The 144,179-nt window shown below is 41.9% G+C and overlaps 1 pseudogene; it reads left to right on the top strand.

Moving 5' to 3' along the window:
- The first annotated feature begins 57,823 nt into the window (after positions 1-57,823).
- On the top strand, positions 57,824-57,942 carry LOC134971423 (5S ribosomal RNA; annotated as a pseudogene).
- The last annotated feature ends 86,237 nt before the right edge of the window (positions 57,943-144,179 follow it).

Raw genomic sequence — 144,179 nt, 5'->3', positions numbered from 1 at the left:
AGATAACCCAGGATTGTGCCAGCTGGTGTTCCTGGAAAAGCTGGGTTGCTGAAGATAAAACAGCTGCTGTGGATACTGGCTGGAACCAGACTGTTGTTAGCACGGAGTGGATACTGGCTGGAACCAGTTAAATAATAAATGAACTTGGGAGCGATGAAATATGAACTGAAATGTAGAACTTGAGAGCGGAGAAATAATAATACCGGTGGAGAGTGGTAAAGTGTAGAAAGGACACCGGCCCTTTAAGGGAAGCTGTACTCTGCTGGAAGCTGAGCTGGAAGCAGGTAATGTTGTAGCTGGAAACAGATGAATCCACAATGGATTGGAGAGTCAGGCTACACCGCAGGTGGAATGCTGGTGCGGGTCTCTATGGTAGAAGTCTTGAGACAGGAGCTGGAACCTGGAAGACAATCACAGGAGAGAGACAAACAGGAACTAGGTTTGACAACCAAAGCACTGACGCCTTCCTTGCTCAGGCACAGTGTATTTATACCTGCAGCAAGGAAGGGATTGGCTAGGCAATTATGCAGATTATCAATACTGAGAACAGATTGGTGGAAATGATCAGCTGACAGAATCCAAGATGGCTGCGCCCATGCAGACACTTGGAGGGAAGTTTGGTTTGTAATCCATGTGGTAATGAAAACAGTAATGGCGGCGCCGGCCACCGGAGACAGGAGGCGCCAGGCTGACAGATGCACATCCAACCACGCGGACACAGCGGAGGCCGCGGCTGACGTAATCGCCACTCAGACACTCTGCATGCAGAAGTTCAGGGACGGCGGTGGAGGCCGCGGGAGACGCCATGCCAGGTGTAATATGGCGTTTACTGTGACAGCGTCCCAGAGTGACAGGAGAGGATACAGGAATGTACACATCAGGATAACAGATGGGATCCGGTCCTGGAGCGCTGAGCCAGCCTTAGGAGGCATCTGATGGGTAAGAAATGGCGTCCAGATACCCGGATCGTGACACTAATTCATTTATCACCAGTTATTTGTATAATGTGTACATATTCTGCAGTGCTTTACAGAGAATATCTGACCATTCATACTAGTTCTTTCCCCAGTGGAGCTTACATTCAATGTTCCCTACCACATGTACACACAAAAATAACAAATACACTTTACCAGTATATTTTTGGAGTGTTGGGGGAAACCCATGCAAGCACAGGGAGAATACGCAAACTCCACACAGGTAGGGCTGTGGTAGACATTGTAACCAATGTTAACCATTACACCACCTATGCTGCCCTTATATAAGAACTGTCTGTATCATGACATTGTGGCTACCAGACTATGCAATATATTATCCTTAGAGACTGCACTATTATCAGTGTTATAATGTTAAACAATAATTAGTCATTATAGCATGGATCCCACAGGGGTCCTCTCAGGTGCTAAGAATGTTCCCTTGTAAAGGTCATCCTGGCACTGCAAACATCTAGGATGGCACCACTGGCTTCTATCATGTACAATAGTAGAACCTATGATTTAACTATCAGAAGACTTTAGAGGTGAACGTTTATTCTTTCATGGCCCAGTGCTGGTTGGTATCTCAGATGTGTCATCAGACTTATAGTACTGGTCTCTTGCAGTTGGGTATGATATTCAGAATGATAAAGTGTGAAGCTCTATCCTGAAAAACATTACTGCTAGTAAGAAAACATTCCTTAATTAATTCTGCAAGCTTTCAACAGAGTGTTTGATGATCCTTATCCAGCAGCATCTGCTGAATCTCTTTTATCCAATTAAAGTCAAGGCCAACATTGGGAGACCATAATCTTAGAGCTGGTCAATCTATTTTCTTGGGAATTACAGTACCTGGCTCTTTGTACATAACCCTAATAAACTTTACACAATCAAGTGCTCTAAAAATAAAGAATTGCTTCAATGAAATTTTGTAAATTATGACCAAACTGGTTTAAATGTACCAATTGCAGCAGCCAATGCATATTTTATTTGGAAGACTAAGGAATTATCATTGTTGTTGAGATTCCATAGTCATCATTGGCTAATAATCTTAGAAAATAATAAAATAACTGTACAAATGACTTGGTACTTCCTCTCTAGTACCAGAATTTTGCAGACATTTTCAATAAGAAACAAGTCATTGTAACACCCTTATGACTGCCCAAGTGATTTTGATCATTTGTAATCCTTACCTACAGTATGCATGAATTGGGAATCCTAAAGGAATACATTGATGTTTTCTTTAAGATGAGCTTCATCTGTTCTTCCACATCACCAACTAGGGCCCTTATTTTCAAGGATGACAAAAAGAGATAGTAATTTTAGTCTAGTATACTCTATCGTCCTTTGAATAGGGTCACCATTTGCAAAAATTATCCATTTCCCCCTAATCTTGAATTATATGAGAAATAACTGTCTAATAAGATTTATACCAAGAATTATTTCAAAAGAACTTTCAATGTGGTCTTGCTATGGCCCAGTGATGATTGGAAAACATCTTTTCATAAATAATATAAGCACTTTAAGTATAATTTGCCATTTGGCATCAACAGCACAACATGTGATCTCCAGCATTTGGTGAATGAGGTCTTCTGAGGTATCTTAGATCTGTTAACATTGGTCAGTCTTAATGATATTCTGATCTATGAAACACTATAATCAACGTTTATGTAGAAGTAATATTATGATGTCTAAGGACACATTACTTTTCCCTAACGTCGAAAAAGTTAATCTTTGAATGCAAGACCGTGGCATTCCTGGGACACTTTACTTCTAAGGAAGTAATTAAAATGAATCTTACCAAGATAAAGAATATTAAGGTATAACCAATGCCCAAAGATGTCAGGGCAGTACATTTCTGTGGCTTTTCAAGCCATAAGAGAAAAATTTTAAGGCACTTTAAACTATCACAACCAGTGGCGGAACAAGCAAGCGGTGGGCCCAGGTGCGACAAAATGCTTTGGGCCCCCCCCCATCCAAGTCCACCCCAGGGGCAGTGCGCGCCGTAGGCGCGCGCAAAAATACATAGTGGCGTGGCTTCGTGGGGAAGGGGTGTGGCCACAAAATAATACCAACACAGTAGTCTCCATTATTCAAATTACGCCGCACAGTAGCACCACTACACCAGGTAGAGACCCTTTTACACCTTACAGCGAACAGATTCCTCTTTTTACACATTACAGCAGACAGCGTGCCCTTTTTACACATAATGGCAGACCGCGTGCCCTTGTTACACATTACGGCAGACAGCGTGCCCTTTTTACACATTACAGCAGACAGCGTGCCCTTGTTACACATAGCGGCAGACAGCGTGCCCTTTTTACACATTACGGCAGACAGCGTGCCCTTGTTACACATTACGGCAGACCGCGTGCCCTTGTTACACATTACGGCAGACAGCGTGCCCTTGTTACACATTACGGCAGACAGCGTGCCCTTGTTACACATTACGGCAGACAGCGTCCCCATTTTTACACATTACGGCAGACAGCGTGTCCTTGTTACACATTACGGCAGACAGCGTCCCCATTTTTACACATTACGGCAGGCAGATTCCCCATTTTTACACATAGCAGCAGGCAGATTCCCCATTTTTACACATAGCGTCAGGGAGTCCCCCTGTTTTACACATAGCGTCAGGCAGTCCCCCTTTTTTACACATTACGGCAGGCAGATTCCCCTTTTTACACATTGCGTCGGGCAGATTACCCCTTTTTACACATAGCGGCAGGCAGTCCCCCATTTTTACACATTGCGGCAGGCTGATTCCCCCTTTTTACACATTGCGGCAGGCAGTCCCCCCTTTTTACACATTGCGGCAGGCAGTCCCCCCTTTTTACACATTGCGGCAGGCAGTCCCCCCTTTTTACACATTGCTGCAGGCAGTCCCCCCTTTTTACACATTGCTGCAGGCAGTCCCCCCTTTTTACACATTGCGGCAGGTATGCCCCCCTTTTTACACATTGCGGCAGGTAGTCCCCCATTTTTACACAGTGCGGCAGGTAGTCCCCCATTTTTACACATTGCGGCAGGCAGGCACAAGAAAGAAGGAAAGAAGGAAAGAAAGAAAGAAAGAAAGAAAGAAAGAAAGAAAGAAAGAAAGAAAGAAAGAAAGAAAGAAAGAAAGAAAGAAAGAAAGAAAGAAAGAAAGAAAGAATTATACTTACCCTCTCCGCTGGCTCAGGCTCCTCGGTGCAGCGTCAGAGACGATTCCCGGGCTGGAGAGAAGGAGGAGGAGGGAGGCTGAGAAGGGAGCCGCAGCAGCGCTGTGTTACTGGTGGAGGCGCTGCTGCTGCTGCCCCTCTGCTTCCCTATAGGCTGTTCTCGGAAGACAGCCTATAGGGAAGCAGAGGGGCAGCAGCAGCAGCGCCTCCACCAGTAACAAAGCGCTGCTGCGGCTCCCTTCTCAGCCTCCCTCCTCCTCCTTCCCCCGTCTGTAGTACCGCTGCTCCTCTCCTCTCCTCTCTTCGCCGGGCGGCTGTGCGCTGCGGGCAGCGGTTGCCCGCAGCGCACAGCGGCATGTAATGAGTCAGTTTGACTCATTACATGCTTGGGCCCCTGGACAGAGGCGGGCCCCAGTGCAGTGCACTGCCGGTAGTTCCGCCTCTGATCACAACTCTTTAACATAAAGGTAAAGAGCAAAACCCGACTAAATGAATAGGCGAGACGTGAAAAGTCCCATTTTGGCGCCCCAATAAGTCAATTTTTGCGCATTTCTGATCACCACCCCTGGGGTATCGAGGTGAAATTACGTTCTCGCGCCCATTGGCAGCAATATTTGAATAGCTGCCGTCGGACGGGTGTGTGGAACTGCAATAACACTTGAATCTCACCCTTAATCTGTGAAGTGCTCCAGTGAATCCTGACCTTGTGCTTGTTACTGCTGTAATCCTTCCTTTACTGTGGCCAGAAATACCTGACTACCCTGTAATGAATTGTGCTGCTGACCAAGTTATCACGGATAAGTCTTGCCTATACTTTGCCTGAAAATAATTGACTGCCTCTATATCAGACCATGATAACAACTATATTGCCATATATATTAACCCTTATCTGTACATTTCTAAGATATATCGGACTATCTGCTTTCCTGTTCTAAGTCCTGTTGCTGAACATGTCTGTGACAGAATTATTCCTGTCAGCTTTCTGCTCAGACTATCTGCCACAGGGAACCTTATTCCTGATTTCGAGTATGGACTTTTTTACTTCCTGTGACTTAGAGAGTTTATTTTCAATATTCCATCTCTGCACAAGAAGTCAGACAATTACCTTTTTGCTTTGATTTTCACACATACAGTAGCTTCATTTGCTTTATATGCCTATAGTAAATAACATCTACATTTTGGCCCTCATTCCGCTTTGATTGCTCGCTAGCTGCTTTTAGCAGCAGTGCAAACGCTAGGCCGCCGCCCTCTGGGAGTGTATCTTAGCTTAGCAGAAGTGCGAACGAAAGGATCGCAGCATTGCTACAGAAAAAGATTGTGCAGTTTCAGAGTAGCTCGAGACTTACTCCTAGCTAGCGATCACTTCAGTCTGTTTAGTTCCTGTTTTGACGTCACAAACACGCCTTGCGTTCGGCCAGCCACTCCCCTGTTTCCCCAGGCACGCCTACATTTGTATCTGACACGCCTGCGTTTTTCAGCACACTCCCGGAAAACGGTCAGTTACCTCCCAGAAACGCCCCATTCCTGTCAATCACTCACCGATCAGCAGTGCGACTGAAAAGCGTTGCTAGACCTTGTGTGAAACTGCTTCGGCTTTTGTGAAAGTACGTCGCGCGTGCGCACTGCGCGCCATACGCGTCCGCAAAAGTGCTGATTTTTTGCCTGATCGCTGCACTGCGAACAATGGCAGCTAGCGATCAACTCGGAATGACCCCCTTTATCTTTTAATCATTTTGTTTGCTGCTCCCTCATGGAGTCTAGACAATAAAAAAATAAAAAAAATAAGTGTGCTGTGTTTTTTAACTGGGATCCCATGATACAGAGCAGATTCAAGTGAATTTTGATTTACAGAATTTACTATTAAACATTTTACAGAAATTTGCAAACTTAAGCCAAATTATAAATATTTATTTTTCATAATCAATGTTTATTTGCAGTCACAATTATATGGTACACAGACATGAAAGGCGTTCTCCAATACAATCTCGGTGTGAGTGAAATTTTAACATGTTCATTAATAAAAACATACTAACAGAACCAATGTGGAGGGGATGAAGAGGACAAGGAATGAACGCTGTTGTCAAAATCAAAGAAAGTAAAGATGGAGGGGGGGAGCCTTGGAGAGAGATAAAGTGGACGGAGATAAAGCTTCAAACAATCAGCTCCTAACTGTCATTTTTCAAACACAGCCTGCAACATGGCAGCTAGGAGCTGATTGGCTGGCACTTTATCTCCCTCCCCTTTATCTCTCTCCTAGGCTTAGTAAATATACCCCTATATTAGCCAATACAGTAGCTCTGGGGCAGCCATGAGGTCCAAAAAGGATGTAATATGTCCACCCTGGGCCAATCAACCTCAATAGCCAGGTCCAGTACTCAGTGGAATCCTTATATTCCAACCAAGCAAGCCATGTGGAAATAAATTCCTGATAGCTGTCCTTGCTAGAAAGTGATATATCCTCCATATGCATATACTTATCAAAGGCCAAGTGTAATAGGGTACAAGTAAATTTGCAAGATCAAACTTGTACCTATTCACAGAAAGTTTAGGTGCGAGATTGTCTCACAACTTGCAAATAAACAGTAATAGGCTGCAAATTGGAGAGTTTGAGGCTATTATAAATGGGAGTCCATGCTAGTTTCATTACAAGGTTTGAGTTTGTCAGAAGCATGCGCAGATCAGCGAGATATACACATTCTTCAGTGGGTAAAACTTAAAGAATAATGAAAACACTGTACAAAAAATCACACACACGCCCCCTCCTCCTCCTAAAAGCATAACCAGCCTTGGGCTTTTTGAGCCGGTCCTGGTTCAAAAAATGTAGGGAGAAAATTGTGATGGTTTCCCCTGTATTTAAAAGACCAGCATCGGACTCCTGAATCCAGCCCAGGTCTAAGAATATGGAGAACAGAGGAGGCTCCAGAGGTGGGGCAGCAACACAGTCCAACATTCAAATAGGAGAGCTACACCAACTGCTACTCAAAAACGCTGCCACACATCACCAGCTGTGACTCACTGGCAGTTGGTCTGGCAATTCCTGGAGCTGCCAAAGATGGTGAACTAAATGAGTATGAGTCCCTAGCAGGGAGGTAATGCCACAGCCAGGGGACACACTTGACAGGGTTCTGTGGCTGAAGCATTCTCTCCCATAACTAGTCAGTCAAGCTCGGGGATTCTTGGGGAAGTTGGGACCCCCAATAAAGTGATACCCCCTAGAGGGCACCAAAGGCCAGTGCTGAAGCCAAGGGATATCCCAGATACCCCTGGGTGGTGGATGCTGAGTATATAGCAATCAAGTGTAAAAGGTAGAAGTAATATTGTCTTTACAGGAGGACTACAGGTCCCAGAAGCACCCCCCACATGCTGACAGTTGGAGAACCATAAGTGTAAGTATGTACAGCATTAAAGGGCCCACTGGCACCTGTAGTCCTTCTGTAAGAGAAATATTTAAAAAAGTAAGACACACACCATAAATAGTACAAGTTTAATGCATACCAACTCGCACCCTATTACATTTAGCCCCTGAAAGCAAACAGATATCTGAGGGGGTGAGGGGTCTTACAATCAACCAGGACAATCTAAGCTGCATTGACAAAGTGATTAAGTAGTGAATTCTTATTCCTAGAGATGGGGAGGTCTACCAGATTAAGTAGCTAAGAAATAGGGTCCGACGGTATCCCCTCCACAATCACAGCCCTGGTGAGGGGCCGAAGTGCCCAGTGTGTTCTATGAAAGACAATTTGTGCATCCATGTCATTCTCCGGGATCTCATTAAAAATGTAAGTGAGGGCATTCACAAAACTGGGGTATCTTCAGGGAATCCGCAGATCTTCAATGGCCCTGTTATCCAAATCATCCAGATGGAGATGCATAGACAGGAAATCAGTGACCTAGTGCGCAGTGAGACAAGCAGCTATATGGGCCTAATTCAGACCTGATCGCTGATGTATGAATTTTGCAACGTGGCCGATTATCGATCAACTGCGCATGCGTAAAGATCATAATGCGCACGCACAAGGCCAATCAGCATCTTTTTTGATTGATTGACGAACGCAAGGTGATTGACAGGAAGCGGACGTTTTGGGGTGATAACTGGATATTTTCTGGGAGTGTCAGGAAAAACACAGGCGTTCCCAAGTACTTTCAGGGAGGGGGTGTGATGTCAGCTCTGGCCCGATCAGCCTGTTTGTATCGCACTGTAGGAGTGAGTCCTAGGCTACGCACAGACTGGAAAAATCATTCCATGGTGAGTGAGTTGCGAATGGATATGCAGCTGGCCGGCGTTTGCAAAGCTTTTCGCATGGTGTATGCAGACTGGCACGGGGCAGTTTTTCACTCTGACTGGGCGGCGACTCTCTGATCGCAAATCTCTGCAAATGTTTGCTTTGGTTGGAGAAAACCCTCTTTCATAGGTTATGATTTAAGATATTGTAGTATTTCTCCATACTTGCTTTGAGATCCTAAGGAATGTCCAGGGCTTTATTCCGTAGCTGGCATGCAGGTTACCAGTGCCATAACTAGGCATTTTAGCGCTGTGTGCATGAAATGGCTTTTGCGCACCCCCATGCAAGATAGGGGCAGTGCGCTCCTAATGCGCACAGAAAACATATAGGGGCGTGGCTTCATGGGAAAGGGGCGTGGTCACAAAATAATACCAATTCATACTATGGTGCACAGTAGTCTCCATTATTCAAATTACGCTGCACAGTAGTGCCACTACACCACGTAGAGCCCCTTTTACACATTACGGCAGACAGGGTCCCCCTTTTTACACATTACAGCACACAGCGTCCCCTTATTACACATTACCAGGGACGTGCAGTCAGGGGAGGCAGGGGAGGCAGTGCCTCCCCTGTCATTAATGATTAAGTTAATACAAAGAAGATGCATATGACACATATTCTGTGTCATATGTATCTTCTTAATATTATTCTTTACATTGCTCCCCTCTGTATGTGTTTGGGATGCACCGATCGTGGTGCCTCCCGTTGTCACTGGGGACAGTATGGGGAGCGGGGGGCGGGCACGGGCGGGGACTAACCATGGGCTGTAAAAGCCCATTGAAAATATATGGGAAAGCGGCACCATTAGAGGTGCCGCTTTCCTACAGGGACGTGCTTTCAACCTATGAAAGCATGTCCCTGTCAGTGAGGCCACAGTGATTGGCCAGCGGATCCGTCACTGGATCCGCTGTCAATCACTGTGTCGGCGACGCTGGCGGAGGAGGTGCGGGCGGCTGGATGCGGCGATGGTGCGGGCGGCGGGATGCGGCGGTGGTGCGGGTGGCTGCGGTGCGGGTGGCGGGTTGCGGCAGCGGCGGAAATGTACCTTTATCTGCAGAGTTTGGCAGCGGAGCGGTTCCAGTTTCAAAAATGGCGCCTCAGCGTCATTTTTGAAATTCAAGATGGCCGCCGCGAGCCAATCACGGCTCGCCGCGTCATCGCCCCGCCCCCTCCGGCTGACTTATATAAGTCAGCGCGAGGCGGAGGAGAGTCAGTCCGACGGCGGAGGAGGAGCAGTGAAGAGCTCCTGAAGAAAGAAGACGCCGGAAGTCCTGGCTGGGCGGCGGCTATGCAAAAGAGCTTAAAGGCCGCCGCCCCCAGGTGAAGACCCAGTTTAATAAAGCTTATTTTTGTGTGGTGTTTTATTTTAATATTTTCTTTACAGGTGGACTACAGGTGCCAGCGGGCCCTTTATGTCCGGGCATGCTGGCACTTGTGGTTCTCCAAGTGCCAGCATGCTGGGGCAGGCTTGCTGGGACCTGTAGGCTACCTGTAAAGAACAATATTACTATTCTTTGCAGGTGGACTACAGGTGCCAGCAGGCCCTTTATGTCCGGGCATGCTGGCACTTGTGGTTCTCCAAGTGCCAGCATGCTGGGGCGGGCTTGCTGGGACCTGTAGGCCACCTGTAAAGAACAATATTAACACACAATGAACCCCGCACCCACCGCCACCAGGGGTGCGGGGCATAGCACTGGGCTATCAGCCCAGTGCTGGTTATTGCTCGGGAGGGGGGGACCCCATTTTTATTTTTTGGGGTTCCCACTTTCCGAGGAATTCCAACCCTGGGCTGACTGGCTGGGGGGGCAGATTAATGTTATGGCAGGGGGACACCACACTGAGTGTCTCCCCTGCTATGGCATTACTCCCCCTGGCTGGTTCTGCCTAGTGCTGGTTTTACTGATGTGTTGGGGGACCGCACTTTTTTTTTTTTTTTTCGGGAGGGGGGGGGGGGGGGGGAGGGCTTGTTAGCTGCCAGTGCCTCCCCAACCAGTGACCTCTCCGCACGTCACTGCACATTACGGCAGACAGCGTCCCCCTTTTTACACATTACGACAGCCAGTCCACCTTTTTACACATTACGGCAGCCAGTCCCCCTTTTTACACATTGCGGCAGACAGAATAGATAGAGAGAGAGAGAGAGAGAGAGAGAGAGACAGACAGACAGACAGGCAGATAGATACTTACCATCTCTCCCCGCTGGCAGTCAGGCTCCTCAGTGCTGGCAGATCCCGGGCAGGGGAGGAAAGGGGGGGGACTGGAGTCGCAGCAGCGCTATGTAATTGGTGGAGGCGCCACTGCAGCAGTCCCCTCTCCTTCCGCACTGGCTGCCCGCCGCCGCTGTGAATGCTGGGATGAGGGAAGCCACGTTTTCCTAGTGCAAAAATCCTCAATTTTACCACCAGCAGAACAGGGTCAATGGGTCCTGGGAAACACAGGGCTGGAGGCAACCAGCAGGCATTGGGGATTGTAGAAATGGTTCCTTCTGGCTTCACAAGGTAGCTCCTGCCAAAGAGTCCAATTACCAGAGCTCCTCTCCCAGAATAGGGGTGGCCCTGAGCAGGGCAGGATTAATCATTAAGCAAAATAACCACTTAAGGCATCAAGGGAAGGGGGGCACCACAGAAATGTTCCATGGCCAGATTTACCATGGACCATATGATGCAATCAATTTCCACAAAATGGGGCTTCCGGTAATAATAGAGGTTAAGGAAACAGTATGCATTATTCTTGGGAATACAACAAAATTAGAATACTAATTACTAAGTACACGAGCAGACATGTTACTTAAGATTAGTTTTGAGGATCTGATCAAAGACTTTACAATTAGAAAAAGTAGGAAAAAGCTTTTCAAATATAAATACAGTGGAAATATACAAATATAAACATAATTTTCCATCTTACTGTAGGCTTTGTTTCATTCTGAAATATCCAATTTTATTTTACATTTTATTATTTATATTTTGAATTAGATATAAATGGGGGCACCAAAATCTTTTAAGTGCTTAGGTTCTCTAAAGGTCTTAATCCAGCTCTGGCCCTGAGACAGCTGGAATGACTCAAGGGGTAAAGTGACTTGGATGCTGCTGTAAAGCCTCCACATTATGGGAACCAGAGTGGGGTCCTCACAGCGAGTAATAAACTTTGGTGAAATATGTTTAAAAACACAAAATAACATATAAAAAAATACCTTTTTCATGTCAACCCTGTCGACCAAATGCTGTCGACCTAATAAATGTCGACCATTATGATGTATCACACACCCCAATGCACTCTGAGCTCTACTCCCAACAGACCTCCAATAACATCTACATTTCACAGGAAGTGGATTTGGAGTCCCTCTGCTGCTTCTTCTTCTTATTATTATTATTATTATTATTAATATGGCCCCATAAGGGCCTAACAAAGTACCTAAACAGAAACAGTATGAACGAAAGAAGAAAAAAGTGACTTACAGTACAGAACTTTCCAAGACATGGTTTATAAATATTTCTGCGTCAGCAGTTATAACATTCAAATAAGCAGTAGAGTGACAGAACCCAAGTATTTGGCGCAATTGAAGGCAGTGTGGTGACGATGATGGTAAAAGTGAGGGAAGGAAAAGCACAAGAGGGAAGAGGGCCCAGCTCATGAAACTTTACAGTCTAAAGGGGAGGGCCAAACAGAGATACCTGCTGTAGCCTCTGATTTTGCATAACAGGAAAATTTTAGTTACTGTAAGTACAATTTGGTCCATTTTATCAGAAGGCCATAGAGCAGTCTTATGGGCTGCAAGCCCAATAAATATATTATTGGTGCAACCATATTCTTGCTTTCTTGCTGAAGCAACTCTGCATACTGTAAATGCCATAGTTATTGAGGCTCAATAAATCTGAGGGCCTAATTCAGATCTGATAGCAGCAGCAAAATGTTCTCTAATGGGCAAAACCATGTGCACTGCAGGGGGGGGGGGGGGGGGGCAGATATAATATGTGCAGAGAGAGTTAGATTTGGGTGGGTTATATTGTTTCTGTGCAGGGTAAATACTGGCTGCTTTATTTTTACACTGCAATTTAGATTTCAGTTTGAACACACCCCACCCATATCTAACTCTCTCTGCACACGTTATATATGCCCCACCTGCAGTGCAACATGGTTTTGCCCATTAGAGAAAAATTTTGCTGCTACGATCAGGTCTGAATAAGGCCCTAATTTTAGACTTTTACTGAATCTCAAATCTTCTAGGGGGATCAGCATGAAATACCTACAATCAAAATCCTGACGATCAAAATCCCGAGAACAATTGACCGACGGTCAAAATCTTGACAAAGTCAAAATTCCAGCAAGGTCAAAATACTGACATTTAAAATATCGACAAGGTCAAAATACCAACATTTAAAATGCTGACAGGAGTTTTCTGTTGTTTTTTGGTGTGTATGTTGACATAGGTCGACATGGACACCGAATAAGTGTACCACGTCCCCTCGCATGGCTTGCTGCGCTCGCCATGCTTCGGGCATGGTGCATCGCTGCGCTCAGCACACTATTATATAATACCCTTCCAGGTCCACTAGGATGGTAAAGTATGAACAAGTAGGTTTCAATGAAAAAATCATGAAAAACTCATGTTGACTTTTTAACCTTTCAACATTTTAAATGTTGGTATTATGACCTTGTCTGTATTGTAAATGTCGCTATTTTGACTATGTCAGGATTTTGACCTTGTTGGGAATTTGACTGTCGGTCAATGGGTGTCGGTATTTTGACCATCGGGATTTTGATTGTAAGTAAATTGACCGCAATCCCCTTCTAGCAGTCTTTCCATTGGAGTCTTTGAAATGTTTCTTCTAATGGTGTTTACATCATTCATGTTTTGCACATTCTCCTCAGTGCTTTGGAATGGAATTTACTGAAGGGGCAATTGAAGTTATTTCTTGTTGAAAAAAATGAAAAAGAAAACAAATCTTCTATTTGATGATTATTGCCCTGTTTAGCATTCACAAAAGTGACCAAGCTCTTTACGTGCTGAATAGTATAAATTCTTAGGTATATGCTATTTTTAGTTTTCTACTACATCATTATAGGAAATCTTGTTTAATGTTTTTATTCCATGCCTCTAAATATCCTTACTCTACATTCTATATTTAATTTAGATTTACATCATTGAGACGTCTGCTCTTTATGCAGTTCCCAAATGTCTTTATTACTATCCATTAGCCATCAAACAAAAAAACCTTTCTGAAGACTCTTTATACACCCATATTTTCACAATTGATCCAGAGCAGCAGGAAACCTATGGATCTCATCTCATATTTATGAGGGCACACTGTTACCATTTTCAATCACTTGCTTTTCTTCTGCCAATGTAATTTATAGCAGGTTAAGCTTAGACCAAAGTACCCTTAGCAGAAAGAAAGAAAATCAATTGCTTGCAAATTCCGTAAAACCCTCCATGCCTTGTCAAAATTGTGAAAAGTTTTCATAAACCACTAGAACGTAACAGAAGCTATATCCTCTTTTGTGATTAATATTTTACGTTATGCACATCAATGTTTTTTTTTGTTTTTTTTTAACTTTGCTATAAAATTAAAGATTAAAATAAGCCTGACAAGTGCTGAACATGGAATCTTTCCAGTAATAGCAATGAGCACATTGGTTTATGCAGAGACAGATTAACATTTTAAGGAATGATAATGCAACATGTAGTATCAGACGCAACTAAAGCAAAAATCAGACACAAAAATGTTTTTAATATGCTTTGGACTATCAAATAGTAAAAAGGGATGTTAGTCTACAATGTACTAAGATTGATTAAAAAAAAAAAAACATTTTATCAGTGCTATCTTTTATTTTATACAACATTTATTAATAGTTAAAGAAAATAACATTTAAAATACAAATCACAATGTGACACAAACGTACCAGATTATAAAATATATACACTGTAAAAAGAACAGTCAGAAAATATTTTTCACACATTCATTGTACAGGTTGAGTATCCCATATCCAAATATTCCGAAATACGGAATATTCCGAAATACGGACTTTTTTGAGTGAGAGTGAAATAGTGAAACCTTTGTTTTTTGATGGCTCAATGTACTCAAACTTTGTTTAATACACAAAGTTATTAAAAATATTGTATTAAATAACCTTCAGGCTGTGTGTATAAGGTGTATATGAAACATAAATGAATTGTGTGAATGTAGACACACTTTGTTTAATGCACAAAGTTATAAAAAATATTGGCTAAAATAACCTTCAGGCTGTGTGTATAAGGTGTATATGTAACATAAATGCATTCTGTGCTTAGATTTAGGTCCCATCACCATGATATCTCATTATGGTATGCAATTATTCCAAAATACGGAAAAATCCCATATCCAAAATCCCTCTGGTCCCAAGCATTTTGGATAAGGGAGACTCAACCTGTACTAGTTAAATACACTTTTAATGTAAAAGCTTTACTTATTGTGTTACTTATAATACAGTACTTCTCTCATGGCTGGTGCAAGGTTTATCTGTGCCCTAGGGAAAGCTTAAGTCTGCCAGCCCCCCACACCCACACATATGCACACACTTCTCAGCCAGTTACGCACTTGACTGCTGTAAAATAAAAATACTGTAACAGTTATTACCTAATCCTAGTTGACTGGCTGGTGAAGCACGTTCAGGTATATGTATATCTGATGCAGAACACTGTCAAGATTCCTCTGCTGATCATGGCCAAATGCAGGATTTCTTTCTAGATAATATACACGACCATAGATTATATCCCTCCACTGTGTTAATTTATGATATCCCTAATCATCACACTTTATAAATTCCCCAATGATGCCACTTTTGTAATTTCCCCCTCTTGTCACTTTGTAATAACCCGCACCATGGCCCATACTGTATGTAAAAACGTGTGAGTTGCAGGAACTGGACAATTCCAACCATTGTTCTTATAGATATTTAGGAGCAATAATTGAAATGGCAAAATCAACCTGGTTTTGCCTCTTAAATTATTGCTGCTTTAAATTTACAAGCATAATTTGCTGGAATCATACCGGTTCTTACAAAATATAGGCTATTACATACAATTATGTATTCATAGGTCTTTATTAATATTATTCCACCACATTGTAACTTTACACTTTAACTCCCCCCATGACACTTTATAACTTACTCTACCATGTCACTTTATAGCTCCCCCCACCATGTAACTTTATAGCTCCCCCCACCATGTAACTTTATAACTTCCCCCACCATGTCACTGTATAAGTTCCCCCACCATGTAACTTTATAACTTCCCCCATCATGCCACTTTATACCTTCCCCCACCATATCACTTTATACCTTCCCCTACCATATCACTTTATACCTTCCGCCACCATGTCACTTTTTAACTTCCCCCACCATGTTACTTTATTACTTACCCCATCATGTCACTTTCTAACTATCTCCACCATGTCACTTTATAACTACCCCTCACCATGTCACTTTATAACTTCCCCCATCATGCCACTTTATACCTTCCCCTCACCATGTCACGTTATTACTTACCCCATCATATCACTTTATAACTTTCCCCACCATGTCACTTTATAACTTCCCCCACCATGTCACTTTATAACTTCCCCACCATGTCACTTTATACCTTCCCCCACCATGTCACTTTATAACTTCCCCCACCATGTCACTTTATAACTATCCCCACCATGTCACTTTATAACTTCCCCCACCATGTTACTTTATAACTATCCCCACCATGTCACTTTATAACTTCCCCCACCATGTCACTTTATAACTTCCCCCACCATATTACTTTATAACTATCCCCACCATGTCACTATATAACTTCCCCCACCATGTCACTTTATATCTTCCCCCACCATGTCACTTTATAACTTCCCCCACCATGTCACTTTATTACTTTCCCCACCATGTCACTTTATAACTTCCCCCACCATGTTACTTTATAACTATCCCCACCATGTCACTTTATAACTTGCCCCACCATGTCACTTTATAACTTCCCCCATCATGTTACTTTATAACTTCCCCCTCCATGTCACTTTATAACTTCCCCCCCAACTTACTTTATAACTTACCCCACCATGTCACTTTATAACTTCCCCCACCATGTCACTTTATAACTTCCCCACCATGTCACTTTATACCTTCCCCCACCATGTCACTTTATAACTTCCCCCACCATGTCACTTTATAACTATCCCCACCATGTCACTTTATAACTTCCCCCACCATGTTACTTTATAACTATCCCCACCATGTCACTTTATAACTTCCCCCACCATGTTACTTTATAACTATCCCCACCATGTCACTTTATAATTTCCCCCACCATGTCACTTTATATCTTCCCCCACCATGTCACTTTATAACTTCCCCCACCATGTCACTTTATAACTTCCCGCACCATGTCACTTTATAACTTCCCGCACCATGGGGGTAATTCCAAGTTGATCGCAGCAGGAAATTTTTTAGCAGTTGGGCAAAACCATGTGCACTGCAGGGGGGGCAGATATAACATTTGCATAGAGAGTAAGATTTGGGTGGGTTATTTTGTTTCTGTGCAGGGTATATACTGGCTGCTTTACTTTTACACTGCAATTTAGTTTGCAGATTTAACTCACCACACCCAAATCTATCTCTCTCTGCACATGTTATATCTGCCTCCCCTGCAGTACACATGGTTTTGCCCAACTGCTAAAAAAATTCCTGCTGCGATCTACTTGGAATTACCCCCCATGTCACTTCATAACTTCTCCCATCATGTAACTTTATAACTTCCCCTTTCCATGTCACGTTGTTACTTACCCTATCATGTCACTTTTTAACTTCCCCCACCATGTCACTTTATAACTTCCCCACCATGTCACTTTATAACTACCCCCACCATGTCACTTCATAACTTCCCCATCATGTAACTTTATAACTTTCCCCACCATGTCACTTTAGAACTTTCCCCACCATGTCACTTTATATCTTCCCCCACCATGTTACTTTATAACTTCCCCCACCATGTCACTTTATAACTTCCCCCACCATGTCACTTTATAACTTCCCCCACCATGTTACTTTATAACTATCCCCACCACGTCACTTTATAACTTTTCCCACCATGTCACTTTATAACTTCCCCCACCATGCTACTTTATAACTTCCCCCACCATGTCACTTTATAACTTCCCCCACCATGTCAGTTTATAACTTCCCCCACCATGTTACTTTAGAACTATCCCCACCATGTCACTTTATAACTTCCCCCACCATGTCACTTTATAACTTCCCCATCATGTAACTTTATAACTTCCCCCACCACGTCACTTTATAACTTCCCCCACCATGTCTCTAACATTCCCCACCATGTCACTTTTATATCTTCCCCCACCATGTCACTTTATAACTTTTCCCACCATGTCACTTTATAACTTCCCCCACCTTGTCACTTTATAACTTCCCACACCATGTCACTTTATAACTTCCCCCTCCATGTCACTTTATAACTTCCCCCATCATGTCACTTTATAACTTCCCCCTCCATGTCACTTTATAACTTCCCCCACCATGTCACTTTATAACTTCCCCCTCCATGTCACTTTATAACTTCCCCCTCCATGTCACTTTATAACTTCCCCCACCATGTAATTTTATAACTATCCCCACTATGTCACTTTATAATTTTCCCCATCTGGTCACATAAGAATTTTCTCCAGTCTTACTCATAGATTTCTCATAAACATTGACTAATAGTCCCTCTCTCCCACACTCTTCCTCTTACTCTCTCATGCACAGACTCACACTATAATGCACACTAACTCAGCACATAGTGCACACACTCTCTCTTTCATACACTCTGACACACTGTCTTTCTCTCACTCTCTCATGCATACACATAGACACTTACAGTACATCATCCTTCTAAGAAGCTTCTTCCATGGCTCAGGCAGAGTGTGTAGGGTGTGATGTCAGTTAGTCAACTGGTGCACATCAGGGGCTGATGAGGATTTCCTATCTAATCAGTGAACTCCCCAGTATTACCAGCTGCTCATTCACTTGCTAGTAGTACAGTAAGGAGTCTATTTACTAAGCCTTGGATGGAGATAAAGTCGACGGATATAAAGTACCAGCCAATCGGCTCCTACCTGCCATGCCACAGGCTGTGTTTGACAAATGACAGTTATGAGCTGATTGGCTGGTACTTTATCTCCGTTGACTTTATCTCCATCCAAGGATTAGTAAATAGATCCCTTTTTCAGGAGTGCTTGATACCACACAGTGAGAGGGGCATGATGGGAAGCTTCTATGAAACTTCTCCCTGTCAAATCCCAAAGATCTAAACAGATGCCTATTGTTAGTTCCAGGGCTGACCTCACTATATAACATTAAAATATGCACTCTACTCTGATACTCTTCATGTCCCATACAGCCGATATCATTGATACATATACAGCACTAAAGAGATCTAACAAGGCTGAAATACAGTAGGCTGCCTGTAGGCTGGGTTTAGCTTATACATCTCTGATTATAGCTGTGCTACTAAGGAGTTGGGGTGCATGTTTGGTCATCAAGGGAAGGTGAGCAGTGTTGATGCAATCAGGCAATTCTGATTGTTCTAAACTTATAGTCATCATGTTAACAGCTTTTGTAATTAGGAAGTTTTACAGCACCAAGAATAACTCTAATGTGGGTAATGCTCAGAATAGAAGTGTAATTGTTCTTTGCCGTTAGTGCCCAAAGATGTTTTGCACAGGGGCATTTTAACAGAGGAGGGGGCCCAGTGTGCAGAATCCAGGTGGGCCCCCTACTCTCCACAGCGCAGTAGGCTTCAGCATTGTGCCATAGTCTATTGCGCATTAACAGGTCTCCGGAAACAGGGTGCCTGCCAAGTTCTGGAGACTTATTTCACTACTGTGCATGCACAGTGGCCATTTTGGATGTGACTATTGCTGCGGTTGCAGAGCCCAATGTGGAAGTCCGGAACGGTAAGTATTAAAACATAGGTGCAGTGTGTGCGGTGTATGCCCCCCTGGGCCCATGTGCACCGCACACACTGCACCCATCCTCAAAATGCCAATGGTTATGCACCTTCAATACTTATGTTATTGACTTCAGTATTTCGAATACTTGTGAATCTGACATAATAAATACAATAAACAAATATATATAATGAATTATATAATATGGATATTGATAGAAGAAAGCTTTAATGTTTGTTTCCTCTTCACCCGTTGTAACATCTGCAAACTTTTCACGTGTACCTCGTTATGTCTGAAAATGAGCTAGCACTGGAGGAACATTGAAAGAAGCTGCTCCACAAGCAAAAAGGACAATGATGTTGCCATTTCTCCATCATTTTTCTAGCACAGGCCTGGCCAATCTATTGCTCTCCAGCTGTTGTGAAACTGTAAGTACCAGCACACTTTGCCAGCTGGTTGGTGGGAGGGTATGCTGGGACCTGTAGTTTTTTTCCCTCTAAAGCTACAAGTTGGCCAGGACTGCGGCAGTATAAGTTACATAATTCAATAAAATGTCTACTTGGTTTTGAAGGTTTTCTCTACAGGTACCTGTGGAAAAGTTTTCGGCCATTTGCCAAGTTTTTGACATTTTTACAAAAACTCAGCATGCAGTAACTTCTATAGCTCACCCAAACTAAAACTGTGATATTCTATTTAGATTCAAAGCAAAACTGGACAGCAATGTAAAGAACTGTAACTATACTTTAACTATATTTGCAGAAAAACACATTATTGTAAGATACTATATTTACAAATTGTTTTCTGGAACACAACTACTATATAGTGCTCATTAGTAAGCACAATTCAATAAACAAATATGATTCCGTTAAAGTGATCATGTGAAACCTCTTTCATCAAATGTTATCTTTGATTCTCTAAGCCTTTTTTTCTGTAAAAAAAAAAAAATCCCTTATCTAGGTCAATTGATTATTGACTCTGAATATCCTTGTTTCTCAAATTCTGAGAAGAGAAATGTACTGCCTAGTGAGAAGAAAGGTTGCTACATTATATTAGATTATTACACTTTTAAACCTAATTAACCCCACAGGGACTCATTGGTAGCTTAATGCAGCTCAGTATGGCAGACCAGATCTCTCTTTCAACTTCTTACAACCATCAGTTACAGACAAGTCTAGTGTCTTGTGGATGATTAGGTCTTTAAAAAACCATGAGATTTTTTTCAAGATAATTTTTAGTTGAGATAAAGTAGCTTCTATACCTCAATATATTTTTACATTGAATATTTCAACAAATCTAATGGATCTATTTTAGGTGAAAACACTTACCTTTTACTACCCAAAGTCACATTAACTGACTAAAGGGGCTCATAGATAAATTGCTTGATTCCAACAGGTTTGAAATCCTCAACTGGGGCAATATTTACTAATATTCATGTTTGAGTCGGTTTGTGTAGTGTTTAAACTCGTTTTGTATCGGGTGCATTTTCATGCAACTTTTTGAATCCATATACGCAAAGTTACGAAGCAGTCGACTTTATGGTTGTCGTGTTGTCCAATGTCGATGCCAGTCGTTTTTTTTTTGGCACATTTACAGCCGTCATTGTCGTTTGCGTACGTGTTTTTGTTGTATTTGCTGTTTTTTTTCCTAAGTAAAACGCGGCAGGGTTTTTTTTTTCCCGCGGCCGCATTTTCACTTTCAGTTTCGATTTTCATCCCCGTTCGTGATTGGTTGTGTTTCAGATGGTAGGAGTGTCTGTGCGCAACCATATAAATAAATACGCCCCAAACCGTCCGCACCTCGTGGGTTTAGTTAGTGGTGAGGAGGAGGGAGGTTGTGCTGTGGAGGTAGGTGAATTTGTGGTTTGGTGAGGAGTGTTGGTAGCGATTTCTGAGTGTAGTATTGTGTTTGAAAGTCGTCTTGTCATTCTTGTTGTCTTGTATTTTGTGGTTTTGTCTCATTTTTAGTCCAAGTTATTTTTCTTTATAGTCCCTTGTCAGTGTTGTGTGTGTGTGTGTGTGTGTGTGTGTGTGTGTGTGTGTGTGTGTGTGTGTGTGTGAGTTGTGTAGTGGTAGTGGAGGAGTGTGTTGTTTGTCTTTTTTTTCTGTGTTAACTGTTTAGACACACAATTATGTGTGACTCAGAGGTGGGTGAGGTGGAGGGTGTGAGTGAGGGGGAGGAGGTCGGTCAGGTGGAGGAGGTGAGTGTTAGTGAGGTTAGTGAGGTGGAGGAGGTGGGTGAGGTTGCTGCAGCAGCCTCAAGTGACAGTGACAGTTAGAGTGCTCCGTAGCCACGCACTACTACTAAGACTGGGCGGAATGTTAAGTTTAGTTTTGCTGAAAATGTGGCATTGGTGCGTGAGCTGATGAAGTATCAGAGGCAGCTATTTGGCCCTGAGTCCGCCAAGGTGCCAACACGGAGGAAGACGGTGTTGTGGGCAAAAGTTGTTGCTGCTGTCAATAGTGAGGGGGTGGTCAAGCGGACGGAGTACATGTGCCGCAAACGGTACTATGACATAAAGCGACGTGTCAAGTCCAAAATGGCCAAGTAGGCCAAGTCGGCTCGGAAAACCGGTGGTGGGCAGCCCTATAATGCAAGATATCTGGAGTATGAGGAGCGCATGTGGAGTGTAATCCCTCCAGAAGTTGTCTCTGCAACCCATGTCCGGGATTCAGATAGGCCCAGGAAGAATGGTGAGCATGTGTATTTGCATTTACATTCTATGTTTTGTTTTTTGTTTTTAATGTGTCATGTGACGTTGCATATTACTCCCATCTTCAAGTGTGTGTCAGCAAATACATTGTTTTGGTTAATGTTTTATACAATAGCCAATGTAACATCTTACTTTATTGTATGTCATGTGTTTTTCTGACAGATATTTTGCATGTGTAGTTTGGACTTGGTGTGTCTCTGAATTGTCCTGCAATAATGTTTTCCTTTTGGCCGATTTTTCAATTAAATTTGTGACTATGTTTTATATTTAAGTGATCCATGTGCAATGTTTTAAAAACAGTGGTTGTCATGTTAGAGGCTGGAGTACTGGAAAGTGGTTTGGAATCCACTTACATGTGTAGTGTCATTATTAGATAATGTTAATTATTTAATTAAATTAACAATATTTTTTTTTTTTGCTTGTATTTGTACCGTGACACCACACTGCAGTGTAATTTTTGTGAAAAATTGCTACATTTTGTTTTGGCTCATATAGTGGTAATGTGTCTTTGGAGTGCCACATCACAGAGCAATTTATATATTGCATCTGTAATATTTTTCCTTTCAATACAAAATGAAGATGTGTGTGTTTATTTTTGTGTTTTTTTTTCTTTAACTTGTGGCCTATGTCAGTGTCCTGTACATGTTTTCCTGTGTTGATGTTGCCATAGTGCATATGTGTTTTGGTCAATGTTTTTTTTTTGTTTTGTTTTTTTGTATTTCCGGTCCTTATGTTTTTGATAAATAAAAACCAAGCATTTCTTCAAGAATAAATGTTTATAAGCATAATGGGTGGATGTATACACAATAGCATGATTAAATTATTTTTTATTTTTATTTTATACAGTGTTATAAAAAAGCAGTAATACTCGTGGGCCAGTAACTCCTATCACATCTGATGATGATGATGCTGCGGAAGCAGGTAAAGTGTCCATTGTAGTATAGGGTATGCTTGTAAAGGAATGGCCAGAACAAAATTGCACTTTCATTAAAAGGTCCATCAAAAGAAGTATGGAGCAGCAGAAGTGGCACTTCTGAAAGACATCACCACAAAAAACCTGTGGCCGAAAAGAAAGCAAGGTCGTATGTCCCGGCCCAAACACAGCAGGCTACCCCACCACGAAGATTATCATCCGTATGTTCTGTCCCCCCACTCCAAATTTTGGACACACCTCCAAGACGTCATCCACACTCCCCTCATCTTGATTGTGAGTATCAAACAGAAAAAAATGTGTAAAATTTCAGCACGTAATCAAAATATTTCATAACCGCATTAAGTCAAAACACATCAAAAACGTAAATACTTACCGCAGTAAGTAAAAGCTGAAATGTAATCCAAGCTAAATGTCCTTATCCACATCCAGTAAAGATATGTATGTCCACTTGAGCCATACAGTATGACATTGTGAGTAAGATGCTGCAACAAAAAAGCATATTGGTTTTATTGCAAAAAGTAAGGTTGTTTTTCCACATTTCACATGTGTGTTTGAGGTAACATTGCAAAATACATATAAAAACATTACTATGTTTGTTTGAACAAAGCTATAAGGTTACACATTATGTATTCCAATGTGTTTTTATGGTGGAGTATGTGTGAGCTACAATAAAACTGAAGTGTTTGCTTTCACAATTAAGTTACCAGACACATTTGCCACAAACAGGCATATGTATGTATTTAAGCTATGAGTGATAATGTTTCTAGGCAGAATAGTTGTAAGCAACAGTGAATCACATGTGTTCCATGTGTAGTGATTTGTTTACATTTCTCAAACATATGGATAGCTAACGGAGATTTGTTTAACATTTCAGCTTCTAGTCCTGGGAACAGCATCCCTCCGCAACAACAGCAACACAGTGACATGGAGGAGACAAACATCTTAGAAATGCAGCCATTAATGCAAGGAATGAGCCCCCAGCACCTGTGAGTACACCACCACAGCAAAGCACACCACCACCACAACACAGCCCAACAACACCAGGAACACAAGGCCCTGATCAGGTGTTTTGGACCATTTGGGCTAGACAGCAGGCCACTAATGAAGATTGCCTGCGAAAGCAGACACAAATGTTTGCAAGCCTACAATCTCACCTCAGAAGAATATCAAGAAATCTGAGTAGACAAAATGAACAAACAACCAGAATAGGCAATACCATGGAACTCATGCGTACAGACATTACACAGGTCATGGGCAACTTACAGCGCATAATGGAAGAACAGCACAGACCACAGCAAAGTTATATGAGCATTTTTCAAAACAATCAAAAGATTAATTAGTTTATTCCGAATAGTAGACAATCAAAATGCTGCTACACGTGAACTCAATGCCAACCTCACTAACCTGAATGAAACACTCAGATGCATGCACCAACAGCAAACAAGCAGCAGTTCTGGTACGACTATTCCAAATATCACGCCAGTCTCATCACCACCAAGACGCTCCACCAGAGCACGACAACATGACAGTGCTAAAGGCAAAGGGCAGGACAAGCAGCCACCAAAAAAAAACGTGAAAAAAATACAAGTTAGACATTTGGGTTTAGTAACTCAAAATAGTTATTAAGTGTATTTTTGGCTAAAAATATATAACACTTAGCTCCTTGACACTTTTTTCAACATCATTAATTATAAGTGCTACAAACAAAAACAAAAAATTTGTACGCACATTTATTCTTTACCATTTTTTTTTGGTATTGGAGGAGGGAAATGTTGATGGAGCCACACATACATGTTAGCAGGAAGTAAACTGACCACTTGATTTTTTTCTAATCATGACTCTTTCTAGATTCCAATCATTCTCTTTTCCTGCAGACACAATAATTGGCAGCCAGGCAGAATGTCTTTAGCAGGAAGTAAACTGACCACTTGATTTTTTTTCTAATCATTACTCTTTCTAGATTCCAATCATTCTCTTTTCCTGCAGACAATCCAAATTACAATGTTATTGATACATATTTTAGCTTTCTTCTCTATACAACATTACAAGAAGAACACAATTGAGTTGCGTAAAAAACTTGTAATATGTTGCCTTTGTTTTAAAAACATAGTCAAAATGAATGTCAGTATTGTTGGGACATGTTTGTGTGTGTTAAAAATTAGTAAGAATGTTTTTACACATGATGCTGAAACAAACAAATATGTACTTTTACATCAAAAATCAAAGAATGTGTATAATAATGTATATGTGTGGCAAACTGTGTATTTACTTACACATCATCAAGTTTACAGCATCAAACATTAGGAAATAAATTATTCCTGATTACAGTAAGTTTGTGTGTCTTAAATATGATGGTGCATCACACATAGGGACACATGTATTCCTCAAGGCTAAGATATTATATGTTGAGGAGTGTTTTTTGGGAACACAGGTTCTCAAACTCGGCCCTCAGGAACCCACACAATGCATGTTTTGCAGATCTCCACACAGAATCACAAGTGACATAATTAGCTCCACCTGTGAATCTTTTAACATATGTCTGTGAGTAATTCATACACCTGTGCTTCTACTGGGTTATGTGAAAAACATGCACTGTGTGTGGTCCTGAGGGCCAAGTTTGGGAACCTGTGCATTAGGACGTTACACACAATGATAAAGTGAAATACTAAATGGATTATGTGGGCTTGTAAGAAATTAGCACTGCAAGTTTACGATCACTTATCCAGACTTAATGCATGCCACTCATAATCTGTTGTTTTGAGAATAAAAATACACACAATACACATGCGACATTTGTTTTTCATAAAGCGAGGGTATGTTTGTATGTGTCAAGGAGACAGACACATTCTAAGTAATGTTTTTTTGAAAAAAAAAGGAAAAACATCTATTTATGATTACACAACAAATGAAATAAGCAAACCAAGCTTACCTTAGAAATAGCGATTGATGATCTCTTGCCTAACCTGCCTCCCTACATCTGTACTCCAAGTATCACCAGATGTCTCTAATTCCTCTGCTTACTGGCTGCTTTCTTCCTCCTCCTCCTCCTCCTCAACATGTGGCAGATGTTGTTGCAAAAACATGTTATGAAGAAAGCAGCAGCAGAACACAATTTGAGTCACCTTGGAGGGACTATACAACAAAAGGCCACCAGATTTATCCAGACACCGAAACCTAGATTTCAGCACACCAAAACATCTTTCTATCACATTCCGCGTGGACTTATGTGCATGATTGTAATTGTGTTCAGAAGGGGTATCAGGTCGGGACAATGGAGTTAGAAGCCAAGAGAAACAGCCATATCCTCCATCACCTAAAAGACAGATATAGTAACGTGATTCATGTTAAACATACAGCAACACATAAGTAACACACTGTGGGGCAGATGTATTAACCTGTAGAAGGCATAAGGAAGTGAAAAACCAGTGATATGTGCAAGGTAATAAAGGCAGCAGACAATCTGTTCCTAAATGTTCATTTACATAATGGAGCTGATTGGCTGGTGCCTTTCTCACCTTGCACAGATCACTGGTTTCTCACTTCCTTATGCCTTCTACAGGTTAATACATCTGCACTTGTATTTGGACAAAGTATACGCAGGCCTACACATATCAAATTACATACCCAGCAGCCATCCATCTGGCATTGTCCGTCCTCAAACTTATCAAAAAGGGATGACTGACTGAGGATGAAGGAGTCATGGTAGCCCCCAGGGCAACCAGCAACAACACTCATTAATTTGAGATTTGCATCACAAACCACCTGCACATTTGTGGAGTGTACGAAATGGCGGTTTGTATATATGTGCTGCCTACCCCTAGGTGGTCTCAGCTGAATGTGTGTGCAATCTATGGCTCCAAGCACATTGGGCATGCCAGCCAGCTCATAGAAATCTACCCTGATGTCATGCCACTGAGACTCCTGGGTAGGGAAGCAGATTGAGGCCTCGATGTGGGGCTGCAAAACAGCCAACACCTGTGTGTATATTTAAAAGAACAATAAACATGAGATTTTAGGACAGAACTGGCCACCGAGAAATTAAAACAAACATAAAAAAGTAGAGGTAGTTAGGTATACATCACCTTTGTTAAGATTCTGGAAAATGAGGGCTGTGAGATTCCTATAACATCCCCAGACACAGCCAGAAAACTGCCAGTAGCCATAAAGTGCAACACAGCCATGAGTTTGTGCAGGCCTGAGACAGAGCGAGAGCGTGCTGTCTCAGGATCTAGGCCCAGTTTGACAAGGTCATACAGACGGAAAATGTTGTTACGATTTAGACGGAACATCTGTATGACCTTATCATCGGACAATGCGTTCAAGTTTAAACGCCCCCTAAAAAATGAGGCCTGCGCAGCCTCCGCGGAACCTGTACAACCTGCTGACCATGTTCAGTTTCTTGGCCCTGGTTACTTACAGGCTGATGTCTGAGTCTGAGGAATCCCACAGCACACAAAAGATCACTGGCCCACAGTCCTGCTGCCATTTCTGAGTGTAGGTGTATTGAAATGGGCCTAACATCCTTTTAAAGGCATCCTAATTCAGGTGTGAGTGATTTTTTATTTGCAACACATGTAAACACGACTGAAAAAAAGCAGGTCTATTTTTTGCCGCTTTATTTAACGAATCGCAAAAAAATACGACCGCATTTGAGCACTCAGAGACTAACACCCAAATACGAATGAATAGTGAATTCCTGTATTCTATGTAATAACAGCCGCGTTTGACCGATGGTCTATTCATTTGTATTTGTGAACGTTGACATTCAAACCATTACGAATAGTCCAAACACTGCCGAGATTGGTGCTTAGTGAATTCCCGGATTGGGACTTAGAAAAAAAAAAACACAAATCGGACAAACTCGATTTTTTTAGTAAATATTGGCCCTGGTCTGAACTGGCAAATCTGGGAAATCCAAAATGTTGGATTTTGCTGATTTTTTGACACAACCATTGGCAAAATGCAGAATTATGCCGATTAATTTTTGATGTGTGGGCCATTTATTAATGAACGTATAACTCTTAATTTAGCTACACTTCAGCTAATAGACAAATTACAGTATGTTCATAGCAGATATGTTTAAACTCACAGAAATTCTATAAGCGAACCCAATCTGTGAAATGCGTCAAATATCACGGATTGTCATTTCTCCCACAGAATCAGTTATTTACACCAGTTCATTGGTATGAAATGATGACTATTGATTTGCTTAATACACTTGTTAAAATTCAAGGGTCTCATGAGTTTGCAATATCTGATAACAAAAAAGATATTTTCCACAAATATGCTATTTGGTTTCAGGGTTTCACATAGGCCTAGGGTTTAATGGGAAGTCATCTTTCCTTATATGGCACTACAAGATGTCTTCATCACAGTGCAGGGATTAGCAATCAAATTTTACAACAACACATATGATAACATACTGTAGATAGATATTGAAAAAACAATACAACTAAAAGCACAGTGGAGGGTATAAGAGAAGTGAAGAGTATGGAAGAGAACAAGTACTGTAAAGTTCTATTGCACAAAGACTTTTTGTGTATCGAATATAGGCCCTCATTCCGAGTTGTTCGCTCGCTAGCTGCTTTTAGCAGCATTGCACATGCTAAGCCGCAGCCCTCTGGGAGTGTATCTTAGCTTAGCAGAATTGCGAACGAAAGATTAGCAGAATTGCGAATAGAAATTTCTTAGCAGTTTTTGAGTAGCTCCAGACTTACTCAGCCATTGCGATCAGTTCAGTCAGTTCCGTTCCTGGTTTGACGTCACACACACGCCCAGCGTTCGCCCAGACACTCCCCCGTTTCTTCAGACACTCCCGCGTTTTTCCCAGAAACGCCAGCATTTTTTCGCACACGCCCAGAAAACGGCCAGTTTCCGCCCAGAAACACCCACTTCCTGTCAATCACAGTACGATCACCAGAACGATGAGAAATGCTCGTTATGCCGTGAGTAAAATACCTAACTTTTGTGTAAAATAACTAAGCGCATGCGCTCTGCGAACCTTGCACATGCGCAGTAAGCGACTAATCGCAATATAGCGAAAATCGGCAACGAGCAAACAACTCGGAATGACCCCCATAGTGTTCAACCCCTATTTTTTAAGGGTATCTTTTAGAGATGAGCGGGTTCGGTTCACCGAGAACTGAACTCCCCTGAACATCCTGTTCTGAGCATGGATCTGAGTCCAGCTCGGGACTTCCCACCAGACTCGGAAACCAGAACGAGGCAAAACGTCATCATCCCACTGTCAGATTCTCGCAGGTTTTGGATTCCATATAAACAGCCGTGTGTCACCGCCATTTTCACTCCAGACTTGGAGAGTGAGGGAGAAAGACCTCTGTCTCTCTGTGGGTGGTGGCGTTGGGTGGTGTCAGTGTGTGCTCTGTAGGGGTGCTGTCCTGGCTGTCACTGGTGTTTCATATGCTGTGAGGTGTGCTGCAGCCTCTTGTATGCTGTGAAAATACAAGGGTGCTGGCACTGGCCCTGTATGCTGTAAAAATTCAGGAGTGCTGTAGTAAATATAATATTACACTGGCCCTGTATGCTGTAAAAATACAGGGGTGCTGTTGTTAAAATAAAAGTACACTGGTCCTGTATGCTGTAAAAATACAGGGGTTCTGCTGTTAAAATAAAAGTAGAAAAAAACTGTGTAAAATCAGGAACCACTTCCAGTTCCTAGTAGTAGTGCTGAAGCTGCTGCCACAAGTCATGACATTGATGATGCAATTCCCTCAACATTGTCTGCTAAGGCCGATGGCTCATAGAGGGCATGTAAAATCCAATAATCAAAAATTAATAATCAGAAGAAAAAAAAAGAAATTACCTGATGAGAAATGTAAAATGAGCAATATGCCATTCAAGACACAAAGTGGCAAGGAAAGGCTAAGGCCTTGGCCTATGTTCATGACTGGTGGCTCAGCTTCTCTTGAGGAAGGAAGCCCTCCTCCCTCTCAAAACATTAACGTAAAATTAAGCTTGTTTAAGCACAGTAAAAAATAACTGTGCATTCAGAGATATCACAAATCCCCAAGGAGAGTCCAAGTGTGTCAGCGGTTACGATGTCTAGGCCTGACCATCCCAAGACTGTATGGAAAGAGGAGGCTCCTACCACCATTTGCACACCCCCTGAAAGATCTGGAAAGAGCTCTGCCAGTCCAGTTGTTGATATTGAGATTGAGGATGTCACTGTAGACGTTCACCAGGATGAGGAGGATATAGCTGTAGCTGGTGCTGAGGAGGAAGTTTGACGATGAGAATTCTGATGGTGATGTGGTTTGTTTGAATAAGGAACCAGTGGTGACAGCTGTTGTCCATGGGATGAGAAATCCCATTGTCATGCCTGGGCAAAAGAGCAAAAAAGCCACCTCTTCAGTGTGGAATTATTTCTCCACAAATCCGGACAACAGGTGTCAAGCCGTGTGTTGCCTTTGTCAATCCATAATAAGTGGAGGTAAGGACATTAACCACCTAGGAACATCTTCCCTTATACGGCACCTGCAGCACATTCATCAGAAGTCATTGTCAAATTCAGAAACTTTGGGTAAGACCATAAGCAGTCCACTGACACCTACATACATTCTTCCTCTTGTATCCAAGCTCCTGCAAGCCACATCACCAACTCCTTCAACGTCAATTTTTTCCTCAGTCAGGAAGTTAAGAAGTCCTGCAGGCCATGTCACTTGCATGACTGACGAGTCCTCTCCTAACTGGGATTCCTCGGGAAGATCCTTGAGTGGTACACCTACTGCTGCTGCTGTTGTTGCTGCTGGGAGTTGATCGTCATCCCACAGAGGAAGTTGGAAGACCACTTGCACTACTTAAACTAAGCAATTGACTGTCCAACAGTCCTTTGCGAGGAAGATGAAATATGACAGCAGTCACTCTGTTGCAAAGCGGATTTCTGAGGCCATAACAACTATGCTGGTGTTAGACGTGCATCCGGTATCCGCCACTAGTGCAGTGTGATTTAGACAGTTGATGGATGTACTGTGTCCCCGGTACCAGATCCCATCTAGATTCCATTTCACTAAGCAAGCGATCCTCAGTGTCCTGAAAAATGTGGTTGTTCCCAGTATGCACTTAACCATAGACATGTCGACAAGTGGAGCAGGGCAAACTAAGGACTACATGACTTTGACAGCCCACTGGGTAGATGTATTGCCTTCCACAGCAACAACAGCAGTGGCACCAGTAACAGCATCTCATAAACGCCAACTTGTTCCTAGGCAGGCTATGCTGTGTATCACTATTTTTCACAAGAGGCACACCGCTGACAATCTCTTATGGAAACTGAGGGACATCATTGCACAATGGCTTACCCCACTTAGACTCTCCTGGGGATTTGTGATATTTGACAATGGCACCAATATTGTGCATGCATTACTTCTGGGCAAATTCCAGCATGTCCCATGTTTTGCACATACTATTAATTTGGGGGGTGCAGAATTTTTTTAAAAAATGACAGGGGCATGTAGGAGATGCTTTTGGTGGCCAAAAAAGATGTGGGCCACTTTCGACATTCAGAGGTTGTGTACCAAAGACTGGAGAGCCAGCAATCACTCCTGAACCTGCCCTGCCATCACCTGAAGCAAGAAGTGGTAAGGAGGTGGAATTCAACACTCTATATGCTTCAGAGGATGGAGGAGCAGCAAAAGGCCATTCAAGCCTATACATCCATCTATGATATAGGTAAAGGAGGGGGAATGCACCTGACTCAAGTGCAGTGGAGAATGATATCCGTGTTGTGCAATGTTCTCCAACCCTTCAAACTTGCCACACGTGAAGTTAGTTAAGACACTGCCAGCTTGAGTCAGGTCATTCCCCTCATCAGGCTTTTGCAGAAGCAGCTGGAGAAATTGAAGGAGGAGTTAAGACACTAAGTATGTGGGACTTGTGGATGGAGGCCTTCATTCACCTTGCCAGGATTCAAAGGTGGTCAATCTGTTGAAATCAGAGCACTACATTTTGGCCACGATGCTCGATTCTAGGTTTAAAGCCTATGTTGTATCTCTCTTTCTGGAAGACACAAGTCTGCAGAGGTTCAAAGACCTGCTGGTCAAGTGGAACGTGACCATTAACAGCTCCGCCTTCATTTTCTCCTGCAACTGGGGCTGCAAATAAAAGGATAACATTTCCTATCCCGCCCGCAGGCGGTGATGCTGGGCAGTCAGGAGCAAGTGTTGACATCTGGTCCAGATGGAAGGAGCTGGCAACAATTACTGACATAATAAACAAACAAAGACTGGCAGTGGCCGGAGAAAGACAGGTATTGCCTTTTTTGGAGCACTCTTTTAAATAATTTATGTTCAAATTGATATGATTAGTATTTTAAAACGTTACTTTTAATATTATTCTTTAAGATAAATGGGGTAGAAATTAATTCATAACCATCATAAATATTGTCAATAATCCACCTAAATTTTTTTTTTAATAAATCCATATGTGGCTGTCTTAACAATTCATATCTATATGTGACTGTCTTAACAATTCATATGGTTAATGTTATGGTGAAAAAAAGATGTTTTATTAAAGTGTGAAAAGAAATATTAATTCTACAATTTAATAAAGTACATATATTGAATAATTTCCCTTATCTTAATTGTCTCAGTCAACAGCCTATCATGACATAATCTAATTGTGCAAAGTTCATTAATACCACTATTATTTTGTATAAATCACACTGCTTCCTTCCATAGGACTCAATGTATACAATTCTTTACTGAGTCCAACACTTCATATACTAGTGCTGCATAAAGTGCTGATCCATTAAACTTGTCTGTATAGAAGACCACGATATCATTAGCCACAATTCATTACACAAACATATCAGTTGATACCACACAATAAAACAGTAAATGTATTAGACTTTACCAGGCGTTCAGATGGTCAATATAATACCAGACATTTTAACTTGAGTCTCTGAATTCATATCAGTGAACAGCAAGGTTGTTACTAGTTAATTGATACTCTATTTATAGTTACAAATAAAGCAACTGTTATCACTCCTCACTGTCTGTGAGTGTAACAACTTTTACATCTGATACAAAAGTTGCCATTCATATAGCGTTTATGGTAGATAACATAAATGTCGTCAGTTCTTGCTGATTATAAACCCGACACTGTGTACAGTTGTCAATCCTCGTCGTGTTAAGCCAATGGGTGCACTAGAGTTTCACATACACCCAAATGACCAGCACTGAATGTTACCAATCTTATAGCACAGAAAGCAGTCCATTTATACTTATTATAAACGCGGCACTGTGCATAATTGTCAATCCTTATCGTGCTGAGCTTGGAAGTATATTATAGTTTCACAAATACCCTAATGATCAGCACGGCGCCGGACAAGTCAGTAAAAAAAGTATATTAAAGTATCACAGGCTCGTAGATAATCAGCACAGCGCCATATAATTAAGACCTTCGTTTTCTAAATTTAAATCAGCAGGAAAAGAGGAGGTGTATTATCTATTAACTGCTACTATTAGCTTCATCCAAATTTAATTCCGTAAGTAGCAAGATATATTAGAGTGTCACTGGCGCTTAGATAATTGATGCAGCGCCGTATAATCTAAACCTTCATTTCTGAGTTCAAGTAAGCAGAAAAGGGTGTGTTATTCATTATCCGCTATAATTAGCATAATCTAAGTATAATTCCCCACTTTTACCTGTTACTACAACTTGACCAAAAATCCTCAGAAAGTAAATACCGTAGCCAGTAACAAACATTTAACCATTCCTGCTGATTGTAAATATAATACCAAAATGTATTGAGTTATAATAAGTTTAAACAATTTAGACTAATAGCAGAACACTAACACATTATTTACCTTCTTTGATAACAGGCATGTTAATTAATTTCTGATTCTAAGATAGAAAGAAAACAAGCATTTGTCCGCTGCTTTATAATATTAAATCCACGGCTAATTGTACCGTGCATATATTGGCAGCAGTATTTTTATGAACTTTTGAATCCAAAAAACTTGGATCTTTACACAGAGAATAATACCCTGGCAACCAAATTATATCGCAAAGATACAGCAACTAATAGTATCTTGCATAACTCTAGCTTCCATTTTCCACCCACGATATCCAATATACCGAAGGGTGAGTTCCTCAGACACAAGAGAAATTGCTCAGATTCTAAAATCTTTTGGCAAAAGAGTGAGGAATTAACAATACGCTTACGGGAGCGTGGGTATAGTCAAAGATGTATTAAAAAAGCCAGGTCATCCCTTGAACATATAGACAGAAACACTCTAGTCTTTAAAGAAAAAGTGGCACAGACCAATTTGGAAGACACCAGGTTTGTTGGTGATTTCTGTAAAGAATGGAAATTACTACAAAATGGCAATCAAAAACATTGGCATATTCTCCTATCTGACCCTGACTTGGCCTCTAGTCTGGGTAATAAAGTTTCAATGAGTTGGAGGAGGTCTCCCAACCTCAAAGATCAATTGGTGAGAAGCCATTATGATCAGAATCCACCTAAATTTCCAACAGTAAAAGGCACGTTCCCTTGTGGAACATGTAAGGTTTGTGGATATATGAAACCGGTACAAGAGATCCCTGACAAATATGGCAAATCTTGTAAAATTCTGGATTTCTTCAACTGCAGAACCACAAATGTGGTTTATTGCATTCTGTGTACTTGTGGTATGAAGTATGTAGGAATCACCACGAGAATGTTGAAAACAAGAATTTTGGAACATTTGGGAACGATTAGAAATGCAGCAAAAGATATTAACAACTTTAAGCAGATAACAACAGTAGCAAGACATTTTCATCAACATAAAAGCAACAGTCTTCATAAACTGCAAGTATGTGGTATGCAGAGAATTAAATTAGGCATTAGAGGAGGCAATGCAATACAGGAGTTACTAAAAAAGGAAAGTGAGTGGACATTTAAATTGGGATGCTTAGCACCCAATGGTCTAAATGAGCATATTAATTATTCTATCTTCCTTTAAGTAACTCTATATGATATATGATCTAGGACCTGAACCCCATATGTCCTAAGAGAGCATATTAATCACTTTATTTTCCTTAAAGCAACCTTATATGGTTTAGGACTTGAATTTGATATTTTAATATCAATATTAAATTTTAGAAATAATGTATTTAATGAATTTAATCGTATGGTAACTCAGATAACTAGCACAGTTCACAGTTTATTATATACATCTGGGAAAGGGACTCCCTCCTTCCCTCTTTTTTTTTTTTAGAAATGTGAGTTCATATTTTCACTTTTTCATATCTATATATTTTTTCTTTTCTTTCTTTTCTTCCACGGCTATATATGTAGATCACTATTTATTCAACTGTTGGTTGTATGGCAGTGGTGTTTGGCACATCAAAAAGATCACACTTATACCGCCTGGATGGGCCGTATAAAAATATTGATTTTTAGTTTCACATATGTTAAAAATTAGGATTTTACACAAGACAAACAGCACGTAATATCATATGGCACATTATGTCACATTATTATAGTCACTGAATAGGATGGGAGTTACATATATGATTTAATATTCATACTCTCTGAGGTATATTATTAATAAGAGCTGATGGAATAGGGTCATAAGTCCTAATAAAAGATGATAGATATCTAGTGCCACTTTAAACAAAATGTTTATTTATTTTCACTATTATTTTTGTTTTATTTAGTTTTGTCTGAGTATTGGGATATCCAAGAATGAGTATTGTGCCGCTGTACAAATACAGAGTGCTAAGATGGAGGAGATGGAAAGGGTTCTTTAGTTGATATAATCATATAAACTATCAGAATGTCTTGTGCCTTACTGCGTTGACATACTATGAATGAAATTGAGGCACGGGAACAGGAATGGGTGATCATTTTAACCCAATTATAATGATCCTGTGAAGACGATAACAATGTGTGGTAATGATTGAAGTGACGTCAACCTAAGTGGATTGGGGGAGTGATGTTTAAAAGAGTGGACTTCCAGGAATCACGTTAGGCTGTACTGGTGAGCAAGCCTGAGTGTGGTGAAACGTACGTCCAGTCAGTGAGAATACAGCAAGATCGATCTTTATAACTACAGGTAACGGCTCCTCACTGCAGGAGGTTAAACGGTAGTCAACAGCCGTATAACAGCATTAAGCACTGTGATCCAACAGTTTTGTCTCTCATCTTTTTCTCAGGTGTTCACACCTCCCTGCAGGCGCATTTAACCCCTGCAATGCATAAGGAATCAGGGTTTACCTAACACCTGACACAGGGGCATGGAGTGACACTGGTGCTTTTTTTCACACGGCTTGGTACTTGTCCCTACTCTCACCCTCCATCCGCTCTCTGAAGATGTTGGGAAGCAGATGGGGACATGTGCGTAACAGGCTAGCTTTCTATCCTCTATACAGATTATGTTCATCTTTAATTAAAATGTCTATTGTTTATCAATTATCTGTTACCATTTATGATATGGGGCATGCCTGTAAACACATTTTGAAAGATTGCTCTGTGCTTTAATATCGATACTGTTCAGCGGGTAGGAATATCAAATATGATCCTGTGAAGATTGCAGATACTGCAGATACACGGGGTATACAGGACACTGTTAATTAGGAAAGAGATATTGCTGAATTATATTTTCACAGGCATCTGTACATATATGTGGGAATATTATCCTTAAGGTATTTATTTGCCCTGAGTAACTTCGATGCACAGAGACAACGTCGACGATATATGCTGTGTGATAAGTATACACCACAGGTCTGATACAGTTACAGAGTAACTGAATATTGATGTTGTTATTAGCCTGATATATGGTTTGAATTTTGAATGATATAATACTGTTTGTATACATTACAGTCCATTGAAGCAATGTTGTCTATACATACATGATATAATCAAATTTTGGAATTTAAAATAAATATATATATGCCCTTTTTTTCTGTGTAAAGATCCAAGTTTTTTGGATTCAAAAGTTCATAAAAATACTGCTGCCAATATATGCACGGTACAATTAGCCGTGGATTTAATATTATAAAGCAGCGGACAAATGCTTATTTTCTTTCTATCTTAGAATCAGAAGAAAATAAGGTAAATAATGTGTTAGTGTTCTGCTATTAGTTTAAATTGTTTAAACTTATTATAACTCAATACATTTTGGTATTATATTTACAATCAGCAGGAATGGTTAAATGTTTGTTACTGGCTACGGTATTTACTTTCTGAGGATTTTTGGTCAAGTTGTAGTAGCAGGTAAAAGTGGGGAATTATACTTAGATTATGCTAATTATAGCGGATAATGAATAACACACCATTTTCTGCTTACTTGAACTCAGAAATGAAGGTTTAGATTATACGGCGCTGCGTCAATTATCTAAGCGCCAGTGACACTCTAATATATCTTGCTACTTACGGAATGAAATTTGGATGAAGCTAATAGTAGCGGTTAATAGATAATACACCTCCTCTTTTCCTGCTGATTAGAATTTAGATAAAAAATGTGTATTTAAAAGTAGCGCTCTCCAACCACCATATTTAGACCTTCACCACCATAGTGAAACAAAAGAATTGCAAATGATTCACCATGAGGATATGAGAGTAATCTGTCCTCCCTTTGCATAAATCAGGACAGGCTGTTCCACCTGCTCCTCTCTTTGGATCACAAAACAAATAGAGAATACTCCAGAGGCCCAGAGGAAATCCACCTGGGGATGAGATGTTTTTACTTCTCACTGGACACCCTAGACAATGCTTTAAAAAGAGAGGCACATAGTGTAGCAATCCTTAAAAATTGACACAATTTTTTTTCCACAGATCGCACTTACAAGACAGAAAGTTAAAATAGGCATATAAAAACAACTCCACTGGACATATCACCAAGATGGCATCTCTCCTCCTAGGGAATTCCTGTGACACCAGATAGACACGGTGAGTGGGGGTGCCGGGATCCGGATCCACAGCTCCACAAGAACCAGAAAAAAACCCTCAGAGCGGATGGAGAAAGTCCGGGAGAACACAGTGACAAGCAGCGCTCAACACGTATCGGACGTTCAGTCCTTCATCAGGAGCATACCTCTGCTTGTTAAACCTAACATACTTATACCCTATACACAGCTGGACTCAATTACCGCTAACCGGCAATCTCCAGTAACTCCAGTTCCGCTTTGGTCACCTGACCGGAAGCGGAAATTACGTCTGCGGGTCATATGCGTTCCATACGGCAAACCCCATCACAGCTGTGTTCCAAATCCCGTCCTTTGCGTTCCACAGGCATCCAGGCTCGTAATATCCCGATGGCGCAGTTCCATTATAATCCATCCCACAAGTCCAAGAGTCCCACAGAACCCAAATAATGCAGGGACCATCATAAAAGAGAAAAAATTGTAAAAAAAACAGTATGCAAGATAAGAAGAGGAGAAATCAGAAACTAGAAAGAGGAGAATTATTCTAGAAAACATTTCAACTCGAATTCACAGTTAAGTCCTCTGGGCACCAAAGTACCCAAACGGAGAATCCATTGCATTTCTGCCCTCGCTAGTCTCCTCTCTAAATCTCTTGTTCTCCATTTTGGTAGAACCGTTTTAATTCCACAGAATGACTTTAGAAAACATTCCTTCGACTCATGAACCTTTTTCAAATGTGATGAAACGGTGTGGGTCTCTAGGCCCTTTCTTATGTTGTAGATGTGTTCGGCCCACCTTACCTTAACACACCTCCCTGTCCTTCCAACATAAAACAAACCACATGTACACTCCAGAATGTAAACCACATTCTTGGTGTGACATGTGATAAATTCCCTGATAGGAAAGGACTTCCCATTAACCACAAATTCAGTAAACTTTCGTATTGGTGATTTGACCGTCTTACACATTAGGCAATCACCTCAACGGTGAAAGCCCTTGGTTCTTATACTCTGTCTAAGATCGGTTTCTACACTACTCCTCACTAACTGATTCTTTAAGGACGGTGCTCTTCTATATACAAAGACAGGACCCTCAGGTAGTAAGGAACCTAAAACAGAATCCTGTTTGAGAATGTTCCAGTTGTCCCGAAAAACCCGTTCTATACCTCTGAAGGATTGGTTATATTGGCTAATAAAAGCCCACTTGTACTTCTCATCTGGTGGACCTTGGTTGACTTTGGTCTTTAACAAGGTGTCTCTTTCTACATTGGATATTTTATTTCTTGCCTTAGCCAATAGATTAGGGGAATAACCCTTTTTCAGAAATCTGTCTGCTACTTCATCCAGCTGTTGGTCACAAACATGTACATCAGTACAATTCCTTTTTATCCTTGCAAACTGGCTGAACGGAATCCCATCCAGCCAGTTTGCATGGTGCTGGCTTGGCCTATCTATGAAACTATTAGAGTCAGTGAGTTTCCTATAGGTCCTAGTATTTACTTTCCCATTTGAAACATACAGACCTAAATCCAAAAATGATATCTCCAACTTACTTCTCGTAAAGACCAATTGAATGGACATGTCATTCAAGTTTAGATCATCACAAAAAGCATTCAAGGAGTCATCATCACCTCTCCAGACGAACAACACATCGTCTATATAGCGCTGCCAGAACACTAGGCCCGCCACCAGACCATCGCCACGCCAGATCCGATGGTCTTCAAAGTACGCCATAAACAGATTGACGTAACTGGGGGCGAACCTAGTGCCCATGGCAGTGCCCACCTTTTGTAGATAGAAGGTCCCGTCAAAGTAAAAGTAGCTATTAAGTAAAATAAACTTAATGCTATCCAAAATAAAAATTTTAATAGTTACACTGAGAGGACTCATCTCTAGAAAGTAGGAAACAGCAGCCAGCCCTTTCTCAAGGTCTATAATTGTGTACAAAGTGCACACATCGGCTGTACATAACGTGTCTCCCTCTTCCCAACTGTACATACTGATCTTCCTTAATGTATCACCTGTATCTTTCAGATATGCTTTCGTTTTCTGCACCAGGGGTTGTAGATGATGGTCAACCATGGCTGACAGATTACTAGTCAGACTATTGCACCCAGAAACTAGAGGCCTTCCTGGAGGATGGAGGGGGTCCTTGTGTATCTTAGGGAGGACATACAATGTAGGGATGGATGGTGTAGATATATTTAGAAACTCAAATTTCTTTTTAGTAATTGCCTTTGCTTCCAGTGCTTTAGTACTTAATTCCAACAAGGCCTTGGATATTTTGCCAGTTGGATCGGATTTGAGTTTAGAATATGTTTTCCTGTCATTTAATTGTCTGTAAATCTCCTGCATGTATGCCTCCCTTTTCATCAGGACCAAACCTCCACCCTTATCTGCCGGTTTAATGATTATGTCTTTATCACTTTTAGGGTTTTGAATTGCTTCAAATTCCTTTTTTGTTAGATTCGGTCTCATGCTCTTATTTTTAACACTTTTCTCCACTACCTTTTCTATTTCATCACAGACCACTTTATTGAAAACATTGATACAATTTCCTCTAGCCTGGGTGGGATAAAAGGTGGAGGGGGGTCTAAAAGTTGAAACCTCCACAGCAACCTCCTCCTGTATAGGTTCCTTATTCTTATCCTCTTTTATTTAAAAAAAAACGTTTAATGGTTAATTTGCGCACAAACTTTTGTACATCGAGAAAGATATCAAAGGAGTTGGGTTTATTTGAGGGCGCAAATTTCAATCCCTTCTGTAGCACCCTTAACTCATGTACATCGAGTGCTCTATCAGAGAGATTGAAAATCTTGCCTTCTGATGGATCCTCTATTAGAGAGTTTCCTTCAATCGCATTTTGTCCATTGCACTTGCTAACTTTCTTAAACTTGCGACTTTTGCCGGCTCTTTTACCCCTCTTAGTGGGTTTTTTAGTCTTTTTAAATCCCCTACCATCGATTCCTTGGGGTTCTTGTGCCCCACTCTAAAAAGGAAGGAGAGGAGGTATCCTGTTCAACATCTCGAATGGTCTGAAATCTATTAAAGGTGTTTAATCCTGGTGACATATTTTCAAACCTCATAGATCTATTGAAACTCCTTGTCTTGGCCCATCTATTTGAATTACCTAGGTCAAAAGCTTGACCAAAATTCCCCCCAGAATTCCCAAAATCCCTATTTCTATAGTACCGATTCTCAAATCCTCTGTTCTTATGTCCCACAGCTCTTTCCCTCCTCCTCCATGGGACAAAATTCTTATTAGGGGGGGTTCTTGATGAGGACTCTCCATACCAGTCGTTGGGACCTGTTGAGGGAACCTCACTTTTCTTCTTTTAGGGGTGGCTATAGATACCTCCTCCATTTCCTCTTGTTCTCCCGATGGTTCTACTCCCCCTACCTCTTTTATCGCGACAACATTTAGATCTCTTTTAAGTTTTTTCAACTTTCTCTCTCTTAATTCCTTAGTACTCTTGTTCATTTTTTGTAAAAGCACTTTTTCCCGAGTTTGAAACTCCTCTAATTCCTTATAAGGATGAACCAAAGTTTGCATGGTGTTAATTTTATCATTTACTTTACTCATATTCCTTTTCCTTTCCCTGATGATTAAATCCATCAGTGCCACAGAACAGGAATTGAGAGTAGCATCCCATTCATTTATAAATTCTGACTCAGATGTACCAAAAGAGGGGGGTTTTACAATTTTCAAACCTTTTGGTATAAGATGAGCGGACTGATAATATTCTAAGGTTATCACCTCCCACCACATCCTATTTTCTTTAAGCATCAATATTTCCAATTTTTTAAAAAGTGAGGATAAATCCTCATCACAAATCTCGACCCCTTTATTAACCTCCTTAAATGTAGTTTGAATTAATTCATTTCTATTTTCTCTATAGCTAAACATGGTTGCAACACAGTTCTAAAGAAATGGATAGAGAATGAACCAAAGACAGAAAAACTTCAGATAATGTGCGCACTAAATTGAAATGCAGCTACACAATACACAGGTGTGTGTATCCACCAAACACACAGAGAACAGACAATAGATAAAAAATGTGATTAGAATTTAGAAAACGAAGGTCTTAATTATACTGCGCTGTGCTGATTATCTACGCGCCTGTGATACTTTAATATACTTTTTTTACTGATTTGTCCAGCGCCGTGCTGATCATTAGGGTATTTGTGAAACAATAATATACTCACAAGCTCAGCACGATAAGGATTGACAATTATGCACTGTGCCGCGTTTATAATCAGTATAAATGGACTGCTTTCCGTGCTATAAGATTGGTAACATTCAGTGCTGGTCATTTGGGTGTATGTGAAACTCTACTGCACCCATTGGCTTAACACGACGAGGATTGACAACTGTACACAGTGTCGTGTTTATAATCAGCAAGAACTGACGACATTTATGTTATCTACCATAAACGCTATATGAATGGCAACTTTTGTATCAGATGTAAAAGTTGTTACACTCACAGACAGTGAGGAGTGATAACAGTTGCTTTATTTGTAACTATAAATAGAGTATCAATTAACTAGTAACAACCTTGCTGTTCACTGATATGAATTCAGAAACTCAAGTTAAAATGTTTGGTATTATATTGACCATCTGAACGCCTGGTAAAGTCTAATACATTTACTGTTTTATTGTGTGGTATCAACTGATATGTTTGTGTAATGAATTGTGGCTAATGATATCGTGGTCTTCTATACAGACAAGTTTAATGGATCAGTACTTATGCAGCACTAGTATATGAAGTGTTGGACTCAGTAAAGAATTGTATACATTGAGTCCTATGGAAGGTAGCAGTGTGATTTATACAAAATAATAGTGGTATTAATGAACTTTGCACAATTTGATTATGTCATGATAGGCTGTTGACTGAAACAATTAAGATAAGGGAATATATGTAGTTTATTAAATTGTAGAATTAATATTTCTTGTCACACTTTAATAAAACAACTTTTTTCACCATAACATTAACCATATGAATTGTTAAGACAGTCACATATGGATTTATTAAAAAAAAAATTTAGGTGGATTATTGACAATATTTATGATGGTTATGAATTAATTTCTACCCCATTTATCTTAAAGAATAATATTAAAAGTTACGTTTTAAAATACTAATCATATCAATTTGAACATAAATTATTTAAAAGAGTGCTCCAAAAAGGCAATCCCTATCTTTCTCCGGCCACTGCCGGTCTTTGTTTGTTTATTAGGTTTAAACATGATTGTTGGAGCACCTCCATCTGAATAATCCCAAATTACCAAAGGGAAAATTATTGGATAGCTGGTTTCATAATACTTAAATAAATTGTTTGGTTTCAGTGCAGGGTACATCACATTACTACAAAGTAACAATTACTGACATGTCTACTGTCACTGCATATGATGCTGTCACTGTTGAAATAATGGTGGAGGATTATATGGGTGACAGCATCCAAGTAGACAGTCCGTATGTATACTGGCAGTAAAAAAGAGGCAATTTGAAGGCCCTTGCACAAACTGGCTTTATTTTACCTAAGTTGCCCCACTTCCAGTGTGTACTCTGAAAGAGTGTTTAGTGCAGCCGGTAACCTTGACAGTGATTGGCATAGGAGGTTTCTTCCACAAAATGTGTAGAAGATGATGTTCGTCAAAATGAATAATAAATTCCTCCAGGAAGACCTTTACCAGGATTTGCCTCCATAAATTACACAGGGACCTGTGATGGTGGATTCCAGGGGGGACAAATTTATACTCTGTGAGAATGAGGATATACACACTGAAAGGGGTGAAGAATTGGAGGATGAGGTTGACATCTTGCCTCTGTAGAGCCAGTTTGTGCAAGGAGAGATTAATTGCTTCTTTTTTGGTGGGGGGATTCATTCTTCTTTGTTGTGGGGGCCCAAACAAACCAATAATTTCAGCCACAGTCATGTGGCAGACCCTGTCACTGAAATGATTGGTTTGTTAAAATGTACATGTCCTATTTATACAACATAAGGGTGGGTGGGAAGGCCCAAGGCCAATTCCATCCTGCACCTCTTTTCTTCTTTGCATTATTTGCTGTTTGGGGCCTAGTTTTTATAACAGCCATCCTGTCTGCCACTGCAGTGCCACTCCTAGATGGGCCAGGTGTTTGTGCCACCCACTTGTGTCGCTTAGCTTAATCATCCAGCAACCTTGGTACAACCTTTTGGACGAAAAACAACATTGTGAGGTGTGAGTTATTCAGAATAGACAGGAAATGACTGGAAATGAATGTTATTTAGGTTTACAATACCGTAGGATCAATAATACCCACAAATTCTGTGATTTTAGCTGTTTTAATGTAACCTCCATCCACATAATGGGAGTTACAGGAAAGAGGCAGAGTACATATACAGTATGTACTGTATAATATAAAGTACTGTTTATTATTAAAAGATGTATATTAAATGTCTTATTGTTCAAATATACATAAGGAATGTACACGAGCAGAGAAGGTGCCAGAGACTTTTCTAGAAACTCCCTGTGTAGTTAGAAATAACTGCCATGAGGCCTGAGCAGGGGGGAGGAGCCTGCAACAGGCAGCAGTTGAGGAGATTGTATAGGTACCTGAGGAGAGTGGTACCTCAGGAGCTGAGGAAAGGATTTTACTTCATGTGAGAGATGGAGTTCGTGCTCTCAGGAGAGGAGACAGGTCCTGTATGTAAAGAGAAAGGACCCTTGCAGCTTGAGGCAGCAGGAGAAGGAGTAGCAGTATAGGCAGCAGCACTGACAAGTATCAGTGACAGCCATAACAGTGCTCAGAGGACAAGGGTGTGGAGAGGCATCAGCATTCACATGCCTGCATTTCCCTTCTAGAGGAGGCTGTACAGTAAGTTGTGGGAGCTACACAGCTAATTAATGGAGATGACCAGTGCTGCATAAAGGACAAGTCTGTATGAACTCACTGCACATCTCACATATCAGGGGCCAGATAGTAACATGGTGGCCAGCGGTTACCTGTCTTTACCAGCAGAATTCAGTAGGCTTATAACTTGTGACTGATCCAGCACATTGTGACAGGTTTATACACTACTCTGCTGCAAAACCTGCATGTAATATAGCCCTCCACTGACTGAGTAAAAAGGCTTTTAGCCACCTGTAACACAGGACAGAGGGCTCTGCAAACTTAGGCATAGACAGAGCTGTACCTTACAGTAATATGAAAACAAGGGAAAACAGCTGATCTAGTTATCACCTGAACTCCTGAAGTAAAGCAAAGAACTTACAGTATACTAGGTAATCCACTGCAACTTTATTAGATACATCTTATTTCCAAAGACAAATCCTTTGGACTACATTAAACTACATCAGGAGCCATACGACGACAGTCCATCTAATGAGGAACCTATTTCAGTCAGGAAAGGGAGTGGGGAGCTCATTAAATATAAAAAATAATATATATGCATATATATGATCTACTAACTTCATGTCTGAGTACCAAATACATTCTGCATGATAATTACCAGTCCAAACATAAGTAACTGACCAAGCAAAAATGAGCTTGACATGTGGTAAGGAATGTAACCACTCACAGTATGTCTCCAGGACTGAAAGAAATTTAGGATGCTTTCTCCTACAAGGGACGTGATATATATTACTGAAGATGTGTCGTGTTAATGTTGTAACGTGTAAGGGAAAAACAGTACCTGTTGTAAACTAGACATAGCAGTAAATTCATGCAATAGTTGTAAGTAGATATATACTTTAAACTGGTTTAACCACATTGGATAGCACTGAGTTACTGAGGTGACCCCTGGATATATAAATGTAGGTCGCTGTTGTGTAATATAATTCTATTGCCTTATTTCCTCAGTGCTACCCAAATTTAGAGGATTGTACCCACCCATATTGTGTTGAAAGCTTTCATATATGTATACAGCTGTATCTATCTTTCGCTTACTAAGGGGTTTCATGTGGGTACGGTGAAACAGGGGAGTCTTAACCAAAAGACATTAATAAATCTATTCATGAAAATACAAGAGAGATTGCAAGTGGTTATATATGTAACAATATATATTACATGTAATATACATAGTATCTTGGCATTAAGATAAACAATATTCATTGGTGGGTTTTCCTAAGTAGGCCCCATGATATATAAATACTTGGGTGGAGGCACTTCATTTTAAAGGTAGCTCATTTGTTACATTTGTAACTCATTAGCCTGGTTATTTGAAGAGTGGGTTACATTTATGTTTTTTCGTTTTTTTTTAAACATACAGATTCAAAACCAGAACCCGAAAGGGTGGTTTTGGCAAAACCAATCCAGAACCAAAACATGAGTGGAGATCCAAAACCAAAACCAAAACACAAAACCTGAAAAGTGTCCGCCGCACATCTCTAGTATCGGTATGGGATCCCGATAGGGCAGGACCTCGGCGGTCAGCAGACTGATGCCGGGATCCCGACAGACGGAATCCCAACAGCAGGAATCCCAGCAGCAAGGACAGTGTGTCCCCTTGTGTACTCGCTGCACTTGCCTTACGAGACCGCCACACTATTATATTCCCCCTCAGGTGGTGGCATGGACCACCACCGAAGGGTGAATACTGAGCTCGTGTTGGGATCCGACAGCTGGAATGTTATTTGCATCCCTGTTTAAGTAACTCTACATATAGAAATTAGAGATGTGCACTTGAAATTTTTCGGGTTTTGTGTTTTGGTTTTGGGTTCGGTTCCGCGGCCGTGTTTTGGGTTCGACCGCGTTTTGGCAAAACCTCACCGAATTTTTTTTTGTCGGATTCGGGTGTGTTTTGGATTCGGGTGTTTTTTTTTAAAAAACACTAAAAAACAGCTTAAATCATAGAATTTGGGGGTCATTTTGATCCCAAAGTATTATTAACCTCAAAAACCATAATTTCCACTCATTTTCAGTCTATTCTGAATACCTCACACCTCACAATATTATTTTTAGTCCTAAAATTTGCACCTAGGTCTCTGGATGACTAAGCTAAGCGACCCTAGTGGCCGACACAAACACCGTGCCCATCTAGGAGTGGCACTGCAGTGTCACGCAGGATGGCCCTTCCAAAAAACACTCCCCAAACAGCACATGACGCAAAGAAAAAAAGAGGCGCAATGAGGTAGCTGTGTGAGTAAGATAAGCGACCCTAGTGGCCGACACAAACACCGTGCCCATCTAGGAGTGGCACTGCAGTGTCACGCAGGATGGCCCTTCCAAAAAACCCTCCCCAAACAGCACATGACGCAAAGAAAAAAAGAGGCGCAATGAGGTAGCTGTGTGAGTAAGATAAGCGACCCTAGTGGCCGACACAAACACCGGGCCCATCTAGGAGTGGCACTGCAGTGTCACGCAGGATGGCCCTTCCAAAAAACCCTCCCCAAACAGCACATGACTCAAAGAAAAAAAGAGGCGCAATGAGGTAGCTGTGTGAGTAAGATAAGCGACCCTAGTGGCCGACACAAACACCGTGCCCATCTAGGAGTGGCACTGCAGTGTCACGCAGGATGGCCCTTCCAAAAAACCCTCCCCAAACAGCACATGACTCAAAGAAAAAAAGAGGCGCAATGAGGTAGCTGTGTGAGTAAGATAAGCGACCCTAGTGGCCGACACAAACACCGTGCCCATCTAGGAGTGGCACTGCAGTGTCACGCAGGATGGCCCTTCCAAAAAACCCTCCCCAAACAGCACATGACGCAAAGAAAAAAAGAGGCGCAATGAGGTAGCTGTGTGAGTAAGATAAGCGACCCTAGTGGCCGACACAAACACCGTGCCCATCTAGGAGTGGCACTGCAGTGTCACGCAGGATGGCCCTTACAAAAAACCCTCCCCAAACAGCACATGACGCAAAGAAAAAAAGAGGCGCAATGAGGTAGCTGTGTGAGTAAGATAAGCGACCCTAGTGGCCGACACAAACACCGTGCCCATCTAGGAGTGGCACTGCAGTGTCACGCAGGATGGCCCTTCCAAAAAACCCTCCCCAAACAGCACATGACGCAAAGAAAAAAAGAGGCGCAATGAGGTAGCTGTGTGAGTAAGATAAGCGACCCTATTGGCCGACACAAACACCGGGCCCATCTAGGAGTGGCACTGCAGTGTCACGCAGGATGGCCCTTCCAAAAAACCCTCCCAAACAGCACATGACGCAAAGAAAAAAAGAGGCGCAATGAGGTAGCTGTGTGAGTAAGATAAGCGACCCTAGTGGCCGACACAAACACCGTGCCCATCTAAGAGTGGCACTGCAGTGTCACGCAGGATGGCCCTTCCAAAAAACCCTCCCCAAACAGCACATGACGCAAAGAAAAAAAGAGGCGCAATGAGGTAGCTGTGTGAGTAAGATAAGCGACCCTAGTGGCCGACACAAACACCGTGCCCATCTAGGAGTGGCACTGCAGTGTCACGCAGGATGGCCCTTCCAAAAAACCCTCCCCAAACAGCACATGACGCAAAGAAAAAAAGAGGCGCAATGAGGTAGCTGTGTGAGTAAGATAAGCGACCCTAGTGGCCGACACAAACACCTGGCCCATCTAGGAGTGGCACTGCAGTGTCACGCAGGATGGCCCTTCCAAAAAACCCTCCCCAGACAGCACATGACGCAAAGAAAAAAAGAGGCGCAATGAGGTAGCTGTGTGAGTAAGATAAGCGACCCTAGTGGCCGACACAAACACCGGGCCCATCTAGGAGTGGCACTGCAGACAATTTTGTCACCAGCAGGTCTTTCAACCCCAGCAGAGAGATCCAAGGCAGGCTTTAAATCTAGGATCGAGCACGGTGGCCAAAATGTAGTGCTCTGATTTCAACAGATTGACCACCCATGAATCCTTGTTAAGCGAATTAAGGGCTCCATCCACAAGTCCCACATGCCTAGCGGAATCGCTCCGTGTTAGCTCCTCCTTCAATGTCTCCAGCTTCTTCTGCAAAAGCCTGATGAGGGGAATGACCTGACTCAGGCTGGCAGTGTCTGAACTGACTTCACGTGTGGCAAGTTCAAAGGGCATCAGAACCTTGCACAACGTTAAAATCATTCTCCACTGCGCTTGAGACAGGTGCATTCCACCTCCTATATCGTGCTCAATTGTATAGGCTTGAATGGCCTTTTGCTGCTCCTCCAACCTCTGAAGCATATAGAGGGTTGAATTCCACCTCGTTACCACTTCTTGCTTCAGATGATGGCAGGGCAGGTTCAGTAGTTTTTGGTGGTGCTCCAGTCTTCTGTACGTGGTGCCTGTACGCCGAAAGTGTCCCGCAATTCTTCTGGCCACCGACAGCATCTCTTGCACGCCACTGTCGTTTTTTAAAAAATTCTGCACCACCAAATTCAAGGTATGTGCAAAACATGGGACGTGCTGGAATTTGCCCATATTTAATGCACACACAATATTGCTGGCGTTGTCCGATGCCACAAATCCACAGGAGAGTCCAATTGGGGTAAGCCATTCCGCGATGATCTTCCTCAGTTGCCGTAAGAGGTTTTCAGCTGTGTGCGTATTCTGGAAAGCGGTGATACAAAGCGTAGCCTGCCTAGGAAAGAGTTGGCGTTTGCGAGATGCTGCTACTGGTGCCGCCGCTGCTGTTCTTGCGGCGGGAGTCCATACATCTACCCAGTGGGCTGTCACAGTCATATAGTCCTGACCCTGCCCTGCTCCACTTGTCCACATGTCCGTGGTTAAGTGGACATTGGGTACAACTGCATTTTTTAGGACACTGGCGAGTCTTTTTCTGACGTCAGTGTACATTCTCGGTATCGCCTGCCTAGAGAAGTGGAACCTAGATGGTATTTGGTAACGGGGGCACACTGCCTCAATAAATTGTCTAGTTCCCTGTGAACTAGCGGCGGATACCGGACGCACGTCTAACACCAACATAGTTGTCAAGGCCTCAGTTATCCGATTTGCAGCAGGATGACTGCTGTGATATTTCATCTTCCTCGCAAAGGACTGTTGGACAGTCAATTGCTTACTGGAAGTAGTACAAGTGGGCTTACGACTTCCCCTCTGGGATGACCATCGACTCCCAGCAGCAACAACAGCAGCGCCAGCAGCAGTAGGCGTTACACGCAAGGATGCATCGGAGGAATCCCAGGCAGGAGAGGACTCGTCAGAATTGCCAGTGACATGGCCTGCAGGACTATTGGCATTCCTGGGGAAGGAGGAAATTGACACTGAGGGAGTTGGTGGGGTGGTTTGCGTGAGCTTGGTTACAAGAGGAAGGGATTTACTGGTCAGTGGACTGCTTCCGCTGTCGCCCAAAGTTTTTGAACTTGTCACTGACTTATTATGAATGCGCTGCAGGTGACGTATAAGGGAGGATGTTCCGAGGTGGTTAACGTCCTTACCCCTACTTATTACAGCTTGACAAAGGCAACACACGGCTTGACACCTGTTGTCCGCTTTTCTGTTGAAATACCTCCACACTGAAGAGCTGATTTTTTTGGTATTTTCACCAGGCATGTCAACGGCCATATTTCTCCCACGGACAACAGGTGTCTCCCCGGGTGCCTGACTTAAACAAACCACCTTACCATCAGAATTCTCCTGGTCAATTTCCTCCCCAGCGCCAGCAACACCCATATCCTCCTCATCCTGGTGTACTTCAACACTGACATCTTCAATCTGACTATCAGGAACTGGACTGCGGGTGCTCCTTCCAGCACTTGCAGGGGGGCGTGCAAATGGTGGAAGGCGCATGCTCTTCACGTCCAGTGTTGGGAAGGTCAGGCATCGCAACCGACACAATTGGACTCTCCTTGTGGATTTGGGATTTCGAAGAACGCACAGTTCTTTGCGGTGCTTTTGCCAGCTTGAGTCTTTTCAGTTTTCTAGCGAGAGGCTGAGTGCTTCCATCCTCATGTGAAGCTGAACCACTAGCCATGAACATAGGCCAGGGCCTCAGCCGTTCCTTGCCACTCCGTGTGGTAAATGGCATATTGGCAAGTTTACGCTTCTCCTCCGACAATTTTATTTTAGGTATTGGAGTCCATTTTTTAATGATATTTGGTGTTTTGGATTTGACATGCTCTGTACTATGACATTGGGCATCGGCCTTGGCAGACGACGTTGCTGGCATTTCATCGTCTCGGCCATGACTAGTGGCAGCAGCTTCAGCACGAGGTGGAAGTGGATCTTGATCTTTCCCTAATTTTGGAACCTCAACATTTTTGTTCTCCATATTTTAATAGGCACAACTAAAAGGCACCTCAGGTAAACAATGGAGATGGATGGATACTAGTATACTTATGGATGGACTGCCGAGTGCCGACACAGAGGTAGCTACAGCCGTGGACTACCATACTGTGTCTGCTGCTAATATAGACTGGATGATAATGAGATGAAATCAATATATATATATGTATGTATATATAATATCACTAGTACATCAGCCGGACAGGTAGATAATATATTTATTAGGTAATGATGACTGATGACGGACCTGCTGGACACTGTCAGCTCAGCAGCACCGCAGACTGCGACAGTAAGCTACTATACTATAGTAGTATGTACAAAGAAGAAAGAAAAAAAAAAACCACGGGTAGGTGGTATACAATTATGGATGGACTGCCGAGTGCCGACACAGAGGTAGCTACAGCCGTGGACTAACGTACTGTGTCTGCTGCTAATATAGACTGGATGATTGATAATGAGATGAAATCAATATATATATATGTATGTATATATAATATCACTAGTACTGCAGCCGGACAGGTAGATAATATATTTATTAGGTAATGATGACTGATGACGGACCTGCTGGACACTGTCAGCTCAGCAGCACCGCAGACTGCTACAGTAAGCTACTATACTATACTAGTAGTATGTACAAAGAAGAAAGAAAAAGAAAAAACCACGGGTAGGTGGTATACAATTATGGATGGACTGCTGAGTGCCGACACAGAGGTAGCTACAGCCGTGGACTACCGTACTGTGTCTGCTGCTAATATAGACTGGATGATTGATAATGAGATGAAATCAATATATATATATATGTATGTATATATAATATCACTAGTACTGCAGCCGGACAGGTAGATAATATATTTATTAGGTAATGATGACTGATGACGGACCTGCTGGACACTGTCAGCTCAGCAGCACCGCAGACTGCTACAGTAAGCTACTATACTATAGTAGTATAAACAAAGAAGAAAGAAAAAAAAAACACCACGGGTAGGTGGTATACAATTATGGATGGACTGCCGAGTGACGACACAGAGGTAGCTACAGCCGTGGACTAACGTACTGTGTCTGCTGCTAATATAGACTGGATGATTGATAATGAGATGAAATCAATATATATATATGTATGTATATATAATATCACTAGTACTGCAGCCGGACAGGTAGATAATATATTTATTAGGTAATGATGACTGATGACGGACCTGCTGGACACTGTCAGATCAGCAGCACCGCAGACTGCTACAGTAAGCTACTATACTATACTAGTAGTATGTACAAAGAAGAAAGAAAAGAAAAAACCACGGGTAGGTGGTATACAATTATGGATGGACTGCCGATTGCCGACACAGAGGTAGCTACAGCCGTGGACTAACGTACTGTGTCTGCTGCTAATATAGACTGGATGATTGATAATGAGATGAAATCAATATATATATATGTATGTATATATAATATCACTAGTACTGCAGCCGGACAGGTAGATAATATATTTATTAGGTAATGATGACTGATGACGGACCTGCTGGACACTGTCAGCTCAGCAGCACCGCAGACTGCTACAGTAAGCTACTATACTATAGTAGTATGTACAAAGAAGAAAGAAAAAAAAAACACCACGGGTAGGTGGTATACAATTATGGATGGACTGCCGAGTGCCGACACAGAGGTAGCTACAGCCGTGGACTAACGTACTGTGTCTGCTGCTAATATAAACTGGATGATTGATAATGAGATGAAATCAATATATATATATGTATGTATATATAATATCACTAGTACTGCAGCCGGACAGGTAGATAATATATTTATTAGGTAATGATGACTGATGACGGACCTGCTGGACACTGTCAGCTCAGCAGCACCGCAGACTGCTACAGTAAGCTACTATACTCTATAGTAGTATGTACAAAGAAGAAAGAAAAAAAAAAAACAGGGGTTGGTGGTATACAATTATGGATGGACTGCCGAGTGCCGACACAGAGGTAGCTTCAGCCGTGGACTAACGTACTGTGTCTGCTGCTAATATAGAGTCTAGACTGGATGATAAATTATTGATAATGAGATGAAATCAATATAATATCACTAGTACTGCAGCCGGACAGGTACTATATATATTTATTATGTAATGACTGATGACGGACCTGCTGGACACTGTCAGGTCAGCACAGCACCGCAGACTGCTACAGTAAGCTACTATAGTAGTATGTATAAAGAAGAATGAAAAAAAAAAAACACGGGTAGGTGGTATACAATATTATATATATATATATATATATTATATACAATTATATATATATATATATATATATATATTAAACTGGTGGTGATTGATTATTAAACTGGTGGTCACTTCAGGTCACGTTGCAACTTGCAACTAGTACTCCGAGGCCTAAGTAGACAATCACAAAATATATTATTATACTGGTGGTCAGTGAGGTCACAACAATGGCAGTGTGGCACTGACTCTGGCAGCAAAAGTGTGCACTGTACGTTATATGTACTCCTGAGTCCTGCTCTCAGACTCTAACTGCTCCCCACTGTCAGTGTCTCCCCCACAAGTCAGATAATACACTTACAGTCACACTATCTATTATCTAATCTAGTATAAAATATCACTTCAGCAGCAAGTAGTATAGTAGTATACAGTATAGTAGTACTCCTCCTAATAATGCTCCCCAAAATACTGTGTCTCTCTCTTCTCTAAACGGAGAGGACGCCAGCCACGTCCTCTCCCTATGACTCTCAATGCACGTGTGAAAATGGCGGCGACGCGCGGCTCCTTATATAGAATCCGAGTCTCGCGATAGAATCCGAGCCTCGCGAGAATCCGACAGCGTGATGATGACGTTCGGGCGCGCTCGGGTTAGCCGAGCAAGGCGGGAAGATCCGAGCCTGCTCGGACCCGTGTAAAAAACCTGAAGTTCGGGCGGGTTCGGATTCAGAGGAACCGAACCCGCTCATCTCTAATAGAAATGTATATTGGCCCTCATTCCGAGTTGATCGGTCGCAAGGCGAATTTAGCAGAGTTACACACGCTAAGCCGCCGCCTACTGGGAGTGAATCTTAGCTTCTTAAAATTGCGACCGATGTATTCGCAATAATGCGATTACTAACTACTTAGCAGTTTCAGAGTAGCTCCAGACTTACTCTGCCTGTGCGATCAGTTCAGTGCTTGTCGTTCCTGGTTGACGTCACAAACACACCCAGCGTTCGCCCAGGCACTCCCACCGTTTCTCCGGCCACTCCTGCGTTTTTTCCGGAAACGGTAGCGTTTTCAGCCACACGCCCCTGAAACGCCGTGTTTCCGCCCAGTAACACCCATTTCCTGTCAATCACATTACGATCGCCGGAGCGAAGAAAAAGCCGTGAGTAAAAATACTTTCTTCATAGTAAAGTTACTTGGCGCAGTCGCAGTGCGAACATTGCGCATGCGTACTAAGCGGATTTTCACTGCGATGCGATGAAAAATACCGAGCGAACAACTCGGAATGAGGGCCATTATTTGGGTGCTCCAACAGGCTGATAGTCATAAAATGGCACAGAAAAAAGAGAAGTCTGTAAGTGGAGCACTAAAGAAAGGTACAGGTTGAGTATCCCTTATCCAAAATGCTTGGGACCAGAGGTATTTTGGATATCGGATTTTTCCGTATTTTGGAATAATTGCATACCATAATGAGATATCATGGCGATGGGACCTAAGTCTAAGCACAGAATGCATTTATGTTACATATACACCTTATACACACAGCCTGAAGGTCATTTTAGCCAATATTTTTTATAACTTTGTGCATTAAACAAAGTGTGTCTACATTCACAAAATTAATTTATGTTTCATATACACCTTATACACACAGCCTGAAGGTCATTTAATACAATATTTTTAATAACTTTGTGTATTAAACAAAGTTTGTGTACATTGAGCCATCAAAAAACAAATGTTTCACTATCTCACTCTCACTCAAAAAAGTCCGTATTTCGGAATATTCCGTATTTCGGAATATTTGGATATGGGATACTCAACCTGTATTATTAAAATAAAACATTTTTATGCCATTATTAAAATTACTGTTATATTCTGTGAACTGTACAAGGAAAGCGAAATATAAGTTAAAATATTAACGAGTAGGAAAAAATAAAAAATAAAGTGATATTAAAATATCAGCTGTGTGTCCATTTATTGTGTCCACTTAATTATTTGCAATACGATTGTCACAATGTTAAATATGTATTAGTGTGCACGGTTGTAATCCAACATTCTATGATTCAACAAATCTTGTGGCTGTGGAAAGCATTGTTACAGTGTATCATTTGCTGGTACGTATGATAGAATATAATAGTAATTTTAATAATTATATAATAAGAGTATGGTAAAAAGACTCCTTGTGGCTAAAAGAGCAAATAATGATAATTTGTATGGGAGGAGAAGGGTTTTATAGGAAAGAAATCAGCATCCAGAATGAAGAATGGCTACCCATAAGAGCTTACAATCAAAAAGGTAGGGATGTAGCCAGGGAAAGAGAGTAGATGAGAGGTCAGAGTGATAAAGAATGAATTGTGAAGAGGGTTTATAGCGGGCATGTCCAAACTGCGGCGCTCCAGCTGATGAAAAACTACACATCCCAGCATGCCCTGACACAGCTTTAGCATTCTCTGACAACAAAACTGTGTCAGGGCATGCTGGGATATGTAGTTTCACAACAGCTGGAGGGTCGTAGTTTGGACATGCCTGGTTTATAGGCTTTTATGAAGAGTTGAATCTATGGACTCATTTGTATACGTGGATACTGGATGAGAGTCTGATAGGACATGGTAGTGAGTTTCAGGGCATTGGAGCAGCGTGTGAGAAATGTTGGATGTGCAAATAAGAGAAGGTGGCCAGAGTAAAGTTCAGGTGGTGATCAGCAGAGAGAGTGGAGAGAGTGGTAACAGAAATGAGGTTGGAAAAGAAGGCAGGAGAGGAGTGTTTGAGAGCTTTAAATGTGAGGGTGAGGGTTTACAACTTTAGAGGAACAAGAATAAAAGGGAAAAGAAGACTCTCTTTTGGGTGCACCCTTATACAAATAAAGTGTTGTTTAAAATTTCAACTTTTATTTCATATTGCATATAGTTGTATCCTGAAATAAACAAAGTCAAAATTCAGGTGTGTCTACACATGACACCTGAAAGAAGAGAGATTGTGATTATTTCATAATATCATGAAATAATTATTAAAATTCTGCTTATCCAGCAAATATGGTGCACATGATTTTCACTGATATAATGGATATATCACAAGGTTCCGGAAGTGATCAAGGCCGGGAGAGGGGGCGAAACATGACTTCCTGATCCGCAATAGTGTCGTGGCCTGTCTCCACACAAGGATCCCCATTTACCTCACTTGTTTATCAGCGGTCCCACTGCCTGTACCGTATTTCTTCTTGACCGCGGTAATATAGCAACCTTATTTTTAGAATGTGGTCCAGTGGTATTTCCCAGCAGCAATTTACAGCTCACACGTTCTGACAGGTAGCTCCTATTTTGGCCAGTTCAGGCATTTATTTAGCTATTCTGAACAAGTAACAAAAGTACTGTTAATATATTGGAGTATTTATCTCTCCTTTTTTTTTCTAAGATGCATGTGACTGTGGGCAAAACTATTTTATACCCATAATATATTGGTGGTCATTCCGAGTTGTTCGCTCGCTAGCTGCTTTTAGCAGCATTGCAAACGCTAGGCCGCCACCCTCTGGGAGAGTATCTTAGTTTAGCAGAATAGCGAACGAAAGGTTAGCATAACTGCTACTAAATAATTCCTTGCAGTTTCTGAGTAGCTCCAGACCTACTCCTAGATTGCGATCACCTCAGTCCGTTTAGTTCCTGGTTTGACGTCACAAACACGCCCTGCATTCGGCCAGCCACTCCCCCATTTCTCCAGCCACTCCTGCGTTTTTACCTGGCATGCCTGCGTTTTTTTAGCACACTCCCTGAAAACGTCCAGTTACCTCCCAGAAACACCCACTTCCTGTCAATCACACTACGATCACTCGAGCGATGAAAAAACGTTGCTCGAGCTTGTGCAAATCTCCAAAGTTTTGTGTTAAATTACCGAACGCATGCGTGCTGCGTACCATGTGCATGAGCATTTTCCACCTAATCGCTCTGTTGCGAAAAACGTCAACGAGTGAACAACTCTGAGTGACCACCATTGTCTCTCTATAATTCTATGAGAGTTAAATTATTTAATGGTGTATGAATATATGGTGCATATGTCTGTTGGCAAAAACCTTTTGATACCTACAAAATTAATGCTATTGTATGAGACATTATAGGACATGTTATAAACTGTTCTGAAGTGAAAATTTGGGCATTCTAGAAACAAGGAAATAATTTGATACCATTCAGAAAGAAATTAAGAAAGAATCTTACTCTTTGTTCTGGCTATGTAACTACTAATAAACATTTAATACTATAGATGTTCAATTACTGCCAGTACTATAGATTCCGCGTGCACTACTGTGATAAAAAAAAGTTTAATATTTTTTTCTTCCGGTTTAGCTAGTCATATCTGTCTCTATCATCAGTGGACTCTCATCTCTGATTCAGGGCTCAAGTTGTCATTTGAACCCAGTCTAACAGTGACAGCAGATCCATCTCTAAACTTCCTTCTTACTTTACATTGTTTATCTTCTAAAGCATAATTCTATCATATTTATCAATTTCTGGCACCATTTCAGGAACTAGGTGGACTCTCATTAGTGATCCCTCAGTCATTACCCTTATGATTACTACTATCATACCACTCTGTCAACGCCCAATTCTATCTGATCTTAGAAGCTAAGCAGTGTTAGGCTTGGTTAGTACCTGGATGGGAGACCTCTTGGGAATACCCAGTTTTGTGTAAATCAGGGTAATATTTGACTTTGTGCCTAATGCTAACAGCAGATCCACCATCTGAGACTTCCTTCTTTCTCACACTTCCATATTTATCTATGTAAACCAGGGAGGTCCAGCAGGAGACAGACCCAGTTTGGAGACCTTGTGATATAGCTATCATAATGGTGGAACCTTGTGATATATCCATTATATTAGTGAAAATCATGTGCACCATATTTGCTGAATATGCAGAATTTAAATAATTCTTTCATATATTATAAAATAATCACAACCTCTCCTCTTTCAGGTGTCACATGTAGACACACCTGAATTTTTACTTTGTTTGTTTTAGGATACAACTACAGTATATACAATATGAAATTAAAGTTTACATTTTAAACAATACTTTATTTGTATAAGGGTGCACCAAAAGAGTCTTCTTTTCCCTTTTTTCTTGTTCAACTATGTACACTGACTCTGGGTGCACCACCTAAAATAATAATCAATGTATTGATACCTAGGGAACAATTATTTAGGTTTATCTATCACAATAGACTGGTGCTGTATCTCAAGTTTCCACAACTTTAGAAGAACTTAAACTTTAAAGATGTTAAACCACTGAAGCAGTTGGCAGAGGGATGAGGCTGACACAAAGCAGTGAGAGAGGTAAATGTTACCAGCAGTAGCATTAAGAATAAACAAAGTGGGAAAAGGGTGGCTAGAAAGGAGTAGAATACAGTTGAGAAGGCAAAAGTAACAAGTGCATGAAACCAAAATTTTAATTATAATTAAACTCCATTGGTGGTGGATGATTTTAATTCTTTACAATAGTTTTTCGTAACAATATAAAAGTTTAATGGTTTACATGCCAGCATAGACAAGAATAAATCAGAAAGACATATCTTGCTTGTATACTTCTTATCATTTGATAGATTTCACTGCATAAGAACTTAAACAAGTTGATAAACTTGGAAATGTAATACATACCTCATAGCCTGAAGGTAATATTTTACAACATTTTTCATAATTTTGTGCATGAAACAAAGTTTATGTACATACACAATATTAATTTGTTTCCTTTACACCTTATACTCAAATCCTGAAGATAATTTTATACAATATTTTTAATAATTTTGGACATTAAACAAAGTTTGTGTGCACTTAACCATTAGAAAGTCAAGGTGTCACTATTACAGTTGTGCTAAAAATAATTTGTATTTCGGAATTTTAGATATGGGATACTCAACCTGTAATAACTATCTGTTATCAATGTAATATTTATATTGATTATTTGAGTATGTGTACTGTAGTTTAAGAACAATTAAAACAAAAGACAAAGTACACCTGATGAAGCTAACTTGAAAATATAATTAAAAAAGGTAAAGAATCATATTCTACAGACATATAATATTGTTTTAGTCTTGTTTTGTTTTAAAATAAATCTGCACTAATTTTTTATTATTTTATCAAATACATTTCAATTTATCTCTCAGTGGTAGCTCCCCCATAAAATATAATATTTTACACAATAATGCATAACTGAATTCTACTTTGATATGTGGATCATATAGTTGATAATTAGTAGCATATGAGCTAAAATTGAGTAGAATAATGAATTTCATTTCAAGTCTTTTTCTTGAAAACGATCACATTTCATGATAAAAAAATATATACTTTAATAATTGTACAGTATTCTGGCTGAAGCCCTACCAGTTGCACATTATAGATCCCTGTTTTTATGAATATAACTTTTGGAGGTCTTGACTGGGTTTGGGATAGCCCAATTTGCTAGCATGGATTAAACTGTTATATTCCTGTCCAGCAGCTTGAATTACTTTTAATGGTTTCACCATTGACTGCTTTCTACTGGAGAGAGGTACTAGACAGGGGTGCCCGCTGTCCCCTTTACTTTTTGCACTTGCCTTAAATCCCGTAGCATGCACCATTAAAGCCACTCCTGATATTAAGGGGTTTCAGGTTGTTGGGCATGAAGAAAAAAATTGGCCTATATGCTGATGACATAATTTTATACTTATCAGATATGTAGTGCTCCCTACCTGCCCTCCTTGCCCTAGTACAAAAATTTGTTTTTTTATTCTGGTGTCCATATTAACTGGGACAAATCGGTAGTGTTCCCATTACTTTCTTCTACTATACAACCCCCTGACTATAATGTACCCTTATGGTGGTGCACACAGTTTAAATGTTTTGGTATTCGAGTTTTTCATTCTCCTGCTGATTTTATTGCTTTAAATTTAACCCCTCAGCTTGATAACTTACGAGTTAAGACTCGAATATGGCAGAAGCTTCCCTTGTCGGTCATGGGCCATGTAAATCTAATCAAAATGTTTATCCAGAAAAGAATTCTTATATATATACTTAAAAATACCCCAGTTTATTTTCCACTCTCACAATTTTGAGTAATCTCCCATTGCATTGCTATATTTGTCTAGCGGGCACATATTGCTGTTAAAATATTGTATAGATTTCTGAGTAACGAAGATCTGGCACTGCCGATGTACTATATTACTTAGCCATGCAATTAGCTCAATTAGGTGAATGGATCACACCTGGAAATGATGGTTGTCTCCCTGTGAATCTCTTGGAAAAAGCAGGTCTTCAATTTTCCCCACTGCAATTTCTCTTAGCACATATTCCAAATGTTTGTCTTCCCCCTTTGTTACAACAGGCTATGAAAGTGTGGAAAGCAGTTGAACAGTTGTTAAATTATCCCACTATTGATCAATGTTCCACCATATGGCATAATATGAATTTTCCTGAAATTTGTAGGTTGGAGGGTTGTGCGGGCTGGATTTCTTTTGGGGTTTCTACAATAGGCCAATTCTATCAGGATGCAGTTCTCCATCCCTTTGATTATTTAGCCTCCATATATGCTATTCCCAAACAGTATTTTTTTGTTACCTACAACTTCATCATGCCCTTATGGCACAGTGGTGGTGGGGGCTCTGCTACGCAGCTCTCAGAAGCTCCGGTCCATGACGTGGTTCGGAACATGCCATGTCGTAAGACGGTCTCGTTTCTTTACCACTCCCTTCTCTCTCTCTCTGGAACAGATGGTCTAGAGGCACTCCGCGTAAAGTGGGTGGTTGATTTAGGAATGTTGGAGGATGAGGATTGGGATCATATTCTCAACTCTCCGAGGGCTGCTATGGCTTATGCCAGGTTCCAGCTGATTCAGCTGTATTTTTTGCATAGGGACTATTGGACTCCAAGCAGACTGTTTCACATTGCAGGATCGGCGTCAGATGCTTGCCCTAAATGCTCTGCTTCAGCTGCTGGCTTTTGGCAGCTGCTGTGTCTCTGCCCTCGTGGTACCTCATTTTGGGAGGGGGTAGTGAACAGTATTTGCAATACAGGTGTGTATTAATGTTATAGAGTGAGAGTTTCAGAAAGTGAGAGATTTGCTAAGGTTTTTCATTTTTTTTTAAGTGGCAATCATTTACACTGCAAAACCAGGCTGATCTTGCTGTGTAAATGATTGCCACTTTAAAAACACCTGCAAAACTTTACCAAATCTCTCACTTTTTGAAACTCTCAATCTATTACATTTGGCCCTACATGTTGTTGATATTATTAGTTTGTTCATATGGAAAACAATAAAATATACTTGATTTAAAAAATAAATAAATATATATATATATATATATATATATATAATCGGTTAATAGGTAATCTGAAGATAAAAAGTAATGTTAGAAAGTATAAATATACTTGAATTCAATATATGCTGCAACAGATAAAAAAAAACCCTAGCTGTTGTTGCTAATTTGAGCTGGTTAATTTATCAAGTTACTACTCATTATAATAAGTAATAACAGGCCAGAATATAAAAGCCTTTTTTGCTCTTCAATCACGTATAAAATCAAGCCCCGAGCAGTTTCGTTCTAGAATACAGATTTTGAAAATGTCAAGCCAGTAGGAACTTTTTATACACAATGACTTAAAAACACTAAGTGATAAATTGAGATAACAAACACAGGTATGCTGTCACATGCCCATTAATCTAAATCTTGATGGATTCTTGCAAAACGTACAGTTTTATTTCTTCATGAAATGTATTTTAGTAAAATGAGTGGGTACCAATAATATATATTTTTCACTTTTGTGTTTAAATGTACATGCTGTTAAAATGGAACAGAAATTAACATTGACTTATTTCTGATATGCAGTTTTTTTCCCACTGTTTTTGGAGGTCAAAATTATGTTCTAGACCAGTGGTTCTCAAACTCGGTCCTCAGGACCCCACACAGTGCATGTTTTGCAGGTAACCCAGCAAGTGCACAGGTGTATTAATTACTTACTAACACATTTTAAAAGGTCCACAGGTGGAGCTAATTATTTAAATTGTGATTCTGTGAGGAGACCTGCAAAACATGCACTGTGTGGGGTCCTGAGGACCGAGTTTGAGAACCACTGTTCTAGACCACTGTTCAGTAACAGATGAAGGAATCTAAAATGATAAAAATAATTTCAACATATTGGAATGTAAACTCTGAACCCTCCCACCAGTGGCTGTGATGACCAGGATAGCATGAGGGGTGAAAATAAAGAGACAGACAATGGGGGCAGGGAGAAGAGATGTAGAGAGAAAGTGTTAGAGTGGGGAAGAGAGAAAAGGGGGGAAGACAGGAGAGAGGTTGGGAAAAATGTTTGAAGTGAGATAAGGAAAGAGATGGGGAGGAACAGTGGAGACCAAAAAAAAAAAAAAAAAGCAAAAACAAATGGCAAGTGCTGCTGAGCATTTCACCTAATTTGTAATACATTTTGTGAGGATATTCTTGGTTGAAGAAGGATCAACAGTACATATAAGGTGGAAAAGGTCACACCTTTGTCTAGTTTATTATTTGATATTGATAGAGAACAATGCAATGTCACTGATCTTGACTCTAGTTGTAGGGTTCAAATATATTGCATGAGCACTATTGATGTGCACCGGACATTTTTTGGGTTTTGTGTTTTGGTTTTGGATTCGGTTCGGCGGCCGTGTTTTGGATTCGGACGCGTTTTGGCAAAACCTCCCTGAAAATTTTTTGTCGGATTCGGGTGTGTTTTGGATTCGGGTGTTTTTTTTCAAAAAACCCTCAAAAACAGCTTAAATCATAGAATTTGTGGGTCATTTTGATCCCATAGTATTATTAACCTCAATAACCATAATTTCCACTCATTTCTAGTATATTCTGAACACCTCACACCTCACAATATTATTTTTAGTCCTAAAATTTGCACCAAGGTCGCTGGATGGCTAAGCTAAGCGACCCAAGTGGCTGACACAAACACCTGGCCCATCTAGGAGTGGCACTGCAGTGTCAGACAGGATGGCACTTAAAAAAATAGTCCCCAAACAGCACATGATGCAAAGAAAAAAAGAGGTGCACCAAGGTCGCTGGATGGCTAAGCTAAGCGACCAAAGAGGCCGACACAAACACCTGGCCCATCTTGGAGTGGCACTGCAGTGTCAGACAGGATGGCACTTAAAAAAATAGTCCCCAAACAGCACATGATGCAAAGAAAAAAAGAGGTGCACCAAGGTCGCTGGATGGCTAAGCTAAGCAACCCAAGTGGCCCACACAAACACCTGGCCCATATAGGATTGGCACTGCAGTGTCAGACAGGATGGCACTTAAAAATATAGTCCCCAAACAGCACATGATGCATAGATAAATATATATATATATATATATATATATATAGTGGAATAAACGAGGCGGCACTCAGAGACTTTCAATTCAAACGTGCAAACAATGCAAAACGTGCAAAAAAGGTCACATCCACTGCATACCACCGGTCCCCGGTTGGGGAGGGCACCAGAGCAGGTCGAGTCCAGCTTTGGACTCTGTGGAGTGCCGGAGCAGCCACACTTTTTATATATATATATATATATATATATATATATATATATTTATACTGGTGGTCAGCAAAATTCTGCACTGTCCTCCTACTATATACTGTGCACAACTACAATGCAGCACAGATATGGATGGATAGTATACTTGACGACACAGAGGTAGAGCAATGGACTACTGTACCGTATTGCTATATATATATATATATATATATATATATACTGGTGGTCAGCAAAATTCTGCACTGTCCTCCTACTATATACTGCGCACAACTACAATGCAGCACAGATATGGATGGATAGTATACTTGACGACACAGAGGTAGAGCAATGGACTACTATACCATACTGCTACATATATATATATATATACTGGTGGTCAGCAAAATTCTGCACTGTCCTCCTACTTTATACTACGCACAACTACAATGCAGCACAGATATGGATGGATAGTATACTTGACGTAACAGAGGTAGAGCAATGGACTACTGTACCGTACTGCTATATATATATATATATATATATACTGGTGGTCAGCAAAATTCTGCACTGTCCTCCTACTATATACTGTGCACAACTACAATGCAGCACAGATATGGATGGATAGTATACTTGACGGCACAGAGGTAGAGCAATGGACTACTGTACCGTACTGCTATATATATATACTGGTGGTCAGCAAAATTCTGAATTGTCCTCCTACTATATACTGTGCACAACTACAATGCAGCACATATATGGATGGATAGTATACTTGACGACAAAGAGGTAGAGCAAATGGACTACTGTACCGTACTGCTACATATATATACTGGTGGTCAGCAAAATTCTGCACTGTCCTCCTACTATATACTGCGCACAACTACAATGCAGCACAGATATGGATGGATAGTATACTTGACGACACAGAGGTAGAGCAATGGACTACTGTGCCATACTGCTATATATATATATATATATATATATACTGGTGGTCAGCAAAATTCTGCACTGTCCTCCTACTATATACTGCGCACAACTGCAATGCAGCACAGATATGGATGGATAGTATACTTGACGACACAGAGGTAGAGCAATGGACTACTGTACCGTACTGCTATATATATATATATATATATATATATATACTGGTGGTCAGCAAAAATCTGCATTGTCCTCCTTCTATATACTACAATGCAGCACAGATATGGAGCGTTTTCAAGCGGAGAACGTAGATATTTGCAGCACACTAAGCACAGATATTTGCAGCACACTGAGCACAGATATTTGCAGCACACTGAACACAGAAACTGAGAGAACGCAGCCACGTCCTCTCACTATCATCTCCAATGCACGAGTGAAAATGGCGGCGACGCGCGGCTCTTTATATGCAATATGAATCTCGCGAGAATACGACAGCGGGATGATGACATTCGGGCGCACACGGGTTAACCGAGCAAGGCGGGAAGATCCGAGGCTGCCTCGGAACCGTGTAAAATAGGTGAAGTTCGGGGTGGTTCGGATCTCAACTAACCGAACCCGCTCATCTCTAATGAGCACCTGTATTAAATTTCCATTCATACTTCCAAATGAGTTTGAAAGGAAAATTGGCAAGAGATCCCATCTAAAGCTTTTCCATCATGTAAGGATATTACTAGAACTGGGTATTATAATGATGTCTTCTGCAGCCACCCTAGTGATGGAGATACCATGTAGGCATTAAACAGTAACTGAAGGTAAGGAACTAGGATATTGTAAAATCTTTTGTTATAGGTATCAGAATAGACTTTTAGCATTCTATTTTTTTTGGGGGGTGGGAGCTTTAGAAACCAAAATATTTAGTAATAAGTGAATTCACTGTTAAGTTTATTAGCCATTTAGTGAGATAATTTGTGTAAATTTACTTGTACAAACACTGTCAATTAACTGCTATTGTTGCTGTTTAACTCTTTGAGTTGTTAAATCTATAAGTTGTCACAATTTGTGTATGAGTAGGTAGAAAGTGTGGAAATCAGTACATAATAATCAGTGATAAAAACATTGAGAGCTCTAAGATTTTTTTTTATTGCCAATAGATCAGTATCTGAGACTTTAGTTTGAAGTTTTGAAACAAGAATTGAGATTTATCACCCTTTTCAGACTAGTGTTGTTCCAGCCACTTAACTTTGTTTTCATTAATTTATTTAGTATTGATTTAGCCTCTTTACTGTATTATTATATTTTAGTAACATTTGTGCCACTAGTATTCCATAGCATACATATAATATAGAACAGACATGAAAATTAGAAGTGATGTATGACGCAGTGAAAAGGTTGGAGAGAAAGACCAGATGAGTAGTTGCCCATGGCAACCTATCAGCATTTCCCTTACATTTTATAGAATGTAGTTGATAAAGGTTTCTGTCAAAGCTGACTGGTTGCTATAGGCAACTTCTCCACTGTAACTTTTCTCCACTCTTTCACTCCTTTTCTTTTGGATCTGGATTCCAGGAAGAGCAAATATTTGCATTCAGAAGCCTTAAGTACCATCCAAATGCCATAGCATAGCTATAGAGTTTAGTATTATTTATAAAAAAATAATTGATGGATGGAATGCAGCAGAAACTCGGTAATTCTCTATCTTGGAAACTTTTGTATTGCAGATTGGGTTGTCAGAATGAACTATTACCATTAAGATATCTGTTTTCTGTGCAAAATCCTAAGAATGTCCTATGCAAATGGTGTGCATTATATCTATAAACATGTTTATTATGAAAAAGTTGTGACTTGTGCTTAACATTAGGATAAGAAATGGTTCTAAAGGACTTCTAGTTTAAGGGTCTGGAGGAACATAAATATGAATAGTTGTAGGATCATAAAAGGAATAGTCTGAAGCTATAAAATACACTATGGGGGTAATTCAGAGTTGATCGTAGCAGCAAATTTGTTAGCAGATAGGCAAAACCATGTACACTGCAGGGGGGGGGGCAGATATAACATGTGCAAAGAGAGTTAGATTTGGGAGGGTTATATTGTTTCTGTGCAGGGTAAATACTGGCTGCTTTATTTTTATACTGCAACTTAGATTTCAGTTTGAACACACCCCACCCAAATCTAACTCTCTCTGCACATGTTATATCTGCGCCACCTGCAGTGCACATGGTTTTTCCCATCTGCTCACACATTTGCTGCTACGATCAGGTCTGAATTAGGCCCTATAGCAATTGCGTATTAATTTTGGCCCTTATTTAGAATTTGGAGCAAATCAAGCTTAAAGATAAATCATATGGCAATGCGAGGGATACTAATGCAATTTTCAGTTTGTCTATATAGGGTAAACACTGCCCTGTTTTGCATGTAGCACACAAATGCTGAAATTACACTGCAATTTAGAGTTGAGCTACAATGTACCACCCCTCACATTTCTAGATTTCTCAACACTATTTAAATTTGACTTTTCTCCAAAGTTTTGCCAATTTGCAAAATTGCCTTTCTAGTTGTATCTACTCTTAAATCTAAATTAGTATAAAGTTAACGATTTATGCTATCAAAATATTAAATGTGTAAAATGCATTCAATTAAATATATATTAAGAATTAGATTTGGATTAAAGTGTATTAAAACTGATTGTGTTTTTTTTCAACAAATGGGATATGGAAAAATAACTAGTAATTAAAAATGAATAATAACATCAGAATCCCCTACCCAATATAGGTTTTGCAGTAAGTGTCTTGTAAAAGAAATCTTAGCTGGATTCAAAATGGCTGTTCAAAGCAACTGCTGCCAGCTTCCTGCTTGATAATATCACTGGCCTTACGGCTATAGGACAGTAAGCATGGAAATGGCAGTGTCTTCTCTCCCAGTCCGCTTTGCTGTAATAAGGCAAACTGTTAATTTATGCTGCCTTACTCATCCAGATCAATCTGATATCCTGATGTAACTATTTGCAGTAAATGCTTAGAGACTGGACTTAGGGCCTAATTTAGGGTTGTATGCAAACTGAGTTGTTTGCGTGCATCTACAGTGGTGGGCAAATGCACAGGACACATTCTGCGCATGTATAGAATGGGCCCTGCATCATCACATACAGTGCTCTATGAGCTGCAGCCTGATTGACAGGTTGTGGTCATTTGGGAGCAGAGTTGGGCGGCTCCAGCCTCTGTTCCAGGAGTGCCAAGGCTAGACTTCCTAATGATTTTTTTTAACAAAGCAGACATGTTGGCGTAACCATTTATAAAATGTGTATTGCCAGTACTCATTTGGTACACATATTTAATCAATGTTTTAAATCATACACCTCTTCCTGAATTTATAAGTATTATAAATATATACAGTATGTACTTTATGTTCAAAAAGTAAGTACCCCATGCATTTCAAAGCACATTTGTTATCACTTTGATTTGTCCCCAAAACTGTTTGTCACATGTTAATTTCCATTGTAATACTTTGACAACAAAATGGTCAAGTGGACAAAGAATGTTTATTTTGTTCTAAATGGCATGACCTATTTCTGGCATGCAGGCTCATTAAAATAAAATATGTATCTTGTGTTTCTGCTCAAGGATGAACCATCTAATCCAATTAATGCTAAAAAGATAAACAATTACTTTACATCTGACATTGTAGCAAACATCTTAGTTGACATAGGACAACATTTGTAAAAAGATCAAACACTTAATGTCAATACAAGCTAATGTCAGACAAACAAGTCTAATTGTTTTAAAAGTACAGTAAGAGGAATAAATTGGTTTTAAAAAACATTTTTTTGTAGGGATACACACAAAATAAAAATATACAGAAAGAAAATTGATCATAATTTTTGGGTGGGGATTATGCAATATTCCAATATTTTGCTATGATTTTGCTTTTATATTTTACATTCAGAAGTCACAACTACAATAATTGTGAGAGAAGCAGCAGCTTTGACGGAAAGGTTACACATTCGTGTATTGTGGTGGCAATGCCATCAAGGTAGTTATTATCCTTGCAGAGCTGAAACTAGGTTCTATTCTGACACAGGCTGCCATCTGTGTTGAGCCTTTGGACCTCATTTAGAGTTGGACGCAAATATAAGAGAACAGAAAATTAGCATTTTGCTTCTTTCAGCATGGAAGTAGCAGGAGCAGATACAGTAGAAATATGAGAAGAGTAGTGGTTTGACTGATTACAAAATATGCTAAACACAATTAACACTTCACAGTGAATGGACGGATAGTTAAAACTTACTTTGCCTTTGCAAAATATACCAGCCACATATTTGAAATTATACTTATAGGGACTCTAGATCCAGCACTCTAACCCAGTGAGGACTGGCAGCTGGGGTGCCCAATCAAGAACTAACCCATGCCCTGGGAAGATCCATAATAAGTGTATATACTCCCCCAAAGGAGAATGATAGCACTCACCAGACTAAATGTATTGCTCCTGGTTCCTTGTACTACTTATACTGTACCATGGTGACCCATAACATTGTTGCAGAGCTGATGATACCTTGATAAAGGTCCTAGACTTGGACCGAATCGTTGGTACTTTTTGGACATAGTATGTTCTATTTCTTACATCTAATTTTTTCTCAATAAATTAGCATTTTTCTTGTAAGAAATTTAGTCTGGTGAGTGTTAGCATTCTCCTTTGGGGGAATATGTACACACACATGTGCACACACACACACACACACACACACACACACACACATACATATATATTCTTTTTTTAAGTCCACAGTAAAAAAACTTAGCCTTCAACTTCACAAACCATACTTTATTAAAAAATTATAAAAATGAGTGTTCAGTGTATTCTTGCTTTTAAATCACAGCAGCAGCAGTTTTACTTCATTTGTTGTATTGGGAATGTATTAAATGTATTTGGCCAATCATGTGGCATGCAGCTGTCATCATCATTATTAATATGGTTTGAGTAACTGTAAGCTATGTGCCTTCAAACTAAAGATGTGCACCAATCCTCGGGTTTCATATTTTGATTCTGTTTTGGAACTGCATTACGTAACTTCATAGTCTTGCCAAAACCGCCCTCATGTGTTTTGGTTTTGAATCTGTATTTTTCTCAAAAATGTCTAAAAACTGATAAACTCACATAATTTGGGCATTTTTTGTTCCTATAGTATTAATAACCTCAAAACCATTACTTTCCAGTAATTTCCAGTCAATTTCGACCACCTCACAGCTCACAGTATTGTTTTTATCTGCTTTAGACCAAATGCTGCTGCAAGCTGGCTGGTTATTATTCATCAGAGCACCAGCACAAACTCACAGCAGTTTATAGCACATCTATGAAGCATTGCCAAATACCATTGGCAGAAAAGAAAAGTGGTGCAAGATGGAATTGTCCTTGGGATCTCACACCCACCCTTAAGTTGTATTTTAAAAAGAAGATGCACAGTTTTACAAACCAAGCATTTCAGCAACTGAGTAACAGGAAATTGAGTCACTTCCTGTCTCTGGGTTCCAGTGATCATGTGATTATAATTGAAATAAAATATAAAGTTTAATAAGTTTCTAAATCTTGTTTTTGTTAAAATCTATTAGGACTGTCTTTCTGGCTGTTTTCACTATAATATAGCTGGGTAAGATACCAAATTTAAAGTTTATTAAACTAATTATTATGTACACACCTGTGGGGCTTTTATGATCAGCACTGCTATATAAGGGCTTATTGCACACTGCACACACACCTTCACAAAGCTGCTGAAGCAGTGAAACGCGTTGGTAACAAGTCTGGGACAACTAAACAACAGAGGTCTGCCTGGAAGTCCGGTTATTGGGAGTTGGTACTACTATTTTAGGATACATCCTGGAGTTTTTTTGCCAAAGGACCTTGCTACGGTCCAGTCACAACAGGACAGCACAAACATCAGCAGAATCCAGCAGTAAGAGGACCTCCATTGTCCTTTACAAGGAACTGGTAATACGTGCAATTAATTATCTCCCTAGGACTGAGGCTCCTTCTATGAATTATTTCCCAGCATGATTTAATACTACTTCTAGCAGTGCTGCTTCTGCCCTATTTTTATTCTCTGTTGCAACAGAATATATTTTTATTATTAATCTATTTACTACCTAATGTTTCTATATATTATCTAATAAACACTGTGAATTATTATCTTACCCAGCTTATAGCGCTGATTTTTTGTAACCTATTTATTTGTTTATTAGGGTCTAACTAGCCCTATTTATTCAGCAGCTGGTAGTTCAACAGCACACGTCAGTGCCAATCCCTACCTTGGTAGTACTTTTTGCATTTCAGCTACAGTGACTGCCACTTTTGTGTTTCAAGTGCTTGCTTGGTTTGGGTCCCCACAAACCAATTTTTTTGGAAATCACCAATGAGGAGGTTGATGATGAGGGTGTTAATTACATTATCATTTTTGTAAAATAAATTTCATGAACTTGTTGCAAATTACATAAAAAGAAGGAGGTGACTAGATGGTTAATGTCCCTTCCTCTACTAACTTTGGCCTCAGGAATGGAGCAAATACATTTACAGACATTGTCAGGATTTGGGTAAAATAACCCTACACCCAAGAGGTGGCTGTTTTGGTCTTATGTCCAATTATCACAATGGCATTCTTTTTATCATGCGCAAGAACTGCTGCACTGGTGGCTGAAGTACACAAACAACATCATCATCATCATCATCCTCGCCATCCTTACTAGTATCAGATAGTACACAAATATCCCCCTCATCCTGTCCCACTTCCACACTAGCATCATTTTCTAGTATATCATCATCACCACCTTTACTTGCACTGCTCATCCCCACATGTGCTGCTGGTGCAGAAATGGTGGAAGGAGGCAGAAGAGGCTTCTCTATGAGGACAGTGGGAGAAATGTCAGACTCACACATAGCTAACTTGGACACCCCTAGAGTCTCCTCAGGGATTTGTGAACACAGTTTGTCCTTCAGCCTAAATGTTCTTTTTATTTTGGGCACTGACTTGTTGCTTTTTAAGGTAACACCTCTGCCTCTTTTTCAGCAATGTGAAAGATTTTTATTTCAGATACCTATCCTATTCTTTTTCCCCCTGGACCACCTGTCACTAAATGTTGTAGCAGTATCATGACTGGCAGCAGCACTAGTACTTGGTTGCTGCTCCTACTTTTCCATTGACTGTGGTCCATGTAGATAAACACAAGTTGTACCAAAAACTTTTTTTAAAAACTTTTTTCACAAATGACAACACATACTGCAGAGTCGCAGTACTTATATTTATGTGAACACAGTGGTGAATGGCACCTACAGAACCAGTTGAACAAAAAACAGCAATTTTTGTGACTTTTTCTAAATTTTTTACCTTTAAAAAATGTTTCACCAAAAACTTTTGTGGGCACCAGCATGCACAGTGCACCATAAAAGAGTTAATACTGCTTCCCTCTAATAGGATCTCTATTCTGCAATGTTTACTAGGCAGTGACAGAAATTACCAGTGTGCACCAAGGGTTAATGCTGTCCTTTATGGAGCTCTGGGCTGCAATGTAGGCCTGGCGGTGACAAAAAAACACCAGTGTGCACTGTACACTAAGGGTTGATACTGCCCCTGCATCAAGATGGAGGATTTGGCAGTGACAAAAAACACTATCAATGTGCAGTGAAGCAAAATGCTGCAGTTAAGTTACAGCACCATTGTGACACAAAGGAAAGTATTATAGATGTTCGTAACCTGCACTATTAAAAAGTAAAAATATAATGTTTTGCTAACTTCCTACATCCATCTACTGTAGCTCAGCCAGTAGTTATCTAGGGCCATGTTAAACAGTGACTCCTCACTTTAAAGCTTTCTCTGCATCAGTGGGCAGTGCACAAGAGTGACTCTGCATGTGCATCAATAATGATGCTTAACAACAGCTCCCTTAGGAGCTCTAGCCTGTGTACGAGTAGAGGACTGCTAGATAAAATAAATAATATATCTATTAATAATAATATATTAATTTCTGCCCTGGCAATCTAGTGGTTGTGCTCTCACTCTGCTTTGAAATGGCACCTGAACCCAAACTGAAGGGACTTATTTTTAATCCAAAATCAGCAAGATCCGTGATGATTTGTTGTCTTGATTTGCAACCTGAGCCTGGCAGGAAAACCCGAACCATGGCTCAGATTACCTTGGAACCCTGAGGTTCAGGCAGCATGGTTTTCTGAAAACTGAGCCCGCACATCTGTACTTCAAACTGGCACATTTGATCTTTTTGTAGTGCCATTTTCCCTACAGCCCTCATCTCAGCCCCCCTGGTGCACATTGCTATACAAAGAAAAAAAAAGAATATAGATATGAAAAGACACAAATGTGCACTAAAGAAAAGAGAAAGCTGCAGTCAATGTAAGCCACAACTTGCATTTATGTCCAATTCTGATTGAGGGCACTTACAGTCTCACTGGGTTTGTTTAAGTTTTATCCAAAAATATCAGCTTCCACCTATGGCTGAAAGTTGTAATTGCAGGTTGCCTTCTAACTACAGATATGTCCTCACACAACTATAATTTTTCCACCATACAGCATGGGAAATGAGGTGTGTTTTATACACCTTTGCACTATTTGTTGCAGGACAAAAGGCATGGAGCAATTTTATCTTGGCCAACTCCGTCTCTCCTCACTGATGATGGGAGGAGGTGTGGCCGTGCTGAGCCTGCTGATGCATCCCTGGACCAGGCCTACATTATCTCCTAGTATTAGTCACGGAGGAGAGATGGGGCTGACCAGGATAGCAGATACCTGCAGAAGCAGACTGCTAATTAAGAAGCCAGCAGCTGCCCACTGGGATCAGGAAGTGAGCAAAGGTGGGTCTGTGGAACTTTTACTATGGGGCCATCCTAGATCTATTGTCTAGTGATGAGACAGCATCTATCAATTTCAACCAAAGATCATTAAGGAAGGATATTACAATGTTACAAAATGTTATACTATTTGTATATGATATAGTTTTCCTGGTATTATTCTCAGCTCCACATAACACTGTTATTTTTAAAATTGATCTGATCTCTATGATGGAACTCTATGTTATAGCCGGCTATGATTTTGAAAGGAAAAGCGTTCAGGAGCCCATACATCAGGCAGGCATTGGAGCAACTCCCCTTTCTGCCAATACTTTTGAAATCCAATTATTTGCCAATTTTTACCAAAAAATTATTGGAACTGGTGAGTTGGGGACTTATAACATGCATTTGTTTGCTTATTACCAGTTTTTGATCACTAATCAGCATCTTTAGAATGGGGAATCAGTCTGTAAATGTATGAACCCCATAAGATTATCTCTTTGTAAAGTACTGCAGATTATGTAGGCAATATGAAAATAGAATGATCACAATAACAATATGTAAAAGAAAAATTTCATATAACTTTTGTGATACACAAGTAGAGTACTGCAAGATCTCAATATCGCTGAAGATCTTATAACGCCAAGAAAATGTATAATAATCCTACAAAATAGAACAGTTTTCACGTGGTTATACAGTCTGGGCTCAAACAATCTTACAAAAAAACTTACTTTTTTATTGTTAAAAAAGAGATGTGATCTAAAGAATTCAACATTAAATTCGGGATTCTTTAGACTTTGGCTGCTTCGATTGTTGGGCATGAATTACTGTATGAACTGAATTGCAGGAGGTTTGCTCACAGGGGAATTTAATGATCAAAGAAGAATTTCTCAAAATAGTGGTTTACATAGTGGTTTCAAATATTTTTGACAAGTATAATTGTACATTAAATACAATTTTAAATACAATTCTATTTGCTACCAAGTATTTTAAATTACTTTAACAACTTGAACCAGATATAATTATAATTAAAAATAAGTTTCCAATAGTCTGAAGACTACTTTCAAATATTAATCACAGATATGCTTATCATTAGTAATACAGCAACACTGCATTCACCTATTACCTTGACTTATGCTATGCCATGCAGTCTGTTACAAGAAAGGTCAGTGCATGGAGAATATTGCAGAATTTAATATATTCCATGGAAGTAACTTGTAATAATGTAAAACTGACAAAGGGTGTATCATTGTATAATGCAGGTCTGACAATTACATTATTACTGTACAATGTAGAACAGACAATAAGAGCACCACTCTGTAATGTACAGATAACAATTGGTATATCATAGTGTAATATAGAATAGAGAATGGCAGGTTATCTCTGTGTAGTGGAAAAAAAGGGGGGATAGGGGTATCAGCGACTTGCAGTGTCTAATATATTGATATAAATATGAAGAATATAGCGGGATACGGTTTAGAAAAAAAGGTAACAATATATGTATCTATACAATTTGAAACATAACGATGGGATAAAAATATAAGATAAAAGCTTGATAATACAAAAAAATAAAAAATATAATAGATAAAAAATGTATAATTTAGCTAGAACCCAGAATCACATAAAATCAGTAAAAACAATTTTGTACTGATAAAAAGTATTTTAGGATAAGAGAATAATGCTTATCTTTAAAAATGGAGAGTCAGTAGAGGTACACCCAATGCGTTTCGTCCATCAGACTTCATCAAGGGGACCCCTTGGGTGTACCTCTACTGACTCTCCATTTTTAAATATAAGCATTATTCTCTTATCCTAAAATACTTTTTATCAGTACAAAATTGTTTTTACTGATTTTATGTGATTCTGGGTTCTAGCTAGATTATACATTTTTTATCTATTATATTTTTTATTTTTTGGTATTATCAAGCTTTTATCTTATATTTTTATCCCATCATTATGTTTCAAATTGTATAAATAAATATATTGTTACCTTTTTTTCTAAACCGTATCCCGCTATATTCTTCATATTTATATCAATATATTAGACACTGCAAGTCGCTGATACCCCTATCCCCCCTTTTTTTCCACATTTTAACTCTAAAGGCAGCTTATCACTGCTGAGTACTTAGGGATTAGCTGACACCTTATATTCTTAAAAGGAGTGTCTTTAACTAAAATATTATATTGTAAAAAGTACCTGCTCACACATACCTGTGGCGCCATACCCCCACTACCCTATCTCTGTGTAGTGTATAACAAATAATGGGATTTCATTGTACAATATAGAACTGACAATGGGAGTATCACTGTGCAATGTAGGATAGAGAATAGGAATATCACTATGCAGTAGCTGACTGACAAAGGCAGAGGTGGTTCCAGAAGTGGGGCTGAAGCACAGTCCAAAATTCAAATAGGGGAGCCACACCAACTGCCAGTGAGTCCCGGCTGGGCATGTTTGGCAGTGTTTGAGGGGACAGTTGGTGTGGCTCCCCTATTTGAATTTTGAACTGGGCTACAGCCCCATCTCTGGAGCCACCACTGTAAAAAGGGACTATCACTGTAAAATGTAAGACTGACAAAGGGACTATCATTGTACACTAAAGAACTGACAAAGGCAGTATTTCTGTACGGTGTATGACTAACAATAGGAGTATCACTGTACAATGTCAGTGTATTATTGTACAATGTAAGATTGACAATTTAAGTATCACAGTGCAATGCAAGCTGACAATGGGTGTATTACTGTACAATGTAGGACTGACAAAAAAAAGTATCACTGTGTGACAAAGGGAGTATCACTGTCTAACGCAGGACTGACAATGGAACTAATGACTGTACAATGTACAGTGAGACTGACAGGGTGTGTATCACTGTACAATGTAGGAATGACATTGAGAAAAACAATTGACATAGGTACGACTAGCAAATTCATAAGTAAAGAGCAGCCTGCAGAATGCCCACTGCGCACATTTGGGATGACCCCTCCTATTCCTAGAATAGAGCTACTGTGTATTCCAATTTAAGGTAAAGAATGCCACAACTAGATTTTCTATACTGAGAATAAATTCCTCCATGTATTTGCTGCAGAAAGCAATATTGCTGCTATGGTAATTGTGTTGGAGAATGCAACATTTACAATATTTTTGGATTTGGGAGCTCTCTATAGTAACGGTCATTAGATTGTGGTATACCAATGTTATAAGCTACTGTGTGCTTTTAGAACTATAATGAATAAGGGTCATATAGGTAAGTATAAGGCTCACAGTACCCCCACCACTAACATACAGTCACCATTATCACAGTGTTGGACAAATGTCCGTGATTGACATCATGCAAATGGTGAAAATACAGATGTGATTTTATTAATGGCTGTGAGTTTGTTGATTAAATACTCCATTAGGTGCAACTAAGTGAATGTCAAGGCACATGGGATTCATGTGAGTTGTTCCACTTGAAGCGCCATATGTGAAAGAGGTGCATGGGATCAAGGATATCAATGTGATGTGGGGATAGGACAAGTTGGGGTCTGTTTGGCAAAGTCTGATGCTGGTTCGAGTCTAAGAGGCCAATTAAATTTGCATAGATGTCGAGTCATCAAACATCCTGAAATGTTCTTCTGTGTACACATCCACCAATTCCAGTAAGCTAACAGGGTGCATAGAAAATTAGGGTAAGCTCGCAGGGTGTGAGGAAAGTAGCAGGGTAACTGGGCCTGATGTGCTATACCGGAAATGTTAATTGTAGCTGAGCCGCTAATTGAATTGCTCTTTAAAATTGATATCCTTCAGCTATTTCTCATTTTGGACAATGTCAAGTGAAGCCAACTTTCATATAGAGATATGCGCGGACGCATGTGTTTTGGTTTTATATGATAATCATGTTTTGGATTTGGCAAAAACCACGCTCAAGGATTTTGGTTTGAATTTGGATTTTGGTTTGGTTTAAAATCAGTTAAAAATGTGATAATCATTGATAAAAAGATACGAGATGTACAATGGTGAAGTACATAAAAAAGTCAAATATTTACTAAAAAACTCATTGCATGAGTTTGTGACATCATATGTATGTGCACTTATTGGATGACTCGCACTTCATGTGACTCGCACTGATTGGATGCCTAGTGATGCCTGTTGATGGGCTGTAAAAGTTTTGGTTGTGCTGGTATAACGCACCCACTGAGGAAGTCTTTAGGGATGAAATGCATCTGGCACGGCTTATGACGGAGATGTGGTGATGTATTCGATCTAGGAAGAGTTGGTGGATTGCAGAGGATGCCAGGGGTGCTGGCTTCTGTGGGATTAAAGAGATCTTATCCAATCATGCGCAGTTTGTGATATTCTTAAATATCGCTACAATATATGTGATTCTTATCCTTTTTTGGTAAAGGTTTACCTTTTTATTCATACTTCACCATTGTGCAAGTCCTATCTCTTTTTATTCATAAATAGAAATACTTACCTTTGGAGAGAGGTCTTCTAGGAGAGCTGCACCACACAAAAAACAGATATTACCTGAACTTGTATTTTTTATACAGTACATATTATTGCACAATATGAAAAATGTATTTGTAATAATTAGTAAAAATCATGTAATTATTTAATCTAAAACCCGAAAGTCGGATTTAAAATCTGAATTCTGGACCATAGGAAGATCTTAACCATGACTCCATTCAGATCATATTTCCTTGGGCGATCTGTACCGGGTTTTGGTTCAGGTTGGATCCACAAATTTCAGGTGGATTTAGGTTTCTGGAGAACCGAACAGCACATTTCTACTTTCATATGAGTACAACTCCAGTTTAATGAGATAAGTGGTTGAGTCTATACTGCTGATAACCAAGTGCACCTGAATTCTGAGAGAGGCCATGAAAGGTAGAGTGAGGCTTGTGTTAAGAATAAGTGTACAGTCAGGGCAGGATGTTGCTGACCTATCCAGGTAGCGTTGTGTGTTGAAAGCAAGTGTGCTTATTCTGAGGGGCACCTCGGATGACTGAAACTGTGTTTGATAGGGTGAAAATAGTAGCCCCAGGCAGTGGTGTATTAACAGAGGAAGAGGTCCATGTGCAGCCTCCTCCATCTGACCTGAGATCACAAATACAGAGTAACACTGATAGGACAAAAACTGACAGTTTTACCTTTTTACTCATCTTTGAGCATTGAAAGTGTTAATGTCAGTGATTGTGGGATAGCTGAATTTTTGAGCGGCTAAGAACTGTAGCAATAATACATTAGTTTGGTAGATTTGGAACGTGCAGTGAATCATATTCTTAACTTGCTCAGCACCTATGAATAAACTGACCCCGAAATTGCTCTACCAGGATAGTTATGCAGAATATTCTGTTTGAATGTTGCCTGGCAAGCCGTTGCCACCTACAGAACACCAGCTTAGTTACATTTACATTACAGTTGTGGAAAGTTTGGCTGCATAACTATGAGTAGCTGATAGACTGGTGCAGGGGCATTTTAACAGAGGAGGGGGCGCATATGCAACTCCAGGTGGACCCCCTCCTCTGCACAGCACAGTAGTCTCTGGCATTGTGCCGGAGTCTACTGCGCATGCGCAGTTCTCCAGAAACATGGTGCCCGCCATGTCCCAGAGACCAATTTGACTCCTGCGCATATGCAGTGGCCGTTTTGTCTGCGATTGTTTCCGCAACTGCAGTGCCTGATGATTGATTCCAGAAAGGTAAGTATTAAAGAATGGGTGCAGTGTGTGTGGTGTGGGCCCACCCTGGACTCAGTGGCCCGTGTGCACTGCACACATTGCACCTATTATAGAAACACCAGTGGATTTGTGATTTAGCATAGCAACTGGGCTCAGTGGGGGCGTTTCAGACGTGGTTGGAATGATTACACTGCTGCTTACATGGAAGCAGCTGCAAATATTACATATGCTAATGAAACAGGAGGCACCTGGTAAAAATAGATGCCTCTTGCATGCATGTGTGATCCTCTTCTCGATCCAGGAATGCAGAATCAGATCACCTGCAACACCATCGGCTGGCTGAGTAACCCAGAAGGTTGCACAGATCAGCCACTGCGGCTCCATTGCTGAGACCAGCTAATCTTTGTCAGAAGATGGAGTCACTGGCCTCGGCACTCCCAGAAAATAGACGTGACATGGCTTCGTTTTGTAACATGGAGCACCTTGCTGCCAGATCCCCACCCTCAATTACAGTAGCTGCAGTATGTCAATCAAATGATGTCTGCAGCTGTTCTACTTCCAAAGACGCAGGACTCAAAATGCACATGTGCAGTATGGGTCTGGCGCATGCGCAATGTCCCTCCATCGGCACATTGCATACTTTATTCATTTGCACCAGGACCTGAATCAGGCCCAGAGAGTGGTATTAGGCCATTGGCCTAATGGTTTTACCAAGCATAATATTTACCATAGTTTTCATGTCATTGTATTTAAAATGTACTGTAAGCTCTTTTATTCTTAACTTGCATTATACTTACCACCAATGCTACATACTTGTTTTTAGTGTCAGAGGGGGTCATTCCGAGTTGATCGCTCACTAGCAGTTTTTAGCAGCCATGCAAATGCTATGCCGCCTCCCACTGGGAGTGTATTTTAGCTTAGCAGAAGTGTGAACGAAAGGATCGCAGAGCGACTACGTAAAAAAAGTGTGCAGATTCAGAGTAGCGCCAGACCTACTCAGCGCTTGCGATCACTTCAGACTGTTCAGTTCCAGATTTGACATCAAAAACACGCCCTGCGTTCACCCAGCTACGCCTGCATTTTTCCTGGCACACCTGCTTTTTTTCAAACAGTCCCTGAAAATGGTCAGTTGACACTCAGAAACGCCCACTACATTGGCCATTGCGAAAGTACGTCGCGCGTGCGCATTGCGTCGTATACGCATGCGCATAAGTGACATTTTTTGCATCATCGCTGCGATCAACTCGGAATGACCCCCAGAGTCTCTTGACTCTTCACACTATATGCTCACCTAGTTGATGGGTAAAGGATCATTGAGTGCAGTTGTGTCCTCTACTATGCCTCGCCATTGCTTGCTGACTCTAGATACAATGAAATGTAAAAACACCATCTCTTGTATATAATCTAAATGAGATGAACCAGTGCCCATTCATCTCCTCTCTGGTTATTATACATCACCTCACCTGCTGCATCTACTTTACTTTTGCTAAACCTGCATTGTTGACTGTATATTAATGTTTCATTTACAGGAGAGTCACCTAACGAGAGCGTCACTTGGCTACATGTGGATGGTTGACGCAAGAGTGCTGCAAGGTACAGAAGGTATTAAGGATAAAAACACTACCCCTTCCCCCAGGAAAATAGGGGTTACATTGGCAATATACTGAAGCTTTTATTATAATAATTTATTAATTGCTGCGGGCAGACCAAATAGTGTTGATATCAATCTCAAATATGTTGACAATGCTGATGAGACTTTTATACAATTAAAGGCTGATTAATCATGGAATGGCTTTCAGGCATTGTCAGTTTGTGATAATAAAAAAAGAAGGGGGAGAACAATTCCATCCTGGGCAACAGAAAGTCTAGGATCACACTTGCGTCCATGTTTATTATATGTATGATGTGCAGATCTGCAAATGTGATATGGGAATAAGGATAGCAGCCATTGTTTAGCATGTAATTGTGAGCATTCTGCTATATCTTTATTCTTAACTTGCATTATACTTACCACCAATGCTACATACTTGTTTTTAGTGTCAGAGGGGGTCATTCCGGATGGTGTAATGGTTAGCATTACTGCCTCACAGCACTGAGGTCATGGGTTCGATTCCCACCATGTCCCTAACTGTGCGGAGTTTGTATATTCTCCCTGTACTTGCATGGGTTTCCTCCGGGTAGTCCGGTTTCCTCCTACAATCCAAAAATATACTGGTAGGTTAATTGGATCCCAACAAAAATATAAATAAAAAAACCTAGTGTTAATGTGTCTGTGTATACATGTGATAGGGAATATAGATTGTAAGCTCCACTGGGGCAGGGACTGATGTGAATGGGCAAATATTCTCTGTAAACCGCTGCGGAATATGTGTGCGCTATATAAATAACTGGTAATAAATAAATAATAAATATCTTTATATCAAAAAACCCTTTTTCCAAAATCCTCTGCTTGCCTCTAATATACGGTAAGATCTAACTTCATAATGTTTTACTTTGTATTACTTAGTGATATTCAAAAAAATAACCCTGTGCCATTAATTATTGAGCAGTATGATAAATGAAAACTGAAGTCTAATTATATAGGTTGTTTAGATCATGCTAATTTCAATTATTTGTGAAAATGAAATGAATAACAATTTTTTTTTACATAAATTGTACATTCAACTTTGTGGATTTTTTGTAATGAGTATATACAAAATGTGCAACTTCATTTTGACGGTGAGTTGCTACTCTGTAGCGTGTTGGTCGGCCCTCATAAACCTTTGTAGCTGACGTTCACTTCTCACATCAATGGCACATGGTGCTACGCAGTTTCCACTTCAGTTATTCACAATGGTGTCATTTGTCCAGTCATAATACACCTTCACCACACCAGCACGCGCACAGTTCACAAACTGCGCTATCTCAGAAATACTGCCATCCTTGGCCCGAAAGCCAATAATCATCCCTTTTTGCAACTCAGATAAATTGCCCCTTTCCCACATGACAGCAACTAGTGATATGTGTGCAGACGGCCTATCGCACACCTTATATACCTACCAAGGCAGTGCACAACACGTGAAAAACTTTATGGGCTATGTGCTGCTGACGTCAATTGTAGGAGGTATTCATAACAATGTGACTCGATCGTGCAAACTCTAAGAATACATGTAGTTGTTTGCTAAATACACTCATGAGGTAGGTCATTTTAGCCAAGCCAATCAGAATTTACTTTTCAAAGTGCACCAGACTAAAGAAACCTAATATTTGATTGACTGCCATGTGGTAGGGACCACTTATACTGTTTCTCCGTAACTGATTAACTCTTAGGATAAATTAAACAGTAGAGTATGCTATGTAGCACTTTATGTAAATGGGCAAAATAGATTTACTATCAAAATGAAAGAATTAGTAATGTCACTATGCAAAATATTTCTTGAAGTCATGACATAATATCTTTATGGATTTAAAATTTATTGAACATTTCCATACCATCCCCAATTAGGTTAGTAATTATGTGGAAACATAATGGATTCATGTAGTATTAATGCACTAATGGAAATGCCATATTTTTAATGTCATTTAGGAAGAGTAATGGCATATTATTATTTCACGGCCGTGCTGGAAATAGATTTCACAATTACCACCAACGATGCACAGTGGTAAGACATTTAATATCTGCTTTCATTTTTCCCCCTCAAATGCATTTCTATAGAATATCAACATAATGAATCCAAAAAGAAATGCTCATAGTACAAATATTACAGGGACATTTCTCCCACACCAGTTCTGGAACTTTCATTCCGTTTTAATTATAGACCCACTTACTGTTTGTGTTAGAGCATGAGATGCAAAACAGTTTAGATTTTATTTAATAAGTGTTTTTTACACACATATTATGTACAATAACACAGAAACCAATCAGCAGTTTGTTTTCATTTTACAAAAATACGGTATGCAAGAAAAATTACTGATTGAATTGGTGGGTTACAGCATAATTTGCATATGGCACCATATTATAAATAGGACATTTAGGACAGAATGTAATAAGTTGTATATTTGCAAATCATAGCAATGTTCCAGTAATTTTGGCCTCCTAATCACCCAATTTAAAACCAACCGAGGTAGAAGGTATGAAATCAGGCTGCAGTCAATGTGCGGGGCCTTCCTTCAACTCTCTACTGATACCTCTTTTCACACCATAGTCTTGAATCTGACCCAGGATTTGGAACATGGTTCTAATATGGGTCAGACCCGGTATTGACCCCATTCATGCCATGGCTCCGACCTGGGTTAGTCCTGGGTTGGCGCTGTTTACACTGTACATGGGGTGGTTACACTGCACAGTGCCGGCGCTTGGAGTTTACATCATCTCCAAGCACCAGGAATGTGGCCCTCCCTATGCTGTCAACTGCATCAGGGTAAGATGAAATGGATCACCACTTCCCAGTTGACCCAGGTCACCCATTCACAATGCCCCATAACTCGGGTAAACCCTACAATCTACCTGGGCTGTATTCCCGGAAATTAGACCAAGGTTATTTTTTTGGGTCCTTCCATAATGAGCTGGGACCTTGGTTAACCTGGCAACAACCCGGTTTAAAATCTCAGTGTGAAAGGAGTAAGAGTTTGTGCTAGACGTATGCCCTACAGCAGTGTTTCCCAAACTCAGTCCTCACGAGCCGCAGTAGTCCAGGTTTTAAGTATATCCATGTTTGACCGCAGGTCAAAATTCACTTGTGCCTCAGTTGATATGATTTAACCATCTGTGCTAAGCCATGAATATACAGTACGTAAAACCTGGATAGTTAGTACTCGTTGAGGAATGAGTTTAGGATCTTCTGCATTAAGGCATTATTATTATTATTATTATTATTATTATTAAACTGCTTTATTTTTTACATTAAGTATTACCATCTTACCAAAATCTCTGCATACCAACTTTAAAACAGGAGTTACAATATGTTGCAAAGTTTCACTTCCATCAATATTAGGCGATTACCCTGCTTCTAGCAACCTTCTAAACCTGTATAATGCCATAAGATAATTAGCAAACATTAATTATATTAAAATCTGCTTCTTTCAAATTCATATTTTATACCAGAAATCTAACAGCTCTTTTATAAAGTGGGACCAATAAAAGTTCCAGTATGTTAAATAGTAATTTGCCACTCCACTCAATACGGGGAAATAAAGAGTATGTCAGTTTGATTTTTTATATAATTTCTCAAAATAAATGTAGGCACTTTCTGTTAGGTTTCAAATCCTTAAAGTAATTTAACTTTGAGCTGGCAAAATGTAATTAATAAAAAAGAAATAACCAAAAGTGGATTTGATATATGAAACGTTTCCACCAGTGAAGGCAGCAATGCACTTAATATCTTCAGGCAATAAAACCTACATTTAAGTAAGATACATGTTCTCCTACATCTGCGAAGTTTGATGTTTCCAATCTGTTTCAACTCTAATCCTTAAATGTGATTATTCTAAACGAGTGAAAAATGTCCAAACTTTCTGTGGTGTGAAATTTGGCAATTTAAGGTGCATCTGAAACACATGCTAAGGGTTTCTTTTGAAGCGTGTCACAATCTGTGACAATATGTCCTTCAGGGTCTGACTAGCAGATATATTGTTTTTATGGGAAACTAGTAGGTAGATTTACTAAAACTTCTAAAAATTAAAAGTGTGGGGTTGCCCACAGCAACCAATCAGATTCTACCTATTATTGTTCTATTGCTTCCCAGAAAATGATAGAATCTGATTGGTTGCTGATTTATTTTATATTTAGAAGCTTTAGTAAATCTACCAATCAGTCTCTGTCATAGGAACAGAACCTACAAATCTGCAAGCTCTCCTGTGTTGGTGCCCTGATGTCCTTCCCAAGCATGCTGGAAGTAGCTATCTTTTAGGGTGTCAAAAAGTTAAATGAGGAGTTTGATTGTGTGTGCAAAAATTGACAAATAAATTGATAATTACAAACAGTTATGCAATATTGGGGTTTGCAACTTCCCCATGTAAGATTCTAGACAGGGGTTTTAACTACAGCACTTGACATAAATCAAAAGAAGATACAGAAATTAAATAATTATAAAACAAAGTCAACCATTATGTGTATTTAAGGTAAAGAACTGCGTAGACCCCTGTGTTTTGGTTCTAAATCATCATTGTGTTTTTTTGTTTTGCAAAAACACCCTCAAGTGTTTTAGGTACGGTTTTGGGTTTGGTTTTGCATTTATTTAAAAATTGATCAAAAAAATCTATAAAAACATACACATATACAAAATATAGTATTATTAATACCAATAACATTATTGTTTACTAATCTCTAGGAGAGTTGAGTAGCTTGGATTACCTGGATTCCAGATCGATGCAAATCATCATATTACTGTCATCAGATTCTTGGAGGTTTTAGATTATATTTAAGGAACCTGCGGAAGTAACTGCACCATTTCACTCTGTCTCTGCATGCTGTTGTATGATCCACTGTGTTCTACTAATTCAAGTGGCTGTATCCAGACTAATATGAGCAGGGCAGTCGAGAGCCTGGCTGGGCCCAGGTACTTTCCAGCGTGTGCTGGGCTGAGGAGAAAAGTTGCAGCTGCTGCTGCCAGTTAAGGGGGAGGAAGCCCGGGGCCCCCCACTGGGCCCTCACTGGGCCCCTCCATCAGACATGGGCCTGGGTAATTTGTACCCTCCCCCTTCCTCTCTCAGCGCCACTGAATATAAGTAGCTGCTCTGTGTACAAGGCATGCTTGCATGCATGCATGCTTTACATGCATTACATGCATGCTTGCGTGTACTCTGCTGGTTCCAGTGGCTGCGCTTTGTCCAGACTCAATAAGTGGCTGCTGTGTCCAGACTCAATACTAGTGGCTGTGCTGTGTTCATACAAGTGGCTGTGCTGTGTCCAAACAAGTGGCTCTGCTGTGTCCAGATTCCATATAAGTGGCTGTGCTGTGTCCATCAAGATGTGGATGTCCAGTGTCCATCCACTCCAGTGCTGCTAATGCACCCGTCCAGTGTCCATCTGCTCCAGTGCTCATGATGCATCTGTCCAGTGCCCATCCGCTCCAGTGTAAAATAAAAAGTTAAAAGAAGTTTAAAAAAAGTTTTAAAAAGTTTTAAAAAGTAATAAAAAGTATAAAAAAATAAAAAGTAAAACAAAAATCAAGAAAATAAAAAAGCTAATAAAGTTAAAAAATGTTTTTGTGCTGTACCCCACTGTATATACACATAACATACAAGTATTGTGACTGCAGGAAGCAACCTACTGTGTATCCATAACGTACAAGAATGGTGACTCTGCAAGCCATACCCCATTGTATTCACAGAAGCGGTGTGATTCCGCAGTGTCATTTGTGAACAAAGTTTAAAAAGTAAAGAAAAAGTGAGAACATTTTTTTTTTAGTGCTGTACCCCACTGTGTATTCATAACAGACAAGTACTGTGACAATGGAGGCAGTCAGGGGCGGTTTTACCATTAGGTAGCTTTAGGCAGCTGCCTACGGCGTCTGGATCTTGGTGGCACCACTAAGTCTGCCTATTACAAAATTATGGCTGTCTCTGGAAGAAACATCCTTGTTGTACTTTAGTGGTGGCTGTGGAACTTACAACTTGCACTTTCATCTGAAGGGCTGGGAAGTGGGTATTGCTGGTAGTTGGGGCAGTAGGCTGAAGTCCTGCCTAGGGTGCATAGAAACCTTTCACTGGCCCTGCAGGCAGTACTTCACTGTGTATCCCTAACATACAAGTGCAGTGACTCTGCAAGCCATACCCCATGGCATTCAGATAATAGTTGTGACTCTGCAGTGTCATTTGTGTACAAAACTCAAAAAAGGTGAAAATAGTGTTTTTTTTTGTGCAGTACCCCACTGTTTATGCATAACATACAAGTACTGTGACAATGAAGACCATACCCAACTGTGAATCCATAAAATATAAATACTGTGACTGCACTGAGTGGTGATTTTTTTAAAAAGTTCAAGTAAATAAATAAGAATATCAAACCGTAGTTGGTTTTGTACAACTTGAGTGTGTTAATCACAACAGTCAGTCAAGAGAAGAGCAAGAGCAGCAATCAAATACTAGCTCTCCAGCTTCTGCAACCAGTCATGATGACAATACTAGTCCTTCAATGTCATCTAAAGCTGATGCTCAAGGGTATAGAGGATTTAAGTAAGAGTATTTAAAATAAATTAAAAAAACAATATAAAGTAGTAAAGAAAAAAATCAACTGTAATAAAGTGAACTTTTGGTGTAGAAAAAACATAACATTGACAAAATGCCATTCGCCACACGCAGTGGGATGTAAAGACTCAGTCTTTGCCTTTTATTTATGAGTGATGGTTCTAAAACTGTCAGTGAGGCATCTTTATATGTCTCTCATGACGATTCAAACCTTTTCACTCAGAGACTAGAAGAGGTGTTAAAGGGAAGTGGTAAAGATCTCAACACACGGGATCCCGGCGATCACAAAGCCAACGCTGGGATCCCACACAGTGCTACAAAGCCAGCACTGAAATACTAGTGGCACAGGGTTTTCTCCCTCCATGGGTGTCTACAACACCCATAGAGGGAGAATATAACCTGTGGCAAGTGCAGCGACCCACCGTGCCCGCAGTGTGGCAAGCGCAATGAACCCGCAAGGGGCTTACTAGCGCTCGCCCCACTGCTGGCATCCTGGTGGCTGGGATAATGCTATCGGTAATCTGTGTAAAATATGAAAACCACTAAGGCAGTAGAACAAACTGGGTTCCGAAACAGAAATGTCACAAATCCCTGAGGAGAGTCTAAGTGTGTCCTTGAGTGCTATGTGTGAGTCTGACCTTTTTGATACTGTAGTTGCAGAGAAGCCACCTTCCACCATATCTGCAGCCTCTGCAAATGTGGGGATGAGCAGCAGAAGTATAGCTGATGACACAGAATTGGAGGATACCACCATGGAACTGCAAGAGGTTGAGGGGGATATGTGTCTAGCTGACTTTGTTGCTAATGAGGATGTCAAGGCTGAAGATGTTGTTTGTGTAAGTCAGGCACCAGTGGAAGCAGCTATTGGCCATGATTAGAAGAAGGCCATTGTCATGCCTGGGCACAGGACCAACAAATCCACCTCTTTTGTAAGGAATTATTTTTATCCAAATCCAAGCCATCTGTAGCATCTGCAAAACCACAGTAAGTAGAAGTAGGGCTATTCACCATCTAGGGACCTCCTCCTTTTTATGCAATTTACAGCAAGCTCATGGAAAGATTTTGGGAAAAATCAGAAACTTGTGCTAAGAAAAATAAAAAAACAAGCAGTCAAGCATTAGCTAGGTCCCTTCTCTCAATTATATCCCAGCACCTGCAATCTTCACCACCATCACCTTCATACTCAATATCCTCAGTAATAATCAGAGGTAGTCCTGCATACAATTTGTTAAGGCTAGGCGACTCCTCACCGGTACAGGATTCCTCAGAAGAATCCTTAAGCCTGCTGCTCTTGGGAATGGATTTTCATCCCAGAAGGGGACCAATAAAACTACTATTTAAAAAAAAACACAGTTGTCTGTAATACAATCCTTTGCAAGGGGAAGAAAGTATGACAGCTCTCACCAAGTCACAAAGCCGATCACTGACACCATCATGGCTATGCTAGTATTAGATCTGCATCCAACATCCGCCATTAATGAAGTATGTTTTGCACAGATAATAGAGGTCCTTTTTCTCCTCTACCAAATTCCTTCTTAATTCTATTTTACCCGAATAGCCATTCCTCTGCTTTGCCATGATGTTAAAAATAAAGAATTATTGGCCTGCAAAATGCCATTGCACCCACTGTCCACTTAACCACAGACATGTGGACAAGTGGTAGTGGGCAAGCTAAAGATTACACTACTATGACAGCTCACTGGGTGGGCGAATCACCTTTAGCATCAGCAGTAGCTAACAAACTATGCCAGCTTATTCAGTGCCAGGCTACTTTGTTTATCACCGGCTTCACTAAGAGGCATCTCACTGACTACTTCTTAGAAATACTAAGGGATATCATAGCAAAATGACTTACCCCACTTGGACTCTCCTCAGGACTTTTAATTTCTAATAACGCCACAAATTTTGTGAAGGCATTACAGCTGGGTGAATTCCAACTCTTCCCATACTTTGCTCATGCAACGTGGTGGTCCTGTGTTTTTGTTTTTTTAATTGATAGGGCATGCAGGACATGCTGTCTGTGGCCTAAACAATTATGGAACATTTTCAGCATTCAGCCACATCATGCAGGAGATTGCAGTACCTGCAATCTCCTTACATTTGCCCTGTGAGCAACTAAAGCAAGAGGTGGTAACCAGTTAGAATTCCACCCTTTATATTCTTCAGCATATGGAGGAAGAGAAAAAAGCCATCCACAGCTATACAACATGCCATGACATCGGGAGAGGAGGGGGAGTGTACCTTATCCCATCACAGTGGAGAATACTTTGAAGGGTTTTAGAACCTTGCACAAGACAAAGTAGCCACCTGTGAAATTAGTTCAGACACTGCTAGCTTAAGTCAGGTGATTCCTCTTATTAAGCCTTTGGAAAATCAGCTTGGGAAATTAAAGGAGGAGATGAAACTAAGGGATTCTGCAAAGTATGTCAGATTTGTAGATCAAATCCTTTATTCGCTTCAACAGGATCCAAGGGTTGACAATACTTTAAAATCACATCACTCCATTTTGTTGACTGTGCATGATCCTTGCTTTAAGGTGTATGTCATATCTTTTTTTTCATCTGACCCAGATCTTAAGAGATGCAAAAAGCTCCTGGTGAGCAAGTTGGCAGCTCAAGTGGTACACAATACAACATCTCCTCCTTCAGTTTCTCTGGCAGCTGACAGGAAAAAACTAAGCTGTCCGAAAAGACCAAGTAGTGATGCAGAGGAATCAGCACAACATTTAAACATCTGGTTGAGTCTATAAAAATTTACCAAAGTTAGTGACACCTCTACCATAACTCCATATGATATAGTCACCATTAAAAAAAATGGTGGAGGATTGTTTTCATGATACCATACAAATAGGCGTGTCACAGAGTTCCTTTGACTAATGGAAAGTAAAAAAAAGGCAATTTGGAGTCCCTTGTACAAACCGGCTTTGCTTTACTTAAGCTGCCAACCCTCCAAAGTGTTCTCAGAAAGAGTTTTCAGCACAGCTGGGAACCTTATCAGCAATTGGCATAGGAGACTACTTCCTCAAAATAAGGAATGAGGGAGACCTTTACTGGCAATTATGTCAAAGCACAGAGACTTCTGTAATGGTGGTTTCCAGCGGGAGATGAATTAATATTGTGTGAGGATGAGGTACACACTGATGAGGATGATAATGACAATGCCATCATGTCACTGTACAGCTGTTCGCTTAGCTGCCGTAAACCCATTGTTGGTTTATTTTGTGGGGTCCCAAACAAACCAAGCACTTCAGTCACAAAAGTGTCAGTCCCTGTTGCTGAAATGGTTGTTTTTTTAAAGTGTGCTAAAATGTTTACACAGTATTGTGTTTCTGTTAAGCAAATGGCTATACTGTATGCATAACATGTCACTTTAATGGCTGATGCAGACTTGGTCGCAATTGTATTCACATTATTGGCACAAAGTTAAATTATACAGTATATTCGCACTTACACTATGCAGTGATGTACGCAACTATTCAAATGTACCAATCCTATCTGTAGGCTTGGTTTCATTGGTGCCATTATTATATTGCGTAGCACTATCCTTGGTGCAAAAGAATGAACTTGACTCTGGGCACCAAGGACAATCCTCCACCACTGAACAAATTGACCTGTAAATAAGGGTGGTTTGAGAAACATGAAAGTAATGATGGACTTTGGCCTTAGTGCCCAAAAGTTGCAATTTGGAGTCAATATCAAGTGTGCAAAATGTCATCCCTCTGAGTTAATATCTTCTATTCCAGCAAGTCCGTCAAAGTCTAAAAATTTTAGTAAAAATTGTTAAAACTACGTGTTTTTGAAGTTTGGTTTGTCCAACCTCAAAGTCGGACATGGAGGTCATAAAAGTGGTCTTTGGGTCTCACAATGTACAAATAGAAATCACCACGACCTGATAATCATTTGTAATTGGTGAGAAGTGGTCATTAAAAATGTAGTGAAAATCTAAGGATTTTTGATGAAATCAAGTCATGTCTTGTGCAGCCTTTAGCACACCCTTTACTATACACATAGACAAACATTTTCTGACATTCATTAACTTTCCATTGCATCATGTAAATTAGAGGACTCTGTTAGTGTTCAGAAGCAATAATGTTCAGTATGATACTATGTATTTCACAGAGACTGTTAAGCAAGTATGCACACTATGCTGCAGGAGTGGCTTGGGATGGAAAACCAGCCAGGAACTTTATGGAAGCAGCCCTAATGGTAGTGTAGTCTGATGAGGGGGTGGGGTCTGTTGAGGGGGGCGGGATTCCACCTCATAGGGCCTGATTGTATGCAATTGTGGCCTTCCTTTTGCTGCAGATGTTTCTGTGATAAGGGGTGGATTGGGAACTAAAAGTGGTCCTGTAAAATTTTGTAGAAGTAGCCCGACATGGGCAGCAGAAGAGGTATAACATACATGAAGCCATGGCAGCATTACTGGATGGTAGAGTTTCTGTACTGCAGAGATGGAATAACAGAATGAATGGGGACAATGCAGTGTGGGGCCACATAACAACACACAAAAGAAACCCAACAGACACGTTACCTTACCAGGAATCTTCCTGGTGATCCCTATGGCCAATCCGACCCTGTTATACTGCAAGTAATCTTTGAGAACAAACTTTAGATTAGTCACAAAATAATTTACTTAGAACTTTAACTAGGCCCATTGTTCAACACATATGTGAATGAGCCCTAATGTATTTGGCTGTAGAAAAAGAATCATGCTTGGGTGAAAGTTTTAATTGAACTCACTTTATTTTTCATGCAGTTATGTACAATTATGCACACCTTGGCAGATATTGGATGCAATTAAATATATAGCTTGCTTTAACACTCTTAAAAACTGGATTGTGCTGTTGTATTAGGAATTTAGCTTGGGAGCTAATCGAGTGGGTTTTCTTTTTACATTTATATATTGTAGTATATTAACAGAAACAATGTGTATGGACAAAAGGGCAATGCAATGTGAGATAAAAGATTGGGTGTTAAAGTTGTTTAGTGGTTTTGCAGTAATAATAATAATAATAATAATAATAATAACAATAATAATAATAATGAAAATTGTATTTATATAGCGATCTTTCCCCAATAGGACTCAAGGCACTTTATGGAATTAACATAATTTAGTCTAGAAACAATGAAGTACAGAAAAGATTTTCATAAAATACAGAGAGCATGGAGATATTAAAGGGACAATTATGAAAATAAGTAATCAGGAAAGTCTTGAGTCTGTTTTTGAAAGATTCCTGAGTGGTCGCCTCTCAAACTGTATGGGGAACCAGTTCCAAAGAGCCAGATCCGTATGGCTAGAAACTGAACTCTCAGATGAATTACAGGAGATTCTAGGTACTGCTAATAGTCCTTCATCCACAGATCGCAAAAATTAAGTGGGGCAGTACGGAATAAGAAGCTGCTTCAGGTACCTTGGGTCCTTGTCATGTAGTGCTTTGAAAGTCAGTAAGCCAATCTTAAAGACGATTCGCCATCTTATAGGCAACCAGTGGAGGGAGTGGAGAATGGGTGTTATGTGGCTGGAACAGGGCTGGTTGGTTAACAGCTTGGCAGCTGTGTTCTGTACTAGCTGTAAGGGGTGCAAGTCTTTTGCTGGGTAACCAAGTTAGAGGACAATGCAGTAGACTAATCATGATGTTACAAATGCATGTAGGACTGTTGACAGATCTTCAGAGGGAATTAAGTCTTTGATTCTGGATATGTTCCTCAGATGAAAGAATAAGGATTTGGTTGTGGCTGATATCTGTTGTTTAAATGTCAGGCCACCATCCAGGACGCCAAGATTACACACATGAGCAGTGCTTTGTCATTTTGAATCCCCAAGTGTAACTCCAGTTGGTTGGCTATGCTGCAGTCTTGTCCTTTGATGTTGAGGTAGAAAAGAGCACTAAAAGCACTTTTTCCAGACTGTGCTTGTATTATACTTACTTGGGCTCATGTAGTAATGTTGCCATTTGCATTTCAAAGATGTATACATAGAAAAGTGCGTATATGTTCATATAGTATTCTATTGAGTCCAGTACAATATGCTACTTTATGCTTATGATTTATGTCAGGAGTAACAAATATATGTATTATGCCCAACTCTATCATGACAGAGTAAGGGGGGAATTCAACTAGCTGTGGTAAATTACTACAAATAATTGATCTCAGGGGGCTTATTCAATTAGCCCCAATAGCCAGTAGGAGTTAGGCAAAATAAAATCCCAGATTACTGTCCAATTTTTGCTGCTGCGAATGGCAAAACAAATGGATCAGGGAAATTATCCCAGACCTTGTGTTCTTTGCGTGAAAATGGGTCAGTATTCGCATGAAAAAAATAATATATATAATATGAATTAATCCTTTTTTTGCACAAATATTTATTGTGATGAACTGAATGTGCACCTTAGTAGTAAATGAGAATGTTGCATTAACCCTACTTGCACACAACATTACAAAGGAATGTAGTAGCATATGTACAAGAGAGAATATTAATAAATGCAAAAGCCCTAATAAAATACAATTGAAATGTAACCAAAAAAATTATGAAATACAAATTCAATTTAAACTAGAGATGTGTGCGGACCCTTGTGTTTTGGTTTTAGTTCTAATTTCATCCTCATGTTTGTTTTAGATTTTGCAGAACCACCCTCAAATGTTTTAGTTCAGATTCGAATTTTGGATCAGTTTAATATCGATTAAAAAAAATCAGTCATTATTGATTAAAAATGATAAAAATCTATATGCTCTCATCCTTCAGTGGTGCCCTTTCTCTTGCTAAACAGTCATACTTCAAGAACCTCATCTCCTCCCAGTCTTCCAACCCCCGGCGCCTCTTTGCCACACTCAACTCACTCCTCTGCCCACCTCCACCTCGTGTCCCTTCCTCACTCTCTGCTCTTGACTTTGCCACTTACCTCACATCCAAAATTGACTCCATACGTCAGGACATCACATCACACCAGACCATCAGTAACCAGCCTTCTCCCATCCCTTACCAACCCTCCCCATCCCTCGCACCAACTCTGACATCTTTCTCCCATGCATCTGGAGAGGAAGTCATGGCCCTCATTTGCTCCTGTCTCCTCACCACCTCCCCACTTGATCCTATCCCCTCTCACCTCCTCTGCTACCTCTCTCCTTCTGCTTGTTCCCATCTTTCCCACATTCTCAATCTCTCCCTCTCATCAGGCACTGTCCCCTCTGCCTTCAAGCATCTCTCCTATTCTTAAAAAACCTACCCTTGATCCAAACACTCTCTCCAACTACCGACCCATCTCTCTCCTCCCTTTTGCCTCCAAACTCCTTGAGCGTATTGTCTACAACCGCCTTACTTCCTTTCTTTCCTCACACTCACTGCTTGACCCATTCCAGTCTGGCTTCCGTCCTCTCCACTCCACTGAATCTGCCCTTACAAAAGTATGCAATGACCTCCATGTTGCTAAATCTAAGGGACACTACTCTCTACTTATTATACTTGATCTCCCTGCTGCTTTTGATACTGTGGACCATCATCTCCTACTGCAAATCCTTCACTCCATTGGTCTGCGTGACACTGCCCTCTCTTGGCTGTCTTCCTATCTTTCTGACCATTCATTCTCTGTCTCCTCTCATGACTCCACCTCCCCCTCACTTCCACTAACTGTAGGGGTACCCCAAGGTTCTGTCCTTGGTCCTCTTCTCTCTCTCTATACGTCCTCACTAGGTAAGCTCATTAGTTCTTTTGGTTTTGAATATCATCTCTATGCTGATGACACTCAAATCTATCTTTCCTCTCCAGACCTCTCCCCTGCTCTCCTCACTCTTATCTTTAACTGTCTCTCTGCTACCTCTTCCTGGATGTCCCAGCGCTTTCTTAACCTTAACATGTCTAAGACCGAGCTGATCATCTTCCCTCCCTCCCGCATAACCTCACCTCCTACAATCTCATTATCTATTGATGGCCCTAATATCTCCTCTAGCCCCCAAGTGCGCTGTCTTGGAGTAATCCTTGACTCCTCCCTCTCCTTCAAACCACACATTCAGCACCTCTCACAAACCTGCCATTTTCATCTAAAAATATTTCCAGGATCAGACCCCTTCTGACCCAGGATGCTACTAAGACTCTTATCCACTCACTGGTCATCTCCAGACTGGACTACTGTAATCTCCTCCTGACTGGCATTCCTGACAAATACCTCTCTCAACTCCAATCTATCTTCAATGCTGCTGCCCAGCTCATTTTCCTCACCAAACGCACTACGTCCACCTCTCCTCTCTTACTAGACCTTCATTGGCTCCCCTTCCCTTTCAGAATCCATTTCAAGCTTCTCACACTTGCTTACAAAGCCCTCACCCACTCCTCTCCCATCTACATCTCTGAACATATCTCCCTTTACACTCCCACACGTCCTCTTCGCTCTGCTAATGCACGCCGACTCTCCTGCCTACGGATTACTTCCTCCCACTCCTACCTCCAAGATTTTTCACGTGCTGCACCACTTCTCTGGAATTCCCTACCTCTCCCCCTCAGACTCTCCACCTCTCTACAAAACTTAAAACGGGCTCTCAAGACCCACTTCTTCACCAAACCCAGCCAAATCTCATCCTAAACCTCTGTTCCATGCTCTCTATGTACCCCATCTGTCTCACCCCTGTCTGTCTACGTCTCCCCTTTAGAATGTAAGCTCTCACGAGCAGGGCCCTCTTCCCTCATGTGCTTATCCTTTTCTTACTCTAATAATATTCAACTGCACCAAATCCAGCAGTCTTCTGCCACCTGATACTTATTCCAGTGTCATCTGCTGATGTAGCTGTGTTTATTTACCCTGTACTTGTCCTATATTGTCGTCAACTGTAAGTTGCTGTTTTCCTGCTTGATTATTTGTTTATGTACTCTGTAATTGGGCGCTGTGGAACCCTTGTGGCGCCATATAAATAAAGGATAATAATAATAATAATAAAAACAGCTAAAATCATGCAATTTTTACAATCCAAACCCCTAAGTTCGGATTTAAAAACTGAATTCAGAACAGCAGGACTCGGCCGCTGGTACTGACCTGGCTGGCTTGCCAGCCTCAACCCCATGGTCCTTGAAGCATGGCCCGAGCAGTGATGGACTCTGCAGCACTGTGGGCACTGCACATGACGTAGACACCATGAGAGGAACTGAAGCCAACTACACGGAGTGCAGCGGGCAGTAGAGAAGCATGTAGAGGAGCATCCCAGTTGAATGTTCTCTTTATGGGGGAGTGGGAACTTGGACTGCACACCCTAATTACAAATATGAGAGGTGTAATCATGCTGAGACCTGTAGTTTCACACAGAAAGAGAAAATATAAAAAAGATACACACTCTATAGTACCAAGCACTGCTAATCTGAAAAACAATTATAATGAATTCTTCAATCTAGCATAGAGAAAAATTGAGGTCTTGGCATACTTTTTGGCCCCCCCAAAAAATCAGCCTGCCAACCAGCATCCAGGTGACCTCAACTGGTGGGTCCCTAACACTAAGTTTAAGTCCGGAGCACAGGACCCCTCCAAACTTGCGAAGGCCAGCTGCCCCAGGACAGCACACTTGTGAGAGGCTAAGGTGCTAGTATGTGTTATAAAAAAAGAAAAAGCTACATGTTAAATAGTGTAACATAGGTGAGAGGTATTAATTACAATGCTAAACAAATATGCAGTTTGTGAATGCCAGAGATCCATGCTAGTTAAAAACAGGGCAGGTGGGAGAGATGCCAATCCAAGCTGAAAGGGCCTCAACCTCTAAGTGTATTACGTACACAATATCAGAGCAGATTAAGGCGATGGGGGTCCCGGGGCAATTCAGACAGCGGGGCCCCTAATAAAGCGACAGGCAGATAAATTATATAATCGCAGGTAGATATACAGAAAAAAACAGCGTCACTCATGGATCTCACAGGAAGGATCAAGAAAACTGCAAGAAGCCTTTCAACATTTTCCGATGAAACAACAGAAAGCAGGCCGGCACTACAATTGTAAATTTAATACTTGCCAAGATGCCCTCCCAGGTGACGAAAACCCATAGTACAGCAGTGACGGATGGCAGCACTCTTTGTACTTCATACAGAAAGAATCACATGACAAACAAGTCCTTTTTAGTCCAACGTTTCGGTGTTGCCACCTTTATCAAGAACTGAGTGAGTTCTTCATAAAGGTGGCAACACTGAAATGTTGAACTAAGAAGGACTTGTTAGTCCTGTGATTCTTTTTGTCCTAAGAGTGCTGCCATCCATCACTGCTTTTTATATATATATATATATATATATATATATATAGACGAATGCAGGGTACCTTAAACTATTCACCATAGGAAAGGAACCAGGCGGCACTCCAAGGATTTTGTTCAAGCAAAAAAACGCCCATCCGGCGTTTTTATCAAGGTGCTATGCTATAAAGTGCAATGTGACAACAGCATGAACAAACATATCTGTAACAACTTTCCTGTGCTATATAAATACCTGAATGTAGATGTGGTCCTCCCCGTTCGTTCGCGCCAGCCGGCATCCCGAGGCCGGAAGCCTCGGCTCCCCTGTGTTCCGGTCACGTGGGGCGCTGCTGTGACGTAGCCTCCTACCACTTCCGCGGTTGCCTAGTGACCGCGGCCAAACCGTAGCCATGGGAACCAGCCCTGGCAGGCGAAAACAATACAGGGGTGATCACTAATACGTAAACAGTCACACATGTGCTCCTCCCTAGACATACCCAACACCTCTAGGGAGGTCTAGGGAGGAGCTACTTAGTCCGACTCCTAAAAATAATGGTGAGAAGAGGATTCCCCTCATCACAGAGTTTACGACGGCCAGTTCAGTACTCCCCAGGGCAACGAGAGCCCTGTGGCCGTTGGTGTCCTCAGATCCAGCAGTACCATGCTTCAAGGGAAAAACGATCATGCCGAGCTATAAAAGGGGCCGTAACCTGAAGGACAGAGTTGTGAAACTGGACGTTACAAAGAGAGCCATGGGACCCAGTCGGAAAGGGTGTTTTAAATGCCCGAAATGTGAGACTTGTAATTATATGCTGACAGGAAGCAAATTTAGACACCCCAAAACTGATAAGGAATATGATATCAGACACCACCTTTCCTGTACATTTCAGTTTGTCATATATGCAATTGTTTGCCCATGTGGACAGATATATGTGGGTCAAACAATAAGGACATTTCGCGAACGCATGGCGCTGCACAGGTCGGCCATTAGAGCAGCGTTGGAGGGGAGAGGCAATGACCAGCCGGTAGCACGGCATTTTAAGGCAGCTAACCATACGTTGTCACAGTTGAGACATATGATATTGGACCATGTGCCAAAACCATTGCGGGGTGGTAACCGTGCCAGGTTGCTGTCGCAGAAAGAAACGAAATGGATCTACATGCTTGACTCCCTGGCCCCCAAGGGCCTCAATGAACAGTTAATGTGGAATGTCTTTTTATGATAATTAATCTGATCCTTTTGATATTTGTTTGTCTTTGGACTTCTTGCACTTTTCAAAGTCGGTATAAGTACATGGCATTAAGTATCCCCTTTAGGCAATATTATATGCTTCTAGATGTAGGGCCCATCCTCCCTTTGTCTACCTTTGTCCCCATGTGTATATATAGAGTTATACAGTACATATTTTTTGCTGTATTTAGTCCCGTGCTGCAGCCCAGTAGTAATCTCAGTGTTTTAATTCTTTAATTCTTTAACTTTGTCAATGTTTTAACGCCTTTATCGGAGGCTTTTCACCTGTAACCTTAACTGGTTGCTCATCTATCACATAATGGCACAAATATTATGCACTAGCACTTTATTTTTTGCACATGTGTGACTGTTTACGTATTAGTGATCACCCCTGTATTGTTTTCGCCTGCCAGGGCTGGTTCCCATGGCTACGGTTTGGCCGCGGTCACTAGGCAACGGCGGAAGTGGTAGGAGGCTACGTCACAGCAGCGCCCCACGTGACCCGAACACAGGGGAGCCGCGGCTTCCGGCCTCGGGATGCCGGCTGGCGCGAACGAACGGGGAGGATCACATCTACATTCAGGTATTTATATAGCACAGGAAAGTTGTTACAGATATGTTTGTTCATGCTGTTGTCACATTGCACTTTATAGCATAGCACCTTGATAAAAACGCCGGATGGGCTTTGAAACGTTGGTGGCTTGCACTATGCTGGATTAATATTTTTGCACTGCTATTTGAATACATGTTTTTTTGCTTGAACAAAATCCTTGGAGTGCTGCCTGGTTCCTTTCCTATGGTGAATAGTTTAAGGTACCCTGCATTGGTCTATAGTTTCCTGAGGAGGGCACCCAGGTGGATGACATTGGGACTGGGAGTGCCATAACTATATATGGATATATATATATATATATATATAAAGAGAAGAAAGTCGCGGCACTCCCACTCTAAATGCCAATTTGCTGCGGTGCCCTCCTTGAGAAACCAAGCAATTCCTCTATGTAACAGGTTGGAGCAGGCGGCACTCAAGCAGACTCGTAAATGATGAAAAAAGCGGTCTGTTTATTGATCCGACATGTTTCGGGGAATACCCCGTCCTCAGGGCCTAACCAGCCTAACCAGCCAAACTGAACCACTAAATGAGCTTTTATACACACAATGCAGAAAACGAGACAAAATAACATAATCTTACTCACCTGTTCCACGGCGCCAAACGCCCGCTCGTGGGTCCGGTCCTGCTCCCGCGTCGCCCGCGTGTGACGTCACTGTAGGCCAAAGCGCCGCCTCGTCACCATAGTGACCAAACGCTCCTTTGCTCGGCTCCACTGTCCGCCCACACCGGAAGCGCGCGTCCGCTTCACCTGCCAGTGCAGTGCGTCGGTCCGTGTCACAGGAAGGTTGCCTAGGCAACCGGAGATAAACAAAACAAGACAAAACAAATGTTTAAAAATTACAATAGGAACAAAATTGACAGGTATTATGATAACACAATACTGTTAAGCACATTAAAAAGCTGTTGCCTAAAGCCAGTGCATCTATAACAATAGTATGTACCTGATGGACAAAAGATCCCCCCCCGGGGAGAGAACCCTTATACCTTCTATAGTGTCGGCCAGGGGTTCTTTATACCATCCCATATCGGTCTACTTGGACTCCTATTTAAATCCGTGCGTGCAGGCATTGCCCTCGTATTTAAAGGATACGACGGATTTATTATTGCAATTACAGAAATTGGGCACTTTGCCCGAGGGGACATTGCTCTGTAGCGCGGACGTCACCCGCCTCTACACCTGCATCCCACATGATATTTGTGTTATCATAATACCTGTCAATTTTGTTCGTATTGTAATTTTTAAACATTTGTTTTGTCTTGTTTTGTTTATCTCCGGTTGCCTAGGCAACCTTCCTGTGACACGGATCGACGCACTGCACTGGCGGGTGACGCGGACGAGCAAAGGAGCGTTTGGTCACTATGGTGATGAGCCGGAGCTTTGGCCTACAGTGACGTCACAAGCAGGGTGATGCGAGAGCGGGACCGGACCCATGAGCGGGCGTTTGGCGCCGTGGAACAGGTGAGTAAGATTATGTTATTATGTCTCGTTTTCTGCATTGTGTGTATAAAAGCTCATTTAGTGGTTCAGTTTGGCTGGTTAGGCCCTGAGGACGGGGTATTCCCCGAAACATGTCTGATCAATAAACGGACCACTTTTTTCATAATTTACGAGTCTGCTTGAGTGCCTCCTGCTCCAACCTGTTACATAGAGGAATTGCTTGGTTTCTCAAGGAGGGCACCGCAGCAAATTGGCATTTAGAGTGGGAGTGCCGGGATTTTCTTCTCTTTATTTGGAAGTTCAGTGTAACGGCGGCAGCCAATTATCACACTGACCTTTGCCAAGGCACCCCTCACAGTATACGTATTATATACTACCTCAAAAAGGACCGAGACATTTTTCAGCTGTTTGCCTTACTGTATCTGTTACCTGGTGGAACACCCCTGGGTGGACCCTTACCTATTAGTGGGCACAATAGTCTTGCTTTTGGAAATGTCTGACATAAATTCTGAAGTGGACATTGCCCTGGATTTGATACAACATGATGCGAGTGAGCGCCTCAGTTTTTCCGACGTGGAGGCGAGAGCCATTTTAGTGGAGAGACGACTCGAAGATGATACAGTGAAAAGCTCCAATGATGAGTTATACAAAAAATGGTTAAGGATGAAGCAAAAAGAATGTGATTTCATGTATCACGGGATTAGTTTGTCCGACTATTATCGGAGCAATATGATCCCTCGGGGATTTAGGATACGCAACTCACCGACAATCGGCCGTTACAACACCTCGTTTTGCCGTTGGTGGGTTGCTATCCTAAACAAATGCTCAATGGACCTCATCCTGCTAGTAATGGAGGAGTCCACGAGAGAGCTTAACAGCATTAGAGAGCAGCTCCTAGTGTTTGAGGGTGACCATAAGCCTGTGCTCCAGCTTGATACACAAACGGACTGGATGGCCAGATTAAATAATCAAGTCGAACAGTATAGACAGGAGCTGGTGCGCTTTAAAAAAGAAAAATTATTAACTGTCCAGAGGGATTACCAGCAGCGACAAGTTTACCCCTGGCTTGGTGGCTCTCGTGCATCACAGGAGTACAAATACCCTAACCGACGCCAACAGACACGTAGATGGCGAGAACAACGAGGTGGCACTAGCACATCGGCTAGTGATTCGGAGGGCGCGCCTGGCATGACATTAACATCAGACGGCCAGTTCCCTTTAGGCCAGCATCCACAGGGAGTGCAAACTCGCTCCAATCGCACACCCGTCAGAGGACGAGGACGCGGAGGTTGGGGCAGAACCAAAGATGCATTCGCACCCAAGCCTCCACGAAATTAAAGGAAACAGTATTTAATCTATCTTCAACACCACTGACGGACATTGAATATCGGACTTTATCCAAGGGACTGTCTTTTGTCCCTACCATCCCTCCTGATGCATTGGAGTGGAAGGTAGAAGTACAACGGCTAGGCAGAACACTCATGAGACGTGAATATTTTAACAATAGAGAGGAAGAATCTGCCAATACCTCAAGTCATACGATCCCTACACAAGTTCAGAAGATAGCCCCTCGTTCACACTTTGACCCTCCCAGCCTAAATCCATATGTCCGGACTTTTACAAGAATGCTGGAATCCGAGGTCCATAATGGACAAACGAGGGATAAACATCCGAACTTGTCCAGGCCCGAATTGGAAGCGCTTAAAGGGTTGTCCCAAAGAACGGACATAGTAATTCGTAAGGCCGATAAGGGGGGGTCCATAGTGGTACAGGATCTCGAAGACTATGTTAAGGAATGCGAGAGGCAGCTCGGTGACAATAGTACCTATGAGCGCCTCACTATGGACCCTACCCGAGGCTACAAGAATGAACTTGATACACTTTTAGAGCTAGCGGTTGGTCAGGGTTTGATTAATTCCCAGATGTGTAAAAGTTTACAAGTAGAATTTCCTAAGGTTCCCCTCTTCTATACAGTGCCTAAGGTCCACAAGAGGTTGGTGGACCCCCCTGGATGACCTATAGTGTCGGCCAGGGGTTCTTTATACCATCCCATATCGGTCTACTTGGACTCCTATTTAAATCCGTGCGTACAGGCATTGCCCTCGTATTTATAGGATACAACGGATTTATTATTGCAATTACAGAAATTGGGCACTTTGCCTGAGGGGACATTGCTCTGTAGCGCGGATGTCACCAGCCTCTACACCTGCATCCCACACGATGCAGGTGTAGAGGCTGTTAGATTTCTGATCCAAGATAATGAGTTTTACTCAGGTCCTGACATCTCTTTCTTCTTGTCATTGTTAGATCGTATTCTTAGGAGGAATTATTTTATTTTTAACGGTAAATTTTGGTTGCAGATCGCGGGATGTGCGATGGGGTCGACAGTGGCCCCGTCGTACGCGATAGCGTTCATGTATCAGGTGGAGAAAAAAATGTTCTATTTAGACCCCACGGTAGCGCCGGCCGTCGTTTTGTATAGGCGCTACATTGACAACTTGCTGGTGCTATGGAGAGGTCCCAAGGATCAATTGCGTTCACTGTGGGATGACCGCAACGATACACAACATGCTGTACAATTTACCTATGTGACCGATGACAAAGTGATAAACTACTTAGATGTTACTATAACTATTGAGGACAACCAATTGTCTACATCACTATATGTCAAAAGCACGGATCGAAATACAATATTGAGTTTTCACCCACCTGCGTTATGCAGAGGCTTGCCATTTCCGCAGTTCATGCGCGTCCGCCGGATCACTTCTGATCCAGTTAAGACAGTGGACGCCATGAACAATACTACTTAAGTTTGCTGAAAGAGGATATCCTTTGAAAGCATTGGAACAGGCAAGGAACAGGGCATTGGAGATCCCTAGAGAACAGGCGCTTCGCCCTAGGATCAAGATACACCCAATTAGGCCCTAGATTATTTTGGGTTAATAAATACACCACTGGGTCTGTAGATAGGGTCAAAAGAGCCAAATGTTTGTGGCGTTAGTCCAAACCGATCCGGCCTTGACATCTATAGCGCACACCTCATTATTAACTAGCCACACTCGTGGCAGGAACATCGGGGATTATGTCATGAAACTTGATGTTTCAAATCTGACAAAAACTCAAGAAATGCATTTTCTAAGGTCTTAGAAAGGATGTTAAAGATGTCTAGGCTGTGCTACCTGCAAAACTTTAATTACAGGTACTTCTTTTAATCACCCAATGACTGGCAAGAAACTTACTATAAAACATCGCCTAACATGCACGTCTACGCATGTGGTTTACTTATTAACTTGTCCTTGTGGTCTTGCCTATGCAGGCAAGACCATAAGACAGTTTCGTGAACGCAATGCACTCCATAGAAGTGCGAAGAAAAAAGCATATGAAAAAGGAACGAGCGAACAACCATTCACTCGTCATAGCTGATAGCTAAACATGGGGTGGCTAGCATAAGGGCCATATTAATTGATCAGGTGCCAAGTACACTTAGGGGAGGGGATAGAAACAGGATGTTGTTACAGAAAGAATCACAATGGATTCATCAGTTGGGAACGCTGTCACCAGGGGGTCTCAATGAGAATCTTGGGTTACAGTGTTTCCTGTAAATTTCTATATATATATTGGTTATCATTAAGTTGCTTTATATTTACCCACACCAATAGGAGGTATAAGGGTTCTCTCCCCGGGGGGGGATCTTTTGTCCATCAGGTACATACTATTGTTATAGATGCACTGGCTTTAGGCAACAGCTTTTTAATGTACAAACAAAAAATGAGACAGCGCTGCCAACCCTGGTTTTGAGATTTAAATTTATATTTATATGGTATACATACACAAAGATGACAAAAAATATTAAATATAGACAAAAAGATACCGGCCAGTATCACACTAATATGATTAATAAAATTTCATCATAAAATACAATTCTTAATTAATTGCACCTCTATTTGAAAGAATTATTTTTATAATATTAGCTTATCATTCAATAATGATGCCAATAATAATTCATGCATAAAATTGCCCTAGCGAATTATTGACAAAAATATATATAACTCTGAACTTTAAAATGAATGCTGTACTAACAGTCCCGGTATTTAGCACAATGGATAGATATGCCCCAATGAGCAAGCATATATAATTCCTTATCCAGGCAACCTTTCAATCATCCATATATGGTAAGGTTAGTATTATTATATAGCCACACAAGATTCTCTTAGCCCAAATAGACGAAGCAGTCCTGTGAGACTTGCAAGGAAAAACAGCCAATAGCCAGGAATAGAAGCAGAGTTAGTAGATTAGGTTAGCCCCAGTTTTGCATTAGTCCAGGATTAGAGCACATTTTGCCAAAGCACTCAAAATAGATGTTATCCTTTCTGGCTGCACAAGCTAGCAGCATAAGATTGTTGGGGTCACCAAAGCTTCACAGCACTCATAACCCTGTGCACTAAGGTATGAGTGATAACAGTTTAAAACTTGTCTTTATCCACTCTTTTGAGAGGGATAAAGACAAGTACTGTGAGTCAAGAGAAAGTCTCTCACCCCCTGCAATATCGGGTGTGTGGCTCACAACTTTCATTTACCGGCCGGTGAACTGTTATCACTCATACCTTAGTGCACAGGGTTATGAGTGCTGTGAAGCTTTGGTGACCCCAACAATCTTATGCTGCTAGCTTGTCGTGGCCCATCTAGGAGTGGCACTGCAGTGGCAACCAGGATGGCAGTTTTAAAAACTAGGCCCCAAAAAGCAAATAATGCAAAGAAAACAAAGAGGTGCACAATGGAATTGTCCTTGGGTTCTCCGACCCATGTTGTTTAAACAGGACATGCACAGTTTAATAAACCCATAATTTTAGCGACAGGTGGCCCCCTGGACAAAGCTCGCCAAGCTCTCCGAATCATAGTTAACTACAAACATACCACCTCCTTCTTTGATGACTTTTCACATTATGAAAAGAGGCAAGAGGAAGAGGACAATGTCAAGAAGGTGATTTAAAATTAGAGATGCACACGCAATCAGGAACAACACACAGGCTTTCACCTTCACTCCTATATTGGTGTGGAACAGAAAGGGCTTTAACCAAGCAAATATATAATTACCACATTACTGGACAAACTGAAAAACTAGGGGCCAAAGCCTCCAAATTTGTACCCCCTTCTCCATTTTCAGGGATTAAAATAATCTCGGATTTAATGCTGGGATGCAAATAAACTGTTCTTTACCACAGGATCAAGATTGGATATTTGGATATGGAGTCTGGAGACTTATTCTGTTTTTTTCTATTTTTTTTATTGCATTTTTATTTACATATTTTGTGGCAGATGCCTTATTTCCATTTTTAACAGCTCCCAGTTACACGCATGTGAGCATACCTGTGTGTCCCAGTTACATGCATGTGAGCATACCTGTGTCTTTTTTTTTTATTCATGTTTTATTTTTAAATAAAGCAGCCTCTTAGATGTTTTAGCAGCCCCTCCTGAGCCCCCACAGCAGCCCCGGATGGGGAAAGTTGAGTTCGGGTAGGTTCGGTACAGTACTAAGCAGGACTGTGCAGTGATTTTTTTTGTTATTGAGCACCTGCCCCAGTGGAGCTTACCACTCTACAGTCAAAACTCATTTCATACTATAAATAGGACTGTGGGAGGATGCAATGCTAACCTCTATGCCAACAGCATGCCTCAGCCTGGCAAGCCAAACATCTTCCTGGCTGTAAGTCACAATGATACTCCATACTGGGCCTTATTCAGTAACTGTTTGTGCCTCACAGGATCTAATGGCCCATCTAGTGCTGCAGTGCAATAGAAAGCTGATGCAATACAAGATCACTGAAACTCTGTTCTACTAACACCGCAAGGTCTTGCGATAACTTTATGCAGAACTTACATTGTACAATTATTAAGGTGAAAACAAATGAAGATAAAGAACCCTGTACAACAAATGTGAATCTTGTAAATAATCCCAAAATGTGGAACACTAATAATAAATCAAAATTAAGAATGACTAATTGGAACCATTCTGTTGAGTCCCTAACATGAAATAATTGAGAAAAACCTCTCTAATGCTGGGTACACAGTGCACACTAGAAGATGTAGATGATCGGGTTCAGACAGGACACCCCTGGAATTATATGGCAGACATATAGACATAGGTGTGTTTGGAAAATCTAGTTTTCTCTGGCAGTTGCGCTGGATTATGATTCTGTCTCTTTTGAGTCTAACTGACTTTGGCCACAAAGGTGGTCTCATTGGAAAACATTTAATGAAAATTGCAATTTCCATTTCCACCTTTGCTGCTATATGTTTTCACAAATGTGGTTGTGATGTTGAAGCTTGTTTCATATTCTGCTCTAGGCTTTAATTTAAATTTAGGATCAAGTAGAGCAGCACCTCTGGAATTATACGGCAGTGCCTCTACACTTATACAGCAGATAGGCAGCACCCCTGAACTTATACAGCATAGGCAGCACCCCTGGAGTATTACACAGCACATCAGACAGTTGGGAAGCACCCCTGAACTGATAGGGAAGAGGGACAGCACCCCTGAAATGATGTGGCAGGCAAAGAAAAGACGTGCAAGATGGAATTGTCCTTGGGCCCTCCTACCCACCCTTATGTTTTATAAATAGGACAAGCACACTTTAACAAACAAATCATTTCAGTGACAGGGTTGTTTAGGCCCCCACCAAAAAAGAAGCAATTAATCTTTCCTTGCACAAACTGGCCCTATAGAGACAAGATGTCTTCCTCATCCTCATCCTCTGATTCCTCCCCCCATTCAGTGTTTACATCCTCATCCTCACAGAAAAATAATTCCACACCAATGAGTTTGATATTTTGGTATTTTGCCCAGGCATGACAATGGGCTTTTTCATCCAATGGCCAACAACTGTCTCTACTGGTGCCTTATTCAAACAAACCCCATCACCATCAGAATCCCCATTGTCAAATTCCACCTCAGTACCAGCTACACCAATATCCTCCTCATCCTGGTGTACTTCTACAGTGACATCCTCAATCTCAATATCAGCAGCTGGACTGATGGTGCTCCTCCCAGCACTTGCAGGGGGTGTGAAAATGGTGGTAGGAGCCTCCTATGCCCTTAAAGTCTTGGGAAGTTCAGGCCTAGATATCGCAACTGCGGACACACTTGGACTCTCCTTTGGGATGTGTGATATCTCTGAATGCACAGTTGGGTTTTCCTGTGCTTAAACAAGCTTTATTTAAAAAAAAAAATTGAGAGGGAGTTTTATGAGAAGCTGAACCACCAGTCATGAACATAGGCCAACGCCTTAGCCTTTCCAGCCTTTCCTTGCCACTTTGTGTCATGAATGGCATATTGTCAATTTTATGTTTCTTATCAGATCATTTCTTTTTTTCAGTTCTTAATTTTTGTTTCTTCTAGATTTTACATGCCCTCTATAACATTGGGCATCTGCCCTAGCAGAAAACGTTGATGGAATTGCATCGTCAAAGCCATGACTGGTGGCAGCAGCAGCTTCAGCACTAGTACTAGGTACTGGAAGTGGTTCTTGATCTTTCACTATGTTTTCCTCAAAAGTTTTGTTCTCCATTTCATAGGACAGCACCCCTTTATTATTACAGCACACAGAACAGTGCCACTTTATTTTCAAAGCACCCCTGTATTTTTACAGCATACAGAAAAGGGCCAGTGTATATTTATTTTCACAGCACCCCTGAATTTTTACAGCATACAAGACAGGGCCAGTGTACCTTTATTTTCACAGTACCCCTGTATTTTTACAGTATACGGTACAGTGCCAGCACCCCAGTATTTTAACAACACCCATGTAATTTTTACAGCATACAAGACAGGGCTAGTGTACATTTATTTTCACAGCACCCCTGAATTTTTACATTATACAAGACAGGGACAGTGTACATTTATATTCACAGCACCCCTGTATTTTCACAGCGTACAGGACAGGGCCAGTGTATATTTTTTCCACAGAACCCCTGCATTTTTACAGCATACAAGACAGGGCCAGTGTACATATATTTTCACAGCACCCCTGTATTTTTACAGCATACAGGAAAAGGCCAGTGTACATTTATTTTCACAGCACCCCTGAATTTTTCAGCATACAAGACAGGGCCAATATACATTTATTTTCACAGCACCCTTGAATTTTTACAGCATACAAAACAGGGCCAGTATACATGTACTTTGTTACAGCACCCCTGAATTTTAACAGCATACAAGACAGGGCCAGTGTACATTTATTTTCACAGCACCCCTGTATTTTACCAGCATACAGGACAGGGCCAGCACCCCTGTATTTTAACAACACCCCTGTAATTTTACAGCATACAAGACAGGGCCAGTGTACATTTATTTTCACAGCACCCCTGAATTTTTACAGCATACAAGACTGGGCCAGTGTACATTTATTTTCACAGCACCCCTGAATTTTTACAGCATACAAGACAGGGCCAGTGTACATTCATTTTCACAACAACCCTCTATTTTTTTACAGCATACAGGACTACAACACCCCTGTATTTTTTACAGCATAAAGGACAGAACCAGCACTTCTGTATTTTCACAGCACAACTGTATTTTTACAGCATATAGGACAGTGCTCCTGTACAGCACAATGATAGCCAGGACAGCAACACCTATATACAGCTGCAAAACCCCTAACAGCACATGACACCACAGTGACAGGACAGCACCCCTAATAGTACAGGACAGCACAGTGACAGGACAGCACCCCTATCAGCACCCCTAGAGAGCACACACTGACCCCACCTGATGCCACCACCCACAGAGAGAGATAGAGGTTTGTCTCCCTCACTCTCCAAGTCCAGAGTGAAAATGGTGGCAATGCACGGATATTTATATGGAATCCAAAACCCGTGAGGATTCAACAGCAGGATGATGATGATGTTTTGCCATGTTCTGGTATCTGAGTCTGGCGGGAAGTCCCGAGCCGGACTTGGTCCCCGGCTCGAATTGTGAAGTTCAGGGGGGATCAGTTCCCTGAGAACCAAACCCGCTCATCTCTAATATATGTACACTATAAATAAATATATATATATATATATATATACATACATACACATGCATATATATAATAGTATATATATATATATATTGGAATCACGGCACTCAGTATACTGGCGCTGGAATCCCGACATCCAGCATACCGACAACTATTCTCCCTCTCCACGACCCCCCTGGAGGGAGAATAAATAGTTTGGCGCATGTGGCGACTGCAGCGAGCCTACAAGGGTCTCATTTGCGCTCGCCCAGCTGCCGGCATGCCAGCAGTCGGGATGCCGGTGTTGGTATGCTGGGCGCCGGGATCCTGGCCACCGGCATAACATACTACACTATATATATAATTATTATTATTTTTGACCCACAGCCCAAGATTCAAATTTTAATGATAGCAGTAAGGGGAATTACATCTTATAAAATGAGCCTTACTGTTTGCAGACAGGCTGCTGTGACACAGAGCTCCACATGCCACCTGGGATCTAGCCCTCCTTCTTCTTCTCTGCTCTGCAGCCTGCACGCACAGCCAATAACTGAGCCACAGGCTGCTGTTTCACACACTATTGGACAGCTGAGCTGTTGCTCAGCAGTCCTGTAGTGCTATGCGGCGCCAGCTCTGTCTGTTTGTTTGTACGTGCAGCGAAGAGCCGGGACAGCAGCGCCGCATTACTGCAGATCAGATCTGTGCTGGGCGGCAGGGGGACCTTTTGGAAAGGGGGGCTGGGGTACTTACCCCCTGGTCCCCCACCTTAATACAGCTCTGCATAATGTAAAATATATGGGGGAAGGGACTACACTCCCTAATATAATGAAAGGTTGAAAGGTGCTATCATACTGAGACCTATAGTAGTTCCATACAGAAAATATAATGCTGGCACACACGCTATAGTACCAAGCACTGCTAATCAGAATAATAATAATGAACTCTGCAATCTAATATAGAGCAAAATTGAGGTCTTGGCATAATTTTTGGCCAGGTGACCTCAAATGGTGGGTCCCTAACACTTAGTTTAAGTCCATTAGGTACTAGATATATGGCATAGAGTAGCAGTTTGGGCAGTTAGCATAATTTAGCAGAAACAGATTTAGTTTCTGCGTACTGTAGGCACTTTGATGTGGCATCTTCACTAAGACCAACCTCTTTCAGTTGGAGTACCGCAAGGCTTAGTCTTGGGTCCTCTGATTTTTTCTATCTATACCTCATCTCTTGGTAAACTAATCAGCTCTTTTGGTTTTCAGTATCATCTGTACGCACGTGATACTCAAATCTACCTATCCTCCCCTGACTTGTCCCTATCTGTACTCGACCGTGTCACTGAATGCCTTTCTGCCATCTCATCCTGGATGACATCTCGCCACCTCAAACTTAATATTTCAAAGACAGAGTTAATTATATTTCCACCGGCCAATAGTAGGTACCAACCTGATATCTCTATCACTGTTGAAAACTCGACTATCTACCCTACCCCACAAGCTCGCTGCCTAGGTGTCATCCTTGACTCTGATCTGTCCTTTGTTCCCCACATTCAATCTGTCTCAAGATCATGTTACATGCATCTAAAAAACATATCCAAAATACGACCATACCTTACACAAGACACTGCTAAAACTCTAATCCACGCTCTCATTATCTCCCGCATTGACTATTGCAATAGTCTCCTAACTGGTCTTCCCAAAACGAGACTCTCACCACTACAATCCATTCTGAATGCAGCGGCGAGGCTTATCTTCCTCGCTAGACGTTCATCATCTGCAGATCCACTCTGTCAGTCCCTCCATTGGTTACCTGTACTCTACCGCATTCAATATAAAATACTTTTACTCACACTCAAGGCCATTAACCAAACTACACCAACGTACATCACTTCGCTTATCACAAAATATCTCCCAACCCGACCTCTTCGCTCTTCACAAGACCTGCGTCTCTCATCCACACTCATTACTCGCTCCCACTCACGACTGCAGGACTTTCATCGGGCTGCACCCACTCTGTGGAATGCCCTACCACGCACAATAAGACCCTCCTCTAGTCTCCAAACCTTCAAGCGTTCCCTCAAAACTCACCTCTTTAGGCAAGCGTATCAAATTCCTGAACCACCCACATAACTTTCATAAACCTTCCTATCAAATTACATCCACTCTGTACAGTCCACACATATCCTCACATGTCTTCTCATTCTATGCAAAATATAGCACCTCTCCTTGTGTACATATGCCTATTTCCCTATAGATTGTAAGCTTGCGAGCAGGGCCTTCCTACCTCTATGACTGTTATCACCCAGTTTGTTATTGTTATTTCAAATTGTAAAGCGCAACGGAATTTGCTGCGCTATATAAGAAACTGTTAATAAATAAATAATAATAAGACATTTTCAGTTCCTGAACTATACTGTGTTAGAAGATAAGTGAAAAAGAGAGAGCAAAAATACAACTCACTTGAGCAGGAGATGAATATTGACTATTATAAGTTAATTGGATAAATTTGAGTTTGCGTTAAAATGTCTGACCTTGAACAGTGAGTTGCGCACAAATGGGGTCATTCAGGTTGGTTTACTATCACAGCTGCTTCCTTAGAAGCAACATTGATAGCGCTGTATGTAGATCCAGTAGGAGGTATCTATTACATGCAGATGCCTTCTGCTGTACTCAGTGTCAGACTGGGGCATGTAGGACCCACCGGGGAATATAGTTGTAGGGGCCCATGTTTAGGGGTGTGGCCAGTCTCTAGAGGGGGTTTGCCCAACCAGCACATTGGTTTGCCTAACCATTTTGCAGGAGTTTGTCCCCTAGAAAAATATATACAGTAAATACTGTAGTGCATGCAAGATAATGTGCTAGATTAGTAACAGCACAGTCTGGAACCTGATCCCTAGAGGATGGTGTGGGGCCCCAGGCAGTAAGGCCCACTGGTGGTTTCCCCTGTACCCCTGTGGCCAGTCCAACCCTGGCTGTATTAATGATCTGAGCTGCGTCCTAGGACTCAGCATTGGATCAAACCACCCACCATTGGGCGGCTGGCGCACCCATGGTGCCAAGCAAGCCGCCCGTCGCAGAGGCCAGGAAATCTCCGTCCTATGACAGAGATTTCTGGCCACTCCCTACCCCCAAAATAGCATCAAACTGTCAATCAAAGACAGTCTGATGCCGGGATGTACCTTATGCAGCAGGACCTGTTCGTGCACATGCAGCATGGGTCCTGCGCATGCGCAAAGTACCGAAAATTGGTACTTTGCAACAAAAGTTGCAGAGCAACTGCACCTGAATGACACCCAAGTAGTACAATTGCAATCTGTAGGTGACACATGGGGGGTCATTCTGAGTTGTTTGCTCGCTAGCTGCTTTTAGCAGCATTGCACACGCTAGGCCGCCGCCCTCTGGGAGTGTATCTTAGCATAGCAGATTAGCAAATGAAAAATTAGAAAAACTGCTACTAAATAATACTTAGCAGTTTCTGAGTAGCTCCGGACCTACTCACAGATTGGGATCAGCTCAGTCCGTTTAGTTCCTGGTTTGACGTCACAATCACACCCTGCGTTCGGCCAGCCACTCCCCCGTTTCTCCAGCCACTCCCGCGTTTTTCCCTGATACGCCTGCGTTTTTTTTGCAAACGCCGGGAAAACGCTGAGTTGCCGCCCAGAAACGCCCCTTTCCTGTCAATCATTTACCGAAAAGCAGTGTGACTGAAAAGCGCTGCAGAAGCCACAGCAAAACAGACAAGTTTTGTGTTAAATAACTGAGCGCATGCGCCCTGCATGCCTTGCGCATGCGCAATTTGCAACAAATCGCAGCATAGCGAAAATCGACAACGAGCGAACTACTTGGAATGACCCCCATGATTGTAAAAAGTGCTCCGTGCATAGTAGGCCTCCCATCACTGTAAAGTAAGCCTCAACTGTTTTGGTCAGATGTATGTCAAAAACTGTCATTAATAAAAGATAAATCCTCATTAATTATACTTAGAAGTAGCAAACAAGGAGATAATTAAAACTAGACAAGTCTGAAATTGTCACATAAATTTGCTGCCATGTGTTTTATTAATTTAAATCATCCTGTCAGAATTTTGTTTCAAGGTTGTTAATAATATGGGTTACTTCTTCATTCTAATGGGAATATATTTATAATGTGTAGAAAATAAACTGTTCTTACAGTATTTGTCCGAGCCACAATTACTGAAGCTGTAATTCACTGTCTTGATAAAAGGCTTAAGAGATTACACTAATTAATGGATACATACTGTAGAAAAAAAAAAAACTTTGTAAAATACATGGGTCAAGTCACATTATTAGGACCACCAGCTAGGTGCAGTTTGCTTCAAAGCCCCATACGCAGCAGGGTTCGCTGAACTGTCATTTTACACATACTGTACATCTGGTAGCCCCCAGGTTAATTTTAATGGCGAGCTGCTCAACTGTAGCATGTGATATGTGTGGTCTATCGCACACCTTATATAACAACCAAGCCAGCGCATGACATGTGGTGTACTATATGAGCTATGAGCTGCTGACGTCAAATGTAAGAGGTGGTCATAGTAATAGTAATTAGACATGTGCAGGTTTGGATTTACTCGGTTCTTAATGGCAAAATTTACACAAGTGTGGATTTATTCAGATTTTTCTTATTTGCTATCCAAAACACCTGACATCCGAGAGCCAATAAGATGCCGTTATAAGATCCAGTTAAATCCATGTGAATCCTAACCCGCACATCTCTAATCATAATGTGACTCAACCGTGTATATATGACAGTAGCTCATGTAATCAAAGTGCTACCCAAAGAAGTTGCTGCTTTACATTTTGCAGCTACAGGTATATTGCTATTATCTTGGCAACACGCCAGCTATTACATTTTGGCCATTTCCCTTCCTTTCCCAAATTGACCCTAATTTTTCATAGGTTGTATTAATATGGATTAGACCAAGATACTGTATTCACAACTATAAACAATACACATTTGAAAGAAACAACATTGGAAAGAAATAGGTTGAGACCTCAAATTTCAATATTTTTCACCCTTATACTCTCTAGAGGATCCTTGCCCCTTGATACACCATTGTATAACAACCAGTATGACACTGCCACATACTTAGGGAGGGGATTCAATTAGCTGTTTGCTGTGCTGGAAAAAGCTGCGGGTTTTATGCCCAAGGCTATTCAATAATTTCACATTTTCCCTGCCTGGATTGACACATGCTAACTCATAGGTTAAGTGCAAAGTGCAGGAATCTATGGGTTCCCTATGCATTTAATGCTGAGTTTGCATTTCAATAGGGGCTGCAAGGTAAAATCCACCCTCTGGGGCTTAGCACGTGGTGTCCTGGCAGCTAATTGAATTGGGCTGCACATTCAATTAACTGCGGGGTAAACCCTGTGCCTAATTTAATCTCCCCTTTAAAGTGGAATTGCCTTTATAGAAATGGGCAACTGCTCATGTTCTACAGTCTTGGCTAATATGTGCAAGTCAGCCCTTGAGCCATTTTTATTATTGGATCTACCATCCTATATGTAAGGTCAAGAATGTCTCTGGGGATGTTTAAAGGAGACTGTGATACCACTCACATGTTGGATCAGAAAGCTTTATACCTGGTGACTTCTAGTGACCTTTTGGGCATATACTTTATACTTGAGCATTGCCAGGGCTGGACTGACCATCTGCTTTTTCTGGCAAATGCAGGAAGGGCCGATTGCTGGATGGGCTGTTCTGACCACACAGAGGACCTTATTCAGTAAGGATTGCAGATATTGCTTTTAAGCAGAATCTGCAATCCTTGCAATCGCATGCTGGGGGCCGCCCGTCACAGGACAAGGCCACCCAGCATGATACCTACCACCCACTGCGATCACGCAAACAAAGTTATAAACTGACAATTTGAGACTTGAAATGAGACTTCTACATAATGTATGGCTTATTTCTTGCATTGGGAACTTGGAGCTTGTTCATAGGGTTGTACTGTAGCTGAAAGAGAACAAGCAACAAAGGCTTTCTAATAATTCTTACATGTGAAAAAACAAAAAAATGATAAATCACTTAATACAAATCTGAGTTCCAACGTAAATTATATAGTTAGCTTTTTTTCCTCACAAATAAAAATCATGCAGTGTCATATTGTGGTCTTTAAAGGCAGCAGTAGGCAGTAACCTCTATGTATGTATAAATGCTACAGGATATATTGGTTCTTTATGAATAAATAATAACAGTCACAGTTGGCGTACAGTTTGCAAACAGGAAATGGAGTGCATTAACATAATTTGACACTGTATAAAACAATTTCACTCCACTCGTTTATTCAGTTGTAACATGTTTTAATGTATCTGCATGCCAACAGCAATCTGCGCAATGTTTTATAGAACTGGTCATATTAACAATCCAATTAAATCATTAATGCATTATTAAACCTATTGTGAAGACAAGGAAACAGCAGGTGCCATGGGGAAAGGGGTTTTATAAACAGCAGCACAATATAGTTTGTGACCCTGGAGAATTACGGTGTCTGTTAATTGATGTAGTAAAGACAAGCAGACTTTTCTAAATTGTTCCGCTAAATATTAGTCTCATTCCGCATTTGTCCAGAAAATGTTGCTCATCTTTTCTACAGTACATAATTTGATTTTACGGGCTGGATGTAATGACACCCAAGTTCGTTGGCCACGCAGGACTTTTTTTTTTTAAAGGGGCAATCACTTACAAGACATGGTTGTGCCTTGTGATTGCCTCTTTAAAAAAATGTCCAAGTCTGACGGCATCACGCATGGCTGCCAAACTCGGGCGTCATTATGTATTTACACATACAATCAGACCAGAGGATACAATTGTGTATAAAGTAGAGATGAGCGGGTTCAGGTTTTACTCGGGTTTACTCGGATTTACTCGGTTCTCAAAACGGCACCTAATTGGCTCATCTGTCTAATAAACCCGCTCATCTGCCTAATTCAGTAAGGATGGCAGAAGCGATCCTTACTGCATTTTCCTGATGGTTGGGAACTGCGCACACACAAGATCCATTTTATGCACGTGCAGAATGGGTGCTGCAATCGCATCGCAGGGATGCAAATGCCTCTGCCTGGTTGACAGGCAGAGGTGTTCGCGGGCAGGGACAGTGAAGGCTAGCATTGCTAGAAATGGGGGCGCGTTGCCCCCTTTTTCCGAGAGTGGCGAGGCCAAGGACTGTGTCACAAGATGCCGTTTCCTTATCCTCACACAGCCGCCCTCCAGTGACATGCCTGAGTAAGCAATCACATTTTTTCATAATAGTTTTTTCATTTCATACGAAAATGCAACTGTAATTCAAACAATTTATAGGCAATTAAACAAAAAGATTTAAACAAAAAAACATTATTTTTTTATTACACATCTAGATTATTTGGTTTTGTCATAAATTATTTTTTTAAATAATTTTTAAGAAAAGTTTGGCTCATACTATACACCATGATACCAATCTAATAGTGGATGCCAATCTGGCATGCATTGTCCGACACTGTTTACAGATAGAGAGAATTGTTTTGGTGTATCTATGTAATTCTGCATGCTCTAAATACAGAGCATATCCTTCACTGGAGAGAAATGGAGGTATACGTACACACAGGGGTGTTTTATAAGAGAGGATGGGGCCTGTCTCCCCACCTCTCCATGGTGCAGTAGGCTCTGTCATTGTGCCAGAGTCTACTGCGCTTATACAGGTATCCACAAACATGGCGCCTGCTGTGTTCTGGATACTAATTTTATTATCGCACATGTGTGGTGGACATTTTGTCTGTGATTTTTTGCCAAGGCTGCAGCACCCAACATGGTACTCCGGACAGGTAAGTAATAAAACATGGGTACAGTGTGTGCGATGTGGGCACCCCTGGACCCAGGATCCCATATGCACAGTACACATTGCACCCATTATAGAAACGGCACATTAAAGTTTGATGTAAAATGAAAATCTTTGACTAGAATTTCATCTACTGTATGTAATAGTTTCCTAAGTTTGTCATGACTGTTGTGTCTGCTATGGACAAGGAGGGTAATTAAAACTGGGATAGAGTAGGGTGTAATGGTGGAATAGAGGACATGGGTTAGATAGAGACAAAAGATGGAGGCAGGGACGGAGGATGGAGGTGAGGAATAGGTATGGAGTGGGGTGGACTTTAAAAAAAACCCCAGCAGATCTGGGGTGATAAGAAACTGCAAATAGATGTTATTTCAAGACAGAGTATTGTGTTCACAGTGTTAATTGGAAAAATGTAAATCACTAGCCATAGATAATTGAATAATCCTATTATATAATAACAAAATGTAATAAGAGGAATACCAAATGTACTAAGGAGGCACTGTCATCCTTTTTATTGTTTACTGTTTTCATCTTTGTCTTTCATCATCATGGAATATCTGGGTCCTATCAGCACATTCTGAGGTGCTAATTTGTGCTAACTGCTCATGAGCAAGCATATACTGTACGTACTGATGACCAATCAGAGGTTTCAGTTTAGTTTATACCCAATAAGGGCAATCATATCTGTACTTTGCTTGTTTTGCTATAAGTATACTGAGCGGGTGTGACTTGGGAGCCTTATTCCTGGATCCATACTGACTGCAGAAGTGCTAGGACTGATTTGACCACGTCCAACTTCTGATGAGAAGGGGTGGCTCCTGGACACTGACTGAACTGATGTGATTGCTGCAGTGAACATACAGTATTTACCACACTGATTAATCATCTGTAGATAACTATTGAACCTTTATTGTTATCAATGTACTGTGTGGTCCCCATTTTGTCATTAATTCCCCTGCAAAATCAGCAACCAACAATGGGCTATGCCATGCTGTACTGATGACATTATACCACGGTTACCAATAACGTGGTCAGCAAAGGTTAAAATTAGGCAAACAAAAAGTGTGGAACTGTTTCTGATTTTCCTGAATAGTGGTTGTGTGCAGCCATTAAGTGCCCGTAAATGCTAACACTTGTAGAAGCACAAGTGTCAGCATGTCTTGACAGCCACGGTTAGTTGATGCATTTATAGTAGTTCCATAGTAATAGATAAATCTACGTACTACATTGCTTTTAAAGCAGTTTACTTTAAACACACAGCAAAACCCTCATTAACCTTTTTTTTTTATTAAATACGTAAATCCTAAGGGAATCTTCTTCCTGAAGGAGAAATGTGACTAATTAGGTCTAAAAGAGATAGGTCTTACAGGGTAAAACATCCCTTAGCTGGCTAATTAGTCTCAGCATGTGTGGGCTACAGCATTGTGTGGTCACTGAGTGCGGGTTTCCCCAGCAATGACCACTGACATGTAATGTTGTAATGGCAAATAACAGGTGCAATGATGCCTGGTACAACTGCATTTTACATCCCTCAATCCTACAGGTGCATGTGTATAATAGTAATCCCTTATGTTCATAGTTATGTCATAATATTAGTGTTAAAAATCATGTAGAACTAGAAATAAACTAACCTTTCCTAGGTATACTGTACAAGTATATTATAAGTGCCAATATAGCTCCATGCCCACTTGTTCTTTCTAGCTTTGCATGCTAATAATAATAATAATAATAATAATAATAATAATAATAAATTACAGTAGCTAAGGGTACATTATAGCATATATATTCCCTAACCACTTTGTTGCTAATGGTTCTCATCCTTCTGTGATGAGACCATTTTTTTTCCATTTGTGCTTTTCAGATTCCAACATCAATATCACAATTTGGTTTATGCATGAGTCACAAAAATTACACCATGCTTTTTTCTGAAAACTTTGATTTTTCAGAAAATATTATGTCTTTTCCCCACTTCCAAAATTTCAAATAAAATCTATCCAAAATATTTTCAATTAAAAATTGAAGAGAGTGGACTAATGGAAGCAATATATATATATATATATATATATATATACATATATATATATATATATATATATATATAAAAATATATATATATATTTACAGTATACTGTATCTACTACACATCAGATAAGCTATTTTTACATTATTTTGATGTACGGGCATTTGCTTTGTTTTTTAGCAATTAAACTGGTATTAAAACTTTATTACACTATTTTGGCTAACTTCTTTCTTTTCATTGGTGATCATTGAGCATTAGAGGTACCGTGAGGTTCTGGAGCTGAAGGGAGAGATCTATCCAGTTCGGGAATTCCCATTTGGAGAGCGTGCGATTTAATGAAGTGGTTAATTCCACTCATGATGGTACTTGCATTTTTCTAAGGGTGTTATTGAAGTGGTGGAGGTCCTAATATACTGCACTAGTAGGCGCTGTTTTCACCTTCCTTCTTGATATATATATATATATATGTATATATATATATATATATATATATATTTATTTGTAAATGGGTGGTATCGGGTGCTAACTTCGATGTTCAACCATTTATCTTGACAGAGTTTAGTGACAGTTTGATGATTCTTATAAGCACTTTGCACTCCCCTCTTTATAGGGTGGCTGCCAGTACTCCAAAGTCAGACGGTTAGCAGATCTATATAAAAGGGTGAGAATGGCACCCTCTAGTGCAGTATTCTGAGTTTGTTATTTGGTCCATCACCAAAAAAAAAAATAACACCTTAAGAGAAAGTGGAATTTTCCACCATACAAATGCTTGTGGTCTTGTTAATGGGGTAGACCCACCAACTTTGGTGTGATGTCAGCGGAGTCCCTCAGATAGAGGTCTCAAGATTCCTCATATTGTACCCACAATATAGAGAGATAAAAAGGACTGCAATAGTATATTACCAGAAACATATAAAACAGCTTATTTATATAACCAGTATTGCCCGTACAATTTAAAAAACATACAGTATAAAAGCTTATCTGGGTATTTTCCCCAAGGAATCTTCAGTCAGGTAGTAAGGTACTGTAAGTATGTCCAATCCACTCAATGCGTTTCGTCCCTGTGCCTTATTGCTGGACTTTGTCATATATATATATATATATATATATATATAGGGTTCTAAGTGACCAATGGTGTTTACATTAGAGAAGGACCATACCCAATGTACATAAAAATATCTACCCCTTGAGGAAATCTGTTGAGATGGCCTCTATCTAAGATAAGATATACATAAATCTTTTATTTATATATACATTCTTATATATATATATATATATATATATATTTTTTTTTTTTTTTTTTTTTACCTGTGTTCTTAAAAAAAACAGATTTTTTTTTTATTTTTTAATCATTGGAATTCTTCATGAATTTATGTCAGATGTGAATATTTTTACTCAAGTTTTAATAGTTATAATAAATTGTATATATATTTTTATATACATTGAGTATTGTCCTTTTCTAATGTAAACACCATTGGTCGCATAGAACCCCTCCATTTTTTCTATCTAAAATTTTCTTCAGGGACTTACCACCCCTGTACACTTGGGGAACAGCTGACGACCATATAAATTGTGAAGTGTTGTTTTATACAATATACAGTATACATATATACGTGTGTCTGAGTTTTCTAACTGCCAGATAATATTTAGGCGTTATTTTACTTGCAAGTGGCGCAATACTTTTCTCTATAGACATATATCTATATATGGGTGTGGATCATTAGATAGACAGTGTCTAGGTCGAAAATGTTTAGGTCGACCACTATAGGTCGACAGTCACTAGGTCGACAGGGTCTGAAGGTCGACAGGGTTTCTAGGTCAACATGTGCTAGGTCGACAGGACAAAGGTCGACATGAGTTTTTCATGTTGTTTTGGTGTAGTTTTCTCCATACAGTGACCAGGAACTCCAATTAGTGCACCGCGTCCCCTCGCATGGCTCGCTTCGCTCACCATGCTTCGGACAAGGTGCCTCGCTCCGCTACCGCTTCACTCGGCACAGATTACCATTCCAATCGTAGTCCACATGGAATGTTAAGTATGAAAAAGTTCAAATTAAAAACAAATGTTAAAAACTCATGTCAACCTTTTGACCTGTCGACCTAGCACATTTCGACCTAGAAACCCTGTCGACCTTCAGACCCTGTCGACCTATAGTGGTTGACCTAAACATTGTCGACCTAGACAGTGTCGATCTTCAGACCGGATCATATATATATATATATATATATATACTGTATATATAATGAGATGGTGCTTTTCTATGCCAATTCTTTGAAAATCTTTCCATCTAAGAGTGTGTAGGATTAATATGGTAAACCAATTATGTAAAAGGGATTAAAGACAATAAAATACATTTTGAAAATATATCTTCTTGGAGTTTTTATTGATTTTATATATTTTATATCACTGTTGCTTCATTGTCAGGTGTTTGCTAAAATGATATCGTTTAAAATGCTTTATTTAATGCAGGCACCTCGCTGTCATGCATAGTACTGTACAAGTCAGTATTCCAGAGAGTCTTGACGTGACCTCTACATCCAGCATATTCTATCCCAGCAGAGATACTGCTCTTCTCTCCATTCTACATATTATCTCAATATATCACTTTAAATGGAGATGGTGTTTTCCCAACAGAGGCTGTTTATATTAGCCATCAGTGATCTCCTCTCCTCATCTCAGTCATTATATTTCCTAATGGCTCAAGATGAATTTGCCCTAATGGGTGAATGCTGCTCTTGTATATGCTACCAATACAATATTAGTAAATAATTTATTTGCACCTTCTGCATCTAAATGTCATAAGTGATGGTTTGCTGCTGTTTTGTACTTATTAATCAGGTGCTCAAATCATGCTTTCAACTTGCTGAAAGAAAGAGGGTTTACCTATTGATTGACATTGCAAAGTGCAAACCAGTCAGGATGACTGTACCAGGTAGAATATTTCTTACTGTGCCTTGATTAGTGATGTGCACTGGAAATTTTTCGGGTTTTGTGTTTTGGTTTTGGATTCGGTTCCGCGGCCGTGTTTTGGATTCGGACGCGTTTTGGCAAAACCTCCCTGAAAATTTTTTGTCGGATTCGGGTGTGTTTTGGATTTGGGTGTTTTTTTACAAAAAAACCCTCAAAAACAGCTTAAATCATAGAATTTGGGGGTCATTTTGATCCCATAGTATTATTAACCTCAATAACCATAATTTCCACTCATTTTCAGTCTATTCTGAACACCTCACACCTCACAATATTATTTTTAGTCCTAAAATTTGCACCGAGGTCGCTGGATGACTAAGCTAAGCGACACAAGTGGCCGACACAAACACCTGACCCATCTAGGAGTGGCACTGCAGTGTCAGGCAGGATGGCACTTCAAAAAAATAGTCCCCAAACAACACATGATGCAAAGAAAAAAAGAGGCGCACCAAGGTCGCTGTGTGACTAAGCTAAGCGACACAAGTGGCCGACACAAACACCTGGCCCATCTAGGAGTGGCACTGCAGTGTCAGACAGGATGGCACTTCAAAAAAATAGTCCCCAAACAGCACATGATGCAAAGAAAAAAAGAGGCGCAATGAGGTAGCTGTGTGACTAAGCTAAGCGACCCAAGTGGCCGACACAAACACCTGGCCCATCTAGGAGTGGCACTGCAGTGTCAGACAGGATGGCACTTCAAAAAAATAGTCCCCAAACAGCACTTGATGCAAAGAAAAAAAGAGGAGCAATGAGGTAGCTGAGTGACTAAGCTAAGAGACCCAAGTGGCCGACACAAACACCTGGCCCATCTAGGAGTGGCACTGCAGTGTCAGACAGGATGGCACTTCAAAAAAATTGTCCCCAAACAGCACATGATGCAAAGAATAAAAGATGCGCAATGAGGTAGCTGTGTGACTAAGCTAAGCGACCCAAGTGGCCGACACAAACACCTGGCCCATCTAGGAGTGGCACTGCAGTGTCAGACAGGATGGCACTTCAAAAAAATAGTCCCCAAACAGCACATGATGCAAAGAAAAAAAAGAGGCGCACCAAGGTCGCTGTGTGACTAAGCTAAGCGACACAAGTGGCCGACACAAACACCTGGCCCATTTAGGAGTGGCACTGCAGTGTCAGACAGGATGGCACTTGAAAAAAAAATAGTCCCCAAACAGCACATGATGCAAAGAAAAAAAGAGGCGCAATGAGGTAGCTGTGTGACTAAGCTAAGCGACCCAAGTGGCCGACACAAACACCTGGCCCATCTAGGAGTGGCACTGCAGTGTCAGACACGATGGCACTTCAAAAAAATAGTCCCCAAACAGCACTTGATGCAAAGAAAAAAAGAGGAGCAATGAGGTAGCTGAGTGACTAAGCTAAGAGACCCAAGTGGCCGACACAAACACCTGGCCCATCTAGGAGTGGTACTGCAGTGTCAGACAGGATGGCACTTAAAAAAAATAGTCCCCAAACAGCACATGATGCAAAGAAAAAAAGAGGAGCAATGAGGTAGCTGTGTGACTAAGCTAAGCGACCCAAGTGGCCGACACAAACACCTGGCCCATCTAGGAGTGGCACTGCAGTGTCAGACAGGATGGCACTTCAAAAAAATAGTCCCCAAACAGCACATGATGCAAAGAAAAAAAGAGGCGCACCAAGGTCGCTGTGTGACTAAGCTAAGCGACCCAAGTGGCCGACACAAACACCTGGCCCATCTAGGAGTGGCACTGCAGTGTCAAACAGGATGGCACTTCAAAAAAATAGTCCCCAAACAGCACATGATGCAAAGAAAAAAAGAGGCGCACCAAGGTCGCTGTGTGACTAAGCTAAGCGACCCAAGTGGCCGACACAAACACCTGGCCCATCTAGGAGTGGCACTGCAGTGTCAGGCAGGATGGCACTTCAAAAAAATAGTCCCCAAACAGCACATGATGCAAAGAAAAAAAGAGGCTCACCAAGGTCGCTGTGTGACTAAGCTAAGCGACACAAGTGGCCGACACAAACACCTGGCCCATCTAGGAGTGGACTGCAGTTTTCTAGCGAGAGGATGAGTGCTTCCATCCTCATGTGAATCTGAACCACTAGCAATGAACACAGGCCAGGGCCTCAGCCGTTCCTTGCCACTCCGTGCCGTAAATGGCATATTGGCAAGTTTATGCTTCTCATCAGACGCTTTAAATTTAGATTTTTGGGTCATTTTACTGAACTTTTGTTTTTTGGATTTGACATGCTCTCTACTATGACATTGGGCATCGGCCTTGGCAGACGACGTTGATGGCATTTCATCGTCGCGGCCATGACTAGTGGCAGCAGCTTCAGCACGAGGTGGAAGTGGATCTTGATCTTTCCCTATTTTAACCTCTACATTTTTGTTCTCCATTTTTTAATGTGTGGAATTATATGCCAGTATCAATAGCAATGGCCTACTACTATATATACTGCGCACAACTGAAATGCACCACAGGTATGGATGGATAGTATACTTGACGACACAGAGGTAGGTAGAGCAGTGGCCTTCCGTACCGTACTGCTATATATACTGGTGGTCACTGTCAGCAAACTGCAAAACTAAAATGCACCACAGGTATAGAATCTAGATGGATAGTATACTTGACGACACAGAGGTAGGTAGAGCAGTGGCCTTCCGTACCGTACTGCTATATATACTGGTGGTCACTGTCAGCAAACTGCAAAACTAAAATGCACCACAGGTATAGAATCTAGATGGATAGTATACTTGACGACACAGAGGTAGGTAGAGCAGTGGCCTTCCGTACCGTACTGCTATATATACTGGTGGTCACTGTCAGCAAACTGCAAAACTAAAATGCACCACAGGTATAGAATCTAGATGGATAGTACACTTGACGACACAGAGGTAGGTAGAGCAGTGGCCTTCTATAGTACGTACTGCTATATATACTGGTGGTCACTGTCAGCAAAACTCTGCACTGTACTACTCCTATATAATACTACTGGTCCCCAGTCCCCACAATAAAGCAGTGTGAGCACAGATATATGCAGCACACTGAGCACAGATATGGAGTGTTTTTCAGGCAGACAACGTATACTGGTGGTCACTGGTCAGCAAAACTCTGCACTGTACTCCTCCTATATAATATACTGGTGGTCCCCAGTCCCCACAATAAAGCAGTGTGAGCACAGATATATGCAGCACACTGAGCACAGATATGGAGTGTTTTTCAGGCAGACAACGTATACTGGTGGTCACTGTCAGCAAAACTCTGCACTGTGCTCCTCCTATATAATACTGCTGGTCCCCAGTCCCCACAATAAAGCAGTGTGAGCACAGATATATGCAGCACACTGAGCACAGCTATGGAGCATTTTTCAGGCAGACAACATATAATACTGGTGGTCACTGGTCAGCAAAACTCTGCACTGTACTCCTCCTATATAATATACTGGTGGTCCCCAGTACCCACAATAAAGCAGTGTGAGCACAGATATATGCAGCACACTGAGCACAGATATGGAGTGTTTTTCAGGCAGACAACGTATACTGGTGGTCACTGGTCAGCAAAACTCTGCACTGTACTCCTCCTATATAATATACTGGTGGTCCCCAGTCCCCACAATAAAGCAGTGTGAGCACAGATATATGCAGCACACTGAGCACAGACATGGAGTATTTTTCAGGCAGACAACGTATATTGGTGGTCACTGTCAGCAAATCTCTGCACTGTACTCCTCCTATATAATACTACTGGTCCCCAGTCCCCACAATAAAGCAGTGTGAGCACAGATATATGCAGCACACTGAGCACAGATATGGAGTGTTTTTTAGGCAGACAACGTATACTGGTTGTCACTGTCAGCAAAACTCTGCACTGTACTCCTCCTATATAATACAGCTGCTACCCAGTCCCCACAATTAAGCAATAAGCACAAATATTTGCATCAACATTAATAAACGGAGAGGACGCCAGCCACGTCCTCTCCCTAACATTTCCAATGCACGAGTGAAAATGGCGGTGACGCGCGGCTGCTTATATAGAATCCGAATCTCACGAGAATCCGACAGCGGGATGATGACGTTCGGGCGCTCTCGGGTTTTACCGAGCCATACGGGAGAATCCGAGTATGCCTCGGACCCGTGTAAAATGGGTGAAGTTCGGGGGGGTTCGGTTTCCGAGGAACCGAACCCGCTCATCACTAGCCTTGATGGCTACCAAAGTCTAACAGGGAAAGTGATATACATTCCCGGGGAGAAATTATATACTGTACAGGGAAAGTAATGGATTAGAAAAAAATCACTGCAGAGCTTAATGGCATGAGATCAATAATATTACTACCACAGGTAAAACAGAATCACATGTATTAAGACCTTGCTGAAATTAGTTCATAAATTGAGGAATATGGGGCCTAATTCTGAGTTGATCGCAGCAGCAAATTTGTTAGCAGTTGGACAAAACCATGGGGGTCATTCCGAGTTGTTCGCTCGTTGCCGATTTTCGCAACAGAGCGATTAAGGCAAAAATGCGCATGCGCATGGTACGCAGTGCGCATGCGCTAAGTATTTTAGCAGAAAACTTAGTAGATTTATTCACGTCCGAACGAAGAATTTTCATTGTTGAAGTGGTCGGAGTGTGATTGACAGGAAGTGGGTGTTTCTGGGCGGAAACTGACCGTTTTCTGGGAGTGTGCGGAAAAACGCATGCGTGCCAGGATAAAACGCGGGAGTGTCTGGAGAAACAGGGGAGTGGCTGGCTGAATGCAGGGCGTGTTTGTGACGTCAAACCAGGAACAAAACGGGCTGAGCTGATCGCAGTGTAGGAGTAAGTCTCGAGCTACTCAGAAACTGCTAAGAATTATTTATTCGCAATTCTGCTACTCTTTCGTTCGCAATTCTGCTAAGCTAAGATACACTCCAAGAGGGCGGCGGCCTAGCATGTGCAATGCTGCTAAAATCTGCTAGCGAGCGAACAACTCGGAATGAGGGCCTATGGCCCTCATTCCGAGTTGTTCGCTCGGTATTTTTCATCGTATCGCAGTGAAAATCCGCTTAGTACGCATGCGCAATGTTCGCACTGCGACTGCGCCAAGTAACTTTACTATGAAGAAAGTATTTTTACTCACGGCTTTTTCTTCGCTCCAGCGATCGTAATGTGATTGACAGGAAATGGGTGTTACTGGGCGGAAACACGGCGTTTCAGGGGCGTGTGGCTGAAAACGCTACCGTTTCCGGAAAAAACGCAGGAGTGGCCGGAGAAACGGTGGGAGTGCCTGGGCGAACGCTGGGTGTGTTTGTGACGTCAACCAGGAACGACAAGCACTGAACTGATCGCACAGGCAGAGTAAGTCTGGAGCTACTCTGAAACTGCTAAGTAGTTAGTAATCGCAATATTGCGAATACATCGGTCGCAATTTTAAGAAGCTAAGATTCACTCCCAGTAGGCGGCGGCTTAGCGTGTGTAACTCTGCTAAATTCGCCTTGCGACCGATCAACTCGGAATGAGGGCCTATGTGCACTGCAGGAGGGGCAGGTATAACATGTGCAGAGAGAGTTAGATTTGGGTGGGGTGTATTCAAACTGAAATCTAAATTGCAGTGTAAAAATAAAGCAGCTAGTATTTACCCTGCACAGAAACAAAATAAATAACCCACCCAAATCTAACTCTCTCTGCAAATGTTATATCTGCCCCTCCTGCAGTGCACATTATTTTGCCCAATTGCTAACAAATTTGCTGCTGCGATCAACTCAGAATTACCCCCATCATGTAGATCATTATTATTGTAAAGTATTAATGCCAGAGCAAGTTGTGAGAACCAGTTTTGTATTAATTACTTTTGTCGCTTAAAAGCCCAAAACAACCCCTCCCACAAACAAACCCAGATGAGAAGCATCCCAAAATTCCAGAGGAATTCTTTGAAGACTCGTAGCTGTTTCGCAACCAAACACATGGTCCTCACTAATTACGTAAAGTGGACTAGATGAAATAGAGAAAGGGGACGATTAAACAGCAAAAAGGGAACAAGTTACTAAAGTACACAGATGGCTGTGTAATACTGACAATAATATATTTTATGCACAAAACTTTATTTGTTCCTTGTCATAATTAGCGGGCTGGAATTTTGAGACAAAAGGCAGGAAGTTTGATATGTAATATTACAGTAAATAGTGACATATTGCCGACATAACCATTGTGAATGTTTTGACGCTACTGCAGCTGCTTTATGGGCAAACATGAGTCTACTGTAGGGGTGGGCAAAAGGCGGCCCGCGGACCGATCCTGCCTGGCCCGCTGTGCCCCATCAGAGTGCAATGACAAGCGGCCCGACATACCGCTTGTCATTGCACTGCTCTCAGACGCGGCGCCGCTGAGGAAATCCCGGTCACATCACAGGGTCAGCTGACCGGTATTTCCTCTGTTATCATACGCTGGGAGGCACGGGGGCGGGCACTGCAGTGAGCAGGAGCGGCGGACGAGAAGCGGCGGCCAGTGAGGAGAGGAAGCGGCGGGCAGCCGTAATGTGTAAAAAGGGGGCGCCGTCTGCCGTAATGTGTAAAAACGGGGGCGCTGTCTGCCGTAATGTGTAAAAAGGGGACGCTGTCTGCCGTAATGTGTAAAAACGGGGGCGCTGTCTGCCGTAATGTGTAAAAAGGGGACGCTGTCTGCCGTAATGTGTAAAAACAGGGGGCGCTGTCTGCCGTAATGTGTAAAAACGGGACGCTGTCTAAGGTAATGTGTAAAAACGGGGGCGCTGTCTGCCGTAATGTGTAAAAAGGGGATGCTGTCTGCCGTAATGTGTAAAAAGGGATCTCTTTTTGAGTATTTTGTGTGTGGCCCTCGAATATTCGCTGGAAGTGTTAAGCGGCCCCCCAGATGAAATAATTGCCCACCCCTGGTCTACTGCATGTAATGCATGTGTTTACATGTACAGATTTAAGACCTGACATAAAATGGTTGAGAAGATGAGGTAAAGGTAACGCTAGAAGCTGATTTTTTAAAAAGTTACACCCCCGGTGTGCCATACCACCTGAGGGCCCACACCCTCCTCTATGGATCAATGAAGTTATACATTATACATATGCTACATTATACTGCACTGGATTATTGTGTATTCTCTACAGTGCATTGCTGTTATTAATCTAGTACATTATCATGCATGCACTAGGAGTATATTCACTATATACTTTTATAAAGGAGCTCAGACCATGCATTAATAGTTAACCAAGCCTCTATAGGGGCTGGCCACACCCCTTTGCATGGGCTCCTACCACCGCAATCCCCCAGTGGGCCATTCATGCCCCAGTCTGACACTATACATAGGTGTCATTTTCGTTGCTGGGGTGATACCAAATGTTGCAGTAGAGGAGACCATTTTTTTATTTTACAAATATATGTGTTTGTACGTATTGGGTGTATGGTGTAATTTTTTTGTCCAAAGCTAATAGTATAAGTTAAATATATACAGTACTGTACATGGGTCTTTAAATGTGTTTTAATTTTATTTTTTTAGTGTGCAGTCATTAGAGATGAGCGGGTTCGGTTCCTCGGAATCCGAACCCGCCCGAACTTCAGGGTTTTTTACACGGGTCCGAGCAGGCTCGGATCCTCCCGCCTTGCTCGGTTAACCCGAGCGCGCCCGAACGTCATCATCACGCTGTCGGATTCTCGCGAGGCTCGGATTCTATATAAGGAGCCGCGCGTCGCCGCCATTTTTCACACGTGCATTGAGATTCATAGGGAGAGGACGTGGCTGGCGTCCTCTCCGTTTATACTTTATAGAGATTCGAGAAGAGAGTGAGACAGTCTCACTAGAGAGAGACACAGTAGTAATTTTGGGGAGCATTAGGAGGAGTACTACTACTACTAGTACTTGCTGAAGTGAAGTGATAGATAGTGTGACTGTATTGTATTATCTGACTTGTGGGGGAGACACTGACAGTGGGGAGCAGTTAGAGTCTGAGAGCAGGACTCAGGACTCAGGAGTACATACTACATATAACGTACAGTGCACACTTTTGCTGCCAGAGTGCCACACCAGTATAATATATATTGTGATTGTATGCTTAGGAGTACTACTTGCAAGTTGCTGATAGTGTGACCAGTGACCTGACCACCAGTTTAATAATCACCACCAGTTTAATTAATATATATATATATATATATATATATATATATATATATATATATATAATTGTATATAATTAATATATATATAATATTATAATTGTATACCACCTACCCGTGGGTTTTTTTTTTCTTTCTTCTTGATACATACTACTATAGTAGCTTACTGTAGCAGTCTGCGGTGCTGCTGAGCTGACAGTGTCCAGCAGGTCCGTCATCAGTCATCATTACCTAATAAATATACATCTACCTGTCCGGCTGCAGTACTAGTGATATTATATATACATATATATATTGATTTCATATCATTATCATCCAGTCTATATTAGCAGCAGACACAGTACGTTAGTCCACGGCTGTAGCTACCTCTGTGTCGGCACTCGGCAGTCCATCCATAATTGTATACCACCTACCCGTGTTTTTTTTTTTTTCTTTCTTCTTGATACATATTACTATAGTAGCTTACTGTAGCAGTCTGCGGTGCTGCTGAGCTGACAGTGTCCAGCAGGTCCGTCATCAGTCATCATTACCTAATAAATATATATCTACCTGTCCGGCTGCAGTACTAGTGATATTATATATACATATATATATTGATTTCATATCATTATCATCCAGTCTATATTAGCAGCAGACACAGTACGTTAGTCCACGGCTGTAGCTACCTCTGTGTCGGCACTCGGCAGTCCATCCATAATTGTATACCACCTACCCGTGGTTTTTTTTTTCTTTCTTCTTGATACATACTACTATAGTAGCTTACTGTAGCAGTCTGCGGTGCTGCTGAGCTGACAGTGTCCAGCAGGTCCGTCATCAGTCATCATTACCTAATAAATATATATCTACCTGTCCGGCTGCAGTACTAGTGATATTATATATACATATATATATTGATTTCATATCATTATCATCCAGTCTATATTAGCAGCAGACACAGTACGGTAGTCCACGGCTGTAGCTACCTCTGTGTCGGCACTCGGCAGTCCATCCATAATTGTATACCACCTACCCGTGGTTTTTTTTTTTTCTTTCTTCTTGATACATACTACTATAGTAGCTTACTGTAGCAGTCTGCGGTGCTGCTGAGCTGACAGTGTCCAGCAGGTCCGTCATCAGTCATCATTACCTAATAAATATATATCTACCTGTCCGGCTGCAGTACTAGTGATATTATATATACATATATATATATTGATTTCATATCATTATCATTCAGTCTATATTAGCAGCAGACACAGTACGGTAGTCCACGGCTGTAGCTACCTCTGTGTCGGCACTCGGCAGTCCATCCATAATTGTATACCACCTACCCGTGGTTTTTTTTTCTTCTTCTTGATACATACTACTATAGTAGCTTACTGTAGCAGTCAGCGGTGCTGCTGAGCTGACAGTGTCCAGCAGGTCCATCATCAGTCATCATTACCTAATAAATATATATCTACCTGTCCGGCTGCAGTACTAGTGATATTATATATACATATATATATTGATTTCATATCATTATCATCCAGTCTATATTAGCAGCAGACACAGTACGGTAGTCCACGGCTGTAGCTACCTCTGTGTCGGCACTCGGCATTCCATCCATAAGTATACTAGTATCCATCCATCTCCATTGTTTACCTGAGGTGCCTTTTAGTTGTGCCTATTAAAATATGGAGAACAAAAATGTTGAGGTTCCAAAATTAGGGAAAGATCAAGATCCACTTCCACCTCGTGCTGAAGCTGCTGCCACTAGTCATGGCCGAGACGATGAAATGTCAGCAACGTCGTCTGCCAAGGCCGATGCCCAATGTCATAGTACAGAGCATGTCAAATCCAAAACACCAAATATCAGTAAAAAAAGGACTCCAAAACCTAAAATAAAATTGTCGGAGGAGAAGCGTAAACTTGCCAATATGCCATTTACCACACGGAGTGGCAAGGAACGGCTGAGGCCCTGGCCTATGTTCATGGCTAGTGGTTCAGCTTCACATGAGGATGGAAGCACTCAGCCTCTCGCTAGAAAAATGAAAAGACTCAAGCTGGCAAAAGCAGTAGCACCGCAAAGAACTGTGCGTTCTTCAAAATCCCAAATCCACAAGGAGAGTCCGACTCCAATTGTGTCAGTTGCGATGCCTGACCTTCCCAACACTGGACGTGAAGAGCATGCGCCTTCCACCATTTGCACGCCCCCTGCAAGTGCTGGAAGGAGCACCCGCAGTCCAGTTCCTGATAGTCAGATTGAAGATGTCAGTGTTGAAGTACACCAGGATGAGGAGGATATGGGTGTTGCTGGCGCTGGGGAGGAAATTGACCAGGAGGATTCTGATGGTGAGGTGGTTTGTTTAAGTCAGGCCCCCGGGGAGACACCTGTTGTCCGTGGGAGGAATATGGCCACTGACATGCCTGGTGAAAATACCAAAAAAATCAGCTCTTCGGTGTGGAAGTATTTCAACAGAAATGCGGACAACAGGTATCAAGCCGTGTGTTGCCTTTGTCAAGCTGTAATAAGTAGGGGTAAGGACGTTAACCACCTCGGAACATCCTCCCTTATACGTCACCTGCAGCGCATTCATAATAAGTCAGTGACAAGTTCAAAAACTTTGGGTGACAGCGGAAGCAGTCCACTGACCAGTAAATACCTTCCTCTTGTAACCAAGCTCACGCAAACCACCCCACCAACTCCCTCAGTGTCAATTTCCTCCTTCCCCAGGAATGCCAATAGTCCTGCAGGCCATGTCACTGGCAATTCTGACGATTCCTCTCCTGCCTGGGATTCCTCCGATGCATCCTTGCGTGTAACGCCTACTGCTGCTGGCGCTGCTGTTGTTGCTGCTGGGAGTCGATGGTCATCCCAGAGGGGAAGTCATAAGACCACTTTTACTACTTCCACCAAGCAATTGACTGTCCAACAGTCCTTTGCGAGGAAGATGAAATATCACAGCATTTATCATACTGCAAAGCGGATAACTGAGGCCTTGGCATCCTGGGTGGTGAGAAACGTGGTTCCGGTATCCATCATTACTGCAGAGCCAACTAGAGACTTGTTGGAGGTACTGTGTCCCCGGTACCAAATACCATCTAGGTTCCATTTCTCTAGGCAGGCGATACCGAAAATGTACACAGACCTCAGAAAAAGAGTCACCAGTGTCCTAAAAAATGCAGCTGTACCTAATGTCCACTTAACCACGGACATGTGGACAAGTGGAGCAGGGCAGGGTCAGGACTATATGACTGTGACAGCCCACTGGGTAGATGTATGGACTCCCGCCGCAAGAACAGCAGCGGCGGCACCAGTAGCAGCATCTCGCAAACGCCAACTCTTTCCTAGGCAGGCTACGCTTTGTATCACCGGTTTCCAGAATACGCACACAGCTGAAAACCTGTTACGGCAACTGAGGAAGATCATCGCGGAATGGCTTACCCCAATTGGACTCTCCTGTGGATTTGTGGCATCGGACAACGCCAGCAATATTGTGTGTGCATTAAATATGGGCAAATTCCAGCACGTCCCATGTTTTGCACATACCTTGAATTTGGTGGTGCAGAATTTTTTTAAAAACGACAGGGGCGTGCAAGAGATGCTGTCGGTGGCCATAAAAATTGCGGGACACTTTCGGCGTACAGGCACCACGTACAGAAGACAGGAGCACCACCAAAAACAACTGAACCTGCCCTGCCATCATCTGAAGCAAGAAGTGGTAACGAGGTGGAATTCAACCCTCTATATGCTTCAGAGGTTGGAGGAGCAGCAAAAGGCCATTCAAGCCTATACAATTGAGCACGATATAGGAGGTGGAATGCACCTGTCTCAAGCGCAGTGGAGAATGATTTCAACGTTGTGCAAGGTTCTGCTGCCCTTTGAACTTGCCACACGTGAAGTCAGTTCAGACACTGCCAGCCTGAGTCAGGTCATTCCCCTCATCAGGCTTTTGCAGAAGAAGCTGGAGACATTGAAGGAGGAGCTAACACGGAGCGATTCCGCTAGGCATGTGGGACTTGTGGATGGAGCCCTTAATTCGCTTAACAAGGATTCACGGGTGGTCAATCTGTTGAAATCAGAGCACTACATTTTGGCCACCGTGCTCGATCCTAGATTTAAAGCCTTCCTTGGATCTCTCTTTCCGGCAGACACAAGTCTGCTGGGGTTGAAAGACCTGCTGGTGAGAAAATTGTCAAGTCAAGCGGAACGCGACCTGTCAACATCTCCTCCTTCACATTCTCCCGCAACTGGGGGTGCGAGGAAAAGGCTCAGAATTCCGAGCCCACCCGCTGGCGGTGATGCAGGGCAGTCTGGAGCGACTGCTGATGCTGACATCTGGTCCGGACTGAAGGACCTGACAACGATTACGGACATGTCGTCTACTGTCACTGCATATGATTCTCTCACCATTGAAAGAATGGTGGAGGATTATATGAGTGACCGCATCCAAGTAGGCACGTCACACAGTCCGTACTTATACAGGCAGGAAAAAGAGGCAATTTGGAGGCCCTTGCACAAACTGGCTTTATTCTACCTAAGTTGCCCTCCCACAAGTGTGTACTCCGAAAGAGTGTTTAGTGCCGCCGCTCACCTTGTCAGCAATCGCCGTACGAGGTTACATCCAGAAAATGTGGAGAAGATGATGTTCATTAAAATGAATTATAATCAATTCCTCCGTGGAGACATTGACCAGCAGCAATTGCCTCCACAAAGTACACAGGGAGCTGAGATGGTGGATTCCAGTGGGGACGAATTGATAATCTGTGAGGAGGGGGATGTACACGGTGATATATCGGAGGATGATGATGAGGTGGACATCTTGCCTCTGTAGAGCCAGTTTGTGCAAGGAGAGATTAATTGCTTCTTTTTTGGTGGGGGTCCAAACCATCCCGTCATTTCAGTCACAGTCGTGTGGCAGACCCTGTCACTGAAATGATGGGTTGGTTAAAGTGTGCATGTCCTGTTTATACAACATAAGGGTGGGTGGGAGGGCCCAAGGACAATTCCATCTTGCACCTCTTTTTTCTTTAATTTTTCTTTGCGTCATGTGCTGTTTGTGGAGTGTTTTTTGGAAGGGCCATCCTGCGTGACACTGCAGTGCCACTCCTAGATGGGCCCGGTGTTTGTGTCGGCCACTAGGGTCGCTTATCTTACTCACACAGCTACCTCATTGCGCCTCTTTTTTTATTTGCGTCATGTGCTGTTTGGGGAGTGTTTTTTGGAAGGGCCATCCTGCGTGACACTGCAGTGCCACTCCTAGATGGGCCCGGTGTTTGTGTCGGCCACTAGGGTCGCTTATCTTACTCACACAGCTACCTCATTGCGCCTCTTTTTTTCTTTGCGTCATGTGCTGTTTGGGGAGTGTTTTTTGGAAGGGCCATCCTGCGTGACACTGCAGTGCCACTCCTAGATGGGCCCGGTGTTTGTGTCGGCCACTAGGGTCGCTTATCTTACTCACACAGCTACCTCATTGCGCCTCTTTTTTTCTTTGCGTCATGTGCTGTTTGGGGAGTGTTTTTTGGAAGGGCCATCCTGCGCGACACTGCAGTGCCACTCCTAGATGGGCCCGGTGTTTGTGTCGGCCACTAGGGTCGCTTATCTTACTCACACAGCTACCTCATTGCGCCTCTTTTTTTCTTTGCGTCATGTGCTGTTTGGGGAGTGTTTTTTGGAAGGGCCATCCTGCGCGACACTGCAGTGCCACTCCTAGATGGGCCCGGTGTTTGTGTCGGCCACTAGGGTCGCTTATCTTACTCACACAGCTACCTCATTGCGCCTCTTTTTTTCTTTGCGTCATGTGCTGTTTGGGGAGTGTTTTTTGGAAGGGCCATCCTGCGTGACACTGCAGTGCCACTCCTAGATGGGCCCGGTGTTTGTGTCGGCCACTAGGGTCGCTTATCTTACTCACACAGCTACCTCATTGCGCCTCTTTTTTTCTTTGCGCCATGTGCTGTTTGGGGAGTGTTTTTTGGAAGGGCCATCCTGCGTGACACTGCAGTGCCACTCCTAGATGGGCACGGTGTTTTTGTCGGCCACTAGGGTCGCTTATCTTACCCACACAGCTACCTCATTGCGCCTCTTTTTTTCTTTGCGTCATGTGCTGTTTGGGGAGTGTTTTTTGGAAGGGCCATCCTGCGTGACACTGCAGTGCCACTCCTAGATGGGCACGGTGTTTGTGTCGGCCACTAGGGTCGCTTATCTTACTCACACAGCTACCTCATTGCGCCTCTTTTTTTCTTTGCGTCATGTGCTGTTTGGGGAGTGTTTTTTGGAAGGGCCATCCTGCGTGACACTGCAGTGCCACTCCTAGATGGGCACGGTGTTTGTGTCGGCCACTAGGGTCGCTTATCTTACTCACACAGCTACCTCATTGCGCCTCTTTTTTTCTTTGCGTCATGTGCTGTTTGGGGAGTGTTTTTTGGAAGGGCCATCCTGCGTGACACTGCAGTGCCACTCCTAGATGGGCACGGTGTTTGTGTCGGCCACTAGGGTCGCTTATCTTACTCACACAGCTACCTCATTGCGCCTCTTTTTTTCTTTGCGTCATGTGCTGTTTGGGGAGTGTTTTTTGGAAGGGCCATCCTGCGTGACACTGCAGTGCCACTCCTAGATGGGCCCGGTGTTTGTGTCGGCCACTAGGGTCGCTTATCTTACTCACACAGCTACCTCATTGCGCCTCTTTTTTTCTTTGCGTCATGTGCTGTTTGGGGAGTGTTTTTTGGAAGGGCCATCCTGCGTGACACTGCAGTGCCACTCCTAGATGGGCCAGGTGTTTGTGTCGGCCACTAGGGTCGATTAGCTTAGTCATCCAGCGACCTCGGTGCAAATTTTAGGACTAAAAATAATATTGTGAGGTGTGAGGTATTCAGAATAGACTGAAAATGAGTGGAAATTATGGTTTTTGAGGTTAATAATACTTTGGGATCAAAATGACCCCCAAATTCTATGATTTAAGCTGTTTTTTAGGTTTTTTGGAAAAAAACACCCGAATCCAAAACACACCCGAATCCGACAAAAAAAATTCGGTGAGGTTTTGCCAAAAAGCGGTCGAACTCAAAACACGGCCGCGGAACGGAACCCAAAACCAAAACACAAAACCCGAAAAATTTCCGGCGCTCATTTCTAGCAGTCATGTAATTCACATTTTTACTGACTTTTGCATTTTATTATTTTTTGGCATTTATTTTTTGTAATTTTTTTCATATAAAATGTGTTAACATTCAGTACATGTACACAGGTGTGGCATATTTCATCATGTAAACATGAGAATGTTGGCATTGTTCATGTTGACAAGAGAATATCGACATGGTCATAATGTCACCATTTTATGCATGTCAACATTCACATGTCAACATTTATGTCAACACTGATGAATGCTGACATGATTAGAATGTTGACAAGGCATCCCTGGTGGTCTAGTTGTGAGTTGGGGTATCAGATTACACGTAATAGTGCCACAGGTGCGAAAACAGGTGTTTTTTGCATTTTTTTTAATCACAATATACAATTAGGTCAGTAGCGGCTCTTGCCATGGGCAAGCAGGCTTTTTGTCCGGGGTGCCAATGTCCTGAGGGCGCCAACGCCACTGCCATGGCAAGAGCTGTCTGCTACTGTGCCAGTGCCGTGCAGTGCCCCTGACGTCATCGTGCACGGCATTGCAGGAGAGGCCGCAGACGTTAGAGGTCATAATTGACCAATAGTGTCTGTGCAGTGTGCGTCGCTTTGGGAGAGACATCATGACGTCTCTCCCATAGATCCGAGGAGCAGCGGCCAGAGACGAAGGACAGCAGCAGCGGTCGGGAAGCAGGAGCGGGGCTGGTGAGTATTTTTTTTAAAGTACCACTACTAGGGTACAGCAACAGGGAGCACAACTACTGAGGACACAGCAACAGGGAGCACAACTACTGAGGACACAGCAACAAGGAGCACAACTACTGAGGGCACAGCAACAGGGAGCACAACTACTGAGGGCACAGCAACAGGGAGCACAACTACCGAGGACACAGCAACAGGGAGCACAACTACTGAGGGCACAGCAACAGGGGCACAACTACTGAGGGCACAGCAAAAGGGGGTACAACTACTGAGGACACAGCAACAGGAAGCACAACTACTGAGGACACAGCAAAAGGGAGCACAACTACTGAGGGCACAGCAACAGGGGGCACAACTACTGAGGACACATCAACAAGGAGCACAACTACTGAGGACACAGCAACAGGGAGCACAACTACTGAGGGCACAGCAACAGGGGGCACAACTACTGAGGACACATCAATAGGGGCACAACTACTGAGGACACAGCAACAGGGAGCACAACTACTGAGGGCACAGCAACAGGACACAACTACTGAGGGCACAGCAACAGGGGGCACAACTACTGAGGACACAGCAACGGCGCACAACTACTGAGGACACAGCAACAGGGAGCACAACTACTGAGGGCACAGCAACAGGGAGCACAACTACTGAGGGCACAGCAATAGGGAGCACAACTACTGAGGGCACAGCAACAGGGAGCACAACTACTGAGGGCACAGCAACAGGGAGCACAACTACTGAGGACACAGCAACAGGGAGCACAACTACTGAGGACACAGCAACAGGGAGCACAACTACTGAGGGCACAGCAACAGGGAGCACAACTACTGAGGACACAGCAACAGGGAGCACAACTACTGAGGGTACAGCAACAGGGGGCACAACTACTGAGGACACATCAATAGGGGCACAACTACTGAGGGCACAGCAACAGGGGGCACAACTACTGAGGACACATCAATAGGGGCACAACTACTGAGGACACAGCAACAGGGAGCACAACTACTGAGGGCACAGCAACAGAACACAACTACTGAGGGCACAGCAACAGGGGGCACAACTACTGAGGACACAGCAACGGGGCACAACTACTGAGGGCACAGCAACAGGGGGCAAAACTACTAAGGGTACAGCAACACGGGGCACAACTACTGAGGGCACAGCAACAGGGGCACTACTACTGAGGGCAAAGCAACAGGTGCACAACTACTGAGGGCATAGCAACAGGGGGCACAATTACTGAGGGCACAGCAACAGGGGCCCAACTACTGAGGGCACAGCAACACAGGGCATACTGAGGGCACAGCGACAGGGAGCAAAACTACAAGGGCACAACTACTGAGGGCACAGTAACAGGGGGCAAAACTACAGGGGCACAACTGCTTAGGGCACACCAACAGGGGCAAAACTACAGGGGCACATCTGAGGGCATAGCTATAGGGGGAAAAACTGCAGGGGGAAAATTCACTGGGGGCACAGCTACAGGGTGCATAACTGTGACCACACCCCTTCCCCATGAAGCCACACCCCTATTTTTTACACGCCCCTACGGCGCGCATGAACCCATTTTTACCTAATGGGGGGGGGGGGGCAAAGGAAACTTTCGCCCTGGGCGCCACCAGGTCTAAACCAGCACTGAATTAGATCCTGGAGAAAACATCAGACTTTTGCACGAAAATACATAGGTCCTGCGAAAAGCCGTGGAGCTATATATTTTCGCAGCACTTATCGCGGGTCTAAGGGGCACTTATTGTGAATTATGCTTTGCATGCCTGAGGCGTGCCAGCATCGGGGATAAATAACATTTTGCTCTAATGGGCAAAACCATGTGCACCAGTGGCGTGCGGTGAGGTCAGTGGCTAGCGAGGCACTACAGCCATAATGTCCGCCGAATCCTGCCGATGACCCCTAGCCAATGCCCGTTACTGCCTCTGAGCCGATACCCGCTGCCACCGCCAATGGCTTACAAACTCGCCAACAATCAACTGACCCAGCCCTCCGCCACTAATTTCTATCTCAGTCCGATGCCGCCAATGCCCGCTGCCTGCCTGCTCATCATACTTGTGATATATTATACATTTTTATAGAAGAAAAAAAAGAGTGTTTGGGACTGGGAAGGGCGAGGGAGGAGGACATGAATGCAATTTTGTTGTCCAGGGCTTCCATTAACTAAATGGAGAAGGGGCTGAATGGGTTAAAAAAATGCGTGAGGTCCCCCCTCCTAAGTATAACCAGCCTCGGGCTCTTTTAGCCGGTCCTGGTTGTTTAAATACTGGGGGGAAAATTGGACAGGGGTTCCCCATATTTATACAACCAGCACCGGGCTCTTAGACCAGTCCTGGTTCCAAAAATATGGGGGACAAAAGATGTAGGGGTCCCCCGTATTTTTAAAACCAGCATCAGGCTCCACTAGTCAGAGAGATAATGCCACAGCCGGGGGACACTTTTATGTAGGTCCCTGCGGCCGTGGCATTACCCCCCCAACTAGTCACCTCTGGCTGGGGTACCCTGGAGGAGTGGGGACCCCTTAAATCAAGGGGTGTCCCCCTTCACTCACCCAAGGGCCAGGGGTGAAGCCCGAGGCTGTCCCCAACACCCCTGGGCGGTGGGTGCTGGGCTGATAGACATGTGTGTAAAAAAAGAATATTGTTTTTTGTTGTGGAACTACAAGTCCCAGCAAGCCTCCCCCGCTTGCTGGTACTTGGAGAACCTCAAGTACCAGCAGGTGGGGAAATAACGGGCTCACTGGTACCTGTAGTTCTACAACAACAAAAATACCCAAATAAAAACACAAACACACACACCGTGACAGTAACATTTTATTAAAACACACTTACGCACTCACACATACTTACCTACATCCCACGCCAGTCATGTCCACTTGTCCAGTAGAATCCAATAGGGGTACCTGTAAAAATGAGAGAGAGATTACTTACCTACATCCCACGCCGGTCACGTCCACTTGTCCAGTAGAAACCTGTAAAAATGAACATTATACTGACATATCCATACCTCCCAACATGAACCTCTCCAGGAGGGACACAATGCTCTGCTTCTGGACCTTTCTCTTAATTTATGATTGCCATCACCTGTGCTGAACAGGTCAATGGATTAGAAAGGTGTTTCAGCACAGGTGATGGGAATCATAAATTAATAGGGAACTCCAGGAGCAGAGCATTGTGTCCCTCCTAGATAGGGTCACGTTGGGAGGTATGCATATCCACAGGGGGGGGGGGAGTGAGAGAAAGAGGAGAGAGAAAGAGAGAGAGAGAGAGAGAGAGAGAGAGAGACGCAAACTAACCTGCTGCTGCTGCTGGAGCCGGCGGAGGAGGACAGCCGCACTTACTGCATGGCCACCGCTGCTACCTGAGTGTCAGGTGACCGGGAGCCGGGAGAGAGCTGCACGCTCCGCAGGACTACCGCTGCTGGTAAGGTGAGCGGGAGCCGGAGCAGGAGGACGGGGGGGGGGGGGGGAGCCACACATACTGAAGGCCCACCGCTGCTCCCGGCTATCATCAGTGCCGGGACCTGCCGCCTCTAGTGCTGCATGTGGGTGATTGGACAAGCGGATCCAGCCCTGGATCCGCTGTCCAATCACAGGTGCCTCGCTGACATGGGGGTAGTGTCCCTGTCAGCGAGGCACTTGGAACAGTGCCGCTTTCCCTATGTTTTTTTATGGGCTTTTACAGCCCAGTGCTAGGCTCCGCCCCCCACACTGTCCCCGTTACCATTATTCACGGGAGGCACTGCTATCAGTGCCTCCCAAATTGCTTTAAAGCTAGAAAATTATTAGAATTCAATAAAGAAGATTCTTATGACACAGAATATGGGGTATATTTACTAAGGTCCCGATTTGGACCGAGATGCCGTTTTTTCATCAAAGTGTCATCTCGGTAATTTACTAAGCAAAAATCACGGCAGTGATGAGGGCATTCGTAATATTTTGAAAAAATCACGAATCAATACACCATCGGTCAAATACGCCTGCAATTTGCTAGAAATCGGGAATTTACTAAAAAGTGCAAAACACAAACACTGCCGACAATAGCCAAACACTGCCGTGATAAAATACAAATCGTGAAAAAGTGCTAAATAAAAACAGACCTGCTTTTTTATCCCGTATTTGTATAGGCATGCACGGATCCATGAGATCCGTGCATGTTTTTCAGTGGGAAGGGGGTGGGGGGATGTTCTAAATTTTCAGAAAAAAAATTGCGTGGGGTCCCCCCTCCTAAGGCAAACCAGCCTCGGGCTCTTTGAGCCGATCCTGGTTGCAGAAATATGGGGAAATATGGACAGGGGTTCCCCCATATTTAAGCAACCAGCATCGGGCTCTGCGCCTGGTCCTGGTTCCAAAAATACGGGGGACAAAAAGAGTAGGGGTCCCCCGTATTTTTGAAACCAGCACCGGGCTCCACTAGCTGGACAGATAATGCCACAGCCGGGGGTCACTTTTATACAGTGCCTTGCGGCCGTGGCATCAAATATCCAACTAGTCACCTCTGGCCGGGGTACCCTGGGGGAGTGGGGACCCCTTCAATCAAGGGGTCCCCCCCAGCCAACCAAGGGCCAGGGGTGAAGCCCGAGGCTGTCCCCCCCATCCAATGGGCTGCGGATGGGGGACTGATAGCCTTTGTGATAAGTGTTTGATATTGTTTTTAGTAGCAGTACTACAAGGCCCAGCAAGCCTCCCCCGCAAGCTGGTACTTGGAGAACCACAAGTACCAGCATGCGGCGGAAAAATGGGCCCGCTGGTACCTGTAGTACTACTACTAAAAAAAATACCCCAATAAAGACAACACACACACACCTTGAAAGTATAACTTTAATACATCCATCCACACCTCCATATACACATACTTACCTTATGTTCCCACGCAGGTCGGTCCTCTTCTCCAGTAGAATCCATGGTGTACCTGTAGAAAAAATTATACTCACATAATCCATGGATGAAGGCTCCTCGGTAAATCCTTTTGTAATCCACGTACTTGAAAAAATTAAAAAACGGATACCCGACCACGAACTGAAAGGGGACCCATGTTTTCACATGGGCCCCCTTTCCCCCGAATGCCAGAAACCCACTCTGACTGATGTCTAAGTGGGTTTCTTCAGCCAATCAGGGAGCGCCATGTTGTGGCACCCTCCTGATCGGCTGTGTGCTCCTGTACTGTATGACAGGCGGCACACGGCAGTGTTACAATGTAGCGCCTATGTGCTCCATTGTAACCAATGGTGGGAACTTTCAGGTCAGCGGTTGACCGAAAGTGACCTCACCGCTGACCTGAAAGTTCCCACCATTGGTTACAATGGAGCGCATAGGCGCTACATTGTAACACTGCCGTGTGCCGCCTGTCATACAGTACAGGAGCCCACAGCCGATCAGGAGGGTGCCACAACGTGGCGCTCCCTGATTGGCTGAAGAAACCCACTTAGACATCAGTCAGAGTGGGTTTCTGGCATTCGGGGAAAGGGGGCCCATGTGAAAACATGGGTCCCCTTTCAGTTCATGGTCGGGTATCCGTTTTTTTATTTTTTCAAGTACGTAGATTACAAAAGGATTTACCGAGGAGCCGAAAACACTGGATTATGTGAGTATAATTTTTTCTACAGGTATACCATGGATTCTACTGGAGAAGAGGACCGACCTGCGTGGTGTCAAAGTCAGAAAAATATCTCTATGCA

The sequence above is a fragment of the Pseudophryne corroboree genome, chromosome 11, assembly GCF_028390025.1.
Source record: "Pseudophryne corroboree isolate aPseCor3 chromosome 11, aPseCor3.hap2, whole genome shotgun sequence".
Classification (NCBI taxonomy): Eukaryota; Metazoa; Chordata; class Amphibia; order Anura; family Myobatrachidae; genus Pseudophryne; species Pseudophryne corroboree.
This window is presented reverse-complemented; position numbering and strand designations above follow the sequence as displayed.